The 115,289-nt window shown below is 42.5% G+C and overlaps 3 protein-coding genes across 5 annotated transcripts; 2 read left to right on the top strand and 1 right to left on the bottom strand.

The window, feature by feature from the left end:
- The first annotated feature begins 2,293 nt into the window (after positions 1–2,293).
- LOC120060301 (transforming growth factor beta-3 proprotein-like) lies at positions 2,294–18,822 on the top strand. The gene is made up of 7 exons (XM_039009495.1): positions 2,294–3,108; positions 11,797–11,960; positions 13,840–13,969; positions 14,134–14,241; positions 16,025–16,193; positions 16,808–16,961; positions 17,709–18,822. The coding sequence occupies exons 1-7, from the start codon at positions 2,763–2,765 to the stop codon at positions 17,865–17,867; spliced, it is 1,230 nt and encodes a 409-aa protein (XP_038865423.1). The 5' UTR covers positions 2,294–2,762; the 3' UTR covers positions 17,868–18,822.
- On the bottom strand, positions 18,594–111,731 carry ttll5 (tubulin tyrosine ligase-like family, member 5). The gene is made up of 33 exons (XM_039009071.1): positions 111,645–111,731; positions 111,027–111,183; positions 109,777–109,883; positions 109,560–109,642; positions 107,258–107,364; positions 106,824–106,954; positions 106,615–106,697; positions 102,608–102,677; positions 102,418–102,502; positions 101,101–101,202; positions 100,759–100,850; positions 100,310–100,417; positions 89,428–89,509; positions 88,810–88,871; positions 84,899–84,990; positions 82,568–82,609; positions 75,933–76,034; positions 75,730–75,821; positions 75,073–75,135; positions 74,558–74,590; positions 71,879–72,027; positions 71,303–71,561; positions 69,984–70,101; positions 69,497–69,643; positions 68,795–68,889; positions 68,537–68,685; positions 67,643–68,233; positions 66,799–66,986; positions 57,071–57,222; positions 44,112–44,310; positions 38,383–38,603; positions 34,500–34,585; positions 18,594–21,083 (listed from the first exon to the last, which is right to left on the bottom strand). Exons 2-33 carry the CDS (start codon positions 111,083–111,085, stop codon positions 21,031–21,033), a joined length of 4,002 nt encoding a protein of 1,333 aa, XP_038864999.1. The 5' UTR covers positions 111,086–111,183; positions 111,645–111,731; the 3' UTR covers positions 18,594–21,030.
- A 938-nt stretch (positions 111,732–112,669) lies between these two features.
- Positions 112,670–114,655, top strand: erg28 (ergosterol biosynthesis 28 homolog). 3 transcript variants are annotated; one of them, XM_039008945.1, is made up of 6 exons: positions 112,670–112,835; positions 113,047–113,217; positions 113,464–113,554; positions 113,669–113,787; positions 113,996–114,054; positions 114,265–114,655. In XM_039008945.1, the coding sequence occupies exons 2-6, from the start codon at positions 113,085–113,087 to the stop codon at positions 114,286–114,288; spliced, it is 426 nt and encodes a 141-aa protein (XP_038864873.1). In that variant the 5' UTR covers positions 112,670–112,835; positions 113,047–113,084; the 3' UTR covers positions 114,289–114,655. The 3 variants fall into 3 exon arrangements, with proteins under 3 accessions (XP_038864873.1, XP_038864870.1, XP_038864872.1); XM_039008942.1 differs by having other exon boundaries at positions 112,673–112,835; positions 113,996–114,655; XM_039008944.1 differs by having other exon boundaries at positions 112,673–112,835; positions 113,063–113,217; positions 113,996–114,655.
- The last annotated feature ends 634 nt before the right edge of the window (positions 114,656–115,289 follow it).

Genomic DNA, 115,289 nt, shown 5'->3' on the forward strand with positions numbered 1-115,289 from the left:
GATGCGTTGCAGTTGGCCCTTGTAGCAGGCAGACGCAGACCCAAACCAGACTGTGAGGTGAGGATGGACCCAATGATGGATGTGTAGAACCGAACCAGAATTGTCAGAGAGAGTTTGAGTTTTCTCACCTGGCGCAGATAGTACAATAAAGGTATGCAGATAGTATGAAAAAGGTAGGACACATGCAACAGACATATCTCCACTTCTGCACCAACTGAATCTCACGTATTTCATATTTATTAGGATCCCCAATTAGCTGCTACCAAGGTCCAAAAAGTAAACAACACAACAAATAAAATGCATAATATACATAAATATACATAGCACTACATTTACATTACTTTACAATTTAGCCATTCAGCAGACGCTCCCATCCAGAGCGACCCACAGAGGGGATTCATCTTAAGATAGCCAAGCTGAGACAACCATATATCACAGTCGTATCCCAACCACGTATCACGTACATAATACAATACAAAATGCATACAAATGTCTGTGTCTCTTCATAGTCCACATCGTGCCGTAAGGTGTTCTTTTATCTGTTTTTTTAATCTATTTATATAGCTAGCTAGAGATACATTAGGTGGCAAATAGTTCCAATTAGTAATAGCTCTATTTAATACTCTGTGTTTCCCAGCCTCTGTTCTGGAACTGGGGACTGTGAAGAGACCTCTGTTTGCATGTCTTGTGTGATACCGATGAGTGTCCCAACTGCTTGAACAGACAGTTGGGTACCTTAAACACCACGCACAAATATAGTGATGCAGTCAATCTCTCCTCAGCTTTGAGCCAGGAGAGACTGACATACAGGTCATTGACATTCGCCCTCTGTGTACACGGTGGTGTAAAGTACATAAGTAAAAAATACTTAAGTCGTTTTTGGGGGTATCTGTACTTTATTATTAATATTTTTGACAACTTTTACTCTTACTCTGCTACATTCCTGAAGGAAATAGTGTACATTTTACTCCATACATTTTCCCTGACACCCAAAAGTACTCGTTACATTTTGAATGCTTTAAGGACAGGAAAATTATGAAATTCACACACTTATCAAGAGAACATCCCTGGTCATCCCTACTTCCTCTGATCTGGCGGACTCACTAAACACAAATCATTTGTTTGTAAATGATTGTCTAAGTCTGGGAGTGTTCCCTTGGCTAGCCATGAATAAAATAAAAACAAGAAAATCATGCCTTTTCTTTTGCTTAATATAAGGAATGTGAAATGATTTATACTTTTACATTTGATACTTAAGTATATTTTAGCAATTACATTTACTTTTGATACTAAAGTATATTTAAAACCAAATTCTTTTTAGACTTTTACTCAAGTAGTATATACTGGGTGACTTTCTCTTTTACTTGAGTAATTTTCTATTAAGGTATTTTCACTTTTACTCAAGTATGACAATTGAGTACTTTTTCCAGCACTGCGTGTACATCTAAGTGCAATACGTGCTGCTTTGTTTTGGACCAACTGCAATTTGCCTATATGTCCTTCTTTGCCGCACCTGACCACACAACTGGACAGTAGTCCAGGTGCAACAAAACTAGGGCCTATACGATCTGTCTGGATGACTGAGATATAAAGAAAGCAGAGCAACGCCTTATCATGGACAGACCTATTCCCATTACAGTAACCATTGAGTTTAGGTTTTGACCTGATAGCTTGCTATCTAGGGTGACACCAAGCAGTTTAGTCTCTTCAATTTGCTCAATAACCACATTATTCAAGAATAGATCCAGATGAGGTTTCGAGTTAAGCCAGTGTATTGTCACAAAAAAATCTGCTTTTAGTTTTTGAGATATTTAGCACCAGCCTATTGCTAGTTACCTATTCTAAAACTGACTGGAGCTCTATGTTAAGGGTGGCAGTTATTTATTTTACAGTAGGCTCATTATATCACTAAATTATTCTCTGAATATCAAGTCATATGCAGTAGATCATGTCTTCCACATTAGCTTCATATATCCACTAGGGGGCAGACGGTCACTTCTTAAAAATGTCCAATGCTCTTCTGTGATCCAAACTATTTTGTGACCTGATGTGCCTACGTAGGCTATTATCTGTATACATTGATTAAATACTGTATAAGACAATCACAAACAAACAAGTTGTTTATGTATCTATAATACATGGCTCCAAATAGACAGACATCATAGAGGGTGAAATGCGCTCCCAGAAATGTCCCTGTGGAATGATAATCTGCAGTCCCTCCTTCTCAGACGTCACAACTACCACTTACTATAAAGTATCAGTGAAATCACAGCGCGTCCATTGAGTACAAGACTCTGTTGCGCAAAGGGGACAGGAGCGTGAGGGAGAGCGGCACTGACCTTACACCAGCAAAAGTTGATGGAAAAGAAAAAATACAATGGAGAAAGTACATTTTGTCATGATGAACGAATGACGAGGGAAAACGGAAGATGTCAAGGGTGTGACACAACATTTGAAGGAAGAATAGAAAGACGACAGATTGAGTGAAAAGGGGTCTCAGATAAGCTAAAGATAATTTCAAGAATGATCTGGACTATTCTTGGAATGGACACCCGGATAGCACCCAGATGACACTAGCCCTATATTGACAAGATGGGTTTCCTCGGGGGAAAGGACTCATTGACCTCCTGAATGCAAAGAGAGAGAGGATAACATTTCATCTGGAATTTAGTCCAAATAATTTGGTGTCTTTTTCTGCTGCCCCTTTACCATACTTACTTATATTTCATCAGCTTATTAGCTAAGCAAGGGCAGATAGAAATATGCATTTGGGTAAAGCACTTCTGTTTTTCCTCCTGTTGAACTGTGTGACCATGACTTTGTCACTATCCACTTGCACCACTGTGGACATAGACCACATAAAGAAAAAGAGAGTAGAGGCAATCCGAGGACAGATTCTCAGTAAACTTCGACTGACCAGCCCGCCGCAAACATTGGGTCCGAATCAGGTACCGTTTCAGGTGCTATCGCTCTATAACAGTACGAAGGAGCTGATCGAGGAGTTGGGGAGAGACAGACAGCAAAGTTGTGGACAGGATAACACGGAGACTGAATATTACGCCAAAGAGATTTACAAGTTCAATATGATTAATGGACCACCAGAAAACAGTAAGTGCTGTTAATGTATCTATTTTACGCGTTTTACGCATGAAGGCCACTTTTCTATCCGTGCGCTTTGTTCGTTTTGTGAAATCCTGATCCTACCAACAGCTGATCGTGCTGCCACGGTGGCTTCTATTCACAGGAGGTTGGTGGTACCTTAATTGAGGAGGACAAGCTCGTGGTAATGGCTGGAGCGGAATAGGTGAAATGGTATCAAATTAGGGCTGATCCCATTTAGTCAACTGGTCGATTGTTTGCTCCATAGGCTGTTGGTCAACCGAGATGTTTTAGTCGAGCAGTGGCAAATATATATATATATATATATATATATATAGAAAATATGGCACACGAGACACCTGTCTGATTCACGCCTGTCTGAGTAGACTTATCCAAAGACAGAGGCTGTGGGGATTGCCCACCAGTATCACCAGATTACCATTTACCATTAATGACCATTTCGAATCTACAATGTTTGTTTGGTTACGGTCATTTTTGATAATGCATTCAATATATTATTATTATTCCAGTCTTACGGTTGTCATTGTAGGAGTGGACACGTTGTTTGCAGAGTGCACAACCTAGGCTACACTTGTGGGGTAAAAGTTTTGGTTTATTTCATTCCATTTATGAGTTGTCATTTTATTCATTGTCTTTTGTTTGGAACTCTCCTGTCAATCTTGAGTAAGGACACGCACCTGATTACGCAACTGGCCTGCACACAAATGTAGGCTTATAAATGTGCCCATTTGGGGATCTGATACCATTTCTGATTGTCTTAACTCACCATCATTGTGGAGCTTCTCAAAGTAATTTTTTCTTCGCCTCAAAAGGCAAGTAAACGAAGCCTGTTTTTACATCCATTGATAATGACAATAGTTCCTCAACATAGCCTATTGGAAACATCTTTCCAGCTCGCTCCCTTTCAATTACCACTCAGCATGAAAGGGATCATGCTCTGATCCGGTGGAAATATCATAAAAAAGGCCTACCTGATTACTTCTTATCCCTTGCGCAAATAGCCTACAGCTGTGTCTGTCTGGAGTTCACTGGCTCAGCTAACTCTTGAGGGCCCAGAATATTTTATACAATGTTGCAAGTTTGCTAGCACAAGCTTCAGGCTGGACACAGACGTTTTGATACACTGTTTCAAGTTCCTTGCAGACAGGCAATGTATAAGTGATTGATATGATATCAGGATATTTTCTACCTGCGGGCTGCAATGTTTTTATTTGTTAGGCTATTTTTTACATATTGGCAATGGTAATAGAAGTTACTTTAGATTTGTATCATTTTTATTTTGATAGAATTTTGATTAACCACATGACATTGATTTTGAGATATAAAGACTATTATACATGAAATGAAACTGTTCCACGAAAATCTGGCACCAGATCAGTAGAAATAGTACGATAACTTGGCACTCCAAATGGAAAAGTTTTCTGACCGCTGGTGTAGCCTCATACCGGCAACTTCAAGAGCTTAATGGCAGAATCTGCAACGGCCAGCATCAGTGGGAGGAGGAGGAGGGTCGGTTCGGGTCAGAACAGGTTTTGTTCTTCTGGTTAAGCTATATCTTGATCTCTGGCTCCCTCTTTATTAATTTGTGTGTCTTAATGTTCAAATGCAGTGCTTAAAGCATCAGGAAAGTAGCTTACATATAGTTGATTTTATTCAAACATCTCATGCAGATGTAATATCAATCTCTGGTGGTTTTCCATATAAATAATTGAATCTAATAGAGGAGCATACCTCTCCAATAAATAAAAATGTAGTATGAAAGATCAGTATAGCCTAAAGCAACTCTTTCATTGAGAACTGAAGAAAACCCATATAGCCAATGTATTACTCCCCTTTTCAAAATGTCATTCTTCTGACTTCCCTGCAGAGTTAAGCCCCCTGTGTCCAGTTTGTGTCAGTGTGCAATGCAAGCAGTGTCTGTGATTTATTTTATGGCATTCATACAACTGCCATATTTATGTTCCATTTCCAGCTGAATTGATCTATAAAAGCACCCGTAGATCTGCAGCATAGGCTAATACCTACTGTAAAAACGTAGAGACAACGTTAACAAATTGTACTAACGAAATAACGCAAAAATACCCTTGCTCCGCCTACAGAGGAATTGACCGACATAACGTTAACGCACGGTCGCATACCTGCGCAGGGGAAAGAGCGCGACAAACGGAGAGGGCAAAGAAAACAGTCTAATTGGCGTGAGCGCCATTCCTCCCTCATACCTCACATAAAAGCCATGGGAACTCCCAATAGCTGACCCAGCACACAACCGTCTGAGACATTCCATTGGAACACTTTTTTCAGGCACTCCGGCGATTTTAGCATCCCTTCAACCACTGCACCAATTACAGTTTTTTCCCGACTCCAGATATTATTTGTTCCCAAAACTTTGGGGTTCTAAGAGCATTGTTTTATCATGTATTGTGTTCACCTCACCACTGTTTTCTTTATTAGCACAATTTAAAAGTTCAAACACAGCTTATTCAGCTGCAAATTGGCTTGTGCACTAGAACAAAATTGCCTTGCTCATCCTAAAATTGATTGTTCCAGTCTAATCGGAGTGAGAAGTTTATTGGACCATCTCCCTCTTTTGCAGTGAATTGTCTCGAGGGGAATTGTTTACTAAGTGGAAGACTTGGAGGCCTATTCACTGTTCAGATGCTGGATCATTGCATCATGTTACTTCTTTATAATCAACAGGTGTTTAAAGCTATTCAATGACATTGAACAGAGCTTCCTCTGGCAACAGCTCAAGCCCCTGTGTCAAATCTGTTTCCTGAGTGCTTCTGACTCTCAAAATAGTCACTACTACAACCATCTTGGTCAGAGGTAGCCAGAGGCCACAAAACAAACAGAGGTCTGGTGCGTGGGCTCTGGGCTGCATCATAGCCAGGAGCCCTAGTCACATCACTCTGTCATGACACTGTCATGATCAAAGTAAATAAACAGGGTATAGTGGCCACAGTTGTCACAAGGGCTGGCTCCAGGCATAAGTGACACAAGCGGTCGCTTAGGGCCCACGGCTGCTAGGGGGCCCCGACCAACTTTTATTTAATTTATTTATAAAAAATAATAATATATATATATATTAGTGACTCAGTCAGGGTCGAGTTCTCAACTAACAGTTGAGAGTTAATTTGATGGAAACACATCTCTGGTGGGATATATTGTTTTTATGCAGATTTTTTAATATTCTAAGATCTACATAAAAACAATGTATCCCACCAGAGATGTGTTTCCATCAAATTGACTTTCTGCAGATAAAAGGCTGTGCGTGATGATGTAGTGCACATTAAAAAAATAACATCATATAGCGTGTGCCCCTCTGGTATTTTCACGTGCGCTCCAGCCAACAGAGCTATCTGCACACTGTTGGTTAGAGTGCACGTATAGCTTACATGATGAGATTATGTGGACAAAAGAGTGAGATTATTTTTATTTTTCAAAAGGCAGCCAAGCATTGATTATCATGTCACCAGGATAAGACCCTAGATATTTATTGGACAGGAGCATCAAGCTCATCACATTGCCCTTTCACCACCCTGCGAAGTTCATCATAACTCTGTAGTTTAATAAACGGCATGCTTTCCCAACAAGTTGTAGTGGGAGGACCACACAACATGTCATCGCGTGACTCCAAGTTTACTTCGATATGATGGTTATTATTCATTTTTCCTTTATTTAACTAGGCAAGTCAGTTAAGAACAAATTCTTATTTTCAATGACGGCCTAGGAACAGTGGGTTCAGGGCCAGAACGACAGATTTTTACCTTGTCAGCTCAGGGATTCGATCTTGCAACATTTTGGTTACAAGTCCAACGCTCTAACCACTAGGCTACCTGCCACCCCATTATATAAATATTTACGCATAAAAGCGTTTCAACCAACATTTCTCGCATAATTCATTTCACAGACCCAAAAAGATCTCACCTTGTCTAGCGTATTTTGTTTTGACAACATTTGGAAAGTTTACTGAAAAATTTTCTGTTTCCATCGGGCCTGTCATTACATGTTTTATCCAACATGTACTTTACTTGCATAAAAAGGTTGGATGGAAATCTGGTTACTGACAGTCACTCAATTAGTCATGTCACCTAATGATTTTTAGATTGGTAAATTAGTCTAGCCAGTTATCTAAACTTGTAGTCAGAGTGACTAACAAAATCAATCAGGGCCCTCTGGAGGTCAGGGCCCCGGGCACATGCCCTGCATGCCCAGTCGATATTCAGCCATGATTACTATATCATTAACATGGCATAACATGGCCCCCAACCTAATATTGTTTAAGGCCCCCAAAGGCTAGAGCTGGCCCTGGTTGTCACTCATTGGCCATTGAACAAGACTAATTCCATTAATCTCCTACATTTACCTAAATGTAGCCTTCAATGCACTTTTCTGTCCCTGTTGTTTTTTCTTTGTTTAATAATCCTGTTCTTTGTTCATGTCCAGATACACCCTCTAGAGTAGACTGTAAGGGAGGGAGAGTGTTTGTCCCCTCAATAACAAGGCCTGCAGTGTTGATGAATAATCACCTTTCTCTTCCCTTCACTTTCCATGATGTAATTTTCATAAGAAGTAGGGCCTGTTTCGGTATCAGTGAGCGTAATGTCTATCACCACAGTAATACAGCAAGACATATTTTCATTCCATTTCCATAGTCTAATGGGTTTTACATACACTCTTTTTGGAAGGTGGGAATGTCTTGGATTATTGTCAGATTGGTGCTTTTTCACTCTTTTTATTACTCAGTTACAGGGCTGAGTGTAAGACGAAGAGACTTTTCCTCCCAGACTCATATGCTTTAATAACTAGAGTAATTTGCCAAAATACTCATGGTACCATTAGTTAGGTGTCTCTGAATATAAACAGTGTTTTCCAGTAAAGCTGTGGATAAGACAAGTGCAGATGGGAGCCATTTGGTGAACACTGGTAGAGGAGCCAAACTAACACCACAAGGGCCAAGCTTCTCCATAATCCACAGCACCCAGTCCTAGGTTTGGGTACTGAACTCCAGTTGTACTCACTCCTCCACATATATTAGCACTCATTCACTGTCTTTATGTTGACATTTGGCATAGTAAGTCTGTCCAAAGACTACCACTGAACCATCTAAGAATACCACGTATTGGCTCTCATTGCTGCAAATTAGGCAGAGCCAGGTTTATTTAGAAGAAAAGCATGCAGTGAGTGTTTTGGCATAAGGCAATCATTGATTCAGCATTGGGAGGGAAGAAGAAAGATGTGGACCGGAGCTGAGAACAGCAGTGTTCCTGATATATGGAATTGTAGAAAGGTGACGTCATCCCAAGCAAACAGACTTCTCTGGTCCATTCCGAAAGACAGCCCCCCCCATCCTTGATCAAGTGGAAAAAAGCTGTCTTACTTCAGCAGAGAACTCCATCACATTATCTCATCTTAACAGTCAGCCACAGGCTCCATGTGTAGAGACTTACTGTAGAGACTTACTCAGGACAGGAGTACTGGAAATGTTTTGGTCTGAGGAATGGCTTGGTCCACGCTAAAGTGTTGTTTAAATGACAGTAGCACAGACAGGTGATCAGGGCAGGTATGTTTTTATTGACATGACCATTCATTCATATGTAATCATTTGTTTTGCAAAAGTGTGAATTGTAATTGGATTAGAATTTACTGCTCAAATTATAACGTTTATTCATCTGGAGATAGCTATATTATTTTATTGACATGTTAGATAAAGATAAAACTGTTAGTTGAAAAAATGCTATATGTGTGGCCTTCTCGATAAGCCAGATTAGTCTAATAACATTAGTTATTAGACATTAGAATACCAGCTTTTGCAGCGCCGTTGCCATTTTTCACTGGTAAACGAGGTCCAGACTCCTCAGCAGCTGGCCAGCACCTGCTTTCTATGCTTCCCATTTCCTTTGTTTACCTTCACATAGCTTTGGCGAGACTGACATCACGGCCGGCCCTTTGGGCACTGGGAACATGCTGATTGCTGGGAGTGTTTGATGGGAGCTTCTGTGTGATGTCACCTACCAGGGCAGGGAGAGGAGAGGAGCTAGCGTGGTGGGGCATCCCAGACACAGGAAGGAATGAGGTGAGGGCGGAGGGGGGAGGGGGGCGGAGGGGGAACAGTGTCTGTCTAGGGTGGAAGCTTTATGAGAAGCTTTAGAACAGAGCTATTCTGTCCCTAGGTGCTCCTGTATGGAAGATTTCACTACTATTGTAACCCTCGCCTATTATTCTTCTATTGACCAGGCAGGTTATTGATCTAGAACATTAATATCTGGTCAACTGCTCAACATTTTGACTACAAATACTCTTCTTTCAAGTTTCAAAGTTTATTCGCCACGTGCACAGGATACAACAGGTGTAAAACAGTACAGTGAAATTCTTACCTTGAGAGCTCTTTCCCAACAATGCCGTGATAATAACAATAATAATATAGATCCTAATAAATATAGATAATAATAGGAAATATCACAACAAATAAAAGTAAGAATAAAAACCTACGATCAGCGTTAAAGAACACCAGAATGGAAGTATATACAGGTCAGTGCCAGTACCTTATTCAATGTACAGGGGTACTCCTCAGCCCCACAGTCCATGGAAGTCATTGCAGACACACTGCCACATAAAAGAGAAAGGTTACAAAAAGCAGGACCCCATTTTCAGTCCCTTGGGAAAAGTGGGAGAGGTATTTGTACCACTTCATATGAAATGCCATGAAAACCTTGTATTTACATAGTAGTTACCGTGTAGATACACAATTTTACATAGTGCTTAGTGTGTAGTACATAACTGCGATACCTGTTTGTGGTTTGTGCCATTACACACAGGATTTATTACATGTATTATATTTGCAAACAAAGCCAAATTTGGACAGCTTTCTTTCACCACAAAAGTTACTATTTTCAACATATTCACAATGAATCTCAAAAGAAAGGTTCACAACCTTGAGAAATGTGAAGGACTACAATATAATACAATTTTGTTGCATTGACAAATAAACTATTTTGAGGGGCCATAGAAGCTCTTTGGGACATGTTTTGGTTGCTTCAGATAAGGTTCAGGTCAAAATCCCGCTGATGTCAGCATGCTCACACTGCTGGCCTTAGAACCAGATCTGATAATGGAGAGAAGAGAGACTGTAAATTAGTCTGCTGTGTATTTCACTCTAATTATGCTGGCAATCTCTTACACTCACAGCCATGGAACAAATTACCTTCAGACCCTTGGCAATAATAAGCCATAATGTGAAATCCACCTAAAACCATTGCAATGGGAAAAATGAGGTAATCCAAAAGGAAACCAAAGACTTGATTAGAATTTCAAATCTCCTCTTGAAGTGGGCCTTTCCACCTTCTGTGGGGGAGGCAGAGGGACAAGGGAGAAGAGAGAGAAGGGGGGTAGTGAGACAGGCCAAGGGAGTACAGGGCTATTGAGCCCTTATCGATTGTGAGCAAGCACAGGACAGATATTTGGCTAGGGGTGAAGAGTCTAAAGACTGAGAAGGTCACATATAAATAGGGAGACTTAAAAATAGAATAGTTCATGGAAATATCAGATAATGGCTAAACCTCTGTGAAATAAGATTATGGATCATAGGAAGTTTAGGTAGATGTGTGAGCTCACAATGCATTATACAAAAACATCCTTCTCCATTGTTATAAACATATCTAGATTCATGTCAACCAAAGGTGCGATATCCTTGTTAACCATCACCAGTGAATCACAGGGTCTCTAATGAAGCTCAGGCTTGGGGTTATAAATTAGCAATGGCTTGGCTTTAAATGAGTGTTTCCACTTGGCTCGTAAAACGCTTGCCGTGTGCTTGTTTTGCTCAGCGCTGCATGCGCTCGGCCTGTTAAAATAATAAACGATTCAATGGTATTAGGGTAGGAAAAAAATAAAAGCTTCCTTGACTGGGCAGTGCAACAGGAAGTATTTCAGAAGGGGCACATCGAGAAGTGTTCTGTGGCTGTTACTATAACTACTGTACTGTACTACTGTAGCTGAGTCCACGGTCTGCCTTACACAACCACACCACACAGATTGACAGGACTGGTTCCCCTTCCAATTGATGGTTAAAATAACCTTAAGTTGTTTCTCTCAGTTATACAATCAGCCCCCCTGACAAACAGTCACTGAAGCACTCTCTCCCTTACAAACAACACATTGATTGAGCTAGTGTTCTGTATCTACCTGCATGTGATTGCACATGTGAGCTGAACTGAGCTAAACTGGTTGGTTGTTCTAGGGAACGCTTGGCTTCTGAACGAGCTCTGGAGCAGGAGGCAGGGAGGAGGAGCACACTGCCATCTCAGCCCAGCCTGTTCAGTTCCACCAACACATGGGACATTTGGTTTTCATTTCATGACTTCAACTTGTTGCTAACTCGGACTGCACAAAGCATAAACAGATGGCCCAAGGCTTCATTTTATTCACTGGCAATGGTTGGAGAATGGTTAACTGTATTTTTTCTGTTGTAAAGGACATTCATTTGGAATGTCGAACTATGAAATAGAGAAGATATAGAGATCAACTGAAAAATTATTTAATTTCAAAACAGAGCTTAGGCTGTGTACCAAGAGTGAAGACTTTTGTCATAGTCCTGCTGTGTGGAAGCAGTGAGGATGGCATCATTAGAGTTGTGTTTTAAGGTGAGTCACTTTGTCTCTGTGTCCTGCCCTGCAGATGACCTTCCCTACTGCCCCAAGGGCATCACGTCTAAGGCATTCCGCTTCAACGTCTCCGCCATGGAGAAGAACTCCACCAACCTCTTCAGAGCCGAGTTCCGAGCCCTTCGTGTCCCCAACTCTAGTGCCAAGAGGAACGAGCAGCGGATTGAGCTCTACCAGGTGTGTGAACGTACTATTCCATTCCCACTGTACTCATGCATGTGGGGTGTGTAGTGATCCAATTCTCTCATACAAGCTTCAAAAGGTCCTGAAATTACAGGAGCTCGTCCCTTTAAATGAAGGCAAGGTTAAAGCTAAGTTAAACACTATGATGGAAAATGAAGTGGGGGCGGTCAATGTTTTGACCCCTAGTTGCACCTCACTTTCCCAAACCATCTTGCTGTTCAATGTGTAAATTTATGTTTTTTCATCTGTAGCGCTTTGTGTTTGTTGTGAATGTGTCTGCAACCTCGTGTACTGCTATTCTGGCCAGGTGTCTCTTGTAAAATAGATTGTTCATCTCACTGAGACTAACCTGGTAAAATAGAGGACAAATAATACAGAAATAAAATATGTCTCAATACACATGGGACAGTGAAGTCAGTCTACATGGAAAGAAGAAAACATTTATATCAGGGCCCCCAACTGCCCCTGTCTTTAAGTGATTATCATTATTCCATGTGCTTCAAGTCAAGTACATTTGCACACAATTCAGAGCGTGCTACAGCAGACTCTGAGAAACTCTAGATTACCATTTTGCAATCGCTCCTTTCACAGCTGTCAATCTCAGAGCTTTTGTCCAACCACCCTTTTTTTCAGTTAGATGTTTTCAACAAGAGATTCAGACATCTGCACCTGTATTTTTTAGGAGGTGTGTATGTGTTTCTGAGTGGTGTGTGTGTGTGTGTGTCCGTGGATTGTATGTGGGTGGGGTGGATGGGATGGGATGTATTTTTGTTTCCTCATTAATCTCCCGTGAGAGAATGGGAGCTATGATCAGGTTCCAACATTTCCTGCCAGGGAAACGAGCGTCTCCAGCCTGCATACCGCCTCGGAGGCAGGCTATTCTCTGGCCAGGGCCAAGCTCCGCTCAGACTGGCTGTCAGGTCCCCAGATTGTTTCCAGGAGCCCAGAGGAGATAGAGGCAGGGTCAGGCGCTGCGCTGGGGGAGTAAATAGAGCTGCTCGCCCCCACACATTAGCCGGGAGCTGATTGGCAGGCCCTGGCGCTGGCCGTGCTCTCTTGCTGGGTCCCCTGTTCCCACAGGAAGCCGGATTAGAAGCTGACAATGTTCAGGAACCTGTTTATCTAGCCTGCTGTGGTGCTGAGCCCCCCACTTCACTGGCCTCTCTCTGGAGATAACACTTATCGTTCACAGAAACCTTAGGCGTTATTTAAAGTTTGGATCCCTAAATCCTATGCCTTAGGGCTTGATTCAATCCGTATCGCAGAAGATCGCCGCGTAAAATGTAAAAGTCATTTCCAATTTAACGGACATATGTAGTGTTTACCTTTTTTTTTTTAAATGTATTTATTATCAAGGGGTGCTGCAGCACTCTCAGCACGTCTACTTCCCATTTACATTTCAATCTAGCTATAACGCGGATTTTTCGCGATACTTTGGCGATATGGATTGAAACCAACCCTTAGTCCGGCAATTTGAGACAAAGTATACGTCCATGATGGTATACAGCACATAATCAGAGACACTCAGAGATCTGAAGCAATGGCGGCTCTAGCAACATTTGCAGTGCCTCATCCTGACTAGACCAGTGTTAGGAAACCCAAAATGTTTAGAGCCCAATTGAAGTTTGAAGTGCAGATGGAGGGACAGCCAGGTTCTTCATTGGCAGTAGGGCTACACACAGGCATTAACTTGCAAAATGGGGATATCAACACAGGGAGTCACTTTTTCCATGAGGAGAAGACGTTTGGCCCAGGGCATCCTGGAGCGTCTGGCTCAGACAGCGCTGGCTGGGTTGCCGTCTGGTGTGTGTGGGCGTGTGTGTGGGAGAGAGAGTATATGCAGCTGGGTCACTCTCTTACCTCTGGCTGGCAGATTCTGCGGCCAGACGACCACATAGCTAAGCAGCGCTACATCGGGGGCAAGAACGTCCTGACCAAAGGAACGCCAGAGTGGGTCTCCTTCGATGTCACAGACACAGTCAGGGAATGGCTTATGTACCGAGGTGAGTGGGCCAAAGCCCTACTGTTCCCGGTCTCATACCATGTGTTGCATATCAAAGCACGAGTCAAAAGGTATTTGGAAACTCAATTTAATTTGGACAAAGGAAAAATGGCCTCAAGGAAAATACCACTTCCTCATATTGCCTTGCTCTCTTCTTCCCCTCAGAGACCAACCTGGGCCTGGAGATCAGTGTGCACTGCCCCTGCCACACCTTCAACACCAACGGTGACATTATCGAAAACGTTAATGAGGTGCTACAAGTCAAGTTCAAAGGTAAAATTACATGAGGTGCTGCATTTAAGAAACCAACCATTTCTGATGCCTCCTTTTTGGCTTTTCCACTGCTCATCACAGCCCCTCTTTCTATCCGTATGAGCTCTGAATTAGAAAAAGACCAGTGAACATGGGCCTCAATGGTTGATACTTATATGGCTTTCTTTTATGAAGATGATGGTTTTCCTCTCAGAGAGAGAATGAGGTGAGAGAAAGGGAGTGAGAAAGGCAGAGAGCGAGAAAGGAAAAGAGATGAAAGACAAAAGAGGACTAGAGAGGAGAGAAAGAGGGAGAGAGCGACAGATCATGGGAATACAATTGGTCTGGTATCTCACTTAGCATTGGGGCCTCCGGGTCCCTGGTCCTGGGAACGCTCCCCTGACTGGCTTGGCCACAAAGAATGTGCTACCACGGCACTCAGACGCTTGGCCTCGAATTAAAGAGGGGCTCCAAATCCACCGGCAAGGTTTCTCCTGAGATCTCTACTGCTTTTGCTATCAGGGGCAGATTGGATGAGCAGACACTAACCCAGGGGGAGGACAGAGGGACCAGCTCTGGAGGAGGAGTGGGGCTGAGAGGAGGAGTAGGAGGAGTGGGGCTGAGTGGGTGATGCCTGAAGTTCAGCCTCTTACCAGTGGAGACAATGCTTTTAAGACATTACAGAAAGTACTATGACAAAAACAGCAGTGGTGAATTCTAATTCTGTATAACTGACTCAGACATACACTATGATACCCGATTCCTGAGCTGAGGGGCAGGGTTCTCAAATCAAATTTTATTAGAACTTACAGTGAAACTCTTACTTATGAGCCCCTAACTAACAATGCAGTTTAAAAAAACACAGATAAGAATAAGAAATAAAAGTAACAAGTAATTAAAGAGCAGCAGTAAAATAACAATAGCGAGACTACAGCGGGGTACCGGTACAGAGTCAATGTGCGGGGGCACCGGTTAGTTGAGGTAATATGTACATGTAGGTTGAGTTATTAAAGTGACTGTGCATAGATGATAACAGAGAGTAGCAACGGTGTAAAAGAGAGAGGGGGGGGGGCAATGCAAATAGTCTGGGTAGCCATTTGATTAGGTGTTCAGGAGACGTATGGCTTGTGGGTAGAAACTATTTAGAAGCCTCTTGGACCTAGAGTTGGCGCTCCGGTACCACTTGCCGTGCGGTAGCAGAGAGAACAGTCTATGACTAGGGTGGCTAGAGTCTTTGACAATTTTTAGGGCTTTCCTCTGACACCGCCTGGTATAGAGGTCCTGGATAGCAGGAAGCTTGGCCCCGGTGTGGTACGATTGAATCTTAATCCTGTATTGACGCTTTGCCAGTTTGATGGTTTGTCTGAGAGCATAGCGAAATTTCTTATACGCTTCCGGGTTAGAGTCCCGCTCCTTGAAAGCGGCAGCTCTAGCCTTTAGCGCAGTGCAGATGTTGCCTGTAATCCATGGCTTCTGGTTGTGGTATGTACATATGGTCACTGTGGGGACGACTTCATCGATGCACTTATTGATGAAGCCAATGACTGATGTGGTGTACTCCTCAATGCCATCGGAGGAAACCCGGAACATATTCCAGTCTGTGCTAGCAAAACAATTCTGTTGAAATACTTGGGTCTACATTTGAATTGAAAAACTTTGTTTTCTAATGGACTAGGACTGCACTTCAGCTTGATTTACCAAATCTATCCCTTTTTTTCTATGGAATGGTCTTGGTCTACGTAGTTTCATCCGCTAATGACACCTCTGTACTAACATCTGATGTCCCTGTGTCTTCCTCCTGTAGGTGTGGAGGGTGACTACGATGAGAGCCGCTGGGACCTGGGCAGACTGAAGAAGCAGAAGGAGCAGCTCTTCCCTCATCTCATCCTCATGATGCTGCCCCCTCATAGGATAGATGCCCAGTCCTCATCTCGCAGACGCAAGAGAGCCCTGGACACCAACTACTGCTTCTCGTAACTAACCACCTCACTCTTCTTATTCAATCACTAACTTACTGTGCAAAATCAACCTGTGAAATCATAGCTGAAAACAACAACAATGAGTGCATGTCATATATTTAGATGAAAACTTACTGCAGGATGAGTAGCCACATTTTTGTCCAATAGATAAATAGCCCCTGGTTACAGGTTACAGGTTGTTGGTAAGCAACACAGTAGGTCAAGTTGGATCTCAAATGGTAATGGTGGCTTCTCTCGTTTGTAATTCACTTAGCAGAGGAGCGTAGGAATAAGCTGGTTAATTTGCTGTCAGTCTGTAGCATGGCAGAGGCATTAACAATCTGATACAAGTCAAGATCTGTCCCTGTACGATAGCTACCTCCCTCCCCTCTCTTACATGCTGTCCACTCTGGAATCTCTCTGTCAGTCTCACTGACAACAGTAAGACACCTGGGCTGCCTCCAAGAGGGAAATGAGGACACACCTTCCAGTGGAATTTGAGGTCTTCTTAGGGCTCAGTCAGACTGCATGCATGTAGTGAAATGTACACAACCTAGAAATAGAGCATTTCTCCTTCAGGTGAGGTATTTCATTGCTTCATAAAGATCTCTCTCTCCTACCTACTGTAGTAACTATGAGGAGAACTGCTGTGTACGACCCCTCTACATTGACTTCCGCCAGCACCTGGGCTGGAGGTGGATCCACGAGCCTAAGGGATACTACGCTAACTTCTGCTCTGGGCCCTGCCCTTACTTACGGAGCGCAGACACCACACACAGCTCGGTGAGACACGGCTTGTACACCAGTAATGCACTCATTACCCTGTGTTAAGTATTATTACCACTAAATGACACAATGGAATGCAGGCACTTACAAACATGTACTGTATGTTGGCACACTTAAACAGACAACACCCACCTACACACTCTCACAATCTGATAGCCTGAGGTTTCCCAGGCCAATATGAACAAATACCAACCCATCATCACATTGAATAGAGCCTTAATACTAAGCAATCAGATCCGCTTTAGCTGACATCCACATAACGGTTGTTTTGGTGTTGTCGGAGGTGGAACTGTGTTAGTGCTGTCAAATCCACAAGTGGCTCCTGGCATTATACCTAAAGTGGACATTACAATTGACCGCACGGAGTCGCACTGGAACGTGACATGGAATCTAAACCTAGCTTAGGCTGATAGAAATCTGCATTTTTTTCATTGAATGATTTAATTATTTCTATATAGCCTACACTTTTTCATTCTGAACTTCTAATGCGAGTGTGACGGTGTGACAATGATCAAGAGCAGCTGCTCACCGATTTGAAAGCGCCAAATCTGTTACACCTCCGACACCGCCAAAACAGCAGCTATGCGGGTGTCGCCTATCGCCGGTTAACGCTTGATCTGATTGAAGGTCTAACTTCAAAATCAAACTTGTTTTTCATCCAAATGAAATGAAAGGGAATAACAATTATTTTTGTAGTGAATGTACCTGGCCTGACGTTCCCTCCCTTCCTCCATCCCTCCGTAGATGCTGAGTCTGTACAACACCCTGAACCCTGAGGCGTCTGCCTCTCCCTGCTGTGTGCCCCAGGACCTGGAGCCCCTCACCATCCTCTACTACGTGGGCCGCACCCCCAAGGTGGAGCAGCTCTCCAACATGATCGTCAAGTCCTGCAAGTGTAGCTAAGGGCCCCGGGCCCAGCACACTGGGATCTGACAGGGCCACACACGGCACTACACCGAGGGAGGGGAAGTGGAGGGTGGTATGCTGTCTGTCCCACCACCAAGAGTACACCTGTCCACCCTCAACACTCTCCCCCCTCCTTAGTCGAGCCCACACAGAGGCCCTGCAGAGAGAGACGCAGCCCACCACTCTACCCACAATTCCCAGGCTGTGTGCCCAAATTACTTTCAAACATCACTCCAGACCCAGCAATCTCAACAGAACTTTTTTATTGGCCTTTTACAATGTTTTTTTTCCTTCTCAATGTCAAGTGTTTTCCCTTATTTTTTTTGTCAATATTTCAGTCTTCTGAACTGCCTTTAGCTTTGTGCCATATGACCACGGGCATCAACCTCTGTCTGCTCAGAGGAAAAGAACAGACGGAAGCTGTTCTAGCCATGACCACTGCCTACTCAAGGACATACAGTAGTTGCAGTCAAAAGAGGGACCCACTGAAAACCTGGATTTACAGTGCAAATTAATCAAAGGGGCTAAAGCAAAAGCTCTGTCAGGCTTTTGTTTCCTAAAGAGAACCATCCTTTTTAATGGAGGGCTGACACAAAGCCTTGACGCACAGGACAAACAGACTGTCCATGCTGGAAACTAGCGCAGCGTGCACCACATCTCCCTACACTGGTTAATCTAGGACAGATGCTGATGGACTCTAATAATCTTAGGAAAAATACAAAATGCTGGAAAACAACCTTTATTCAACAAAGTATCTTTATGGTTATGTTTACCTCTGTTATGCAACAAAATCATGTTTTCTGGATTTCTTTCTTAAATGAAGCTGACTTTTCTGTTGTACAAGACAATGTATGTCACTAGGTGAACACTTCACTAGCTCACAAACTGTACAAGTTTATTGCTATTACTCTTAAACACTTTTTTTTAAATTAAAAATGGTCTTGGACGAACAGATGTATATATTTTTTCAAAATCTCTAGATAATCATCATTTGTGGGTATCAGTATAAATTATGCATTTAGGCCCAGCTCAACCGCTATCCATATTGAGATCCTAGTAACGAAGAGCCAGATTCAATCAGATCCTCTTTAGCCAAATCCGCATAGATGATGTTTTGACGTGTCGGAGGTGGAACTACGTTAAAGCGCTCAAATCCACAACGGCTCCCGGCATTATACCCAAAGTGGACATTGCCATTGGCTGCACCAAGTCGCATTGAAATGATTCCCATGCAGCGTTAACAAGTTCAAACACTGGAATGTGAGATGTAGACTACACCTCGATTAGGCTGATAGAAATCCTCATTTTGTTTAATGATTTTCAATTTGAACGTCACTATTTCTATATAGCCTACACTTTCTCATTCTTAACTTCTAACGCGAGTGGGACGGGTTTGGCTTTGTGACAATCACCACAAGAGCAGCTGCTCACCGATTTGACAGCTCAATGCAGTTGAGCTCAATGCAGTTTTGCCAAAACACCCTGGTGTCGGCTATCGCTAGTTAACGCTGGATCTGATTGAACTAGGCCCTAGTTCACTTTGAGGTGCAGGAAACTGATTTGATTGACAACCTTTAAATTAAATTATATACAATGCAACCAATTACAGTACATATAGACGACACTGGCATAATAAACATATTGCTACTGATATTAATGGTCTTGCTTGCAAATGGTCACTGATGGTTCCCACACTGTTTGGTCCTCACAATACAGCAGTTGGGGAGACACATGCAAAAGGCTATTAATAACCCACTAACTTAGTATTCCCTTTCAATAATACATGACCCAACCCACTGCTGCATATGTTCTTCCCCAGTTTGTACTCGAGATAACAGCATGCTGGCATACACTCTTAGAAAAAAGGGTTCTTCGGCTGTCCCCATAGCAGAACCCTTTGAATAACCTTTTTGGGTTCCAGGTAGAATCCTCTGTGGAAAGGAGGGTTGAGTACATTTACTACAAAAGATGGCATTGCATAGGTAGGCCTCTTCATCACCATGCTCTGCACACAGGGGCCATGGGACAGACATTCAATAGCTTTTTCCCCTCAGGTTGTAAAAGAGCACACACTACAAATGGACAACATTGTCATTGCATTACAGTCCGAAACGACTGACTGCAAGGTATTGTGTAACATACAATTGAGTTAAAGCCAGATAAAAACATTACTGTGCAGGTCTAACAGTATACTGCACATTACTAAGCCAGAGCGCACAAAGAATGTCAGTATAACAGGTGTACACCTCGTTACAGTTCATAGTGGGAAAAGTCTGGTATATACTGTTACTGTAGAGTATAGACAAACAAGGGAGTGCAAACATGAGAACAGTAAAGGCAACAATACAACTCATTCAAGTGTCCTGCTAGCCAATGTAACAAGTCTTCATGAAGAGAGAGGAATCCCTTCAGTATACCAAAAATAACTGGATTGGCAACTGTTTGTGATACTCTCTGATAAGTTAATTCATGAGGGAATGGGATGGTTGGTTCCCAAGCACAACATCAAGCCTGCCTCACCAGACAACACTTCCTTTACTTGCTCATTTCTCAGTAAAACAAGATCATTGAGACAATCTCTAAAATATTGGTCAATTGCAGTTTCTCTCTTGTACCCAAACTTCCCTACACCGCAAACATGTCTTTAAAATGAGACAGAAGGGGGTGATAAAGCACATCTCTCTGGCTGTACAGTAATTGCTATAATGTATTAAGACTATACTCTGAGCTCCAGTGATTGTGCCCATGGGGCCTCTGGTGGGAACCAGCTGTTGCTGGGTGTCTGTCACTGAAGTCTTTCCATGGCATAGACAGACAGACAGCATGGGGAGAATGAGGGATGACAACTGCTGCGATAGGGTTATGGAGTTGGGGCTGGGGGGGTGGGGTGATACAGAAAGCCACTGGAAAGTCTTGGCCTGTGCAACAGATCCCGACCTGCGTCAGGCCCAGGAATTCCTGAAAGGGCAGGCTATCCTCTTGCATGTCTCCTTCATATAGAAACAGTAACAGGGCCTGGTGTGATGTCAGACATACAGTCACAGCAGTGGGATCCTTAAGTTGTTTCCTACCCAGCATGCACCTTTGGTCACATGCAGAGACACCTTTCTCGGCAAGATGGTGTGCTATAGCTCCCGTCCTTTCTCTTGTTATCTCGCTGTCATCTGAGCTTGGACCCCTGTCCCTGAAACAGTTTGCTGTACCCAGAAAGACCTGCAGAGGAAAGAAGATAACTAAGATGAATAAAATAACTACATTGGGGTGAACATCGAAACTTGTGCTTTCAAGGCTGAATGTTCAGTGTGCAGTAGTTAGAAAGGATACTACTGTGGGAACAGGTCAGGGCAGAAGCTGGGGAAGAAAGTACTGCATAGTGCTGACTGGTGTATCTTACACTTAAAAAAAAAGAGCATTTAGAGTCAATGCCAAATACACATAGTGTGAGGAGTTGAGCCAAACTTGCAAATTTATGCAAGATCAGGGGTTTTCAAACGGGGGGTCTGCGGAGGTACTCCAATGGGTCTGCAATTTTTTTTATTATTACCTTTTGGGGAAGAAAATTATTTGGGATTTTTTTATGTGAAAAATAAGAATTTTATGAATATCGCTAGCTGCAATAGAATACCATCATGGATATACTTTTAATGTCCCTGCGTCCAGTATGAAGGAAGTCAGAGGTAGTTTCACGTGCATACTAGCGTTATCGTAATGACTGCCAGCAGCATACAACCCTGCATCCCACTGCTGGCTTGCCTCTGAAGTTAAGCAGGGTTGGTCCTGGATGGGAGACCAGATACTGCTGGAAGTGATGTTGGAGTGCCAGTAGGAGGCACTCTTTCCTCTGGTCTATAAAAAAATATCCCAATGCCCCAGGGCAGGGATTGGGGTCATTGCCCTGTGCAGGGTCTTTCGGATGGGATGTTAAACGGGTGTCCTGACTCTGTGGTCACTAAAGTTCCCATGGTACTTATTGTAAGAGTAGGGGTGCTAACCCTGGTATCCTGGCTAAATTTCCAATCTGACCCTCATACCATCATCACTTAATCATACCCAGCTTCCAATTGGCTCATTCATCCTCTCCCCTGTACCTATTCCCCAGGTTGTTGCTGTAAATGAGAATGTGTTCCCAGTCAACTTACCGGGTGAAAAAATAAATAAAACTGGAAGTCAACAGGAACAGTTTGTACGCTAGCTGTTACGGTTCATCCAACTGGCTTCATTGCCAAAATCTCAAACTATCACTTTAATATGGAGAAAATTAACCAGTCATTGGAGCTAATTACAGGGTTTATTGTAGACCTCCACAAGTCTGGTTCATCCTTGGGAGCAATTTCCAAACGCCTGAATGTACCACGTTCATCTTTCTGAACAATAGTACGCAAGTATAAACACCATGGGACCACGCAGCCGTCATACCGCTCAGGAAGGAGACGTGTTCTGTCTACTAGAGATAAACGTATTTGGTGCGAAAAGTGCAAATCAATCCCAGAACAACAGCAAAGGACTTTGTGAAGATGCTGGAGAAAACGGTATTTATGTCCAAGTAAAAACGAGTCCTATATCGACATAACCTGAAAGGCCGCTCAGCAAGGAAGAAGCCACTGCTCCAAAACCGCCATAAAAAAAGCCAGACTACGGTTTGCAACTGCACATGGGGACAAAGATCGTACTTTTTGGAGAAACGTCCTCTGGTCTGATGAAACAAAACATAGAACGGTTTGGCCATAATGACCATCATTATGTTTGGAGGAAAAAGGGAGAGGCTTGCAAGCCAAAGAACACCATCCCAACCGTGAAGCAAGGGGGTGGCAGCATCATGTTGTGGGGGTGCTTTGCTGCAGGAGGGACTGGTGCACTTCACAAAATAGATGGCAGCATGAGGATGGAAAATTATGTGGATATTTTGAAGCAACATCTCAAGACATCAGTCAGGAAGTTGAAGCTTGGTCGCAAATGGGTCTTCCAAATGGACAATGACCCCAAGCATACTTCCAAAGTTGTGGCAAAATGGCTAAAGGACAACAAAGTCAAGGTATTGGAGTGGCCATCACAAAGCCCTGACCTCAAGCCTATATAAAATTTGTGGGCAGAACTGAAAAAGTGTGTGCGCGCAAGGGGGCCTACAAACCTGACTGAGTTACACCAGCTCTGTCAGGAGGAATGGGCCAAAATTCACCCAACTTATTGTGGGAAGCTTGTGGAAGGCTACCCAAAACATTTAACCCAAGTTAAACAATTTAAAGGCAATGCTACCAAATACTAATTGAGTGTATGTAAACTTCTGACCCACTGGGAATGTGATGAAAGAAATGAAAGCTGAAATAAGTTGTTCTCTCTAACATTATTCTGACATTTCACATTCTTAAAATAAAGTGGTGATCCTAACTGACCTAAAACAGGGAATTTTTACTAGGATTAAATGTCAGGAATTGTGAAAAACTGAGTTGAAATGTATTTGGCTAAGGAGTAAGTAAACTTCCGACTTCAACTATATATAACATAACTGAAATACAACATTTACATAAGTATTCAGACCCCTTTACTCAGTACTTTGTTAAAGCACCTTTGGCAGCGATTACAGCCTTGAGTCTTATTGTGTATGATGCTACAAACTTGGCACACCTGTATTTAGGGATCCATCTTTAAAAAAACACTAATGGTTTCTGATGTAGGCTAGTTGTTCTGTCTGACTATCCCATTCTTCTCTGCAGATCCTCTCAAGCTTTGTCAGGTCGGATGGGGAGCGTCGCTGCACAGCTATTTTCAGGTCTCTCCCGAGATGTTAGATCGGGTTCAAGTCCGGGCTCTGGCTGAGCCACTCAAGGACATTGAGACTTGTCCCGAAGCCACTCCTGAGTTGTCTAGGCTGTGTGTTTATGGTCGTTGTCCTGTGGAAGGTGAACCGTCGCCACAGTCTGAGATCCTGAATGCTCTGGAGCAGGTTTTCATCAAGGATCTCACTGTACTTTGCTCCGTTCATCTTTCCCTTGATTGTGACCAGTCTCACAGTCCCTGCTGCTGAAAAACATCCCCACAGCATGATGCTGCCACCACCATGCTTCACCGTAGGAATGGTGCTAAGTTTCGTCCAGATGTGACGCTTAGCATTCAGGCCAAAGAGTACCCATCTTAATTTCATCAGACCAGAGAATCTTGTTTCTCATGGTCTGAGAGTCCTTTAGGTGCCTTTTGGCAAACTCCAAGTGGGTTGTCATGTGCCTTTTACTAAAGAGTGGTTTCCGTCTGGCCAGTCTACCATAAAGGCCTGATTGGTGGAATGATGGAGGCCACTGTGTTCTTGGGGACCTTCAATGCTGCAAAAATGTTTTGGTACCCTTCACAAGTTCTGTGCCTCGACACAATCCTGTCTCAGCGCTCTAGGTACAATTCCATCGGCCTCATGGCTTGGTTTTTGCTCTGAAATGCACTGTCAACTGTGGGATTTTATACAGACGGGTGTGGGCCTTTCCAAATCATGTCCAATCATTTGAATTTACCACAGGTGGACTCCAAGTTGTAGAAACATCTCAAGGATGATCAATGGAAACAGGATGCACCTGAGCTCAATTTTGAGTCTAATAGCAAAGGGTTTTTATACTTATGTAAATAAGGTGTTTGTTTAATTTGCAAAGAATTGCAAATTTGCTTTGTCATTATGGGGTATTGTGTGTAGATATATTAAATAAATAAAAATCCTCAATTTTAGAGTAACGTAACAAAATGTGTCAAAAGTCAAATGGGTCTGAATACTTTCCTGAATGCAGTGTATATACAGTGCCTTCAGAAAGGATTCACACCCCTTGACCTTTTCCACATGTTGTTGTGTTACAGCCTGAATTTAAAATGGATTACATTTAGATTGTGTGTCACTGGCATACACACAATACCCCTTTATGTCAAAGTGGAATTATGTCTTTAGAAATGTTTACAAATGAAAAATATGAAATAGGTAAATAAGTATTCAACCCCTTTGTTATGGCAAGCCTAAATAAATTCAGGAGTATAAATTTGCTTAACAAGTCACAAAATAATTTGTATGGACTCACTGTGTGCAATAAGTGTTTATTATGATTTCCAATGCCTCGCAAAGAAGGGAAACTCAAATCAAATGTTAGTCACATGCGCCGAATACAACCAATGCTTAATTACAAGCCCCTAACCAACAATGCAGTATAAAACATATGAATAAGAAATAAGTTACAAGTAGTTAAAGAGCAACAGTAAAATAACAATAGCGAATCTATATACAGGGGGTACCGGTACAGAGTCAATGTGCGGGGGCCCCGCATGGTCGAGGTAATTGAGGTAATATGTACATGTCGGTAGAGTTATTAAAGTGACTATGCATAGTTAATAACGGAGTAGCAGCGGCGTAAAATAGGGGTGGGGGGCAATGCAAATAGCCTGGGTAGCCATTTGATTAGATGTTCAGGAGTTTTATGGCTTGGTATTTTATGGCTTGGTATTTTATTTTATTAGGATCCCACAAGCAGCAGCTACCCTTCCTGGGGTCCACACAAAACATGAGACATAATACAGAACATTATTAGACAAGAACAGCTCAAGGACATAACTACATACATTTTTAAAAAGGCATACGTAGCCTACATATCAATGCATACACACAAACTATCTAGGTCAAATAGGGGAGAGGCGTTGTGACACGAGGTGTTGCTTCATCTGTTTTTTGAAACCAGGTTTGCTGTTTATTTGAGCAATATGAGATAGAAGGAAGTTCCATGCAATAAGGGCTCTATATAATACATTTCCTTGAATTTGTTCTAGATTTGGGGACTAGGAAAAGACCCCTGGTGGCATGTATGGTGGGATAAGTGTGTGTGTGTCAGGGCTGTGTGTAAGCCAAATCAAATCAAATTTTATTTATTTGAGTTATATTATTTAAGTTGACTATGCAAACAATTTGGGATTTAACACAATGTATCTTATAAAAAGAAGAAGTGATGCAGTCAGTCTCTCCTCAACTCTTAGCCAAGAGAGACTGGCATGCATAGTATTTATATCAGCCTTCCGATTACAATTAAGAGCTAAACGTGCCGCTCTGTTCTGGGCCAGCTGCCGCTTAACTAGGTCTTTCCTTGCAGCACTGGACCACACAATAATCAAGATTAGACTAAACTAGAGCCTGCAGAACTTGCTTTTAGGATTGTGGTGTCAAAAAAGCAGAACATCTCTTTATTACGGCTAGACCTCTCCCCATCTTTGCAACCATTGAATCTATATGTTTTGACCATGACAGTTTACAATCTAAGGTAACGCCAAGTAATTTAGTCTCCTCAACTTGTTCAACCGCCACACCATTCATTACCAGATTCAGCTGAGGTCGAGCACTTAAGGAATGATTTGTACCAAATACAATGCTCTTAGTTGTAGAGATGTTCAGGACCAGTTTATTACTGCCCACCCATTCCAAAACAGACTGCAACTCTTTGTTAAGGGTTTCAGTGACTTAATTAGCTGTGGTTGCTGATGCGTATATGGTTGAATCATCAGCATACATGGACACACATGCTTTGTTAATGCCAGTGGCAGGTCATTGGTGAAAATAGAAAAGAGTAGAGGACCTAGAGAGGTGCCCTGCGGTACACTACACTTTACATGTTTGACATTAGAGACGCTTCCATTAAAGAAAACCATTTGAGTTCTATTAGATAGATAGCTCTGAATCCACGATATGGCAGAGGTTGAAAAGCATTTTTTCAACAACAGGTTATGGTCAATAATATCAAAGGCTGCACTGAAATCTAACAGTACAGCTCCCACAATCTTCTTATTATCAATTTATTTCAACCAATCATCAGTCATTTGTGTCAGTACAGTACACGTTGAGTGCCCTTCTCTATAAACAGGCTGGAAGTCTGTTGTTAATTTGTTTACAGAGAAATAGCAATGTATTTGGTCAAACATCATTTTTCCCCCAACAGTTTGCTAAGAGCTGGCAGCAAGCTTATAGGTCTGCTGTTAGAACCAGTAAAGGCCGCGTTACCACTCTTGGGTAGCGGAATTACTTTGGCTTCCCTCAAAGGCCTGAGGACAAAGACTTTCCTCTAGGCTCAGATAAAAAAATATGACAGATAGGATGGTGGCTGACTATAGCCACGCCTTAGTAGCTTTCCGTCTAAGTTGTCAATGCCAGGAGGTTTGTCATTATTGATCGTTAACAAAAAAAAATCCACCTCTCCCACACTAACTTAAAAATGCACTGCTTTTCTTTCATGATTTGTTTTTTCATGCATGAATATAATTGCTTACTGTTTGTCGTGGGCATTTCCTGCCTAAGTTTGCCAATGAAATAATCATAAAAATATTTGGAAAGATAAAATGATGATGAATAAGCCATCTGATTCGATGAAAGATGGAGTAGAGCTTTAACAGTTCTAACAGTCAGTTTCTTAACAGGTGTAGATTTATCAATAATTGGAAGAAGCAACTTCAATAAATTCATCAAGCGCAGCGTCTGGATGCTCCTCCTTAATCACATCAGACCAACAAATATTTTTAACATCATCCACATAAGAGTCACAGCAAAATATTTTGTATGATCTCTTATACACTATTTTAGGCCCAGCTGTTGGAACTTTGGCTTTCCTGGATATAGCCACTATATTGTGATCACTGCATCCAATGGATACAGATATAGCTTTAGAACAAAGTTCTACAGCATTACTAAAGATGTAATCGATATATGTGAATGATCTTGTTCCTGTATTGTTTGTAAACACCCTGGTAGGTTGATTAATAACCTGAACCAGATTACAGGCACTGGTTACAGTAAGAAGCTTCCTCTTGAGCAGACAGCTTGATGAAAACCAGTCAATATTCAGGTCCCCAAGAAAGTAGACCTCTGTTTACATCACATACACTATCAAGCATTTCACACATATTATTTAGATACTGACTGTTAGCACTTGGTGGCCTATAGCAACACCCCAAAAGAAAAGGCTTTAGATGTGCCGAGTGAACCTGCAACCACAACACTTCAATAACACTTGACGTAAGATCTTCTCTAAGCATTACAGGAATTTGGCTCTGAATATATACAGCAACTCCTCCCCCATAAGCATTTCTGTCTCTTCTATAAATGTTATATCCTTGTATTGCTACTGATGTATCATCAAATGAATTATCTAAGTGAGTCTCAGAAATGGCTAATATATGAATGTTCTGATGTTAGCAAGTTATTGATTTCATGAACCATATTGCTAAGACTACATATAATAATATGGGCTATTTTCAGCCCTTTCCTGGGTAGCTTATCAGAGAGACATAATATTAAAAAGAGCAGACAAAGCAAGAGAAAAAAATATACATTCAGCAGACCATTAATCAATTGGTGTGTGTGTGTGTTCTGCGGGGTTGAGGCTACGAACCCATAGGCTTGGCTCTCTCATCCCTTCCAGGCTTCTGGGAGGGAGGGTGGACAATGAGCCTGTCGTAGCGGATGTACGCAATGTCCCCACACGCTCTGGCAGCTTTCATGGCTGGGATCAGTCCTTTCCTTTTCTGGTGCACAGCTTCAGGATAGTCCTCGTTGAGGAACATACACGTTCCTCTCAAGTTTTTGGCTCTTTCAAGAACAGCTACCTTGACCTTGAACCTCAGGAACTTGACCACTATCGGCCTGGGCCTATCACCTGGGCCAGTGGTGGGTTTTCCAGTCCTGTGGGCGCGCTCCACCTCAATCTTCCTGTGGTACATCTTCAATTTCTCAGAGATCATTTCCCTCACTTTGTCCTCAGACTCCATCCAGGTCTCATGTGGAGATTCTGGAATTCCGTCCACAACCATGTTGTTTCGACTTGATTGTCCCTCAAGATGACTTACAGATTGCTGTCATCTTGCTGTTCTCCTGTTCCAACTCGTTGAGCTGACCCTGGGAGAACTGCAAACTGTTCTTCAGGTCCTGGACCTGGAGGTCGTCCATTATTTTATTAGTAGAATTTGGACAAAACCCTTTAACTATTTTCTTGTTGTTGTAACAACTGCTTATAGGTTTCTTTTTGTTAATTTAAAAGATCCTTCACGTGTGATAGACACCCCTGGCACGGTCCTCAACGGTACTCCCGCCGGCTTTGGTCTTTGTCATGGTAGCTAGTATGTTGGTAGTATGTTAGGCTGTTACTCCTCGCAGTTCCAGACAGGGAAGGTCACAGGGAAAATTGAAAACCACAAACAGCAGGGATCTAGACAGCCACAAACCCGGGACAATCCGTGGTCCCAGCCACAATGGCTAACCGTGTCGCTGGCTGCATTCAAGAACAACTCGCTAGCTTGATGTCCAGCTAGCTAGCAGCTAGGCTAGCTGCGACGCCAAATAGCTCCTCAGACCTGTCCTTGGTCGGCAGGATCACTGGAAAGATACACGCAGTCCCAGCAACTGATGCCAACTGCGTCGCGGATCCAACATAAGAAGCTAGGTAGCAACTAAGAACATTCCAATATACTTTTAAACAACAAACTTTCCAAACAAAACCAAGCTCTTCCTTGTTCCTTGTGGAGGTAGAAGCTGTTTAGAAGCCTCTTGGACCTAGACTTGGCGCTCCGGTACCGCTTGCCGTGCGGCAGCAGAGAATAGTCGATGACTAGGGTGGGGTCTTCTAGGGGACTAGGGTCTTCTTCTGACACCGCCTGACACCACTTTTTCCTGTAGTCCACAATCATCTCCTTTGTCTTGATCATGTTGAGAGGTTGTTGTCCTGACACCACAAGGCCAGGTCTCTGACTTCCTCCTTATAGGCTGTCTCGTCGTTGTCGGTGATCAGGCCTACCACTGTTGTATCATCGGCAAACTTAATGATGGTGGTCGAGTCGTGCCTGGCCGTGCAGTCATGAGTGAACAGGGAGTACAGGAGGGGACTGAGCACACACCCCTGAGGGGCCCCTGTGTTGAGGATCAGCGTGGCGGATGTGTTGTTACCTACCCTTACCACCTGGGGGTGGCCCGTCAGGAAGTCCAAGATCCAGTTGCAGAGGGAGGTGTTTAGTCCCAGGGTCCTTAGCTTAGTGATGAGCTTTGAGGGCATTATGGTGTTGAATGCTGAGCTGTAGTCAATGAATAGCATTCTCACATAGGTGTTCCTTTTGTCCATGTGGGAAAGGGCAGTATGGAGTGCAATAGAGATTGCATCATCTGTGGATCTGTTGGGGCGGTATGCAAATTGGAGTGGGTCTAGGGTTTCTGGGATAATGGGATAATGGTGTTTATGTGAGCCATGACCAGCCTTTCAAAGCACTTCATGGCTACAGACGTGAGTGATACGGGTCGGTAGTCATTTAGGCAGGTTACCTTAGTGTTCTTGGGCACAGGCACTATGGTGGTCTGCTTAAAACATGTTGGTATTACAGACTCGGACAGGGAGAGATCGAAAATGTCAGTGAAGACACTTGCCAGTTGGTCAGCGCATGCTCGCAGTACATGTCTTGGTAATCCGTCTGGCCCTGCGGCCTTGTGAATGTTGACCTGTTTAAAGGTCTTACTCACATCGGCTGCGGAGCGTGATCACACAGTCTTCCAGAACAGCTGGTGCACTCATGCATGTTTCAGTGTTATTTGCCTCGAAGCGAGCATTCTGAAGGCACTGAAAGTATTCACACCTCTTTGCTATGACACTCTTGAGCTCAGGTGCATCCAATTTCCTTTGATCATTCTTGAGATGTCACTACAAATAGATGGAGTCCACCTATGGCTAATTCAATTGTTTGGACATGATTTAGAAAGAAACATACCTGTCTATAAGGTCCCACTGTTGACAGTGCATGTCAGAGCAGAAATAGTACCATGAAGTCCAAGGAACTGTCCGTAGATCTCCGAGGTAGAATTGTGATGAGGCATATACTGTGTCTTGGGAAAGGTATAAAACAATTTCTACAGTGGTGCTCTTGGAAATGAAACTACCCAAATTCTGCCTAGGGTTGGACATCTGAGCAAGAAGGACCTTGGTCAGAGAGGTGACCAAGAACCCAACGACCACTCAGAACTACAGAGTTCCTTGGCTGAGATGGGAGAACCTGCCAGAAAGACAACAGTCTCTACAGCACTTCACCAATATGGGCTTTATGGGAGAGTGGCCAGACGAAAGCCACTCCTGAGAAAAAGGCACATGACAGCATGCTTGGGGTTTGCAAAAAGTCATGTGAAAGACGGCGCTCATAAGGGAAAAGATTCTGCGGTCTGATGAGACAAACATTTTACTCTTTGGCATGAATGCAAAGCGATATGTCTGGAGAAAACCAGTCATCTAAGCATGGTGGCAGCATCATGCTATGGGGATGTTTTTTAGCAGCAGAGACTGGGAGACTGGTAACGATAGAGGGAACAATGAATGGAGCCAAATACAGGCAAATCCTTGATGAGAACCTGCTTCAGATTGCAAACGACATTAGACTGGGGTGAAGATTTACATTCCAACAGGACAATAACCCCAAGCATACAGCCAAAGGCAACACCCTGCTAAAGCCCAGACTTGAATCCCATTGAAAATCTGTGGAAAGACTTGAAGATTGCTGTTCACTACCGCTCGCCATCTAACTTAACACAGAGTGAGAAAATCTGCAAGAAATAAATTGGGAAAAAATCCCCAAATCCAGATGTGCAAAGTTGATAAAGACATACCCAAAATGGCTCAAACCTATAATTGCCGCTAAAGGTGCTTCTACAAAGTAATGACTAGGGTATTTAATTTTCAATAACTTTGCAAACATTTCTAAAAACACGTTTTCACTTTGTCATTATGGGGTATTGTATAGATGGGTGATATATATATATATATATTTTTTCAGGCTGTAACAATAAAATGTGGAATAAGTCAAGTGGTATGAATACTTTCTGAAGGCACTGTATGTTAGAGTTTACACTTCCTCTTCCAATGAACTGTGGGGAGGTCAAAAGAATGAAACTGTCCACCAAATCTATTCATTTTAAAATGTTGATTACTTCTACTTGCCATTCATCTGATGATAAAACAATATTTTTTTTTGGTAACATATGATTGGGATCCCTGGGTCGGCAATTTGCCTGGGCGGGGTCCCTGGGTCGCCAGTTTGCTAGATGTTTGAATTGTTATAGGGAGAAGAATTAGTCTAAGGACAATTCTGAAAATAATATCAGATGAGGGATGTAGAAATATTTCCTGAACTTTAAAACGTTTCGGAGGAACATGCAAAACCAATGGAGAGAAAGAGAGGAATCCGCTGGCAAAATGTCATGGTATGGCTGTGTTACTTTTCATGGCCAATGCAGGTATGAGTGGAGCCGTCCAGGCAGCCACTGGGCAGCAGCCCTTTTCCTGCTGTCCCCTCACCCCTTGCATATCGCCTGGCCCAGCGCCAGGCATCCAGTAGAAAAGGAATTCCAAGAGCAGGTCGAGCTGCTGTATTTGTGCTTCCAAACAGTATTCCCTTTCATTCCCTCTCAGCAGACTGTTTATTTTGGTGCTCTTTTACACCGTGGGGCCTGATGGAGCTGGAAAACGAAAACATCTCCCAGACTTCCAATCCAATGACATGACCGCTGGAAGCAGCTTTTTCTAGCTCAGCAAAAGAAAGAGAGAAAGGCCAATATTCCCCTTCCTTTATCCCCAACAGTAATGCAGAAATCAAAATCATAAACAAACACTAATGAAACAAAGCCACCAAACAGAGACAGACTGATAAAGAACACTAGATACCTGTGAGAAACCAGGATTTTTCTGAATTGGACAAAAGAAGAATGAGAGTGATGAGTCTTTACTTGGTTCACTTAGAATTGTCTTGACTGGAAAAACTGGAAAAACCCGGCTAGCAAAGCAAAAGCAAAATGGCAGAACTATTACTCTGTACCGGTCTCCTACTAAAACGACACAAGTGCAGCATTAATTTCCTTCTCAAACAGAATACAATAAATCTCTCCTCAGCTGCCTTCTGTGTAGCACCACCCACTTCAAGAGAGAAAGACCATTTGGGACCAATAGGTATAAATATTTTCATAAGCTTTGATAGGTCCTCATTTGAGGAGAAAGAACGAGAGAGAGTGGGGTTGAGTGAGTGAGCGCAAGAGAGAGAGAAAGAGGGAGGAGAAAGTGAGCGAGAGAGAGAAAGAGGAAAGAGTGAGAGCAAGTGTGTGATTAATATTGGCTGACAGCTGATCAGAGAGAATGCTGTCTGTTCGGACCCATTCTAACTCCCTGTCAGAGTGGATCAGAGGAGGCCAGTCAACTCACTACAAAAGGACACTGGGCAGGCAGCGTTCCTAAGCCCCACAAAGCTATGTCCACTCGAAAAACAAAGGGCATAACACCAGCGATACCAGCGCTGGCTTCAGGACCACTCCATTCTCAATGCATGGCTAAACCTGGTCCAGGGCTGGCTTGTTAAAAGGTTTGGTACTGACTTTTTTTTGTTCTTTCTCTCCCAAGCTAACTGCTTCGCGTTGTATTGGAGTCACCAGGCATCTCCCCCAACCTGGTGCCCTAAATTATGGAAAAAATGCATTCATGAAATTCAGGAGCTGCTCCCCACGGATCCAGTTACAGTTATTGATGACTTTATAAGATGTTTGTTAACCTACGCCAACCTTCATACTTTGAAGAGAGAAAATCGGGGAAAAAAGAAATGTTCTGGTGGCACACATTTTTGGGTTGGTGCATAGCTGCTGTCTTTTTCCAGCTCCGTTTGGACAGATGCAGGCTGATCTGGGTTTCTCTTGGTCGGCTCAAGTGTGACGCTCACATGATGAATGGTGTGATACACTAATGCTAACGTATAGAAGGACTATGGAAAAAGGCCCTGATCAGACAAACAGATGTGCATCCGCTAAAACTGCTTAATATCACTGTTACTGCAATAAACTCAACAGTTCCACCAGTCCCTTTCTCAGGCTCCAGGGTGGAAAGAGTTGTGCAACTGCAGGATGAGAAGGCGGTAGACGCGCACATACTCAATGGTATAAGTAACAAACTGTACGATTTGCAGACATCAATCTAAATTGAATAATGTTAATATAACAGCAAAATAACAAAATGCAATACCACAATGAGACCAAAATGCACATACTCCGTTTCTTATGAAAGACCTGCTCAGTCATGTGTGATTTCTGGGGCACAACTGGCCAGGGATTTAGGTGGCTGGGCAGCAATTAGGATGGGAAGCACAGCCAACAGCTGGGAATGCCCAAACTGTGTCTATATCCCACCACTAGATCCCATTACAAAAGAGAGATGGCAATCACTCTCATCCTCTAGCAGTCATCTGACCTCTATAGTTAGATACATGGAGCCTATCTGATCAAACAGCAGATCACCATTGTAGTGGAAACTTAATTATGTATTTACACAGTCAGATGCCCCCTAAATCTTTTGAAACAGACCCATCAGGCCTGGATTTGTGCACAGAGAAGAGCCTTGCAATAGCTATACTCTTGTCATTGCTTGCAGATCCGGTCTGAAGCAGTCAGGCCAAACAGGACAAAAATATCGAAATGGTGTTGATCAGTCCTTGATGGAAGAATGGTCACTATGCCTGGCTGTGATCACTGACACTGGCATGGAGAGGGCATACCATCTGCCCAAGGACTACAGCACCAGTGGGCAAGCGACAGACAGGGAGGGGAGCGTGTGTGTGGACTGTCAGACCCACCTGCTTTCCCACACACGGCCTCGTAGACCACATGCTGCGAGTTGGACGTCAGAGCTCCATTGGCTGGGCGTTCTGATGAGGTCTGTCTGTGGGCAGAGACAAGATAAGAGTGATTGACTCCTGTACAGTACATTACCCAGAGAGATCCAGAGATAGGGCAAAAACAAACCAATGCTGTTCCACATTCATTGTTGTGGAGGGTTCCACTGATATATTGTAGTGCCCTTCACTCTAATTGTAAGAGCATTGTGAAGGCCAATTCTCTTACAGAGTTACAGTAGTGGCATAGGGATTACTGGCTCCTATTACGACTATGGATACATTGTGTGTGTACTGTGACATCACCAGGCAGGAAAAATGTAAAGCGTGGTGGTTTGCTATGTGCTGTCCATATGGTCTGGTGGGGGTCTCTTGACACTCCAAGAGGTTAAGTATTTACTGAGTGCTAGGACACATTCCTCTACCATGGTAGCTGTCCTGGATGACGTTTTCCTCAACACTGACGCTCCAAAAGAACACGTACGTTGTAGGGTTAGCTGATACGGTTGTGGTGCCAGCTGGGTCATTTGTGGAATTACCTGTGTGTTTTTAAATAGAAAAGTCATGAGAACAGGTCCCATTGTGACTGATACTGTTTCATAATGTTTCATGAAATGGGTGACCAATTCTTTCCAGCAAGTACTACCAACGTGTATAGGGCACTGCCTCTTAATAGAACACACAACACTGGCTCTCACAGAAACAGACTACACAGGGACAATGTGTATATACAGCTTCTCAGACTAAATCATTATGGGTGGAAGAAGGACGTAAAGCAGGGGCCAACAAGCCTGTAACTCTATACATTAAATGTGCTAAGCATTTTTTGGGGAACAATAAATAAAGCTTAGCTGGTATTAACCTCTCGCACCATAACAGTGGCTTGACAAAGCAGCATTAAGAAGGTAATGAGGGCACACACTGCTTCCTTGTAGGGGCTGCACAGTTGTTCCTTCACACCATTACACAACCACAAATAGGACTGGCTCACTTAAAGTGCGGCATAACTATACAGGAAGCAACCCTTTAATATTTGGAGAAAGCTTGACCTCTGGGTTCTTCATATCACTTTGTCAACAGTCTAGACCGGCAAACACCGCCGTATGGAAGGGCTTAATATATTGAACACGTATCTCTGCATGGAGTATGCACCCACAGATAGACGTTTAGGAAATAAATGTAAAGCCTTGTAAGAAGCTTTTTCTTTCAGAGGGGCTTGAGTGGATTTTCCCAGATAGACTATGAAATATAGGAACATGGTTGCCTATGGTTGGGTGTTTCTTTGAGTATGGTGGAAGCGAGCGTTTCTTTATGTTATCTGGACGTCTAACCGGGGGGGGATTAGTGTTCATTTATAAACAGAGTTTTGGCAGCGTGATGTGTTTATAGTATCAAGTCGTTCCTACAGCTGACTAATAGGCAGCGAAGGCAGCAGCCAGTCTGACAGTAATGGTTCTGCTGTAATTGTCACCCTATTAAGAATGCCACATGACAGCCTGGGTTTCCGTAGCTAGAGCTGCAAAACCCGCCAAGCCTCACAAACACCAAACACAATCATTTATTTGTGTTACAAATTGCTTTCAAATTTGTAACTGAAGTCATTCCCAGTTTGCAACCATGTTAGGCCAATCGACACTCTAGGGTCCTGCCCTACTGTATGCCACAGCTACAGTAGCAATTTGGTTATGCAGAAAAGCATGACAATTGGGGTATGGGTGAAGTTTAGAATTTGATTGACGTTGTCCATAGCCATAGACAAGCCTTGATGCTTTGGTTTCATCTTAGGATATCTCAGAAGCAGTCATTGTTGCGAAACTAAGCTTCATTGTGGTCCATTCACATTCTTTCGGTCATCTCTCTCATCAATTAACATATAATGAGACAGAAACTAATTCTGACAAATGTACTGACAAGTCTGTCCAATCAGTGGCTGAACAGACTTGGCATTTCCTCATGATGTTCCGCTCTGATTGGCTGACAGGGCAGCTTGGTGGTGGGTCCAGTGAATTGGCTCTTCTTTCTACATCCCAGCCCTCGGCGAGAGAGAGAGGAGACAGTTTGGCTGCTCCAACATATAAATCCACTCCCCTCTTTATTTGACTCCCAAACACAACTGCTAATCTTGATCCTTATTACTCACTTTCCGTTCTCCAACAAACCCAAAACTGCATGTCATTCAAATCATAGATTCAATAACAAAGACTAACTCTCTGTGTTCATCAATGATGTATTGTCCTGTAGGAAAACAGGCAGCAGGGGCAACATTTTGAGATAAGTATCAAATGTAATGTGTTTTTGAGTTCAGCAGTTGGGAGGGTGTGTTTTGAAGATGAAATAACCTTGAACATTTCTAATACCTACAGTACACTGATTTCATGTTGGGGTGAACGAGGTATTGCGTTGCCCTTGAAATGAGTTTAACATAAAGGGAAACAACTTATTATCCATTTTCTGTGAACAATCATCTCATCTCTTTCAGACAGAGGTTTGCTTTCTATCCGTCATTCTTTATTTCCCTCTCTTTCTTTTCTTCCTTTTTCCATCAGTGCATTTTTGGTCTAGAAGCTTCCGTTTTTCCCACACTCTCCCCTGTCACACAGGCCGACCACAAAAATGCAGGACAGTGGAGAGTGTGAGGAGGTTCTGGAATTCTGCATGCAGAGGGTAAACACAGTAACTGCCAGGAAGACACACAGAGAGGAGCAAACATTGCACCTACCCTGCCCTAACCGACCTTGCCCAACCCTGCCCTTAACTATTCACTGCCTTCCCTACCCTCTGACCGTGTCACTTGTCCAGGAGAGCGCGCCTCACACATCAGCAACATAACACAACCACATCCCTCTGGGCTCTGGCCTCTCCTGCTCCCTGGCTGGCCTCAGCCGCCACATCAAAGCTGCTATCTGCTGAGGCGGCCACTAAGGCTTTGTGTCATTAGCCAAATCCTTGTACCCCTGATGAAAGGCACCAACACGGACCCTCTGATACAGACAGAAAGACAAGTGACATGCGCACACACAGACAGAGATACAGTAGGAGCAGATGGGTAGAGCAATGGCTTTACCATACAGTTCTATAAATATCCCTACTTAGCAAAAAAGACAACAAATTAAAATGGCCAGGTCCATATAAATCTCTCTGATGTAATACTAGAGAATACTACACATGGCCAGAGGGGGTGGAGGTTGAGGAGAGGAGAATGACAGAGCTGGGACCACTGCGCCTCACGCTGGGGGAGAGGAGCCCTCCATCAAAGCCATGTGCTTTAAACAAACAAGCAACCGTATCACTGAGTTTTGCCATTGCTGTGTAATTTAGCCAGATGTTGGGTAATAAAGTCATACTGCAGCGTGGGAAAGTGATGGCAGTTTCAGGCTTCGCTCCGTTTGCACTCTCCCCAACTTTTCTTTCTTTCTCCATTTTTCCTCCTCTCTTCTTCTGTTAATCTCCAAACAAAACAGGGTTTAAACAGCGCTCATAAATAGGGCCCTGCAGTTGAACCGCATTGTGTTTACTGAGCAGGCAGAAATCAGGCCTGTGATGAGGTTGTTTACTGAACAGGCAGATACAGCCTGAAGCCAAGGGACTGGTACTGTTCGCTCCACGCTTCATGTAGGCTAGTCTAACTCTCAGTTCTGTTTGAACTCTCTGCTGCTGTTGGACCCTGGTTCACCCCTCCAGCACAGCCATAGTCCTCTAGACCCACTAGCTTGCCATTACATATACTGCATATTCATGTCATGGTCCAGTCAACGCTTCCACATTACAGTGGTAATAATGAACTTTCTAGTAAGAGACTGATGAACAGCAGCATCCCAGAGGTAGCTCTAGCTCCAGGTCTTACTTGTTGAGGCGTTGGGTGGCTGTCTTCCTGACCAGGCCCTCCCTGGCACTGCTGGGTGGTTTGGGGTTGAGGATGTGTCCTGGGCCTGCGCAGGCGTGGCTGTGGTTCTGGCGGCCTGGGTGGGTCACTGGTGGACTGGAGGAGGATGGGCCGGTGGGAGCCTGGGGCCAAGGAGCCGTCACAGGATAGGGTGGCATCATGGCCTTAGCAGCCAACATGGCCTAAGGAGCAAAAACCACACATTTAGCTTCAGATTCACAATCAAGTTAGTTATGACATTACACGTAAGAGGATTTATACAATAGGGCATTATGTACCTAATCCCCTACCTAAATCAGGGATGGGAAAGGCTATCAAATTGTAAATGTGCTCAGTACAACCATAAAAAAGATCAGACTTTGATTTCAGCAAAATAAAGTTCTGCCTTTCGGGTCATCTAAGGTCAAACGTCATCGATCTAAAAGACAACTACATCAATTAGCTTTGAAAAAAGTGCTATCCTTTATCAAAACATGCTCTACATATTTTGAGGTTGGAAGCAGTGCAACACAAATTCTTCACATTTCATACTTGTTTAGACAAGATCTCTTTAATGACTTCTAGAAACCTGGTAAACAACATGTTCATCCTGACATAATATTTAAGAACTACCATTCACCGGTTGCCTGTGTTGCTGGGGAATGCTTCACAGACATTCTTTCCAGATCTCATGTCTATGCTATTTTCTCTGCCACTTTATATATCTATCTAACAAGCTAATGGTTTTCCAGCTTCCCAGCGCATGATTTCAAAGGGCCGGCAGCGTGACAGAGAATATTTTGATATAATTTCTGTGTTGATAAATGAGAAGCTGAATTTCCAGGTTGGAGGGTCTGTGGTTGTGGAGCAGTTGAGCAGGGCCAGGGAGGGCACCTTTATTTGGCTGCCAGGTGGCCCCAGGCCAAGCCTGTGGAGGAGCCGCGCAGTCTGCACCCAGTAACTGGAACATAGAGTAGAGCACCGGAACAGCGCTCTCTCTTTCTCACACACACACACCTATGCTCCCCTGGACATAGTTTTATATTCAGTTAAGCCAAATACTTCAATAAATTCTGCCACAAGGCAGGGGAGGTGAGTGTTGGAATGTGGAGAGCGCTTATTTCAATAAGACCAAAACCCGCAATGGTTTTTCACGTGTCATTACAGAGTAGGGTCAAGGCATTGACTAATTCTCTGACCAATGGAAGGACACAGTCTTGGAAGGAGGGTTTACTGGGCAATTCTACTCTGAGCCAAAGTGAATGAGCCTTAAGGCCATGGAACACATGGAAACGCTACAGAATTGCAGGGCGTCTGTTAGTATATTCCCATTCAAGTCAAGCTGGCAAGAGAGACTGAGGGGCAGAGCAGAGGGAGAGGATATTTAAGGGACGGTTCCCTGATTGGGTGGTGACTCAAGGCATACAGTCACAGCCCTCCCATGAGCTCAGTAAAAAGGGCTGTTTGTTAAGGGGAGAACAACAGGTTGGTTCTCTTGCTCTCTTAACACTGTGCCCTTTATAGCATATGATTACACACACACACACCAACTAATGCTGCAAACCATTTCCTGCAATTTCGCAATCAGGGGGAGAGATGGTCCCTGCTCAACCCTACCTGGTAATCGTGGATGGATGGATGCTGTGAGTGGCTGGCTGAGAGTGGATGTGGCTTGGTGAACTAGTGAACTGTGCTCAATCAGCGAGCTGGCGATGGGAGGGGAGTGGACAGGAGCTAGGGGGATCACTTTCAAAGAGAGTCTTGCGTAACCCAGCCAGTCCGGGCCAAGAAAAACATCCCCTCAATTGCATTAATTAGACTCAACCTAGACGTAAAAAGGATGATGTGAGAGCAACTGCATTACTAAAAAAAAAAAAAAAACTGCGCCTCCCATCATCCCACCCCGAAAGGTGTATTTGTATTTATTATGGATCACCATTAGTTCCTGCCAAGGCAGCAGCTACTCTTCCTGGGGTCCAGCAAAATTAAGACATTTTTAAAATTGTATAAACTATTACAATACATTCACAGCACAGATTTCACAACACACTGTGTGCCCTCTTGGCCTTACTCCACCACTACCACATATCTACATTACAAAACGCATGTGTACGTGTGTATAGTGCGTATGTTAACGTGTGTGTGTGTTTGCATCTGTCTGTGCCTATGTTTGTGTTGCTTCACAGACCCCGCTGTTCCATAAGGTGTATTTTTATCTGTTTTTTCTAATCTAATTTTACAGCTTGCACGTGGAATAGAGTTACTTGATGTGGAATAGAGTTCCATGTAGTCATGGCTCCATGTAGTACAGTGTGCCTCCCATAGTCTGTTCTGAACTTGGGGACTGTGAAGAGACCTCTGGTGGCATGTCTTGTGGGGTATGCATGGGTGTGCCAGTAGTTCAAACAGACAGCTCGGTGCATTCAACATGTCAATACCTCTCATAAATACAAGTAGTGAAGAAGTCAATCTCACCTCCACTTTGAGCCACGAGAGATTGACATGCATATTAATATTAGCTCTCTGTCTGCATCCAAGGGCCAGCCGTGCTGCACTGTTCTGAGCCAATTGCAGTCTCTCTTTGTGGCACCTGACCACATGACTGAACAGTAGTCCAGATGCAACAAAACTAGGGCCTGTAGAACCTGCCTTGTTGATAGTGCTGTTAAGGTAGATCACTGCTTTATTATGGACAGACTTCTCCCCATCTTAGCTACTGTTGTATCAATATGTTTTGACCATGACAGTTTACAATCCAGGGTTACTCCAAGCAGTTTAGTCACCTCAACTTGCTCAATTTCCACATTATTTATTGGAAGATTTAGTTGAGGTTAAGGGTTTAGTGCATGATTTGTCCCAAATACAATGCTTTTAGTTTTAGAAATATTTAGGACCAACTTATTCCTTGCCACCCACTCTGAAAGTAGTTGCAGCTCTTTGTTAAGTGTTGCAGTCATTTCAGTCGCTGTAGTAGCTGACATGTATAGTGTTGAGCCAGCATACATAGACACTTAAAGCCAGTGGCATGTCATTAGTAAAGATTGAAAAAGGTAAGGGGCCTAGACACCTGTCCTGGGGAATTCCTGATTCTACCTGGATTATGTTGGAGAGGCTTCCATTAAAGAACACCCTCTGTGTTCTGTTAGACAGGTAATTCTTTATCCACATTATAGCAGGGGGTGTAAAGCCATAACACAAGTTTTTCCAGCAGCAGACTATGATCGATAATGTCAAAAAGAGCTGCACTGAAGTCTAACAAAACAGCCCTCAATCATTTGTTGAATGTCCTTCCCTTTAAGCGTACTGAAAGTCTTTTGTCAATTGGTTTACTGTAAAATAGCATTGTATCTGGTCAAACACAATTTTTTCCAAATGTTTACTAAAAAGGTTAGTAACAGGCTGATTTACTGGCTCAAATAGCCGACCAAGGGGGCTTTACTATTCTTAGGTAGCGGAATGACTTTTGCTTCACTCCAAGCCTGGGGGCAAACATTTTCTAGTAGGCTTAAATTTTAAATATGGCAAATAGGAGTGTCAATATCGTCCGCTATTATCCTCAGTAATTTTCCATTCGAGTTGTCAGACCCCGGTGGCTTGTCATTGTTGATAGACAATTTATTCACCTCTTCCACACTCACTTTACGGAATTCAAAATGACAATGCCTTTCTTTCATAATTTGGTCAGATATACTTGGATGTGTAGTGTCAGCGTTTGTTGCTGGCATGTCATCCCTAAGTTTGCTAATCTTGCCAATATATATATTTTTTTTAAGTAGTTGGCAATATCAGTTGGTTTTGTGATGAATGAGCCATCTGATTCAATGAATGATGGAGCTGCCTTTTTTCTCAAAATGTAATTTAAGGTGCTCCAAAGCTTTTTACTATCATTCTTTATACTATCAAAATAAAGAGAGTCGCACACTACTCTATTTTAATAGTTTATTCGCCGTTAGTCAGCACCTCCACACATACATTTTTCTGGGTGTGCGCCACCTCATGTTTTTTATTCTACTATCATTCTTTATGTCATTTATTTGCCATTGCTTTTGCCTCATCCCTCTCAACCATACAATTTTTCAATTCCTCCTCAAGCCACTGGGATTTAACCGTTTTTACAGTAATTTTCTTAATGGGTGCATGCTTATTAATAACTGGAATAAGCAATTTCATAAATGTGTCAAGTGCAATATTCTTTACATCAACAACATAGGAATCACTACAAAACTCATTGTATGACCTCTTATACATTATATTAGGCCCAGCCTTTGGAACTTTGGTTTTTCTAGATATGGCTACTATATTGTGATCACTACAGTCGATGGGTCTGGATACTGCTTTCAAGCAAATGTCTACAGCATTAGTAAAGATGTGATCAATACATGTTGATGATTTCATCCCTGTGCTGTTTGTAACTACCCTGGCAGGGCTGACTGATAACCTGAACCAGGTTGCAGGCACTGGTTACAGTTTGAAGCTTTTTCTAGAGTGGGCAGCTTGATGAAAGCCAGTCAATATTTAAATCACCCAGAAAATATACCTCTAGTCTCCCCCCAGCCTCCATTCATAGAACGACTCTACAACAAATGCTGCAAGAAGAATAAACACAGATTTCCTGTCCAGATCTCCTTTCAAAGCAAACCAAGAACCAATGCAGGTTTTTTTTCCAGTTTCAAAATGATAGTGTCAAGTAACCCAAGGCATTCAGTTTAATCTCATTCAGCAATGGCAGAAATCGCATATGTCACGACCAGTCAAGCATGACTAAAAGGTTTTGTAACTATAACGGTTTAGAAAAGTTATGCCTCAGAAATCAGTTTCAGCATTGTAATGGGAACAAAATAAATGTAGAATCTGATATGAGCTGTGAATGATGGGATTAGGCTTTTTATTCAGTGTAGAATCAGTGGCATTGCCACGCCGGAGCCCTTGTGGGCAGCCAGCCTTGATTACTTACCTTCCAATATAAGCACAGCCAGCAGTAGACTCAGTAGAACAAAGAGTTCGCTTGGTGTGAGAATTCATGTTTGCTTTCAAGAAACGAGCTCCCTGTGAGGATGTTCCCACTGGACACCATTTTGTTCAGCGGTTGGAGGAGAAATTCCCAGAATAAGTTTGCAAGCCCTAACATCAAGGCTTTCCTCTACGGGTGATGGGGGAGCTTTTGGAGAGTATCCTCATTGCTTAACAAAAACAAGCAGTTGATATTGCCCAGACAAAAAGAGATGAGGGTTTTCCTGATTTATAATTCAATAGCACTCAAATACCCTACTAAGTGTTTACATCTATGCTTTATTTGAGTAAGAGGGAAACATCAAGGGATGGAAAGGGAGAATTGCAACTTCTAGTGTTTCTCTGAACGCCAATCAGAGAAAATCACAAAAAGTCTGTAAAATGGTTTTGACACAAAGCTGAACACTGGTTCCAAGGATTGGATTGTGTGCAACTTTCAGCCCAGTGAGAGAAGGAGCGTTTCTAATACACTCTCACCACACTGTATATACAGTCTTGCAGGGTTTCTAGTCTGGGTCTACCTGAACATGAGGTTCTCCACATTCAGCCTGTGGTTTACAGGAAGGCATAGTTCTCATTTCGTTGGGCTGAATAGTTCCAAGGCAACCAGAACTACATAGCAGTGATCTTTTTCTCTAAACTCCACAACCACATTTACCCTACCGTTCGGTCCGTGGTATTGTGGTCTGCAGCTCACTGACCTGGTGACGGGTGCGGCTCTGGTCAAGCAGTTGGCGGGACTGGAACTTCTGCTGCTGCAGCTGCTGGATGGCGAACTGGAGCTGGTAGCTGCCTGGGATGGGCTGGTAGCGCTGCTGGGGGCTGACGCCTCTCACCAGGTTGTAGGCACTCTGGGTCTCCCCATCCCAAAGACCCTCCTCATCTCTCAACGCCCTGGGGCTATGGGAGCAAAATAAATGAGATCAAAATAGTTCCAAAGTTAACGTGTACTGTATGCTTGATAAATTAAGAACTAAGCATCTAGCATTTACTGATGCAAAAGGTTAGGCTCAGACAGCAGTGGAACAGAAATAACAGCAGTGGTGAGCCATGTAAGTATTTAGGCCTACCATCTCATCATCAGTCACCTGACTATGCAACCAAGACTGAAATGTAGTGTTAGCTCATTAACTGGCCTATTTCCCTCCACATGTTGAGTAGTAAGACTGTGAACAACAAGGGGACAAGACAGCGTGCGGCACCCCAGCCGCTGCACCCAGATGCCCTCCTGTCAAAACTGACCAATCAAAGAGGCAAAGCAGAGAGCCGACCCGTGGCAAACATGGGGCACATAGAAAACATTGAAACCTCTCCCGCCTCAGGGCTCTCAGCGCATCACGTTCCATCCACATCACAAAGCCACAACCTGGAAAGCCAACCTTTGAATGGCTCCACACATTTGTAACTGGATTATCTTTCACTAGGACTAAGCCTTTCAGCCTTTTTGGCCCCATCTAAAGCAATGGGGGGCGTCAGGGCTCGCCCCTCCAGCACAAGTTCACTGCAGAGTCTGAAAAGGAAGGCACCCCTTCAGCCAAAAAACTATGTTCCAAAGAGCAGGGTGCTGAGAGAAAAAATGAAAAGAACGAAAGAGATAAAGAAATAGAACCCCTGAGGAAGAAGAGCTCCTGGAAATTCCTCCCATACATTTAAGTCATTTAGCAGACACTCTTATCCAGTGTGACTTACAATTAGTGCATTCATCTTAAAATAGCTAGGTGGGACAACCACATATCAGTCATAGTAAGTACATTTTCCCTCAATAAATTAGCTACATATCAGTCATAGTAAGTACATTTTCCCTCAATAAATTAGCTACATATCAGTCATAGTAAGTACATTTTCCCTCAATAAATTAGCTATCAGCCAAGTCAGAGCTAATAAGGGGGGAAATAGTCAAGTGCTAGTTCATGCATGACAGGCTTATTTTTTTTATATATATAAGAAAAATAGATAACATTGTAATAACATTTGTATACAGTAAAAGTTAAATGAAATATTATCAGACTTGAAATAACACAATTCACCAAGACATTTTTAGAACAGAACTGAGATAAGGTCTAAAATTAGAATTCAATTAATCTTGAATAACAATACACGCTGCGGGAAAATAATCCAGTGTCGCTCACACAGGCTACATGAAAAATATTCCCGTCCTGCGTAGCCAAACAAAGACACAAGGGATCTTATAGTCATGTGAACGAGCTATCCGCCCGCTCATTTCACGTAATGGCATGTATATTGCAAAAACAACTGGTGTGACCCAGAGCCATGCAAACTTTTTTCACCCTCTTCTGCTAACAAAGGTCTGTCTGTGAACCCTTTAAGACAACAGAGTCCAAATGACCACAAGACAAAACCCTGATGGATGGTTTCGCCTCCATTTTTTATTATTTAAGTATTTTTCCCCAAAACTTTTCCAAGTACAGTATGCTTCAGTTAGTCTTTAGCAAGATCTCTCCACTTGAGCTACATGGGAGGCCAAATCACACATCCTCTGAGTCCCACATCAGGGGCCTCAGTTCCTGGCCATTCAATTCCAGCACAATAAATAACAAATAGGAAAGGGGGAAAAAAACTGGCACATCTGAGTTTCCTATCACTGGTACAGTACAGTACATGTGTGCAGTTTTAGCAGCCTGGGGCCTGCTCTGCCTGCCTGCAGCATGTGGGTGTCAGTATGAACCCTGCTGAACTCACTGTACTGTAATATGCTGATATGACTTACAATAACACAGCAGTGTGAGCTGAGCACATGTGCAGCATCAATCTAACTCAGCGCCGAATGTGGGAAAAAGGCCGTTATGAAATGACATCATGCTTCAGCCCACCATAACTCCACGTCCTGGCCTAGCTGGTCAATGTGGACATCAGGCTCAGGGGTTCAGGGGTATTTCCAGCACCAGTCAAAACGTTGGACACACCTACTCATTCAAGGGTTTTTCTTTATTTTTACTATTTTCTACATGGTAGAATAATAGTGAAGACATCAAAACTATGAAATAACACATATGGAATCATGTAGTAACCCCCCAAAAAAGTGTTAAACAAATCCAAATATATTTCAGATTTTTAGCCACCCTTGATGACACCTTTGCACACTTTTGGCATTCTCTCAACCAACTTCACCTGGAATGCTTTTCCAACAGTCTTGAAGGAGTTCCCACATATGCTTAGCACTTGTTGGCTGCTTTTCCTTCACTCCGCAGTCCAACTCATCCCAAACTATCAACTGGGTTGAGGTTGGGTATTTGTGGAGGCCAGGTCATCTGATTCTGCACTCCATCACTATCCTCCTTGGTCAAATAGCCCTTACACAGCCTGGAGGGTGTGTTGGCTCATTGTCCTGTTGAAAAACAAATGGTCCCACTAAGCGCAAACCAGATGGGATAGCGTATCGCTGCAGAATGCTGTGGTAGCCATGCTGGTTAAGTGTGCCTTGAATTCTAAATAAATCACCTACAGTGTCACCAGCAAAGCACCCCCGCACCATTATACCTCCTCCTCCATGCTTCACGGTGGGAACCACACATGCGATCCGTTCACCTACTCTGTGTCTCACAAAAACACGGCGGTTGGAACCAAAAATCTCAAAATTTAGACTCAGACAAAATTTCCATTGCTCGTGTTCCTTTAGTAGTGGTTTCTTTGCAGCAATTCGACCACGAAGGCCTGATTCACACAGTCTCCTCTGAACAGTTGATGTTGGGATGTGTCTGTTACTTGAACTCCGTGAAGCATTTATTTGGGCTGCAATTTCTGAGGTGCAGTTAACTGTAATGAACTTATCCTCCGCAGCAGAGGTAACTCTGGGTCTTCCATTCCTGTGGCGGTCCTCATGCGAGCCAGTTTCATCAAAGAGCTTGATGGTTTTTGTGACTGCACTTGAAGAAACTTTCAAAGTTCTTGAAATTTTCCAGATTGACTAACCTTCATGTCTTAAAGTAATGACGGACGGTCGTTTCTCTTTGCTTATTTGAGCTGTTCTTGCTATAATATGGACTTGGTCTTTTACCAAATAGGTAAAATACTTGTTGAACACTTTTTTGGTTACTACATGATTCCATATTATTCCATACTTATTTCATAGTTTTGATGTCTTCACTATTATTGTACAATGTAGAACATAGTAAAAATAAAGAAAAAACCCTGGGTAAGTGTGTCCAAACTTTTCACTGGTACTGTATTTTCTCCCCCTTGTCCTCCATCTAGAGGGGCATTGATATGATAACTATGAAACAGAGTACTGGAGCCTACAATGTTGAGAAGCAGAGAACTGGTGGATGGGTTCAAAGTGCCAGTGTGAGTGCAGTGCATAAGTCCATCTCTCATGTGTGTGACTGAAATGGGGGGAGAGGGTTTTAGTCCATACTGCCTGCTGAGGGGGGGGGAGGGCTGTTACTAGGGTGTCGATGTCAACTCATTAACATGGCCCCCTTATCCCAGGTTGGAATGTCTCTCTTCCCTACCTCAGGGGATACCTTACTCCCTCCCAGCACTACATCTGGGTCCAATTGAGGTGAAAAAAATAAGCTTTTTTATTGAGAGGAAGACATCAAACCATTTTTGCCCCATTCATTTTCAAGTTTCCTTGAGTTTTCTGGGGAGCCAAATAGGCTCTGCAAATGGACAGTCACAAAATGTACTGGAATTAAATGCTGCGACAACGTCCGGCCAAGTAAAACAACAGTCTGACAAAATATTGAACAAAACCAAAAATACCAGTATGTGTGTTGCGGTGACCAGGGTCTGAGTGGTTCTTGAGTACTGCAGAACCAGAAATGGTGGCCCTGTGGTTATTTGGATATGAAGACAGAGATGGAGGTAACAGTGGAGAGAGAGTTTGGGTGCCAAGGTAGAGAGACACATTAGTATTCTCCTCACTAGAGGTCGACCGACTATGATTTTTCAACGCCGATACCGATTATTGGAGGACCAAAAAAAGCCGATACGATTTTTTATTTTATTTATTTGTAATAATGACAATTACAACAATACTGAATGAACTTATTTTAACTTAATATAATATATCAATAAAATCAATTTAGCCTCAAATAAATCATTTTACATGTTCAATTTGGTTTAAATAATGCAAAAACAAAGTGTTGGAGAAGAAAGTAAAAGTGCAATATGTGCCATGTAAGAAAGCTAACGTTTAAGTTCCTTGCTCAGAACATGAGAACATATGAAAGCTGGTGGTTCCTTTAAACATGAGACTTCAATATTCCCAGGTAAGAAGCTTTAGGTTGTAGTTATTATAGGAATTATAGGACTATTTCTCTCTATACCATTTGTATTTCATTAACCTTTGACTATTGGATGTTCTTATAGGCACTTTAGTATTGCCAGTGTAATAGTATAGCTTCTTCTCGCTCCTACCTGGGCTCGAACCAGGAACACAACGACAACAGCCACCCTCGAAACAGCGTTACCCATTGCTCCACAAAAGCCACAGCCCTTGCAGAGCAAGGGAAACAACCACTCCAAGTCTCAGAGCGAGTGACGTTTGAAACGCTATTAGCACGCACCCCGCTAACTAGCTAGCCATTTCACCTCGGTTACACCAGCCTCATCTCGGGAGTTGATAGGCTTGAAGTCATAAACAGCGCAATGTTTGACGCACAACGAAGAGTTGCTGGTAAAACGCACGATAGTGCTGTTTGAATGAATGCTTACGAGCCTGCTGGTGCCTACCACCGTTCAGTCAGACTGCTCTATCAAATCATAGACTTAATTATATCATAATAACACACAGAAATATGAGCCTTAGGTCATTAATATGGTCGAATCCGGAAACTATCATCTCGAAAACAAGACGTTTATTCTTTCAGTGAAATACGGAACCGTTCCGTATTTTATCTAAGGGGTGTCATCCCTAAATCTAAATATTCCTGTTACATTGCACAACCTTCAATGTTATGTCATAATAGCGTAAAATTCTGGCAAATTAGGCAGCCCAAACTGTTGCATATACACTGACTCTGCGTGCAATGAACGCAAGAGAAGTGACACAATTTCACCTGGTTAATATTGCCTGCTAACCTGGATTTCTTTTAGCTAAATATGCAGGTTTAAAAATATATACTTCTGTGTATTGATTTTAAGAAAGGCATTGATGTTCATGGTTAGGTACACATTGGAGCAACGATACGCACCGCATCGATTATATGCAACGCAGGACACGCTAGATAAACTAGTAATATCATCAACCATGTGTAGTTAACTAGTGATTATGATTGATTGATTTCTTTTATAAGATAAGTTTAATGCTAGCTAGCAACTTACCTTGGCTTACTGCATTCGCGTAACAGGCAGTCTCCTCGTGGAGTGCAATGAGAGGCAGGTGGTTAGAGCGTTGGACTAGTTAACTGTAAGGTTGCAAGATTGAATCCCCCGAGCTGACAAAGTGAAAATCTGTCATTCTGCCCCTGAACGAGGCAGTTAACCCACCGTTCCTAGGCCGTCATTGAAGATAAGAATGTGTTCTTAACTGACTTGCCTAGTTAAATAAAGATTAAATAAAGGTTTAAAAAAATATTTAAAAAAATAAAAATCGGCCAAATCGGTGTCCAAAAATACCGATTTCCGATTGTTATGAAAACTTGAAATCGGCCCTAATTAAATGGGCCATTCCGATTAATCGGTCGACCTCTACTCCTCACTGAGGGGAGTAGAATGCGCCAACCATGACGTATTACAACCCTAAATACACAATTGTGGTGCTCAATCACAATTTCAAACCACAGCTATTGTTACCCAAAAACTTACTGGAAATGAATTCTTACCTGAGCCAATTGTTCGATCCAGGATCGGGTAAAATTAGTAAAATACAGAGACTGTAAACAATCTGGCCTTCTTTTATATGCTTGTCCTAAACTAGCAAAAGAGAGCTAATGATAAAACACCATGCACCCATTGGTCATGCACCCTGATGTTTTGGGCTCCCGAGTGGCGCAGTGGTCTAAGAGGCTTTACTGCAGTACGTGGTTCAAATCCAAGCAGCATCACATTCGGCCATAGGGTGGCTCACAATTGGCCCAGCGTTGCCCGGGTTTGGCCGTCATTGTAAATATGAATTTGTTCTTAACGGACTTGCCTAGTTAAAAAAAAAAAAAATGTTAGAGACTTTTAGAAGGTCAAATTAATGCCTATGAGAAATCAAACATAATTTCACATCAATGATGAGGTTTGGGACAATTCAAAAAACGTCAAAGTATCGGCAAGTCAAGCATTACTCCTGACAACAGAGTTGTGAGTGGTGAGGTGTCTATATAGTAATAGTATAATGATGTTTATGAAAGTGAGTGTAGCCAGCAGCCCCTGCTCCAGGTTGACAGCAGACTGGAGTGAGAGGAGTGGGGAATAGCTTCTCTCTCTCTGTGTGTTTCAGAGTGCTGAGGCAGCATACCTGGCAGAATGTCGGCATATCAAAGGGCCAAGCTACTCTTTGAAACCCATCATGCTTCACCCCTGTGGTTGCTGCTTAAAGAGCCAGCGTGCTTAACGGTTTCAGTATGTTTGGCACAGACCACCGGCCCCAGTTGTAGGGGGCTCAGGAAATCCTACATGAAAGAAACAGCACTCAAAGTCGAAATCAAGATAATTTATCTCATCAACGATGTTACACCGCTTTTTAAGATCCCTACGCCAAATTTACGGTTGCGGGTAATGGGGTGGAAAAAAAATTGGGGTTTGTGTTGGTGCGGAAAGTAACAGAGAGAAAGTGATGGATGGCACGTTCTTAACAGGAGAACCTTCTGACAAAGGGATCCTTTTTACCTGAGCTGTCCTGTGACGAGGTGAAAGATCTCATCAAAATCTCTGTTATGAAGTATTAACAGCAGAGCTCCTAAGTGGCAACATACTTTAGTGCACTCAAGAACCGTATTTTATGAGTTTACCTCAGAGGATTTCCAGTTAAAAAGTAGAATAATAGTCCTCACATGAACTGGGATCAAAAAGGAGAAAGTACTGTAGATAAGATAAAAGTACTTAAAGTTTAAATGTCACATGCACAAGTACAAGTGAGTGTGCATAAACAAAATACAAGGGTCAACTCAGTCTGTGTAGCTATTTGGTTAGCTATTAGCAGTCTTGGGAATAGAAGCTGTTCAGGAGCTTGTTGGTGTCAGACTTGATGCACCGGTACCGCTTGCTGTGGGGAAGCAGAGAGAACAGTCTATGGCTTGGGTGGCTGGAGTCTAACAATTTTCCGGGCCATCCTTTTGCACCACCTGATATAGAGGTCCTGGAAGGCAGGAAGTTCGGCCCCAGTGATGGACTAGGCTGTCCGCATCACCCTCTGTAGCGCCATGCGATCAAGGGCGGTGCTGTTGCCATACCAAGCAGTGTTGCAGCCAGTCAAGATGCTCTCAAAAGGTGCAGCTGTAGAACTTTGAGGATTTGAGGGCCCATGCCAAACATTTAACCTCCCGAGGGGGAATAGGCGCAACTGTGGAACTTGTTAACAACTGTCCACGTGTGTGTGGACCATTTTAAGTCTTTAGTGATTTGGACACTGAAGCTCTCGACCCGCTCCACTGCAGCCCAGTCGATGTGGATTGGGGCATGAACGCTGAGCTGTAGTCAATGAACAGCATTCTCACTAGGCATTCCTCTTATCTAGGTGGGTGAGGGCAGTGTGGAATGCAATTCAGATTGCGTCGTCTATGGATCTGTTAGGGCGGTATGCAAATTGGAGTGGGTCTAGGATGGAATTGATGTGTGCCATAGCAAACCTTTCAAAGCACTTCATGATTACAGATGTTAGTGCTACAGGACGGTAGTCATTGTGGCATGAAGCCTTAGAGTTCTTGGGAACAGGAATGATGTATGTAGAGATGAAAAGTTGAAAAATATTGTGAATATGCTGTTCTGCGCATGCTCTGAGAACGCACCCTGGAATACCGTCCGGCCCAGCGAGTGTTGATCTGATTACATTTACATTTAAGTCATTTAGCAGACGCTCTTATCCAGAGCGACTTACAAATTGGTGCATTCACCTTAAAATATCCAGTGGAACAGCCACTTTACTTAAAGAACTTAGTCACTTCGGCATCAGAGAGCGAGATCACCCAGTTCACTGGGTCAGTGAGGGCCCTCACGCACGTCACGGTGTTGTTGAAGCCTGTATTAAATGCATCGAGTTTGTCTGGTAGAGAGGAAACGTTAGGCAGATCATGACTTGGTCTTCCTTTGTAATCTGTGATGGACTGTAGATCCTGCCACATGCGGCGGGGGCGGCAGAGCTGGTAATATGATTCCACCTTATTCCTATATTGTCCTTTTGCTCGTTTGATGACCGTGCGGAGGTCGTAGTGGGACTTCTTGTACTTGTCCTCAGCTGTAACCTCAAGGTTGTATTTGATAGCTGTGTGTGCGGTAGCCCTGTCCTTTAGTTTAGCGCAAACCTCTGTGTTAACCTTCACTGTGGTTAAGCATCCTTCACTCATGCTGCCAAACATACCCTCGTAAAACTGACCATCCTACCAATCCTCGACGATGTCATTTACAAAATAGCCCCCAACACTCTACTCAACAAATTGGATGCAGTCTATCACAGTGCCATCTGTTTTGTCACCAAAGCCCCATATACTACCCACCACTGTGACCTGTACGCTCTCGTTGGCTGGCCCTTGCTTCATACTCGTCGCCAAACCCACTGGCTTCAGGTCATCTACAAGTCTCTGATAGGCCCCGCCTTCTCAGCTCACTGGTCACCATAGCAGCACCCACCCGTAGCACGCGCTCCAGCAGGTATATCCTCTAGTCACCCCCAAAGCCAATTCCTCCTTTGGCCACCTTTCCTTCCAGTCCTCTGCTGCCAATGACCGGAATGAATTGCAAAAATCACTCAAGCTGGAGACTTTTACCTCCCTCACTAGCTTTAATCACCAGCTGTCTGAACAGCTCACTGCACCTGTACATAGCCCATCTGTAAATAGCCCATCCAACTACCTCATCACCATACTGTATTTATTTATTTATCTTGCTCCTTTGCACCCCTGTAACTCTACTTGCACATTAATCTTCTGCACATCAATCACTCTAGTGTCTATTTGGTATATTGTAATTACTTGGCCACCATGACCTATTTATTGCCTTACCTCCCTTGCACACACTGTATATAGATTTTCTTCAACTGTATTATTGACTGTATGTTTTGTTTATTCCATGTGTAACTTTGTGTTGTTATATGTGTCGAACTGCTTTGCTTTATTCTTGGCCAGGTCGCAGTTGTAAATGAGAACTTGTTCTCAACTTGCCTACCTGGCTAAATAAAAGGTGAAATAAAAATTACAAATAAAAAAACTGTGGGGACAACGTCGCAGATGTATTTCCTAATGAAGCCAGTGACAGAGGTGGTTAACTCGATGTTATTGGCGGAGTGTCTGAACATATTTCAATTAGCACTAGCAAAGCAGTCCTGTAGCATAAACTCTGATTCTGATGACCATTTCTCAACCGGGAAGAGTCACCGGTACTTCCTGTTTGAGCTTCCGCTTGTAAACCGGAAGCAGGAGTACAGAGTCATGATCTGATTTGCCAAATGGGGACGAGGGAGGGCCTTGTATGCTTGCTTGTGGGTAGAGTAACAGTGGTCTGGGACTTTATGGCGACGGAGACGTGTTGATGGAAGTTTGACATCATGTGGTGGCAGGTAGCCTTGTGGTTAGAGCATTGGGCCAGTAACTGAAAGGTTGCTAGATCGAATCCCCGAGCTGACAAGGTAAAAATCTGTCGTTCTGCTCCTGAACAAGTCAGTTAACCCACTGTTCCTAGGCCGTCATTTTAAATAAGAATTTGTTGTTAACTGACTTGCCTGGTTAAATAAAGGTAAAATAAAAAAAAGTTTCTCAATGATGTGGAATTAAAAATCGCCGGCAACAAGAAAAGCAGCCTCTGGGTGCAAGTTTTCCTGCTTGTTTATAGCCTCGTACAGTGCCAACTTGTTATTTTTCGTATCCTGAGTGTAATGTATACAACAGTTGCAATAACAGCTGAAAACTCCCTCAGGATGTAGAAGGGTCAGCATTTGACCATCAGGTATTCCAAGACGGGTGAACAATGGGTCGAGACTTCCACTGTGCTCGAGTTAACACACCATTTGTTTTTGATGAAGAGGCAAAACCCTTCCCTTCAATTTCCCTGACTCTACTGTTCTGTCCGCTCTGTGAATGGAGAATCTATCGAATTGGATAGCCATGGGTAGTATCTTGTCTAAAGCCATGTTTCAGAAAAGCTGTGAATATTGCAGTTACGAGAGTCCCATTGGTAGCAAATCCGCAAACAGAGGTCAACCATTTAATTATAGGATGGCATTGGCCAATAGAATAAAGGGAAGAGGTGGCTGGTTTTCCCCTCACCTTAATCTCGCCTGGACTCCCCCATTCTTGTCTCTAACGCCGGCATTTCCTCTTGGTTACCCCGAAAATTGGGTCAGTTACAAAAAGAGCCCAGGGCAGATGAGTCGAAGTTGAAGCCAGAATTGAGGCAAGTAACTGCAGATCTGATGTTCAAAAGTTTGTCTGTTATAAGAAATGATAGCAGATAGATTTTGTGGAAATTAAGTAAAAATAAACGCTAAAAGATTACAAAATAGAAAAGTTGGGTTGGAGCTTGCAAAATGGCTGCCATACAGTACGGCGCCATCTTCTGTTTTGGACTTACAATAGAAAGGAGGATAATCCATCAAGGTCATAACAATTAGGCTACATTTAAAATGTGAAATGTAAAAGTTAACGTCTGTCTCCCTCCATACAACTACTCTTTGAGATGATACATTCTATTAAACGTATCTTCCTCCATTTGTGGAAATAAAAACATTTTAAAAAGGGAAAAGGCCAGACATTCCAGGAATTCCCACACAGTTCCATACATAAGGAAGGGCTGGACTGGAAAAACAGAGAACGGGAGATCAGGGCCAAACTGTCTGAGACATTGTCACTCACATATCACTGTAAAAATAGAGAGAGCAACCATGTATGCTTAAACCTTGCTCGCCCACCTCTTCCAGAAGCAGCATCCAGCAGAGGTTGAACCCCCCCCTTAACTCACATGACTCAGTCTGGCACACATATTCACAGTGTCCATGTGCTCACTTCTCTTTTCCCCTATCCCTCTCTGCAGTGGCCCATGTGAGGGAGAGAGCATGGTTGCAGAGAAGAGAGTTGGAGCAGACTGGCTATGTGGCAGGCTTACTGTTGACTCTGCCCCCACTTATCCAATGCAATGTATTAGGCTGCCAGCATGCTTCACACACTCCAGGCAGCTATCAGCAAACTCCACAGCTAGCCTCACAAAGCACAATTAAAACGCTTCAAAATAAGCATTTTGTTAGTCAAAGGCCTACATTGAAATACCCCATTAAGCCCAAAACTCAGTCTTCAATTTAAAGATTCTTCAGAGACCATTAAACCTGGCTTGAGGTTTTATTGACTGTGACCAAATAGGCTACCACAAACTAAAGCACCTATAAAATTGTCCAATGTTGATTATACAGAAAATCCTCAAAATGTTAATTTGCCCCGATGTGAATGAGGCTCTTAGCATAGTCCCACTAAAAGCCTCTCATGAGATTGAGCACAGCTCGTGTGAACCTCTCACCGGCAAGCTTTAGAAGGGAGACCAAGAGAAAGGCATCCGCATTAAGGATAGACCTTTGAAATGCACACTTGGAGAGTCCTCTCCAAAATGACGAATGGGATCCAAGCCGCCTCTGTAAAAACAGGTGGCACGTGGGGTTAAAAAGAAATGTGCTAGACCTGTGCATTATATTCATGGCAGTGATGCATTTAATCAAAATGACTGTTCAAGCCACTGATCAGAGATGTTCCAAGTCCCGGAGGGGTTGCAACATCCATCACTATAAGGGCTTAAACTGGTAGAGAAAAGGAGAGCACACCATTTCTAATGCTCCAAAAGTTGGTAATACAAGTTACCTTAGACCATCAGAGCGACTATGTAGTATAGTGGATGCAGCACAGACTAGACCACAGGAGGAGGTCTGTAAAAACAGTTCTGATTATGCTTTATGAAGCCTCCACTGCCTCAGCGCCACACTCAACCTGCTGCTCTGAATGACTGTATACAACTGCCCAGCATCTCAGACTCCAGTCTCTCTGAGGAGAGGAATTGCTGTTTACTTTGGCAGTGAACCTCGTTGAGATTGCAACGCACCATTCCCTCTCCACAGCCTTTGGGGAGGGCAAATACCACTGGTGAAGCACAATGGTAATATTTTGCCCAAAGCAACACGAGAGGTCTTATAAGGGAACTGAGGTGTAGTGCATGACAAATGGACAAATGGATGGTATACTGGTGACAATCGAGGGGAAATCAAGGGGTATTGCAGACAGTCACCCCACCTTTCTTGATTCAAGACTGCATTTAATCCCACATAATTTCTCATTGTACAACCAATGTAGTATCAGTGGTACTGTATATAATTAATCATCTCATTCCAAACAGACCCTTGACTCCATCTCATAAACAGTCGTTATCAGTACATGAACAGAGTAGCGCAATGAACCAATGGACATAAATGATGGTCAAGGGAATTTCCTGCACGTGGGTCAGTATAAATGCATTACGTTGTTGCATGTGAGCATCGTGCAACTCTTAAGTAAGGTGTCTGTTGGGGTGTATATGTTTGACTCACCCAGTAGTGCTGTGGATGGGCCCTGTGTCAGAGTGGACAGCCCTGACAGGCCGCTGGGTCACAGCTCCAGTCCCATGACCATGCCGCACTGCTGGGGTCAGGGTGATGGCCCCTCTGCTCAGCACCCTGTTAGTCAGGTTCAGGTTGGTCAACTGCAGGGGCAAGAGAAAACACAACGACAATGCATCAGAAACGCAACTGTGTTCATCATTGGCACGCTAACTGCTAAATCGTGAGAATTTATGGTGAAAAATGTCTGCAATCATCTCTGCAGAGAAAAATGGTTAACCCTGAACTGTCAATACATGGTCTTATTGAGGAAGCAAGCAAATAGTGATATTAAACAAGTATAATCTGCTTGAGTTACTTGTCTTCCCACTATGGTACTGCAGACACCAGGGCTTTCGATTTCTTCTTATTGGACTGGCGGCCGCCCTGTGTGCTGCAGCAGCAGTCTCATTTCTCTCCCTCCCCAGCTGTGTGAAATGTACACAGTGCATCTCGGAGCTAGTCTCCAGTCTCCCCTCCGCAGCCAGGTGGTTCCCCCTCCCCGTAACTCCCCACCTCCCTGAGGGACTCTCATTACTCACCAGCCAAATCAGTTTACCACCATAACAGCACAATTAGCAGTGAGGTGCTACAGTATCCCTCCCCATTACTACAGTACATGCTACAGCATCATCTGACTGCATGGGGCTGCTGCACTCTCCCTACATACTGTACGGTCTATATTGCCCTGGGAGTTTGGTTGGAAATGTGCAGAACCAAACAGAGAGGCTCATTAAAATCAGTGGACTGGGGGGAAAAAGACAGGAGAAAATCACAAATTAAAATGTAGAATCTGTTTCCTGATGAGTTCAGTTAAGAGTGAGTGGCGGGTGGCGCAGTGGTCTAGGGCACTGCATCGCAGCGCTAGCTGTGCCACCAGAGACTCTGGGTTCGCGCCCAGGCTCTGTCGCAGCCGGCCGCGACCGGGAGGTCCGTGGGACGACGCACAATTGGCCTAGCGTCGTCCGGGTTAGGGAGGGTTTGGCCGGTATGGATATCCTTGTCTCATCGGGCACCAGCAACTCCTGTGGCGGTGCGGCTTGGTTAAGAAGCAGTGCGGCTTGGTTGGGTTGTGTTTCGGAGGACGCATGGCTTTCGACCTTCGTCTCTCCCGAGCCCGTACGGGAGTTGTAGCGATGAGACAAGATAGTAATTACTAACAATTGGATACCACAAAATTGGGGAGAAAAGGGGGTAACATTTAAAAAAAAAAAAAAATATTAAAAAAATTAAAAAGAGTGACAGTTGATATTAAAAAAATATATATTCTCATGCATGATTATTTGATTCTGCAAAGCGGGAAAACGTACTTTTGTTTACAGTTCTTTTTAGAAATGACAGCCCAGCTAACAAATGTTCCCACAATTTTAGAGAACGGTCCCTTAACTCTACGGACCCCCCCCTCCCGGATCCGGGATCATCCTCATAAAAAAAGCTGACTAGCATAGCCTAGCCTAGCGCCACAGGGATATCATATAATATAATTTCATGAAATCACAAGTCCAATACAGCAAATGAAAGATAAACATCTTGTGAATCCAGCCATCATTTCCAAATTTTTTAAATGTTTTACAGCGAAAACACAATATATATTTATATTAGCTCACCACAATAGCCAAACACACAACGCCATTTTTTCACCGCTAACATAGCTTTCGCAAAACCCACAAATAGAGATAAAATGAATCACTAACCTTTGAACAACTTCATCAGATGACAGTCTTATAACATCATGTTATACAATACATTTATGTTTTGTTCGAAAATGTGCATATTTATAGCTACAAATCCTGGTTTTACATTGTGAATACGTCGCCATAATGCACCAAATTGTCCGGAGAAATTTTGGACAGTCACGTAATCTAACCAAAAAACTCATCATAAACTTTACTAAAAAATACATGTTGTACAGCAAATGAAAGATACACTGGTTCTTAATGCAACCGCTGTGTTAGATTTAAAAATAAAAAAAACTTTAGTACAGAATGCAATATTGTGAGACAGCGCCCACCAATTCTCCGCCTTGTTGGAGCCAACATATACCACAAAAATACAAAATAACATCATAAATATTCTCTTACCTTTGATGATCTTCCATCAGAATGTAGTGCAAGGAGTCCTAGTTCCATAATAAATCGTTGTTTTGTTTTAGAATGTCCATTTCTCTGTCGAATTAGCAACTTTGGCTATCATTGTGGAGCGCACATGTCCAAGAACTCGTGGCGCATGGAACGAAAAATTCCAAAATTCACAATAAACGTTGAATAAACTGGTCAAACTCGGTTGAAAATCCATCTTTCTGATGTTTTTCTCATATGTATCCAATAAAGTCCGAGCCGGAGCATTTCGTCGTGTATACCTAACGCATTTCAGAAGACAATGTGGGGTTCCCTGGTGCGCAGCTGAATACTGCCAATAGGGCAGACCTGTCACTCCAAAAGCTCTCATTCGGTCTCACATCAAGCTAGACACCCCATTCAACATTCAACATTCTACTGCCTGTTGACATCTAGTGGAAGGCGTATGAAGTGCATACAGATCCATAAATATAAGGCAATTGAATAGGCAAGCCCTGACACAGAGCCCCACTTTCAGAATTTTCACTTCCTGTTCGGAAGTTTGCTGCCAAATGAGTTCTGTTTTACTCACAGATATAATGCAAACAGTTTTAGAAACTTCAGAGTGTTTTCTATCCAATAGTAATAATAATATGCATATTGTATGATCTAGAACAGAGTACGAGGCCGTTTAATTTGGGCACGATTTTTCCCCAAAGTGAAAACAGCGCCCCCTATTTCCAAGAGGTTATTAATAAGACATTAGCAGTGGTGCAAAAAGTACTCAATTGTCATACTTGAGTTAAAGTAAAAAGACACCTTAATAGAAAATGACTCAAGTAAAAGTGAAAGTCACCCAGTAAAATACTACTTGAGTAAAAGTATTTGGTTTTAAATATACTTAAGTATCAAAAGTAAATTGAATTGCTAAAATGTACTAATTTAAAATTAGTAATTTAAAATTCCTTATATTAAGCAAACCAGACCGCACAATTTTCTTGTTTTTAAAATGTACGGATAACCAGGGCCACACTCCAACACTCCGACATAATTTTAAAATAAAGCATTTGTGTTTAGTGAGTCCGCCAGATCAGAGACAGTAGAGATGACCAAGGATGTTCTCTTGACAAGTGTGTGAATTGGACCATGTTCCTGTCAAAATGCAGTACTTTTGGGTGTCAGGGAAAATGTATTGAGTAAAAAGTACATTATTTTCTTTAGGAATGTAGTGAAGTAAAAGTTCCATAAATATCAATAGTAAAGTTAAGTACAGATACCCCAAAAAACAAATTAAGTAGTACTTTAAAGTATTTTTACTTAAGTCCTTTACAACACTGCTCATTAGGCCATTAATTATTGTGTTCATAGGCATGTTCCCGTAAATGTTCCCATGATGTGCAAGGAATGTTTCCAAGAGACCATTCCCTTAATTAAGCAATACGGCACAAGAGGCAGTGTTGCATCATGAATGCAGTCACAGGTAAATGGCATTGTTCGGCCCGACGCGATAGCAGAGGCCAATAAAGCACGGCTTGGAACGCTGCTCATCCAATCAGCATCCAGGATCCAAACAACCAGTTTAAAATGTCAAATAAAACTTACCCAGAATGGGGTTACCATGTTCTCAGAACTTAAGATATTAATGTTCTAGACATGTTTCCTCCCACCCCAAAAATGGTACCATTCATAGCTCTTTGTCCAGTTTTCTGAGGGTTATTCCATCATCGTCCCACAAAACATACACAGAACATGGTTGTCATGTTCTCAGAACAAAATATATGAATATTTTAGACATGTTTCATGGGAACGTTACAAAAACATTTATGTGCCTGACTATGTATACAGTAATTGTTATTCAACATGTCTTCACTTGTAATTTGAACTCACAACCTCTTGGTTCATGGTACAGCGATATTTAAAAAAAATATTGTTTTTGTCTGTGCTACAGTAGACCATATCGGTCCACTAATACAGGACAAGTAAAGACCCATTGCTTTTGTGAGAAAACAATTTTTTTAAATTATAGAGGGGTTCAGCAGCAACTCAGCACCCCTACTTCCTGCGGCTATGCCAATAGAACACAGAAGGTTATATTTAATGGAAGCCTCTCTAATGCAAATTCGGTTGAATGTGGTGTACCGCAGGGCAGCCAGCTTGGACCATTATTGTTTTCTGTGTTTAATAATGACCTTAAACTGACCTTGAATAAATCCTGTGTGTGCATGTATACTGACAACTCAACAGTATAAACGTTGGCTGCAACAGTAAAATAAATAACTGACACCCTTAACATAGAATTCCAGTCAGTTTTAGAATGGGTAACCGTCCATGATAAGGCGTTGCTCTGCTTTCTTGATATCTCAGTCAACCAGACATGTCCTACAGGCCCTAGTTTTGTTGCACCTGGACTACTGTCCAGTTGTGTGGTCAGGTGCGGCAAAAAAAAAAAAAAAACATAGGCAAATTGCAGTTGGTCCAAAACAGAGCAGCACATATTGCACTTAGAGTTACATGGAGGGCGAATGTCAATGAAATTCGTGTCAATCTCTCCTGCCTCAAAATTGAGGATCGATTGACTGCATCACTATTGTTTTTTGTGTGGTGTGTAGAAGGTACCCAACGGTCTGTTTCACACAAGACATGCAAACAGATGTCTCTTCACAGTCCCTAGGTCCAGAACAGAGGCTGGGAAACACACAGTATTAAATAGAGCTATATAAATGGAACTATTTGCCACCCCATGTAACTCAAGCTAGCAATAAAAACAGAGTCAAAAATCTGATAAAAAGAACACCTTACTCTGGGACTGTGGAGAGACAGACATTTTTATGCATTTTGTATGTGATACGTGCTTGGGATACGACTGTGATATATGGTTGTCTCAGCTTGGCTATCTTAAGATGAATCCCCTCTGTGGGTCGCTCTGGATGGGAGCGTCTGCTGAATGGCTAAATCGTAATGTAAATGTAGTGCTATGTATATTTATGTATATTATGCATTTTATTTGTTGTGTCGTTTCCTGTTTGGACCCCAGGATGAGTAGCTGCTGCCTCGGCAGAAGTTAATTGGGAATCCTAATAAATACTAAATACTGGCCCAATAAGAATATGCCCCAGAGACACCCCTTATTGGGACAGTGGTTAGGCCATTTGTTATTGGTGCTGGTGGCCTGGGTTCAAGACACGCTAGAGGAGTCACCCTACGGTCACATTCTTAGCACTATACACTCACTGGATAGTTTATTAGGTACACCACCCCGTTCACAAAAATGGATACTATACTCTCACATGTTTAGCAATATACACTAGTATTCAGACCCCTTCCTTTTCCCACATTTTGTTACATTACAGCCTCATTCTAAAATGTTCCTCATCAATCTACACACAATATCCCATAATGATCAAAAATACATAAGTATTCAGACCGTTTGCTATGAGACTTGAAATTGAACTCAGGTGCATCCTGTTTGGAGTCCACCTGTGGTAAATTCAATTCATTGGACAGAATTTGGAAAGGCACACACCTGACTATATAAAGGTCCAACAGTTGACAGTGCATGTCAGAGCAAAAACCAAGCCATGAGGTCGAAAGAATTGTCCGTAGAGCTTCAAATCAAAAGAATTAGGCGTCACACGCTTACTTACAGGTCCTTTTCCAACAATGCAGAATTAAAGATTAATTTAAAAAAAATAGTGATAGTGAATAATGAATAAAAACATGGCTATACAGTGCATTCGGAAAGTATTCAGACCCCTTGACGTTTTCCACATTTTGTTACGTTACAACCTTACTCTAAATTAAATAAATGTTTTTCCTCATCAATACACACACACACACACAAAGTGAAAACAGGTTGAGAAATGTTGGCACATTTACTACAAATAAAAAACAAATACCTTATTTACATAAGTATTCAGACCCTTTGCTATGAGACTCTAATTTGAGCTCAGGTGCATCCTATTTCCATTGATCATCCTTGATTGGAGTCCACCTGTGGTAAATTCAATTGATTGGACATGATTTGGAAAGGCACACACACCAGTCTATATAAAAAGGTCCCACAGTTGACAGTGCATGTCAGAGCAAAAATCAAGCCATGAGGTCAAAGGAATCGTCTGTAAAGCTCCAAGACAGGATTGTGTCGAGGCACAGATCTGGGAAGGGTACCAAAAAATGTCTGCAGCATTGAAGGTCCCCACGAACACACACTCCATCCTACATAAATGGAAGAAGTTTGGAACCACCAAGACTCTTCCTCGAGCTGGCCGCCAAGCCAAACTGAGAATCGGTGGAGAAGAGCCTTGGTCAGGGAGGTGACCAAGAACCCGATGGTCACTGACAGAGCTCTAGAGTTAAAAGAACCTTCCAGAAGAACAACCATCTCTGCAGCACTCCACCAATCCGGCCTTTATGGTAGAGTGGCCAGACGGACGCCACTCCTCAGTAAAAATGCACATGACAGCCTGCTTGGAGTTTGCCAAAAGGCACCTAAAAGGACTCTCGGACTATGAGAAACAAGATTCTCTGGTCTGATGAAACCTAAATGGAACTCTGGCACCATCCTGCTGTGGGGCTGTTTTTCAGCAGCAGGGACTGGTAGACTAGTCAGGATCGAGGGAAGGATGAACGGAGCAAATTACAGAGAGACCCTTGATGAAAACCTGCTCCAGAGTGCTCAGGACCTCAGACTGGGGTGAAGTTTCACCTTCCAACAGAACAACGACCCGAAGCACACAGCCAAGACAACGCAGGAGTGGCTTCGGGACAAGTTTCTGAATGTCTTTGAGTGGCCCAGCCAGAGCCTGGACTTGAACGTCTCAGGAGAGACCTGAAAATAGCTGTGCAGCAATGCACCCCATCCAACCTGACAGAGCTTGAGAGGATTTGCAGAGAAGAATGGGAGAAACTCCCCAAATACAGGTGTGCCAAGCTTGTAGCGTCATACCCAAGAAGACTTGAGGCTGTAATTGCTGCCAAAGGTGCTTCAACAAAGCACTGAGCAAAGGGTCTGAATACTTATGTAAATGTGATATTTCCGGGGGGGTTTTTATACATTTGCTAAAACTTGCTTTGTCATTATGGGGTATCGTGTGTAGATTGAGGATAGCTGAGCATCTGAGAACTCTCTATCTAGAATTCTACTGAAACCCGTCTTCCAATGAGAAACTCATTTTAATTAGATCAGATAGGTGTGTTGTAACTGTTGCCAAATGATGACATTAGCATATATTGCAAGAATGTGAGTAGGGTGACTCCCCTAGCGGGTTTCGAACCCAGACCAACATCACCAATGACAAACACCCTAACCAGTGTCCCAATAAGGGATATCTCTAGGGCATGTGCTTATTGGGACAGTATAGTTAAGCCCTGTCCAGAACAAACCCTAACCCCTTCTTCCCTAGGCATTTGTGTAGATCTGAAACAACTTGATAGCTGTAAGCAAAAGGGTGAATACACTTTGAAGTAAATCTCAGCTCGAACATTAATGTTGTATATTCTGAGAACATTGTAACCATGTCCTAGATAATATTAAACAGAACTTAAGGGAATGTCCTCTCAAATTTAACACCAGAATACGCTAAAAAAAAGGTTCTCAGAAGGTTTTTGCTAACATAATAGAATGTTCCCCTAACTAAAGGAACTGGAAACTCAAACATTAGGGGAACATTACAAAAAGAAGGTTCTCTCTCCCTAGAATTGTTAGCTGGGAGGGCTGTTTATTTTCTCTGCGTTTTAAAAGCCAAGTTCTGGGCAGGTGAACGAATTGTTTGGCTAGTAGTCATGCCAGAGAAAGGGAAATGTCAAACATTCCTAAACGACAGGTGTTTAAATTAATGCAAGAGCTGACAGAACACAGCCAGGTCGGGGAGCTTTTCAGGGCCCAATACAGAGTTTATTTTCATTCCTCAAGGATTTGGAAGGAATCTATAATACACTGTCAACAGAGCTCAATGGTGAAGGTTCTTCAACCATGCTGACCTAGAAGTGCTGGGATGCCAGTTATCTTCAGTAAATCCATAATTACATTTGAATGTAAGTTTGAATCCATGAAATCGGAAATTCCAACATTTCACAATCAACCGTGAGTAACTTACAGTTCCCCAAAAGGAACTCCCCATGTTGTTCATCAGGACTAAGGTGTTTCTCAATTCCAGGCTACCTTCATATGTACATTCCTATCATTACTGCATCCAACTAGGATTACACTTGACGTGTATCTGCTGCTGCTCTCCTGGGTGGGACTGGGAGAGGGAGGAAATTACTTTAATTTACAATTCAGTTTTGGGTGGATATGTTTGATATACCCGAAACATAAGAGATATGACATTAATATTATCACGTTTCACCACAATGGAAGTAAAGAACACACGTCTCCAAACCAAATTGTAATTACTTAAATACTATATCATGTTGAATCATGTCGGGGTGTACATGGACCTGTCTAAAACAGAATGTTATGAAAGTGTAATCATGTTTCACGCCCTCAAGGTACAAGTTACATAGAGGGAGGACTGACAATCCAGCACATATTTATTTGATTACACATGATAAGAAATACTTACATTTACCCCATTCAAAATTATTACATTGTGAAACTAGTTAAGGTTATTGCCAAAAGATGAGGCCTGGCATGTGAAAAGGAGTAATTGCTGAATCTTCAAAGTTCAATCAGTGGAACAAACCAGCAACCTTTCAGTTACTGGCCCAACCTCTTAACCATTAGGCTACCACCCTGCCCACACTAACACCACTATGACAAAGGGTGGGAGGAACATGGTGTTGCTTCTCTATACAGAACACTATATTATAAGTGATTTAATGACTTCTAATCTGAGTTGAGAGAAAGGCCAAGTATATTCAGACCCTTTAAGTGCAAACCATTAAACTATTTTGCACTGCAAAATAAGCTTTTGCCATTACCAGGATTAACTATGCATGAGAATTACAGAAAACATCTTTCAGAGGAATAGAATACTGTACAGAGAAGAGGAAGCCATAAAACTGCAGTCTGTGTGGTCTAGTGCCATCACAAAAAACTCCCAGGGAGGGAGAGCGAGAGAGAGAGAGGGAGGGAGCGAGGTAGAGTGGGAGGCTTGTGGGCTTACCCACTGAGAACGACAAACCCTCAGGGAAGAGAGGAAACAGAGAGGTGGTGGAGGAAGCAAAGCCCCACATTCTTCCATTTATAAGCATCAATTACCACAAAAAAGTGACTGCCTGTTAAATATCAACAGAAAGCACTCCCTGTGGTGCATCTGATAATGAGACCTCACACAGAGCCTCAGCTCACCGCCCCACTGCTCAGATCAGCCAGCTCCAGCCCACAGGCTGTAGGCTCCAGGAACCCTCTCTGCCTGCTGGATGAGCGAGCAGCACTGAGCTCTGAGCCATCACTCCCCATGGGGTCACAGAGAGGTTTACACACTAACAACACAGCGGAATATTAAAACACGCACAGTAAGACCACTGTGCAAGACAGATCACTTTACAGTACAGTGTATCATACAATTGTAGTAGTTCTGTTTCCTGACGTGATCACTCTACCTGTGCATCAGATGACTGTATCTAGTTGTTGAGCAGGAAAGAAGGTAGAGGGGTTGGATCGGGTGACAGGAGACTCACGTGTTGTGTTAGGAGACTGATGTGGCTGGAGCTATTGTACTGGCGGGCAGCCTGCTTCTCTGCCAGTTTCTGCAGGGCTGAGACTATGGCTTGTTGGTTGGACTGTGCCTGAGCAGGCAGTGAGTCCAGGTCCTTAAAGACCCCATTTGGATCTGGTCTGGGCCGGCTGGAGGCAGTCCTTCTGATTGCTGAAGCAAAGAGAAACATGAAATGAATGACGGGGTGTAGGGGTCCAGAGGTACTGCAGGGGGTCCATGGAAAAACATATATATTAAAAAAAAATGTGGATTCTGCATTACATACCTACAGTAGAAAAGAGGAGGATATCTTCTTTCCAATGATGTCAACTTTATTTCTCAACTCCTAATAATGAGCAAATTATACTCATATCTAACATAGGCTTTTAAAAAGCACCCGCGAATAGGCTACCAGTGCGGCAAGTTGCCGCTGGTAACCTTTCTTGACTTAGTCATACATTTTTGTCATACATATATATTTTACCCTTATTTCATATTATTGTATAATCAGCTACTCATAGTGAAAATGTGTTTGGGTTACTTTTCTAGCTAATAGGCTATGTTAGAGTTTACACAAAATAATGAAAAACTACCAACCAAATCTATTCATTTTAAAAAGTTGATTACTTTTCCTTGCCATTATGAGTCACCTGATAAGGAATTAGAATTTTTTGCTAACGTATGATGGGGATCCATGGGTCGCCAGCTTGCCCGGGAGGGGGTCCCTGGGCAAGAAGAGGTGGAAGACCACCGGCTTAGGCCATAGAAAGACTGGGAGCTGAGAACACACCAAACATCTATCAGGATGATATCCATCAAGGGTTTACCTTGACCTGCAGAGGTGGGCCTGGAGAGCTTCTGGCTGTAGATGTGGATGGCACCAGGCATGGAGGACGAGGCTGCAGCCGCAGAGGAGGTGGAGGTAAAGGACTGGACCTGCCTTAGGACCTGGGAGACTGGTGGTGCTGAGACTGTGGTGGGACCATGGCGGGCAGCTGCCCATATTACCCGAGGGGGCTGGGGGACAAGGGTCGAGGCTGAGGAGAACACAGAGGCCTGGGGCTGTGGAGGGGTTTCTAGCTGGCGAGGGGAGTGGAGGCGAAAGTGGGACTGGTCGTAGGATGGGGGCTGAGATGGGGGTGGTGGGGGGCAGTGCAGGGGCAGAGACTGGGGTGGGTTCTGGGGGTGAGAGTAGTGCTGCAGGTGGATGTGGCCACAGTCTAAGGCAGCTGGAAAGCTGGAGGAGTGCTGGGAGGCCTGGACATCGGGTTGTTTACTACTTCTGAGGGCTGCAGCTGGTTGCTCTACGGTGGGTTGGTCAGCAGTGGGTTGGACTACACTGGCCTGGTCTGTGCTGTTTCTGACTTCAGACGTTGAGGACTCAGAGGCGCTGGAGCCCTCTTTTGCCACGGGCAAAGCTGTTCAGAGCACAAAATAAGCCAGATCCCTGTTATCATCCAGCCGGCCATTCCATGGCTCTGACACACGTGGGTTAATAATTAGAAGCTGACCTGTACTTGACTTTGTATGACTCTGCCTTTTTTCCCTTAATGTGACTTTTCAAAATCAAAACAGCAAAATTCCCAAATACATTAAAGGATTTGTCAACAAAGGATGAAATAAAATGTGTACTAACTGTAGAAATATGTGGAATCTGTGGCACACTGGAATACAAAAGTCCCTACTGAACAGATGTAATTCATCTGACAATTTCTACTCACTTTTCTGGTTCTCTGTGGTAGCTGGCTCTCTTGAACCTAGGCTGTTGCTATTGTCAGGTTTAGTGCTCCGACATTTGGTTCCCAAAAAGACACTGGCTGATTTGTTTTTGTGTGTGTAGAATGTCAGGACCTCCTCCAGATCACTTTCACTGGAAGAGAAGAGAGCAGTGTGAACATTCTCCATGATACCTAGAGTAAGACCAGTGTTAAGTAGCAGAAGTGAAAAAGTCAGGAGTGAGTAGGTGCCAGCTCACTTACCTTGCCTCAGCTATAAACTCCTGAAACACGCTGGGGTTGATACAATGTTCCTGGTCTTTGATCTTCTCCACTTTCTTCACCATATGCTCTGTCTCCTGTGAGGAAAGAGACCAGTCAGAGACCAAGTACACTGGCCTGTCTGAGCAAGTAAGTATTAACAGTCATTTGTTGCTTCCTTATAAAATGAAGAACTCAACCAATTTTATTTATTTTTTTACCCCTTTTTCTCAGCAATTTCAGGGTATACAATTGGTAGTTACAGTCTTGTCTCACAGCTGCAACTCCCGTACGGACTCGGGAGAGGCGAAGGTCGAGAGCCGTGTGTCCTCCAAAACACAACCCAACCAAGCCGCACTGCTTCTTGATACAATGCCCACTTAACCCGGAAGCCAGCCGCATCAACGCGTCAGAGGAAACACCGTACACCTGGCGACCGTGTCAGCATGCACTGAGCCCGGCCTGCCGCAGGAGTTGCTATTGCGCGATGGGACTCGAACCCAGAATCTCTAGAGGCACAGCGCCACCCGGGAGGCCCTCGAACCAAACATTTCTAATTGGATAAGAACTCAAAAGGAAAAACTAAACTAATAATGAAAATAAATGGAGACTCCCTGACTAGTGTAATAACTATAAACAGGTCCTAGAACAGTAGCAGACACTAGAGGCTGAAGAGTCTCTTGCTGTGTGGCTGGCAGTGGACACCTTGTTGTAGCAGTGGATGAACTCTCCTAGCTGGTGGGACAGGATGCGTCGGCGATCCTGGAGGGGGAGCTGGCGACTGGGCAGGACCATCCTCATGTCCTGCTGAAGGTTACTGGCAGCACGCTTCAGGAAGCGGATCACCAGCTCCTGGAGATGAGACCTGATGTCACTGCACTTCATCATCACTACACTCACTTTTACGTTGTGTTATTATTTCATTTATTGCAACAACAAAAGAATTGATGGACTTTTCATGATGGACACATGTTCACGTTTATTTTCTCCAGAGGCTTTCTGATAAAATCACCTTTGACGCAGTCACGTACTCACACGATTTTCCTCTCTATGTGGCCACAAACACCTCAGCACATTATGACCCAAGTGGCTCCGATGAGTAGCATAATGCAGATAAACATAACACAAGGGTCCAGGTTCCCTTTTCCATACAGTCATTCCCCGAGGCAATGGTATCAGACAGTTGTATTACCATTTGCTCATTGTCCTTCTCTGGCCAGGCGGAGTTTGCGATAGTCCTGCTCTCTGCGAGTAGCCTCATCTGCACCCGAAGGAGATAGGAGGAGAAGGCCATTCGAGCCTGGACCTTACTGCAGAACAGCGGGAGAGAGAGGCTTGATTTAGGAGGACATGAGAGGCTGAGGAGAGGAAACTAAGGAGGAAGAGAAAAAATATGGCAGAGACAGGAAGAGGAAAGAACATTTTGTAAAGATAAAAAAATTGCAAAGATAAGCACGGTTAAAAAAGACAAATGCGATGGAGAGAATGACAGTAGAGAAAGGAATTGCCCACGCAGGAACACACACACCGCAACACAGATCATATCTCCAACTTTGTCATTCCCTGACAGTAAATAATGAATAATCTCCACCCGGTCTCCAGATAATTTAAATGGGAACAAATGTTTACTGCCTTTCAGGAATCTCAGATACATGTGTTACAACAGCAAGCACAAGCACTGACGCATATTCTGTTTGTTATTTTAGGCATCATGCAAGAGACAAAACAAATACAGGTATGTATCATTTTCAGCCAGAGTGTTGGAGCACAGTGTGATTTGTCCTCTCGGCCAGCACCAAGAGTGAATAATTGTTTTCATGGCCCAAATTAACCTGAAAAGGGTACTGCCAGTACAATGTAGTGGAAAAATGTTTTGGAAAAAGCTGTCAAACACAAACAATGATATACTGTACTATAATTTCCCAGGTCCCTTCACAGTCCTGGCAAGCTCAGAGGAATTTCGACAAACGTAGACTTGTTATTGTAATTCCCCCTCAAATTACAATTTCAGACACACTTAAAAAAAATCTATAGGAGACTGGAGCCTTTGTTGCCGTTTAGACAGAAGTATGTAATATTCATTAATGTTATTGTAAAAACAGGTCTAAATATTTTTGCACACGTATTACAAAATGAAGGATGGTGGGGAGCCTTTCAAGTCCTTCCAAATGAAAACAAAGAAAGGACAGTTTGACTACTACAATTAACAGTCCAATCACAGGGAGTGTCTCTACATTGAATTCAAGGCTGACACCCAGGATTCGCTTCCTTAGTGTTTTCTCTATGTTGTGAATTTGGTACACATGGAAGAGACTGATCACAACATGCTGGGGTAAGAAAAGAGACCCAGATTTTCTCCTTTGCTTTTTTGGCCCGTGCTCTGGGAGCCTCATATTTCTCCTTCTGCTGCTGAGAGAAGCAAAGAGAGAGGTGGTGGGATGGATGAAAAGGGAGAGAGGAGAATTCGGAGAGGGCTGCCAACAGGAGCAGAAGCCTGCGGTGTGCACTGACCTGAGGTCCCAGCCCTGCTGGAGGATGTGGAGCAGGTTGACTTTGGGTTTGGTAATGGCGGTGGTGCATCGGGCCGGTTCTGCTGAGGACAGGGCCTCATTGTGGAACCGCTTCAGTGAGGTGGGCACACTGTCAGTCTGCACCACTAACGAACCCAGGGCTTTCTTATCCTTCTCCTCTTCCTCCTGAACCCTCTCCTCCCCCTCTTCAACATCCTCCTCGTCACTGGTCCCAGTAGGGGAGGCCTTGCGACCCCTCGCTTAAGTACAAAGCATTACAGAAAAAAAGTCAAACCTCACAATGTCAATTACATCATTGTGTCTTTACTGGATCAAATGCAGACACACTTCAACACTTTGCAAAGAGAACTTATGGTAGTTGTTATATAAACTCTCACTGTCATATTTGGCCATATTCATTCTGGTAGTGGGGAGTTCTTCATAGAAAGTAAAGGAATGAACGCGTCTGATTGTCTCCCCCTTGGCTTGGCCAGACAGGCCGTGGTCTGGGTCTGAGACTAGACAGAGTGTTGCTATGCTGTGTCAGCTGGAAGAGGACAGACTCCCTGAGGCCTACCTGCTCTTTTCCTCCCCATGGCGGAGTGCTCTGCCAGGTGGCGCAGCCTCCGCCTCCGCGCCTCCAGCGACAACAGCTTCCTCTCGTACTGGATCACGTGACACGCATGGAACACATCCACCTGCAGCTGCACATTACCATTCAGCTTCCTGATGGGGGACGAGAGGAACGGCTTTTATATGATTCCTTAACCACAGATTTCCATTCAGTATGATAAAACTGAGGGATCAGTTCGACTCATACAGCCTGCATTGTGATATTTCTGCTATAGCATTCAAGTGTTGCTTTATTCCCAATGTCAAATAATACATCAGAATGATTTAAGGCACTGTAATAATATACAGGTACATTAGACATTGCTAAGACAAGTGTGGCTGAATAAGTCCCTGAGAAGATAACTGTATCAGATTATCATTTTCCGAGATATTGTGGTAAGATATGGAAAGTTGGAAGACATGGAAGTGGTCAGATGACGCAGATGCTATGCTACAAGACAGTTTTGCAAGCACAAACTGGAATATGTTCCAGGATTCATCCAATGGCATTGAGGAGTATACCACCTCAGTCACCGGCTTCATCAATAAGTGCATCGACGACGTCATCCCCATAGTGACCGTACGTACATATCACAACCAGAAGCCATGGATTACAGGCAATATCTGCACCAAGCTAAAGGCTAGAGCTGCCGCTTTCAAAGAGCGGGAAATCCCGCTATGCTCTCAGACGAACGACCAAACAGGCAAAGCGTCAATACAGGACTGAAGATTGAATCCTACTACATCAGCTCGGACACTCGTCAGATGTGGTAGGGCTTGCAAACTATTACGGACTACAAAGGGAAATCCAGCCGCGAGCTGCCCAGTGACGCGAGCCTACCAGATGAGCTAAATGCCTTTTATTCTCGCGTCAAAGCAAGCAACACTGAAGCATGCATGAGAGCACGAGCTGTTCCGGACGACTGTGTGATCACACTCTCCGTAGCTGATGTGAGCAAGACCTTTAAATAAGTCAACATTCACAAGGCCGCAGCCCAGACAGATTACCAGGACGTGTATTCAGAGCATGGGCTGACCAACTGGCAAGTGTTTCTTCACTGACATTTTCAACCTCTCCTTGACCGAGTCTGTAATACCTACATGTTTTAAGCAGACCACCATTGTCCTTGTGCCCAAGAAAGGGAAGGTAACCTGCCTAAACTACTACCGCCCCGTAGCACTCATGTCGGTAGCCATGAAGTGCATTGAAAGGCTGGTCATAGCTAACACCATCATCTCAGAAACCCTAGACCCACTCCAATTCGTATACCGCCCCAACAGATCCACAGATGACGCAATATCAATCGCACTCCACAATGCCTTTCCCACATGGACAAAAGGAACACCTATGTGAGAATGCTGTTCATTGATACATTTAGCTCAGCGTTCAACACCATAGTGCCCTCAAAGCTCATCACTAAGCTAAGGACCCTGGGACTAAACAAATCCCTCTGCAACTGGATCCTGGACTTCCTGACAGGCCGCCCCCAGGTGGTGATCCTCAACACGAGGGCCCCTCAGGGGTGCGTGCTTAGTCCCCTCTGTACTCCCTGTTCACCCACGAATGCACAGCCAAGCACGACTCCAACACTATCATTACGTTTGCTAACGAAACAACAATGGTAGGCCTGATCACCGACAACGATGAAACAGCTTATAGGGAGGAGGTCAGAAACCTAGCAGTGTGGTGCCAGGACAACAACCTCTCCTTCAGCGTGCACAAGACAAAGGAGCTGATAGTGGATTACAGGAAAAGGAGAGCCGAACACACCCCCATTCACATTGACAGGACTGCAGTGGAGCAGGTCGAGAGTTAAGTTCCTTGGTGTCCACATCACCAACAAACTATCATGGTCCAAACACACCAAGACAGTCGTGAAGAGGGCACGACAATGCCTTTTCTCCCTCAGGAGACTGAAAAGATTTGGCATATGTCCTCAGATACTCAAAAAGTTCTACAGCTGCACCATCGAGAGCACCCTGGCCGGTTGCATCACTGCCTGGTATGGCAACTGCTCAGCATCCGACCGTAAGGCGCTACAGACGGTAGTGCATACGGCCTAGTAAATCACTGGGACCAAGCTTCCTGCCATCCAGCACCTATATACTAGCCGGTGTCAAAGACTCCAGTCACCAAAGTCATAGACTGTTCTCTCTGCTACCGCACGGCAAGCGGTACCGGAGCGTCAAGTCTAGGTCCAAAAGGCTCCTTAACAGCTTCTAACCCCAAGCCATAAGACTGCTGAACAATTAATCAAATGGCCACCTGAACTATTTACATTGACCCCCCCTCTTTGTTTTTACACTGCTGCTACTCGCTGTTTATTATCTATACATAGTCACTTTACCCCCTACCTACATTTAAAAATTAGCTCGACTAACCTGTACCCCCGCACATTGACTCGGTACCGGTCCCCGCCGTATATAGCTTCGTTATTGTTATTTTATTGTGTTACTTTTAATTCGATTTTTTACTTTAGTTTATTTAGTAAATATTTTCTTAACTCTATTTCTTGAACTGCATTGTTGGTTAAGGGCTCGTAAGTAAGCATTTCATGGTAAGGTCTACACCTGTTGTATTCGGCGCATATGACAAATAACATTTTATTTGATAGTGAGGGAAAATGGCGGCAATAACACCCACCGTGATCTTGAGGTCACCACCGCTTTCCCCAATCTGAGGACCAAAGCAAGCAACATAGAAAAATCATAAAGGGCCAGAGGAGATGCCAGCTCCCCAGATAATATAATGCTATAGTGAAACTGAGTAAATGAAATACTGTACAAAAACCTAAAACTCATAAGCAGGATATGCATCTGAAGTCTGAACCCATGCAACAGAATAAATAAATGTGTTGAATTGTGTACCAAAATTCTTTATAGTTTTGTTTATTCTATAACATTTTCCCTGCTCTTCCTTGCTCTATAAACTCTCTCCAGCCCCAAACGCTGTTTGAGGACTAGACTACCAAAGCCACACTGCCACATAGACACTGTGCTCGCTCTGGAAAACTTTAATGTCTACTATTACCATACAGATCTTATTAGCTGTTGTCCTCACCTATTCATCTGAAGACAAAACAAACAGTCAGGGTCCAACCGTTTCCACAAATTGATGGAGAAGCTGTTCCCTTTCCCAACCACGAAGGAAATGCTTACCTTCCATGGAAAAGTCTGTTAGCCAACATGGAGTTCATCGATGTCTTATACTCCAGATAGCCACTGAGAAACAGAGACACAGATAATGACAAAATGACAACCATCAACATCACAGGCTGCACTGGGCTTCAGCATCTTCTGTCTAATTTGTGGGGAGATGAATGTGTTACAACAGGGATATTGTGATACTCAATGTCATAGGCCCCAGTAATTTCAAGACCACTTCGAAACATACGGTGTAAAAAGCCACAAAATCCCCAGTATTAACAGGCACATAAAGCTAATCAAGCAGCAAATCCCTCATACAGGAATATGGACTGTAAGCACAAAACTGGATTTCCCCCTAAATAGGGGGTTTAATGCTGTTTCAACTAGAAATCATCATGGGATTTCAGCCATGTTTGGGGAAAATATAAAAATGTAAAGTCTATAAATACTCTGAGATGTAATGTACAGTAACCAGCCAATTCTCTAATGTGTATCAGCTTCTCACCTTACTCCTAACTGCAGTAGTAATAGATGTATTAAGTAATAATAGCAGTGGTTAAATGTAGGGAGGCAGCAGTATGGACATCGCTTTTCTTCCCTTATTCTAAAATGTATCTAGACACTTGCATTAGTGTGCAACATTACCCAAAGTGTCCGAACCCCTCTCACCTATACAGTTCCCATGTCTCTGGGGTGGGGAAGATTCGGATGAACCCCCCTCGTCTCTCGTGCTCCTCTCTTATCCTCCTCAGGACTTTCAACTGCCATTGAGAAGAAAAAAAAGAGAACCCTTAACTACAATTCTATGTTAGTGATAGATAATATGATAGATCTGCATGAGAGGGAAACTAACTTCAGCTATGTATATTTACCTCCTCAGCAGTCAGGCCCAGAGTGCTGTCCCCCTGTTTACTTCCTGGCTTCTCCTTAGGCCCGTCTGTGTCAGTGTTGTTGGCTGACAGGGGTCTCTGCCGCTGCAGGAGAGGAGCAGAATGAACACATTGTTATATTGATACTGTACCATCCACGTACTTCCCACATAAATCCACCCTGATACTGGTTTAATACATAAATCCACCCTGATACTGGTTTAATAAATGAAGGGTTTAATACATAAATCCACCCCGATACTGGTTTAATAAATGAAGGGTTTAATACATAAATCCACCCTGATACTAGTTTAATAAATGAAGGGTTTAATACATAAATCCACCCTGATACTGGTTTAATAAATGAAGGGTTTAATACATAAATCCACCCTGATACTGGTTTAATAAATGAAGGGTTTAATACATAAATCCACCCTGATACTGGTTTAATAAGTGAAGGGTTTAATACATAAATCCACCCTGATACTAGTTTAATAAATGAAGGGTTTAATACATAAATCCACCCTGATACTGGTTTAATACATAAATCCACCCTGATACTGGTTTAATAAATGAAGGGTTTAATACATAAATCCACCCTGATACTGGTTTAATAAATGAAGGGTTTAATACATAAATCCACCCTGATACTGGTTTAATACATAAATCCACCCTGATACTAGTTTAATAAATGAAGGGTTTAATACATAAATCCACCCTGATACTGGTTTAATAAGTGAAGGGTTTAATACATAAATCCACCCTGATACTGGTTTAATAAGTGAAGGGTTTAATACATAAAACCACCCTGATACTGGTTTAATACATAAATCCACCCTGATACTGGTTTAATAAGTGAAGGGTTTAATACATAAATCCACCCTGATACTGGTTTAATAAATGAAGGGTTTAATACATAAATCCACCCTGATACTGGTTTAATAAGTGAAGGGTTTAATACATAAATCCACCCTGATACTGGTTTAATACATAAATCCACCCTGATACTGGTTTAATAAATGAAGGGTTTAATACATAAATTCACCCTGATACTGGTTTAATAAATGAAGGGTTTAATACATACATCCACCCTGATACTGGTTTAATAAATGAAGGGTTTAATACATAAATCCACCCTGATACTGGTTTAATACATAAATCCACCCTGATACTGGTTTAATAAGTGAAGGGTTTAATACATAAATCCACCCTGATACTGGTTTAATACATAAATCCACCCTGATACTGGTTTAATAAATGAAGGGTTTAATACATAAATCCACCCCGATACTGGTTTAATAAATGAAGGGTTTAATACATAAATCCACCCTGATACTAGTTTAATAAATGAAGGGTTTAATACATAAATCCACCCTGATACTGGTTTAATACATAAATCCACCCTGATACTGGTTTAATAAATGAAGGGTTTAATACATAAATCCACCCTGATACTGGTTTAATACATAAATCCACCCTGATACTGGTTTAATACATAAATCCACCCTGATACTGGTTTAATAAATGAAGGGTTTAATACATAAATCCACCCTGATACTAGTTTAATAAATGAAGGGTTTAATACATAAATCCACCCTGATACTAGTTTAATACATAAATCCACCCTGATACTGGTTTAATACATAAATCGACCCTGATACTGGTTTAATACATAAATCCACCCTGATACTGGTTTAATAAGTGAAGGGTTTAATACATAAATCCACCCTGATACTAGTTTAATAAATGAAGGGTTTAATACATAAATCCACCCTGATACTGGTTTAATACATAAATCCACCCTGATACTGGTTTAATAAGTGAAGGGTTTAATACATAAATCCACCCTGATACTAGTTTAATAAATGAAGGGTTTAATACATAAATCCACCCTGATACTGGTTTAATAAATGAAGGGTTTAATACATAAATCCACCCTGATACTGGTTTAATAAATGAAGGGTTTAATACATAAATCCACCCTGATACTAGTTTAATAAATGAAGGGTTTAATACATAAATCCACCCTGATACTGGTTTAATAAATGAAGGGTTTAATACATAAATCCACCCTGATACTGGTTTAATAAATGAAGGGTTTAATACATAAATCCACCCTGATACTGGTTTAATAAGTGAAGGGTTTAATACATAAATCCACCCTGATACTGGTTTAATACATAAATCCACCCTGATACTGGTTTAATAAATGAAGGGTTTAATACATAAATCCACCCCGATACTGGTTTAATAAATGAAGGGTTTAATACATAAATCCACCCTGATACTAGTTTAATAAATGAAGGGTTTAATACATAAATCCACCCTGATACTGGTTTAATACATAAATCCACCCTGATACTGGTTTAATAAATGAAGGGTTTAATACATAAATCCACCCTGATACTGGTTTAATAAATGAAGGGTTTAATACATAAATCCACCCTGATACTAGTTTAATAAATGAAGGGTTTAATACATAAATCCACCCTGATACTGGTTTAATACATAAATCCACCCTGATACTGGTTTAATACATAAATCCACCCTGATACTGGTTTAATACATAAATCCACCCTGATACTGGTTTAATAAATGAAGGGTTTAATACATAAATCCACCCTGATACTAGTTTAATAAATGAAGGGTTTAATACATAAATCCACCCTGATACTAGTTTAATACATAAATCCACCCTGATACTGGTTTAATACATAAATCCACCCTGATACTGGTTTAATACATAAATCCACCCTGATACTGGTTTAATAAGTGAAGGGTTTAATACATAAATCCACCCTGATACTAGTTTAATAAATGAAGGGTTTAATACATAAATCCACCCTGATACTGGTTTAATAAATGAAGGGTTTAATACATAAATCCACCCTGATACTGGTTTAATAAATGAAGGGTTTAATACATAAATCCACCCTGATACTAGTTTAATAAATGAAGGGTTTAATACATAAATCCACCCTGATACTGGTTTAATAAATGAAGGGTTTAATACATAAATCCACCCTGATACTGGTTTAATAAATGAAGGGTTTAATACATAAATCCACCCTGATACTGGTTTAATAAGTGAAGGGTTTAATACATAAATCCACCCTGATACTGGTTTAATACATAAATCCACCCTGATACTGATTTAATAAATGAAGGGTTTAATACATAAATCCACCCTGATACTGGTTTAATAAATGAAGGGTTTAATACATAAATCCACCCTGATACTGGTTTAATACATAAATCCACCCTGATACTGGTTTAATAAATGAAGGGTTTAATACATAAATCCACCCTGATACTGGTTTAATAAATGAAGGGTTTAATACATAAATCCACCCTGATACTGGTTTAATAAATGAAGGGTTTAATACATACATCCACCCTGATACTGGTTTAATACATAAATCCACCCTGATACTGGTTTAATAAATGAAGGGTTTAATACATACATCCACCCTGATACTGGTTTAATAAATGAAGGGTTTAATACATAAATCCACCCTGATACTGGTTTAATACATAAATCCACCCTGATACTGGTTTAATAAATGAAGGGTTTAATACATACATCCACCCTGATACTAGTTTAATAAATGAAGGGTTTAATACATAAATCCACCCTGATACTGGTTTAATAAATGAAGGGTTTAATACATAAATCCACCCTGATACTGGTTTAATAAGTGAAGGGTTTAATACATAAATCCACCCTGATACTAGTTTAATAAATGAAGGGTTTAATACATAAATCCACCCTGATACTGGTTTAATACATAAATCCACCCTGATACTGGTTTAATAAATGAAGGGTTTAATACATAAATCCACCCTGATACTGGTTTAATAAATGAAGGGTTTAATACATAAATCCACCCTGATACTGGTTTAATACATAAATCCACCCTGATACTAGTTTAATAAATGAAGGGTTTAATACATAAATCCACCCTGATACTGGTTTAATAAGTGAAGGGTTTAATACATAAAACCACCCTGATACTGGTTTAATACATAAATCCACCCTGATACTGGTTTAATAAGTGAAGGGTTTAATACATAAATCCACCCTGATACTGGTTTAATAAATGAAGGGTTTAATACATAAATCCACCCTGATACTGGTTTAATAAGTGAAGGGTTTAATACATAAATCCACCCTGATACTGGTTTAATACATAAATCCACCCTGATACTGGTTTAATAAATGAAGGGTTTAATACATAAATCCACCCTGATACTGGTTTAATAAATGAAGGGTTTAATACATACATCCACCCTGATACTGGTTTAATAAATGAAGGGTTTAATACATAAATCCACCCTGATACTGGTTTAATACATAAATCCACCCTGATACTGGTTTAATAAATGAAGGGTTTAATACATAAATCCACCCTGATACTGGTTTAATAAATGAAGGGTTTAATACATACATCCATCCTGATACTGGTTTAATACATAAATCCACCCTGATACTGGTTTAATAAGTGAAGGGTTTAATACATAAATCCACCCTGATACTGGTTTAATAAGTGAAGGGTTTAATACATAAATCCACCCTGATACTGGTTTAATACATAAATCCACCCTGATACTGGTTTAATACATAAATCCACCCTGATACTGGTTTAATAAGTGAAGGGTTTAATACATAAATCCACCCTGATACTGGTTTAATACATAAATCCACCCTGATACTGGTTTAATAAGTGAAGGGTTTAATACATAAATCCACCCTGATACTGGTTTAATAAGTGAAGGGTTTAATACATAAATCCACCCTGATACTGGTTTAATAAATGAAGGGTTTAATACATAAATCCACCCTGATACTGGTTTAATACATAAATCCACCCTGATACTGGTTTAATAAATGAAGGGTTTAATACATACATCCACCCTGATACTGGTTTAATAAATGAAGGGTTTAATACATACATCCACCCTGATACTGGTTTAATAAGTGAAGGGTTTAATACATAAATCCACCCTGATACTAGTTTAATAAATGAAGGGTTTAATACATAAATCCACCCTGATACTGGTTTAATACATAAATCCACCCTGATACTGGTTTAATAAGTGAAGGGTTTAATACATAAATCCACCCTGATACTGGTTTCATAAGTGAAGGGTTTAATACATAAATCCACCCTGATACTGGTTTAATAAATGAAGGGTTTAATACATAAATCCACCCTGATACTGGTTTAATACATAAATCCACCCTGATACTGGTTTAATAAGTGAAGGGTTTAATACATAAATCCACCCTGATACTGGTTTAATAAGTGAAGGGTTTAATACATAAATCCACCCTGATACTGGTTTAATACATAAATCCACCCTGATACTAGTTTAATAAGTGAAGGGTTTAATACATAAATCCACCCTGATACTGGTTTAATACATAAATCCACCCTGATACTGGTTTAATAAGTGAAGGGTTTAATACATAAATCCACCCTGATACTGGTTTCATAAGTGAAGGGTTTAATACATAAATCCACCCTGATACTGGTTTAATAAATGAAGGGTTTAATACATAAATCCACCCTGATACTGGTTTAATACATAAATCCACCCTGATACTGGTTTAATAAGTGAAGGGTTTAATACATAAATCCACCCTGATACTGGTTTAATACATAAATCCACCCTGATACTAGTTTAATAAGTGAAGGGTTTAATACATAAATCCACCCTGATACTGGTTTAATAAGTGTAATAAATAGGATGTTAATGCAAGTTGGCTAGCGCTGTTAAATTCTTACATTTGCACCTAAGAAATCATCTCACACACTGATAAAACTAATACATCTTAAAATGTAACAATCTGCTTATCTTTACATACAGAAAGCACCAACTACATTGAAAATGTAAAAAAAAAAAATCATCCCCTTTCCTCCCTCCCTGGGTTACATAAATGGCACATTTTCTATCTTGGCTAGCTGGCATTCCTGACTCCCTCTTACTCGACATGCATTACCAGGGCTGATTGACGACTGGAGCGCAGGTTTGAACCCGGTCAGACAGCAGGGGCATAACCCCGCAGGATCACATACAGCATTTGTCATCTAAATAGTGGGGGGGGAGTTAACTTTTAATTTGTCTGACTGGTTGGGGGAAATATTAAATAATCTCAACTGTTGCTCCTAATCACAGTATAGGGGAAAAGGACAGGTTGTCCCTAGGAGCCCAAGATTCTGTAACTGCCACTCTAACAGGACTGCTATAGTGGCAAGATTATTTTGCTGTGTCTGTAACTGGCAGAGGGGCTGAGGCATTGCACACTTGTACTAATGTGATGAATTCTAAGAGCTGCATTGCGATGCTTATAAATCAGTCTTGCCCAGACCAATCTACTAAAGACTATTCGATTTAACGCATCACTTTAAGACCTTGATGCATAAATCGATAGAGGGTACTTTTTGGAAGCCGCAAGTAGGGAAAATAGCAGAATAGTTTGGACTCAAAAAGAGAGTCTAAAAAGTATAAGCGGTTGAAAAAGTTGCTTTCTTACCAGCTAAATGTAAAGACGTCACGGTGGTGAGGGAGAGGGAAAAGGTGCAGCAGGGTTAATGTGATTGGGTTAGAGGATATGAGAAGGCAGGACAACTTACCACTCTGGAGGGTGCAATGGCGGACTGAGCAGATAAAGGACGCTAAGAGAGGCAATGGAGTGTAAGTGACAGTGAGATGAACATCAGCCGCTAACTACACCTCACTGTAAACATACACATATGCAATGAAGCACACTTGGACAAGCACATCGAAAGACACACAGACACATGCATACAGTACACATTGAACAAACTTCCAGCCTTCTTACTGTAGAGAAACTATCTGTGCTCATTGCACGATAGCTATAAGGTGGAGTAGAAAAATGTCTGATTTGATGTCCCACCAGCAGATCCCAGCCCAGACCGGGTGCAGTAGTTGACTGCACTGAGCCAAGTGTATTAGCTGCTGTGGCATCATTTAGCAAACGGGCCTAGTGAGAGGATTAGTCACTTGATAAAAAATGATAAATAATAATCCACAGAGCGCCGCACTCGCAGTGCTGATGATGTCACCCCAACACTGCAATTACATTAACAGTTGTTTTTCATGAGAATGATTTTCCATGAGGGCAAAAAGGGCTCAGCTCTAACAGCAAAACAAGTACAGTACAGCACAGTAAGAGACATGAGATGCTGAGAAAGACGTTCCATGAATTAGGTTACAATTGAAGTCGGAAGTTAACATACACTTAGGTTGGAGAATTTAAAACTAGTTTTTCAACCACTCCACTAATTTCTTGTTAACAAACTATAGTTTTGGCAAGTCGGTTAGGACATCTACTTTGTGCATGACACAAGTACATTTTCCAACAATTGTTTACAGACAGATTATTTCACTTAATTCACTGTATCACAATTCCAGTGGGTCAGAAGTTTACATACACTAAGTTGACTGTGCCTTTAAACAGCTTGGAAAATTCCAGAAAATGAAGTCATGGCTATAGAAGCTTCTGATGAATTGGCTAATTGACATCATTTGAGTCAATTGGAGGTGTACCTGTGGATGTATTTCAAGGCCTACCTTCAAACTGAGTGCCTCTTTGCTTCACATCATGGGAAAATCTAAAGAAATCAGCCAAGACCTCAGGAAAATAAATTGTAGACCTCTACAAGTCTGGTTCATCCTTGGGAGCAATTTCCAAACGCCTGAAGGTACCAAGTTCATCTGTACAAACAATAGTACGCAAGTATAAACACCATGGGACCACGCAGCCATCATACCGCTCATGAAGGAGACGCATTCTGTCTCCTAGAGATGAACGTACTTTGGTGCGAAAAGTGCAAATCAATCCCAGAACAGCAGCAAAGGACATTGTGAAGATGCTGGAGGAAAGAGGTACAAAAGTATCTATATCCACAGTAAAACAAGTCCTATATCGACATAACCTGAAAGGCCACTCAGCAAGGAAGAAGCCACTGCTCCAAAACCGCCATAAAAAAGCCAGACTAGGGTTTGCAACTGCACATGGGGACAAAGATCGTACTTTTTGGAGAAATGTCCTCTGGTCTGATGAAACAAAAATAGAACTGTTTGGCCATAATGACCATCATTATGTTTGGAGGAAAAAGGGGGAGGCTTGCAAGCCGAAGAACACCATCCCAACCGTGAAGCACAGGGGTGGCAGCATCTTGTTGTGGGGGTGCTTTGCTGCTGGTGGGACTGGTGCACATCACAAAATAGATGGCATCATGAGGATGGAAAATTCTGTGGATATATTGAAGCAATATCAAGACATCAGTCAGGAAGTTAAAGCTTGGTCGCAAATGGGTCTTCCAAATGGACAATGACACCAAGCATCCTTCCAAAGTTGTAGAAACATGGCTTAAGGACAACAAAGTCAAGGCATTGGAGTGGCCATCACAAAGCCCTGACCTCAATCCTACAGACAATTTGTGGGCAGAACTGAAGGGTGTGCGAGCAAGGAGGCCTACAAACCTGACTCAGTTACACCAGCTCTGTTAGGAGGAATGGGCCAAAATTCACCCAACTTATTGTGGGAAGCTTGTGGAAGGCTACTCGAAATGTTTGACCCAAGTTAAACAATTTAAAGGCAATGCTACCAAATACTAATTGAGTGCATGTAAACTTCTGACCCACTGGGAATGTGATGAAAGAAATAAAATATTAAATAAATCATTCTCTCTATTATTATTCTAACATTTCACATTCTTAAAATAAAGTGGTGATCCTGACTGACCTAAGACAAGGAATTTTTACTAGGATTAAATGTCAGGATTGTGAAAAACTGAGTTTAAATGTATTTGGCTAAGGTGTATGTAAACTTCCGACTTCAACTGTATATGTGTATATGGCATGGAAAGACGGTTCCTTCAGATGTCTAAACTAAAATCACTTTTTTGTGAAACAAAAAGAAGGGTGGTGTCCCATACCTGTGCTTTGTGGGCTGGGTACTTCAGGCCCGGGTCCAGAGCCACCCGTTCAGAGCGGGGTTGTCGTAGCAGGGGGTCCTGACAAACAAAGCCTGCAGGGACATGACACTACAATGAGTAAATGACAGTGGCCAAATATTCTAGAGAGCATGTGTTATCTATAGCAGTAAAGCCACATGAATAAAGATCAATCTGATACTACCATTTGTGACATCAATACGGCAGCTGTAGTCTTAATCTTTCTCCCCAGTTCTTCTCACACCGACTCCCAATAATTGACATATGCTCTCTCTTTCTAAAACTCACTATGAGCTAACTGATCCAAGAAGTGAAGACAGAAAAACTACTTTATACTTTCCCTTCATACTTTCTCATGCAGAGTGATAGGAAAACTTATTTTGGATCAAATCGACAGCTCAGGTCCTGAGGTTCTTTGTACTGCCTCATCCAAGCCGTCAGGTAAGAATCGGGCTCTTGCCACGTTCTTGTCTAAATGCAGCAATTATTACAAGCACGGCTGACGCGTTACTGACAGCTACACACAAGGGGAAAATGAATGCTAATGGCATGCTGTCATTATTTACAGAGCTGGTATGCAGCCCAAGTGTTATCTGCCAAAAGCACCGGGTTTGTTTGGTGAATAATAGATGGGGTATGTTTTACATGTCACTGCTCATTTTCCCCAGGCCTGCACTCATGCATCAGTCCAAAGATAACTGGATATTTATGATTCCCTCCTCTCATTTAATGAGCGGGAGGGAGTGCACGGAGATCCAGCCGCAAGCTGGCCCTGGTACAGACATACACATCACAGTCCCTCACACAGCGCCATTAGATATGGCCTCCAGGCTCTGGGGCTCAGTGGCATTTAATATCGTCAATGGATCATGACATGGAGGTACAAACAAGATGATGACAAAAGTACTGATATGAACATACGGGGAGATTAAATGTAACCTTTATTTAACTAGGCAAGTCTGTTAAGAACAAATTCTTATTTACAATGACGGCATACCGGGGAACAGTGGGTTAACTGCCTTGTTCAGAGGCAGAACGACAGATTTTTACCTTCTCAGCTTGGGGATTCGATCCAGCAACCTTTCAGTTACTGGCCCAATGCTCTAACAACTAGACTACCTGCCACCCCAAATGAGCTGTACTTGTAGTACAAGTGTCATTGTCAATGCTCAACTTGCTTTGGAAAAAATTGGCTGAGACTGAAAGTGTAATAAGAATATTTATTTCAGATGTGGACTTGAACTTCTATCAAATATTCTCCACAGCTCCAACCTGGCTATCTGAGAATGCATTAATTGTGAAGGAAGGTGACATCACAAAGACATGTAATTCTCTGCATTAAGAGTCTGTTGTATAAACAGTGTTAATCTGCACCTAGGGCTAACCAATTTTTTGTTTGCAAGCTAAGGATTTATTTGGATTAATAATGTGAGATCGCATTTCTCAAGAGAGCTTAATGACTCCAAAACAACCAAGTCATCTGTTGACAATTTCCCCTGCCAGTCATTGAATGTCAATTACAATGATGCCTGTGGTTTCTCCACAATTCTGAGGCCCCATTATGGAGCAATCCTCGGCATATTCTCTATTATACAACGTTAAACTAAGTGTGGGGCAAAAGTTAGTGTAAAACAATGCCTGACTATCTCCACAGGCTGAAACCAAGCGTCAGGCAGCAGAATGGCCAATTAGTGGCTTTCTTCATTCGCAGTGAGGATTTGCTGAAGAAAGCCCTAATAACAAGAGACACCGGGCTGAAAAATAAGCGTAGTGGAACCTGCTGCAGGCTAAATGCTGAGGATGGCAGGAGCCAGGGCCAACAAAGTTTCCATCTACACTGGCACTCCCCAGCTAGGCCCCAGCCCAGTTCACAGGTAAAGAGAGGCCTTGGAGAAGACATGGAAACGGGTGTTAAAGGCATGAGCAAAGTGATCACATGATCACAAAGGGCAACTCATTAAGCAGCCTGCCCATGACATGTCCTAAATGAAGTGTTGAGAATCGGGCCTGTTCTTTACTGACTTATTATGCAAAGCTATTGAGATGGCTTTAAAAATGTTTGTGTGCATGATTAGACAGATGTCTGCCTGAGAAAAGGTCCTTACAATTCATTATACTGTCAAAATGGAAATAGATGTCTTAGCAACAGTGGTTATAATGAGATAAAGAGCCTGCATGGCAATTTGTGGATTCCTAAAACCTGGACCTTTCTGACAAACTAGGCTTTAAAACAAGAAATATATAGAGGTTTTGGTTTACTCAGTCACATCATAAAGATCATGTGGTTTAAAATAAACAGGTGGGTAGGGTTGGGCGGTACACCATATACGCGGTATCCTGCGGTGTTTCAAAATACCATCAGTATGACTTTCCAATAAGGTCAATACCCAATATTACATTTTTTTTATACACATTTGAATATTAGTACTTTTTAAATAAATACCTATATAGTCAACTTGTGCACTAGGTAATAGATAAAGCAGATCGCGTTCATCATTTTGCTTGTTAGACTATTTTGTTTGCCTGCTATATACCTTATAATGATTAAGTTAACTATATAAGATTTGCCAAATAAATCCTCTCGAGCTGGGTTTTACTATCTTGCTAATGTTAGCTAAGTGGCTAAAGTTAGCTCTCAAGATCAAGCTTCTTGATAACAGGAGCAGAGACAATCCCCTCCTGGATTAAGATCCCTGCTGTCTAATGTTTGTTTTGTGCATGCTGCAAACTGCCTTTTGATATGTACTGAACAAAAATATAAAATGCAACATGTCAAGTGTTGGTCCCATGTTTCATGAGCTGAAATAAAAGATCCCAGAAATGTTACATATTCACAAAAAGCTTATTTCTCTAAAATGTTGGGCACAAATCCCTGTTAGTGAACATTTCTCCTTTGCCATCATAATCCATCCACCTGACAGGTGTGGCATATCAAGAAGCAGATTAAACAGCATGATCATTACAAGGTGCACCTTGTGCAGTGGACAATAAAAGGCCACTCTAAAATGTGCAGTTGTCACAACACAATGCCACAGATGTCTCAAGTTTTGAGGGAGTGTGCAATTGACATACTGACTGCAGGAATGTCCACCAGAGCAGTTGCCAGATAATTTAATGTTAATTTCTCTGCCATATGCCACATCCAATGGCCTTTTAGAGAATTTGGCAGTACGTCCAACTGGCCTCATAACCGCAGACCACGTGTATGGTGGCGGTGGGGTTATGGTATGGGCAGGCATAAGCTACAAAGAACACAATTGCATTTTATTGTTGGTAATTTGAATGCACAGAAATACCGTGACGAAATACCATTTATTTTAAAGTATCTGTGTCCAGATGCATATCTGTATTCCCAGTCACATTCCCAGCCATAGATTAGGGCCTAATGAATTTACTGTATTTAAATTGACTGATTTCCTCATATAAACTTTAACTCAGTAAAATCTTTGAAATTGTTGCATGTTGCGTTTATATTTTTGTTCAGTATACTTACATAACTTTATGAGCTGGGTTGTCAGTCTTAGTAGTAAATGTTCGCATTTGCGCGTTAGCATTTACCTAGCATCCACTATGAGGATTCCATAGTACTAGTTAGCATTCTGGTAAGTAACTTTAAGTGGGTTTACGTTTGAAAAATATATATATAGCGCCCCTTGTGTGCACTACTGGTAATTCCGTATATCCCCAGGATGACACAGGCACGGTATGAAGGTATGGACATCTGGATACCGTCCAACTCTACAGGTGGGTATGTAATAAACAGAAACATTTTGGCCAAGAGCATTCATTCAGGTGTAGTCGCCAGACCAAACCCTTGGCATTCCTCCCTCCCAAAAACCCATGCATTAACACTTTTATTATGTGCAGAAAGAGAGGGAGAGAGAAAGACTCACCCACAATAGAAAACATGTCTGATATCATGCTGGCCTTTATCTTCAGATCCAGAGGAGCATCGCTGGAATGAAAGATTCAAATCATATAAAAACGAACAAAAGACATTAGAAAGACATCAAAGTCCATACAGTAAAATAACACAATATGCCCTCTCACAAACAAGTGCAATCCCAAAGTTGTAGAGGACAAAAACGTTTCAATCAGTCAACTCACAGAATTTACTGGGCTGGAAAGAACTGCTCAGATGTATTTCAAGAGGATGAGGACATAAAAGCTTACATTTAGCCACCGGGTATTTATCAACAAACGAAGTGTAAATCCTCAAACATGCCATTTCATTATGTGTTATATTAACATGTCTATTCCTAGAGCTCACCAGAGGATGTTTAAGGGTTTATGGGAGGAAAACAGAAGTGTGTTTCATCTCAAAGAAGGACAAGAAGAACACTTGTTTGAGTTACCCTAAAGTCCCTTCAGCAATTTACACGGTTTTTTTATAGTAATGCTCTCAGAATGATGTTCAGAGAGCAACTGCTGTAAGGTCAAAGATTGAAGATCTGGCATAAGCATGTATTTGTTCCTGTGAACCGTGAGATGACATGCAGTCAGTCACTCACCAGGCCAGGGAGGGAGAGAGGTTGACCTCCAGGAGCCATGGTTTGAGGTTGGAGTCGATGAGCACATCAAAGCCATACAGTTCTGTAGATAAATACACACACATGAATAATGGAATTACCAGAGGACATGGGAGGTCAGCAGAGTCTGGCTCTATTCTGGCTTCTGCTGACCCCATTTGTGATGAATAGGAATCTTTTCCCAAGCACATATTAGACTAAGTAATAGGCTAGGGACTAGCGTTTTTCCTGGTCAGGTCACGTGGGGAGGAAAACCTTCTGATCCTAGTGATGGAAGAGCCTGTTGTCTTATAAACAATAAGCCACAATATAACACAGAAGACTTCAAGCTTATCTTGGTTCACACAAACTGGCAGTTGACAACATGGCTGGTTTTCGGGCTACTGATTATATGGATATTAAATATCCAATCACTCAGAGAGAAACTACATCAAACGACTGCTGCTACTGAGGATTGGCTGGCTGCATTACATTAGCTAAGTATATTGACATTTCAGCTCCACTGAGCTGCTTACATAAGAGCTGAGATGAGAACAGAGCATGTGAGCGGAGTAGAGCAGTTGGAAATCCCGCTCATCGCTCATGGAGCGGTTGGAGCGGCTTCATGTCCTTTCCAACCACTTTCCAAAAACTGCTCCTCCAAATTCGCTCCATTCGTTAAAATCACAATTTAACACAATCACAATCTATTTTTGTGACTACCATTTGGTTTTGAAGTATTGAAACCAAACGATTTGAAAGGAAAGTATTTGAATAAACATGAAAATGTGAATGTAAGAAGCGCACACAATTTCAAAAATAGGCTACATGTCATATTAAAAAAGCATATAAACACTCTAAATAGGTCAGGAGCCAGACAGAAGGAATGAAAATTAATTACCTAGGCTAAATTATTTCAATTATTTGAAGCCTATAAAGAAATACACTGAAGCATGTGCGAGTGCGACACAATAGGCTGTTAGGGACATAAAGCCCTCAGCATTTAAACATTTCATTATCTTAAATCGTTATATAGTCTATAAATTGCGCATCATCAAATCCGCTTTCAAATCAAATAATTTGTCGTCACACGCTTACTTACAGGTCCTGTTCCAACAATGCAAAATTAAAGATCAATTCATTTTTTAAATAAAAGTGACACAGTGAATAACGAATAAAAATAACATGGCTATACAGGGCATTCGGAAAGTATTCAGACCCCTTGACGTTTTCCACATTTTGTTACGTTACAACCTTACTCTAAATGAATTAAATAAATGTTTTTCCTCATCCACACACAAAGTGAAAACAGGTTGTGAAATTTTGGCACATTTACTACAAATAAAAAAAACAGAAATACCTTATTTACATAAGTATTCTGTTCTTCAGTGGCAGGGACTGGGAGACTAGTCAGGTTTGAGGGAAGGATGAACGGAGCAAAGTACAGAGAGATCCTTGATGAAAACCTGCTCCTGAGCACTCAGGACCTCAGACTGGGGTGAAGGTTCACCTTCCATCAGGACAATGACCCTAAGCACACAGCCAAGACAACTCAGTAGTGGCTTCGGGACAAGTCTCTGAATGTCCTTGAGTGGCCCAGCCAGAGCCCAGACTTGAACCCGATCGAACATCTCTGGAGAGACCTGAAAATAGCTGTGCAGCGACGCTCCCCATCCAACCTGACAGAGCTTGAGAGGATCTGCAGAGAAGAATGGGAGAAACTCCCCAAATACAGGTGTGCCAAGCTTGTAGCGTCATACCCAAGAAGACTTGAGGCTGTAATCGCTGCCAAAGGTGCTTCAACAAAGTACTGAGTAAAGGGTCTGAATACTTATGTAAATGTGATACGTTTTTTTTTTTTTTTGCTAAAATAAATCAGTTTTGCATTGTCATTATGGGGTATTGTCTGTAGATTGAGGGGGGGGGAACGATTTAATCAATTTTAGAAGGCTGTAACGTAACAAAATGTGGAAAAAGTAAAGGGGTACGAATACTTTCCAAACGCACTGTTTATAGGGAGTAGAACATAACATTGCTATATAAAGGGAGTAGAAAATAACATGGCTATATAAAAAGGGAGTACCAGTACCAAGTCGATGTATAGGGGTACAAGCTATGTACTGTACAGTACCAGTCAAATACAGTACCAGTCAAAAGTTTGGACACCTACTCATTCAAGGGTTCTTGTTTATTTTAACTATTTTCTACATTGTTGAATAATAGTGAAGACATCAACACTATGAAATAACACATATGGAATCATGTAGTAACCCAAAAAGTGCTAAACAAATCCAAAATATATTTCAGATTCAGATTAGAGTCACCCTTTGCCTTGATGACAGCATTGCACACTAGGCATTCTCTCAACCAGCTTCATGAGGAATGCTTTTCCAACCGTGTTGAAGGAGTTCCCACATATGCTGCTTTTCCTTCACTGTGGTCCAAACCATCTCAATTGGGTTGAGGTCGGGTGATTGTGGAAGCCAGGTCATCTGATGCAGCACTCCACCACTCTCATTGGTCAAATAGCCCTTACACAGCCTGGAGGTGTGTTGGGTCATTGTCCTGTTGAACAACAATTCATAATCCCACTAAGCGCAAACCAGATGGGATGGCGTATCACTGAAGAATGCTGAGGTAGCCATGCTGGTTAAGTGTGCCTTGAATTATAAATAAATCACAGACAGTGTCACCAGCAACACACCCCCACATCACCACACCTCCTACTCCATGCCTCACGGTGGGAACCACACATGCAGAGATCATCCATTCACCTACTCTGCATCTCACAAAGACACCGCGGTTGGAACCAAAAATCGCAACATTTGGACTCAGACTAAAGGACAGATTTCCACTCGTCTAATGTTCATTACTCGTGTTTCTTGGCCCAAGCAAGTCTCTTCTTTATTTTGGTGTCCTTTAGTAGTGCTTTCTTTGCAGCAATCGACCATGAAGGCCTGATTCACGCAGTCTCCTCTGAACAGTTGATGTTAAGATGTCCGGAATAACTGACCTTCATGTCTTAAAGTAATGGACTGTCGTTTCTCTTTGCTTAATTCAGCTGTTCTTGCCATAATATGGACTTTTACCAGATAGGGCCTTCTTCTGTATACCACCCCTACTGTACCTTGTCACAACACAACTGATTGGCTCAAACGCAATAAGGAAATAAATTCCACAAATTAGCGGTTTTGACTGGTAGTGTAGGTAGAGGTAAAGTGACTAGCAGCAGCGTATGTGGGGAGTGTGAAAGTGTATGGCGTCAGTATGCATGTTTGTGCGTATATGTCTGTGTGTTGGGGTATCAGTGGAAGTACACTGCATATACAAAACATTACAATGACAGACTGACCAGGTGAAAGCTATGATCACTTATGAATGTCACGTGTTAAATCCACTTGAAATCAGTGTAGATGAAGGGGAGGAGACAGGTTAAAGAAAGATTTTTAAGCCTTGAGACACGGATTGTGTGTGTGTGTGTGTGTGTACACGTGTGCCATTTAGAGAGTGAATAGGCAAGACAAAAGATTTATGTGCCTTTGAACGGGGTATGGTAGTAGGTGCCAGGCACACCGGTTTGTGTAAAGAACTGCAATGCTGCTGGGTTTTTCACACTAAACAGTTTCCTGTGTGTATCAAGAATGGTCCACCACGCAAAGGACATCCAGCCAAATTGACAAAACTGTGGGAAGCATTGGAGGCAATATGGGCAAGCATCCCTGCGGAACACTTTCGACACCTTGTACTTTCGACACCAGTGATGTACTAGGCCATACGCACTACCCTCTGTAGTGCCTTGCGGTTGGATGCCAAGCAGTTGACATACCAAGCGGTGATGCAGCCAGGAAGATTCTCTCGATGGTGCAGCTGTAGAACTTTGAGGATCTGAGGACCCATGCCAAATCTTTTCAGCCTCATGAGGGGGGAAGAGGCGTTGTCGTGCCCTCTTCACGACCATGTTGGTGTTTGGACCATGATAAATCCTTAGTGATATGGACACCGAGGACCTTGAAGCTCTCGACCTGCTCCACTACAGCACTGTCGATGTGAATGGGGGCATGATCGGCCCTCCGTTTCCTGTCGTCCACATCAGCTCCATTGTCTTACTGAAGACGATGGAGAGGTTGTCTTGGCACCACACTGCCAGTTCTTTGACCTCCTCCCTATAGGCCGTCTCATCATCAACGGTGATCAGGTTTCCCACCGTTGTGTCATCAGCAAACTTAATGGTGGTGTTGGAGTCGTGCGCAGTCGTGGGGGAACAGGGAGTACAGGAGGGGACTAAGCACGCACACCTGGGGGGCCCCCGTGTTGAGGGTCAATGTGGCGGATGTGTTGTTGCATACCCTCAACACCTTGTGGCAGCCCATCAGGAAGTCCAGGAACCATTTGCAGAGGGAGGTGTTCAGTCCCAAGGACCTTAGCTTAGTAATGAGCTGAGGGCTCTATGGTGTTGTACACTGAGATGTAGTCAATGAACAGCATTCCAATGTAGGTGTTCATTTTGTCCAAACAGGAAAGGGCAGTGTGGAGTGGAATAGAATTTGCATCATCTGTGGATCTGTTGGGGCGGTATGCAAACTAGTGGGTCCAGGGTGTCTGGGATGAAGGTCTTGATGTGAGCCGTGAATTTCAATGCATTTCATGGCTACAGATGTGAGTGCTATAGTCATTTAGACAGGTTACCTTGGTGTTCCTGGGCACAGGGACAATGGAGGTCTGCTTGAAACATGTAGGTATTACAGACTGGGTCAGGGAGAGGTTGAAAATGTCAGTGAAGACACTTGCCAACTGTTCAGTGCATGCTCCAAGTATGCATCCTGATAACCTGTTTAAAAAGGTGTCACTCACATTGGCTACAGAGAGCGTAGTCACACAGTTGTCCGGCACAGTGTTGCTTGCCTCGAAGCGAGCATAGAAGTAATTTAGCTTGTCTGGTAGGCTCGTGTCATTGGGCAGCTCACGGCTGTGCTTCCCTTTGTAGTCTGTAATAGTTTGCAAGCCCTGCCACATCCGACAAGCATCAGAGCCGGTGTAGTAGGATTCAATCTTAGTCCTGTATTGATGCTTTACCTGTTTGATGGTTCGTCGGAGGGCATAGCGGGATTTCTTAAAAGCGTCCGGGTTAGTACCTCGCTCCTTGAAAGCGGCAGCTCTAGCCTTTAGTTCAGTGAAGATGGTGCCTATAATCCATGGCTTCTGGTTGGGATATGTACAGTACGTACGGTAACTGTGAGGACTACGTCGTCGATGCACTTATTAATGAAGCCGGTGACTGATGTGGTAAACTCCGATGCCATCGGATGAATCACGGAACATATTCCCATCTGTGCTAGCGAAACAGTCCTGTAGGTTAGCATCCGTTTCATCGGGCCACTTCCAAATTAAGCGTTTTAAATGGTACTTCCTGTTTCTGCTTGTAAACATGAATTATGAGGATAGAGTTATGGTCAGATTTGCCAAATGGAGGGTGAGGGAGGGCTTTGTACACATGTCTGTGTGTGGAGTAAAGGTGGTCTTGAGTTATTTTTCCCCCTCTAGTTGCACAGGTGACATGCTGGTAGAAATTAGGTAAAACTGATTTTAATTTTCCTGCATTAAAAATCACTGGCCACTAGGAGTGCTGCCTCTGGATGAGCATTTTCTTATTGGCTTATGGCCCTATATAGCTCGTTGAGTGCGGTCTTAGTACCAGCATAGGTTTGTGGTGAGAAATAGACAGCTATGAAAAATATAGATGAACTCTTGGTAAATAGCATGGTTAACAGCTTATCATGAGGTATTCTAATTCATGCGAGTAGAACCTTGGAGACCTCCTTAATATTAGAGATTGCGCACCAGCTGTTAAAAGACACACACACCCCCGCCCTTGAGTTACGAGAAGCTGCCGTTCTGTCCTGCCGATGCATAGAAAACCCGGTTAGATTTATATTAACCATGCTCTCGTTCATCCAGGACTCCGTGAAGCATAGGACATTACAGTTCTTCAGGACCCGTTGATATGATAGTCTCGAACAGAGCTTGTCCAGTTTGTTCTCCAGTGATTGTACATTCACCAATAGAACAAAAAGGTAGAGGTGGTATATTCACTCGCCGCCAGGGTGCCCCCACGTCGGCCTCTACATCGTCGTACTTTCCTCTTTAGAGTGTCAAGGATTAGGGCCTGGTCCGGGTGAGCACTGTGTCCTGAATTCTTCATCCAAATTGAGGTTAGTGACCACTGTTTTGATGTCCAGAAGCTCTTTTCAGTCATAGGAAATGATGGCGGAAACATTATGTACAAACAAAATTCAGATCAGCACAAACAAACAAAATAGCATAATTGGTCAGGAGGCAATTATATACACTATCAAATGTTCGTGCCATTATATACACACTTTAAAATCATTCTTCCACATTGGGCTGGTGTTGCTCAGTCAATATTGTAGCACAAAATTTGCCTACATGGTGATCTCAGTTTAAACCACACCTCAGTCCCAAACGGTCCCCCTCTAGGCCTAGCTGAAGAGAAGCAAATTATTATGACGGAGCAAATTATTGATAGACCCTGAACTCCAACCGAGCTAAGTTTGGAAAGAATTTTCCAAGTGCGAGGGACCTGGCGACTCAGACACACATATATATGTGTGTGTGTGTGTGTGTGTGTGTGTCTAAGTCGCCAGGTCCCATATATATATATATATATATATTCCACTCCATCGTCAGCTTGGCAGAGAGCGACACAATAAAAGGCCTTTTACTGAGCGGTCAGGGAGTTCCCTGTGTACAAACTCATCCATTCTCTCCCACTCCCTCTCTCCTTCCTTCACGGTTATAAAACAGCCATTTCACCACAGCGCGACGGGGCTAGGAGCCCTGTGGATGCCCTCCACACCACCACTCCCTCACTCACACTGCTCTGCCTGGGGAGAGTCCATTAGCTTACCCCACTGCCCCCAGAGAAAAGCCAGTCTTTTACAGGGACAGGGCACTGGGCAAAGCTCTGGCCGTAATGCCAGGGAAAAATCTGCTTAATGGCTCTTCAAAAGAAAAGAAAAGTACATTTTGAGAAGAGGCCAGAGGTTGTTGTTTTCAAAGCGGTCATAGCGTAAGTTGTTTATTCTAGTGTTAGAGGTCAACATCAGTGTTAATACAGAGAACCCATGCTATGTTATGTACACACAGTTGTTGGCGGATGAGTGATATTACAGAGCAAGTCAAGTTTTAAAATAAACAAATCTATATTCAGTCATTCATTCTTTGTTTATTTACTGATTTGACAAGGGCCTCCCTATCCTCTTCTTCATGGTTTTCTGACAATAGTAAATGGCAGCATGAGACTTCCAAAGTCCAAAGATTCTAACTTCTTCAAGAGTAGGCTAATTTATCTTCGCTTGTAAAATATTTATTTAACCGACTTGCCTAGTTAAATAAAGGTGAAGAACAAATTCTTATTTACAATGATGGCCTATCGGGGAACAGTGGGTTAACTGTTTTGTTCAGGGGCAGAACGACAGATTTTTCTCAGGGATTTGATCCAGCAACCTTTCGATTACTGGCCCAACGCTCTAACCACTAGACTACCTGCCGCCCTTAAATATGACACTTACGAAAGATCTAAATTATTTCCAACTCATCCATATTCTTTTTAAATTTGAGCAAAGTCATTCATCATGGCATTGCTAGGGGTCAAGGGGCTTGCTACACTCATGATAAAGTGGAATTGATCCAAAATGTGACGATGCAGTCCTTAGCCAAGGCCTGTAACATTAGTAGCAGAACCAATCTGTCTTTGGGTAAGGATTGGACACTAAAAGCCAAACAGTAGTTGCTAAGCAGAATGCAGGGATTTTCTTTTCCATTCACTGACACACACACACACACACACACACACACACACACACACACACACACACACACACACACACACACACACACACACACACACACACACACACACACACACACACAGAGAGAGAGAGAGAGAGGGAGAACCATAAAACAAGTATCAGGGAACAGAGCAGGGGAATAAATTGTTTGAGCCTGGAGTGCCTCAGTAGCACCACAACAACGGGAGAAAGAGAGAAAACAAAGAAAGCCTCTCCACCTCGCCAGCCCCCGACAAGCAGACTCCATGTGCCGCGCATTTTCCTCCAATTAGGAGCAGACGCCATTGCTGCCCCATGAGCCCCTGGAGCCGGCAGCCGCTCGCGCCGAGACACGTTTGTTCTGTTGCTCGACCGCTGCCTGTGGAGTGCCGTTAACGCAGCCACAGAGAAGCCACAACAGACATAACACAGGGAGAGAGGAGAACGAGAGAACATCCACAACACCCATTAAACGAGGGAGGGAAATAAATAAAGAAGAAGTGATGCGAAGAAGAGATGATCAAGAGGAGTGTTTTTTACTATTGGATGGGCGCAGTTGGAAACTCCATCACAAGAAACAGCGCCAGAACAATGATCTCCCCACCCCGGCCATGCAGTTCATGGGCCCCACAATAACAACAACATAAAGCATCTTCTTGAAGTGGGTTTCATTGTTACTTATCACAAATTGGATTATTGCAGCATTTTCAAATAAATCACTTATGTTGAAATTGTAAATCCAGAGAAACAGAGAGGAGCAACAAGTTTGATGCCAAAGGCACGAAGACGCCCTGAATGCAATAAAATAAAAACTGCTGTATCTCTATGCATAACACAAAAAAGCACTATGATAAAAATGAGCAGCTCAAAACATAGGCTAAATCCAGTGATTTGCAAAGAATTTCATAATAACCATATATCATCCTCATCGTAAAACCCCTATTTTTGGGACAGTAAAGTGTTTGATTTACGGACAAATGTAGGACTAAAAGTTGTTTATAAACTATTGCGGATTCCACACTATGTAGTAGATTATATGAGAGATGTTCGGTGGAATACATGAGCAGTTAGTGGAATGTTTTGTGTTGAACAAAATAAGCCTTTGGCTTGGCTAGATCAGATCTCAGTCAAAACATGTCTTAATCAGCATCTCTCAGTAAAAAGCCTATCCATTAATCATAAGGCATAGTGGTAAAGAGAGCAGCATGGGTGGCATCCTCCCCCAACACACAACTCACCAAGGCAAGTTAGAAGGGGAAAAAATGGTTGTTTTTACTCTTTCCCACATCAGAGAGAGAGTATTAAAGGATTTTGTTACAGTAGGCTCGTTAAGATAGGCAGAGCAATTTGTGCAAAAAGCGCAAATCCCATTTGAAAACAATAAACATTGTATTAAAGACACTAAAAAGGCTTGGAATAGTTTGCTGCAAATTAAGATTACAACCCGCTTTATGGCCATGTGTGGCTGTGGTCCAGAAGTGGCAGAGATTGCATGTTAACTCCGAACAATAGGCCCTATTTTAGGGACGCATACACCGCCCTCATTACCCACAATTATTTAAACGGATACATCACAGCCTACTAATGTTTTCCTTTTAATTGGTGCATGGCAACATTGCTGGATCATTTCAGAGCATGAATTAACATTGAATTCATGTTTGGGAGATTGTGGGAGGAGGAGAGGAAGGCAGAGAGGAGAAGGACGTCGACAGGAGCTGAGAGAGCTGTGGTTTGGGTTGAAATTATTTACGAGAGAAGATAAAGCACACAGTGATACTGGACTCCCTGAAGCAGAGGCAGGACTAGCCTCCCAGCACTCATGTTTTATACTGGCTCCTACAGTACATGTCTCCACAGACACTCAGTCACATATTTAAAAAGCAACAGGCCCACCTTGAGAGGAGGATGAAAACAGAGGTAGCAGGACGAGGGTGGTCCTCTGGAATTGTCAGCACTAGAGTTGTCACTGTCTTCCTTTGGAAATTGGCTCCAGCAGACACACTGAATTTTATAATTAACTAGCTTGAGGCAATCTGAAGATAACAAAATTACACGGTAAACTGATATCACAAAGGGTAATGGGCATGTTTATTAGTCAACTGGCTTTGTGTATTGAACAAAATAGATGGGCCTAATTGCCTGTGTACAGTGTGTGTGCGCGTGTGTATGCTCACAAGATTGTGTGTAAGTTCATTGGTGTGTCAACATCCATTCATGTCCTGTTCTCTCACTCTACTGTCATCTTTCCCTAAAATGACTCATTTCCATCAGGCAAGTACAAAGGCAGGATTAAGGCATGCCGCCCCGGCCCCACCTCATCCCACAAACACTTTCATCTGAACATTTCACACCCTGGGCCCGTCTGCCTGTTAAGCCCTGTGGTGATGCCTGCCAATCGGGGCACAGATATTATCTCTACACAAGCGATGCTCAGATAACATGCTTTTTGCCCTGGTACACAGCCCCTACAGCCCAAACAATCACAAGTCAGGGCCTATTATGTCTACAGTGGCTTGTCAAAAGTGCAGCCAGGGCTCTCTACTTTTCTAACCAGTGAGAGCACAAAGCAAAGAGAGACAGAGTTAGACAAGAACAGGAAGAGAACGTGAGACAGAGAGAGACAGCGTGCAAGAATGAAAAGGAGACAGAAGGCAGAGGATGCTCAGCAGACCTGGCTGCAGTCAAACCCCAGGTCTCGGAGAGAACGCCAGCGAGAGAGGGAAGACAATTAGTGCCAACAGTAACAGCAGTAATGGCTCCAAAATGGAGTTCACGCGAGCCTGGTGCTACACAGGAGCAGCCAAGAAAACAGTCACCCTAAATCAGACAGACCTGAATGGCAACAGAAAAAAGGAAAGAAATTCCTGCTTCGGTCAACAGGCTGACTCCAAAACCATCCGGACTGTCAGAGATCAGGACGGATTTGGGAATGTCTGTAGTCTGCACCAAAGAAATGAAGGAGAAAATGAAAGGGTATGGAATACTAGATATTCAAAGATCGAGCATCAACAAGGCAAGAGTGTGGCAGACAATCTTACCGAAGCAGTTGTTCCTGTGGGGCACAAACATCTTGCAGGCAGTGGCTATCTGCAGCTCAGCGCTCAACACAGCCTTGATCACCAGGTCCTCCACCTGACTCATCAGCACTGGAAAACACAGAAACAGACAGCAGGGTGACACTCAGTCTGAGACCTGCCATGGGTTAGTCTACTTTACACACAAGACCCTAAAGAACTTTACACTGGACACAAAGTGGCTAGAATATCTCAACATCTTTAACACAATCTGTGGTTACAGGTTGACGTGTAGATTCTGCCCTACTGAGCATTTTGACAGAGAAGGGTGGGGATCTGGGTGTAAGATTGAATCTGGTTCAACTACAGTAACATTTCTTTGACTGTGCATGGACAATAGCATAGATGTTCTGAGCCAGGAGAGGGTGGAGGGGAGGAGGTTCAAAGGAGAGTGAAGAGTTCAGACTACTCACATGTGGTGTCTTTTCCCTCCTGCTTCAAATACCGCAGCATTGCACTCATGCTCCATTTGTTCCCATAATCCTCCACTTCAGGGTCATCACAACTGAAAAGGAAGAAAATAAATATAATGGTCTGGCTTTTTCCAAAACAGTTCATGCTACAATTTTGAAAAGATAGTCATTAGAAAACCAAAGTGGGAATCTATCTAGCATCTGAAAATACCATTCAAAAACCCAAAACGTGTATGATTTGCTGTTTTCCCAATTCTATGCACCGTCAATAAGCTACATATTAACTTAGAGATTCCTGAAGGAGAATAGAAAAGTGGTTGTTCCCTGCAGATCCCAGGTTACCTGACATAGTCACTGCTCTTCTTGTTCACGCTGTAGTTGGTGAGATGCATGAACTGGTTCTTGATGTTCTTTGTGCCACAGTCATACTTCACAGTGGCAAACCTGTAGGCAGAGTTTTGGTTCAATTAAACAATTTCCAAAAACACAACTTACAGAGGATGCACAAAGAGTTACTATACAGTACTTACAGCAATTCATATGATTGACTTTTGACAGCATTAGAGGGCTTTTAGTAAAGGAGAGATGTTCCCCATACTGTACTATGTATTAAAGAGGATTGGACACCACATGTGGAATATTGAGAATTCCTTGGCATACAGTGAGTACCCGAATCCAGTCAAACCAAATGGAATGTCAAAGATTACAGTGGTATTCGCGATTCAGCCAGGATTAATTGCCCTCCGTTAATAATCAAGCACGGTCTGCGCTATACAGCACTGTGCGTTTGTGTTTGCGTGCCTCACACAGTGCAGCACATCCATCAAGCCTAGCTGAGATGAGCCAATCATTATGCATCATCCACCCATCGCTGCCCCCAACCCCACCTGAGCCCAGACGATCTTAATGATGAATGAATACAGTATTACAGCTGGCTCCAGGTAAAGACACAGGAAAATTGTTGATCTAATATGATAATATGAAAATAACTAAATGTTGCAAATAGCATTGCGGCTGTGGGACACTCATTTTAGTCTGCCACTGCAGATTTACATCTGAGACTCATAAGATAATTACAGCACAATATCATTCATGTTTAATAAATCTGTAAAACAATTTGAAACAGAGTTCTGTCTCCTGCTTATCTGGGTCCAAGTCTGAGCAAAGAGCATTTGATTATCTCATTGGACCATGGAGACAATGGAGAGCTTTGTTTGAAAGCCCCACCAAACCGTACTACTCATCAGTGGCAGATAGAAACGTTTAGACCGCCCTCTACTGGTCATTGCGTGGTAACTTCCTAACTACAGTTGATACTTTTCTTCACTACTTTCATGAGTACAGGAAATAATTCCAAAGCCACTATCCAACATGGACCCTTTTGACCCAATACACACTTCAATGACCTAGCTAATGGAGATTAGATATCCCATATATAATCATTGGTGGCAGGTAGCCTAGCAGTTAAGGGTGTTGGGCCAGTAACCAAGAGGTCGCTGTTTCGAATCCCCAAGCCGACTCGGTGAAAAATATGTCGATGTGCCCTTGAGCAACGCTTTTAACCCTAAATGTTCCTGGATAAGAGCTTCTGCTAAATGATTCAAATGTAACTGGACATTATTTGCATAACACAAAGGAAAGATCCAGTACACAGCTCACCTGGCCAGGCCCTCCTCATAGAGATAGATAGTGAGTGGATCATATGATGTCACCAGCACATACAACCGCACATCAAACTTGAAGTCTGCAAAAAATGTATTAAACATAGATCAAAATTACTGCTTTTCTAACTACTGTCTTCATCTGCATAAGTAACTGATTTGACAACGCTTGAAAGGCAAAAACTCACCGTCAATCAGTAATGGGTTATTGATGTAGCGAGAAACTAAGATGTTCTCATCCATTGGAATCTGGGTGGGCTTTGTAGGATAAGGATCATACGTTAGGCTAAATAACACGTCAATCATTAGATTACACATACAGTGAGCTCCAAAAGCATTTGACAGTGACACATTGAAATTATACATTGACTATGGGGGTTAAAGTGCAGACTGTCAGCTTTAAATGGGGGTATTTTCATCCATATAGGGTGAACCGTTTAGAAATTACAGCACTTTTTGTACATAGTCTCTTCCCCCCCATTTTAGGGGACCAAAGGTATAGGGACAAATTCACTTATATGTGTATTAAAGTAGTCAAAAGTTAAGTATTTTGTCCCATATTCCTAGCACGCAATGATTACATCAAGCTTGTTGGATGCATTGCTCTTTTTTTTGGTTGCGTTTCAGATTATTTTGTGCACAATAGAAATGAATGGTAAATAATGTATTGTGTCATTTTGGAGTCAGTTTTATCGTAAATAACAATAGAATATGTTTCTAAACACTAAACATGCTACCATGACTGCTGATAGTCCTGAATGAATCGTGAATAATGATGGGAGAGAAAGTTAGACACAGATGCACAAACATCATACCCCCAAGACATGCTAACCGCTCAACAATACAACAACAGAGGAGGTTAACATTTTTTGGGGGGTATGATATTTGTGCGGCTGTAACTTTCTCACTCATCATTAGTCACAATTCATTCAGGAGTACAGAGCCAAAGTACAGAACCAAAACAACAACATTTGTCACTGTTCCAATACTTTTGGAGCTCACTGTATAATGCACCAGGTCCAGTATGATCAAGTCAGACACATGAAATTGGCCATTCAAAGAGAAAACCCATCCTGTACAGCAGTCTATCAGAGGAGTGGGGTCATTTATGAGTCTGAAATGTGTTGCAGGTGGTGAAGCCGAGGAGGGGTGAGGGAGGTGGAGAGCTACTAACCGTCGGGCTGGCTAGAGTTCAGAGAAAAAACCCAAAATGAACATCCTTCTTTCTAAATATCACCCTGACATTCTTTCCAGTTTCATAAAAATACCCCAGAAGAAAAAGCATGTTTATAGGTTGTCCAAGTCAGAGAACCTTCTGGAGCTCTTCCAAAGCCTTGAAGTGTGTGATTTACTCAACAGCGCTTAATGTCTATGACACACATTGTTTTATACTTAATTTTTCAACAGAATCCACCCCCTCCCGCAAGTAACTGCCATATTGTTTCATTTACAACCCGAGATCCCTCAGGCTATTATCCCCGAGTAGCCTTAAGGTGAGTGTATCTACACTGTACAGTGCATTTGGACACTATTCAGAACCCTTTACTTTTTCCACATTTTTTTTACGTTACAGCCTTATTCTAAAATGTATTAAATACATTTTAAAAATCCCCCACATTCTACACACAATACCCCATAATGACAAAGTGAAATAAGGTTCATACATTTTTTTGCAAATCTATTAAAAAGAAAAAACAGAAATACCTTAATAACATAGGTATTCAGACCCTTTGCTATCAGACTCGAAATTGAGCTCCTGTTTCCCTTGATCATCCTTGAGATGTTTCTACAACTTGATTGGAGTCCACATGTGGTAAATTCAATTGATTGGACATGATTTGGAAAGGCACACACCTGTCTATAAGGTCCCACAGTTGACAGTGCATGTCAGAGCAAAAACCAAGCCAAGAGGTCGAAGGAATTGTCTGAAAAGCGCCAAGACAGGATTGTGTCGTGGCACAGATCTGGGGAAGGGTACCAAAATAGTTCTGCAGCATTGACGGTCCCCACAAACACAGTGGCCTCAATCATTCTTTAATGGAAGATGTCTGGAACCACCAAGACTCTTCCTAGAGCGGGCCGCCCAGCCAAACTGAGCAATCGGAGGAGAAGGGCCTTGGTCAGGGAGGTGACCAGGAACCTGATGGTCATTCTGACAGAGCTCTAGAGTTCCTCTGTGGAGATGGGAGAACCTTCCAGAAAGACAACCATCTCTGCAGCACTCCACCAATCAGGCCTTTATGGTAGAGTAGCCAGACGGAAGACACTCCTCAACAAAAAGGCACATGACAGCCCGCTTGGAGTTTGCCAAAAGGCACCGAATGACTCTCAGACCATGAGAAACAAGATTCTCTGGTCTGATGAAACCAAGATTGAACTCTTTGGTCTGAATGCCAAGCTTCACATCTAGAGGAAACCTGGCACCATCCCTAAGGTGAAGCATGGTGGTGGCAACATCATATTGTGGGGGGATGTTTTTCAGCAGCAGGGACTGGGAGACAAGTCTCTGAATGTTCTTGAGTGTCCAGCCAGAGCCCGGACTTGAACGAATACCTCTGGAGATACCTGAAAATAACTGTACAGCGATGCTCCCCATTCAACCTGACAGAGCTTGAAAGGATCTGCAGAGAATAATGGGAAAAACTCTCCAAATACAGGGGTGGCAAGCTTGTAAGCATCCTCCCAAAGAAAGACTTGATGCTGTAATCACTGCCAAAGGTGCTTCAACAAAGTACTGAGTAAAGGGTCTGAATACTTATGTAAATATGATATTTCCATTTTTAGTTTTAATAAATTAGCAAACATTTCTAAAAACATGTTTTTGCTTTGACATTATGGGATACAGTGTGTAGATTGATGAGGGGGAAAAAACAATTTAATCAATTTTAGAATAAGGCTGTAAAGTAACAAAATGTGGAAAAAGTCAAGGGGTCTGAATACATTCCGAAGGCACTGTATATACACAAAAGCATGTAGACACCCCTTCAGCCACACCCGTTGCTGACAGGTGTATAAAATAGAGCACACAGTCATGCAATCTCCATAGACAAACATTGACAGTAGAATGGCCTTACTGAAGAGCTCAGTGACTTAACGTGACACCGTCATAGGATGCCACCTTTCCAAAAAGTCAGTTCGTCATATTTCTGCCCTGATAGAGCTGCCCCAGTCAACCATAAGTGCTGTTCTTGTGAAGTGGAAACGTCTAGGAGCAACAAGGGCTTAGCCATGAAGTGCTAGGCCACACCAGCTCACAGAACGGAACCACAGAGTGCTGAAGCGCGTAAAAATCGTCTGTCCTCGGTTGCACCACTCACTACCGAGTTCCAAAATGCCTTCTGGAAGCAACGTCCGCACAAGAACTGTTCGTCGGGAGCGTCATGAAATGGGTTTCCATGGCCGAGCAGCCGCACACAAGCCTAAGATCACCATGCACAATGCCAAGCGTCGGCTGGAGTGGTGTAAAGCTAGCCGTCATTGGACTCAGTGAAAACGCATTCTCTGGAGTGATGAATCACGCTTCACCATCTGGCAGTCCGACGGACGAATCTGGGTTTGGCAGATGCCAGGAGAACACTACCTGCCCCAATGCATAGTGCCAAGTGTAAAGTTTGGTGGAGGAGGAATAATGGTCTTTGGCTGTTTTTCATGGTTAGGGCTAGGCCCCTTAGATTTTGTGAATGTGAATCTTAACGCGACAGCATATAATAACATTCTAGACGATTCTGTGCTTCCAACTTTGTGGCAACAGTTTGGGGAAGGCCCTTTCCGGTTTCAGCATGACAATGCCCCCGTGCACAAAGCGAGGTCCATACAGAAATGGTTTGACGAGATCGGTGTGGAAGAACTTGACTGGCCTGCATAGAGCCCTGACTTCAACCCCATCGAACACCTTTGGGATGAATTGGAATGCCGACTGCAAGCCGGACCTAATCGCCCAACATCAGTGCCAACCTCACTAATGCGCGTGGCTGAATGGAAGCAAGTCCCCGCAGCAATGTTCCAACATCTAGTGGAAAGCCTTCCCAGAAGAGTGGAGGCTGTTATAGCGGCAAAGGGGGGACCAACTCCATATAAATGCCCATGATTTTGGAATGAGATGTTCGACGAGCAGGTGTCCACATACTGTGTTATACACTAAATGACCAAAAGTAACACTAACAGTGCATTGTTCTTCCTATGGTGTATCCCTTACATTGCTGACCAGGTAGATCCCTCGTCCTCTTGAAGATGCTACTGGCTTAATGATCCAGGGACCCTGGTCCTTGACGAAAGAACCTGGGATGAGGCAGAGAAGATGGGGAAGAGTGGCGTGCTGTGAGAAAGACTAGCGGAGAAACATGGTGGCTTATTGTGTTTACAGTAATGAGAGTCAATAGATGTTAACAGACAAGCAGGACTTACTACAGAACTCCTGGTACTCTGAGGGAAGCACAAAGGTCTGAGGGACGATGTGGAAGTTTTTAAAGCCGTGAGACTGCTGCATCCGCTGGATGTTTTTATACAGCCGATCTTTGCGCGTCAGTTCATATGACCTGGAAATGAACAGGGCCATTGACCTTTCAGCTCGAAATGCTCGAGTTCTCTACTGCTTGGATGCTGATAGAAATAAGAGCTTGTACAAACACAATGGCAACAAGACTACTCTGCATGACAGTTTGATTCATTTCATGTTTTAGAAAGGCACTTGTTCAAACGAAATGTTCTTTCCTGTGAAAGCCAATAAACACAAGGTTGAATTAAAGGAGCTTAAACAAAGAAGCAGTGTGAATTTTTACATCAGGAACTGCAGCAGGCCAATGTGACTCCACTCTGTGTAGTTGGACACACAGTCATACCTGGGAAAGTGGTTGACCTTCTGGAAGTCTTGAAGGCTGCGTAGGAGGTAAGGCTTGAGGTGAGACCCCGTCCACATGAGGTTGAAGTCATTACTGTTTGGATGGATCTGAAAAACAGACCTTCCAGTCAAGCTCAGATCTCAGTTATGTACTTCAGACTATTCAGAGGCAGTACTCACACTAAGACCAAACTATACGCAACAGCAGGGGAAATCGTTAGGAAAATTAAAGGACATCATAACAGGAAAAATATAGCCTTGGTGCAAACACAAGGTTTGCACAGTTACTGTTGATAACCACAGTTACTGTTTGATATGCATCACATCTGACGGCTTGATAAAGATGGATCCGAGGCTCAGATCCGATACTCAGCCACTAATCTCTACCTTCAAATCATCTCAAAGGGAAGCCAGCTCACCAGCTATTTTAATCACAATCATATTAATTTATATCTGTTTTGTTTTATTCATACCCTTCTGCGCTCCTTTGTGAAGAGGCAGGTTTGACATGGGCCAGCACTAACTGCAATGAGAAAGCCAGATGTTTGCAATAGAGGGTTATTAAACTTTGGCTCTGGGATGATGTGGCAGACACTAGCATGTCTTTGATGATGGGTTTAGTGGGAGTCAAGTGGCATTGAAGTGAAAAAAAAAAGAATTAATAGTAAGTGCTTGGATGAAGCAATAATGGGGAGTGTGCTCTTGTGAAACAGGATTAACACTATACTGGGCCAACTTTGTCTGTGCGTGCATTTCCAGGCTTAGACATAGACTGTGTCAGTCAGGAAAAAACAGACAACACATGACAGAGAGGAACATACAGTACCAGTCAAAAGTTTGGAAACACTAACTTATTCAAGGGTTTTTCTTTATTTTTACTATTTTCTACATTGTAGAATAATAGAAAAGACACAAAAACTAATGAAATAACACAAATGGAATCATGTAGTAACCAAAAGTGTTAAACAAATCAAAATATATTTTATATTTGAGATTCTTCAAAGTAGCCATCCTTTGCCTTGATGACAGCTTTGCACACTCTTGACCAGCTTCATGAGGTAGACACCTAGAATGCATTTCAATTAACAGGTGTGCCTTGTTAAAAGTTAAATAGTGGAATTTCTTTCCTTTGAGCCAATCAGTTGTGTTGTGAAAAGGTAGGGATGGTATACAGAAGATAGCCCTATTTGGTAAAAGAACAAGTCCATATTATGGCAAGAACAGCTCAAATAAGCAAAGAGAAACGACAGTCCATCAATACTTTAAGGTCAGTCAATTCGGAAAATGTCAAGAACTCTGAAAGTTTCTTCAAGTGCAGTCGCAAAAACCAACAAGCGCTTTGATGAAACTGGCTCGCATGAGGACCGCCACAGGAATGGCAGACCCAGAGTTAGCTCTGCTGCAGAGGATAAGTTCATTAGAATTACCAGCCTCAGAAATTGCAGCCAAAAAAATGCTTCAGAGTTCAAGTAACAGACACATCTCAACATCAACTGTTCAGTGGAGACTGCGTAAATCAGGCCTTCATGTTCAAATTGCTGCAAAGAAACCACTCCTAAAGGATACCAATAAGAAGAGATTGCTTGGGCCATCAAACACGAGACCGGTGGAAATCTGTCCTTTGGTCGGATGTTGGTTCCAACCGACGTGTCTTTGTGAGACGCAGAGTAGGTGAACGGATGATCTCCGCATGTGTGGTTCCCACCGTGAAGCATGGAGTAGGAGGTGTGATGGTGTGGGGGTGCTTTGCTGGTGACACTGTCGGTGATTTATTTTGAATTCAAGGCACACTTACCCAGCATGGCTATCACAGCATTCTGCAGCGATACGCTATCCCATCTGGTTTGCGTTTAGTGGGACTATCATTTATTTTTCAACAGGACAATGACCCAACACACCTCCAGGCTGTGAAAGGGCTATTTGACCAAGAAGGAGAGTGATGAGTGCTGCATCAGATGACCTGGCCTCCACAATCATCCGACCTCAACCAAATTGAGATGGTTTGGGATGAGTTGGACTGCAGAGTGAAGGAAAAGCAGCCAAGAAGTGCTCAGCATATGTGGGAACTACTTCAAGACTGTTGGAAAAGCATTCCACATGAAGATGGATGAGAGAATGCCAAGAGTGTGCAAAGCTGTCATCAAGGCAAAGGATGGCTACTTTGAAGAATATAAAATATATTTGATTTGTGTAACACTTTTTTGATGTAGAAAAATAGTAAAAATAAAGAAAATGTAGATGTGTTCAAACTTTTGACTGGTACTGTATGTGCAAGTGAATCAGAATGAGATTTCATGTAATACCTCATGGAATCCATGAGTGGTCAGTAAGCCACGAACCAGCCGGCTCTCCGTGCGCACAATCTTGAAGGCCAGGTTGTACCGTTCTGTAAAGACAAAACATGAACACATAACAGCATAACATTACCATTCAACATAAATTAAAGGATTGGGCCAGGATATGAATTCAACAGAATTCTATACTCTCATATCTTTAGAATGTTTCTTATGGACATCGTACCTCCAACAGAACGGATGTTTCCATCTTTAGAGACGATGGCTTCAGCAAAGAACACCAGGACTGGGATCTTCCTGCTGAGGCCACTCCAGGCAATGCAAGGATGGTCCCTGAAGAGACAAAGAAAAACAGATAAATAAAGTATTCTTCTATTCTTACATTGAGAGGGTCATGCAGGGTCAAGCTACTCAAGAGTAGAGTTTATACTTTAAGCTCAAAAAATTAAATATGGGTGACAAAATACCCATATAAAGTCCAATAAAACAAGAACCTAAATGAGAGGGAAGAGTATCTAAAACACAGCATACCATTAGCCTAAAGCTGTAAACCCTTTCCAACATATCTTTAATGTCTCTTTATGTTGAGTTTAGAGTCCTGATGATGCTACCCTTAGGGTGGTGGAACGCAATCTGACATGGTGTTTACATTAGCGAAGCAGAGTGGTCGAGCCACACACAGTCTCATGGATACTGAACAATAACAAACCTGTCAAGTAACAAACACTCTGGTAACATTGCACTGAAAATATCTGATAGGTTGGCTGTGTCTGGTTCTATCAGTGACCATGGTGGAGATAAGGGCCTCTTTACACGACACATACGAGTCCCAGGAAATATATTTTTGTAGTGTAAAGAGTAGGATCTAGATTCAAATCTCTCTGAGAGACGTTTTTAATACATTTTAGTCTCTGATGACCAGGTCTGAGATAGGACTATTCTATACATTTTTAACAGATTACATTACAGCTCTTTGAGAATGATCTAAGGTGCATTGGCAGATTAATTAGTTGCCAAAGAGTTTAGTAGCCTAATGAAATTTGAATTCAGGACTAGATGAAGACAAGACCGTGAACTTCTTGGCCTCTTCTGCTGTGGTAGTACATGTTCTATTTAAGGACATACTTGAGGTGCCAGGCTATTTAAGTGCCAAATTGATCACATTTATAGACACCAAATAAGCCAGGCTTAATTTAGAGTGCACAGTAAGCTCTAGTTAACTAAGTTTAACCACATATTGACACGTTATACAGTATATTTAGATCATACAGGGATCTGTTCTTACAGTGTTTATTATTGTTGCATATAATTACATACTAGAACTCTTTGAATTGAATAGGATCTCAGTGGTGGCAATGAGTTTAAACATTGATCTGTGTATTTTTCTGTGTTACTTAGCACACTAATGTTGCTTTCTACAACTAGAAGGAAATGTAACAAAACCATTAGAAACACTTAATCAGAACAGCCACTTACTCTTGCTCGTCCTCTGTGGAGGACTCGGAATCCTCTTTATCCCGGATCACAGTTGGCATTTCCACCACAGTGAAGGGGGAAGTACCTCCTGACGAAATCTGCTTTGAGTCAGGTATCTGGGGTTATGACGGTGGGCATCTCCAGCTCTCACCGTCTACTGTTGAAATATCAGTCAAGATAAAACACAGCATTTTCATACTGAAGAATACACTGCTGTCTGGAATTGAGTTAACTTATATATCAATAATATCCATGCATAAATTAATATTATGAGTCCATATTAGCACTGTCCAGAAACAAGCTGAATCATAGACCGTCAAACACCTAGCCCTAACAATGTAAAATATTTTGTGTGTTGCTATTACAGCTAACGCTAGCTATGTTACATAGATATTACTAGCTCATGATACCAGCCAGCTAGGAACTTTCTGCAACATCTGAGATTGGTTAGCTACTTAGCTAACGTTAGCTAGATAGCTAAATTAGGTAATAAGGTTGGCACGTTAGCTACCTAGCTTTACTGTGTTTTGTAATACAAACTATATGTTTCATTAAGAGAGCAAGCTAACGTTCTGTGTTTTGAATCATGACAGCCGTAAAACTAACATATAAACATACCCAACTCTTCAGCATAGGATAAACTTCTGTATTCGAAGAACCACAGTTAGCTAGCTAGCCATCATAAAAAGTCTTCCTGTAGCTAGCCTATTTGTAACTACAACAACTGACTGGCAACCAATGGCGAGAGCATGCGCACTGCCCGTTTTTGGCCACACAACTTCCAATTTGTGATGAATTTCTATAATTCCAAATATGCATCATAAAATAAGAATTACAATGTTTTTATTGAGGGATAAAAACGGACTTGGGCATTCCAATGCCTGCAATGTACTACTGAATCGGTGCATTTGGTCAGAGAATGTCACACAGGGAATGCTTTGGAATATTCAAGACGAATTACATTGTCTAGCATAGTATTGTAATGAAACAGCAGGGAGCAGGTCTCGAACCCTCGACCTCCTAGCCCGAGGTCCGGCGCGCTATCGACTGTGCCGCAAAAGCATGCTCCAGCGGCAGAGTCGATTTCCGCGCTTATAAACCCAGGGTCGTTACACTACTCCCTCCTTTCAAAGAGCGCGTCCTCGCGCTAGCTTGCGACTTTACGTCTTACAGGAACGCGCTCACCGGCCAAGCACACGCACTGTCGTGGATGCGAGGTCCGATCACTTCCGACACCAATGTAATGAAACAGGAGGGAGCGGGTCTCGAACCCTCGACCTTCTAGCCCGAGGTCCGGCGCGCTATCGACTGTGCCGCAAAAGCATGCTCCAGCGGCAGAGTCGATTTCCGCGCTTATAAACCCAGGGTCGTTACACTATTAAAACAATTGATAAAGTAATATAATAGATTTTTGGTGTTTTAATTTTTATAGTAGCGAATGTAAATCGTCGCCACTTCGTCTCCTGTGGCCGGGACCACCAGGAGAGCTAAATCAATCGCGCCCACAGTCGCAACTGTGGTTTGTGTTGTAATGATTGGTGGAATGAGCGAAATAAGGCGGAACCTAAAAGCACGTTACCAGTCGAACGACCCATTGTGATGAATGGGACGATGATGAAGCCATCTTCTGAGCTCTATAATTGGCCAAATTGAATGTCCATATCAGCTAGTTATTGAGCGACAGTACAATAGCGAGCTTCACACGGTATTCTCAATCTCCAAACATTAGCAATGTTTTTACAGACATGTTGACATTATATGCCTATTGATTTCGACTCGCCGATCACTGTCGTATCACTATTGTAGAAGGTAAGTTAGACACATACATAATTTTGTTTGTATCGCGCTAGCAATGATGGTTGCTGTTGTAGCTAACGTTAGCTATAGTACCTACGATCATGGTGGTTCTTGCAACCTGACAGGTACTGTAGCATTCATCTGAGCTGTAACAAGCAGAATGAAGCTGTTATTTTCTTGTTCGTTTTTGCAAAGTGCTATGCTGTCTGCCCCTTACTCTCAGCCAACGTGTCTGGCAGGTGCATCCCACAGAAGGCAAGGATGAGTCGTTTTCTGAATGTTCTGCGGAGTTGGTTGGTCATGGTGTCTGTCATTGCCATGGGAAACACCGTCCAGAGTTTCAGAGATCACAGCTTCCTCTCTGAGAAACTCTACACGGGGACACCAGAGTTTGGTGAGTAGTTTCTACACGGGATTGCAACACTCTCTCTAAAGCAGGCCATGACATATCTTACCGTGCAAGGGTGGGTGTGGGTGCAGGATTTTGTTCCAACCTGTAGGATGTTATTATGCCTGTGTATAAGACTGGTAGACAAATCAATGTGGAACCATCACAGGCGCTTTACAACAGCAGTATGCTTAGTCTCCAAGGTGCAAGGAATTCAGAGAACGTCATGTAGGTTCTGCTTCCTTTTTACAGTAAATGGCCTCCAAGCAAGAACATTTGGAATCTGGACATTGTTGTCGTCAATTATCCGCTGCGCGTGCGCCATAGACATTCAGAACAAAATGTAAGATTTGCTGCATCCCTGCACTGTTGTCTGTTAATGCAACAGTGAGTGCATAAACTGTGATTTGTGTTCTGTCAGTCATCTTAATTAGTTGTATCCTCCTCCTTCATGTAGGCTCTATCACATCACCCTGTGGACATTTGTACTGGCTCTGGGACACTTCCTGTCTGAAGCCTTCATCTACAAAACGGCACCTCTGACCATTGGCGTTATGGCACCTCTCATTGTGGCGAGTAAGTACTGCAGCTCTATAATCCCATCTGATCAAATAGTGAGCTTGTTTTGTTAAAACCAGTAACAGTGTTAACAAATCATCAAACTACCAGGTACATAAGGTGCATCGCTCAACTAAATGTTTTGTCTGATGGAACTTGCTCAGAGCTTGTGCTGCTAGTGTCTATTATTGCAGAGTAAACCCATTGCATCCTCTCACCTCTCCAGGTTCCTCTATCGTGGGAATGCTGATTGGGTTCCAGTGTGTTCCAGAGCATCAGGAAGAGGTGGGTGCACGGCAGAAGAAGCGGAACTGATTCCAAGCAGCAGAAAACTGTTTTAGCCCAACTCTAGAGAAAGCTGCAGGATAGTCTACTGCTTCTTACCTTGATGAATGAGTGGTATATTTACTATACTGTATGTACACAAAGACAAGAGTCCAATATGTGTAAACTTTTTTAAGATGGGCTATGCAATAAGTGGGATTTATTTTGCAGGTGACTCGTTCCTGTGCTACGTGATATGTACATGTGCTACAATATACTATGGTTTTTATGGCTACAGCTGTTTCACTCTTACACTGAAAATTGAACAGTGATTGTCTATCAATGTTTCATGATGTACAATAATAATGCATAAATGTAGAGGTGATTTATGTATTAATTATAGTTTTGATTGTGTGATAGGGCTTGTGACTGGATTTTGACATCTGTCATTCACAGTACTTTAATGGAGGATCTCAACATTGGACCTTTTGTCTTGCTTTCTAAACTGCTCTGAGTGATAGTGAGTGATTTCTGTATGTTACTGGATTGTGTCTGTCGTGTAACATGTCCATGAATAAAGTAACAGAGCATTTTTCTCAATTAAAAAAAACAACAATATTCACCAGGTGCAATTGTGCACAGTATCTGAGAAGTTGTCCAAACAATGTCTACAAGCAGTTTTACAAAACTATAATTATGTTCTTCATTACAGAGTATGACAAGCATTTTAAAATTGCATCACCATTTGTACAGTACCAGTCAAAAGTTTGGACACTTACGCATTCCAGGGTTTTTCTTTATTTTTACTATTTTCTGCATTTTACAATAATAGTGACTACATCAAAACTATGAAAGAACACATGAAATCATGTAACAAAAGTGTTAAACAAATCAAAATAGATTTTAGTTTCCCACCATTTGCATTGAAAGCTTTGCACACTCTTGGTATGCTCTTAAACAGCTTCACCTGGAATGCTTTTCCAACAGTCTTAAAGGAGTTCCCACATGCTGAGCACTTGTTGGCTGCTTTTCCTTAACTCTGTGGTCCAACTCATCCCAAACCATCTCAATTGGGTTGAGGTCGGGTGATTGTGGAGGCCAGGTCATCTGATGCATCACTCCAGCACTCTCCTTCTTGGTCAAATAGCCCTGTTGGGTCATTGTCCTGTTGAAAAACAAATGATACTCCCACTAAGCGCAAACCAGATGGGATAGCGTATCGCTGCAGAATGCTGTGGTAGCCATGCTAGTTAAGT

This window comes from Salvelinus namaycush, chromosome 15, assembly GCF_016432855.1.
Source record: "Salvelinus namaycush isolate Seneca chromosome 15, SaNama_1.0, whole genome shotgun sequence".
Classification (NCBI taxonomy): Eukaryota; Metazoa; Chordata; class Actinopteri; order Salmoniformes; family Salmonidae; genus Salvelinus; species Salvelinus namaycush.

What these genes read in the sequence shown, in the direction of transcription:
- ttll5 (XM_039009071.1), bottom strand. Translation starts at nt 111,085, where the DNA reads ATGCCAACTGTGATCCGGGATAAAGAGGATTCCGAGTCCTCCACAGAG. An exon ending in TCATCCACTGCTACAACAAG is followed by an intron (nt 68,890 to 69,496) that starts GTGTCCACTGCC and finishes CTTTCCTCACAG; the next exon opens with GAGACAGAGCATATGGTGAA. An exon ending in TCAGTCTCCTAACACAACAC is followed by an intron (nt 57,223 to 66,798) that starts GTGAGTCTCCTG and finishes TTGCCCCTGCAG; the next exon opens with TTGACCAACCTGAACCTGAC.
- erg28 (XM_039008942.1), top strand. Translation starts at nt 113,085, where the DNA reads ATGAGTCGTTTTCTGAATGTTCTGCGGAGTTGGTTGGTCATGGTGTCT. An exon ending in ATAGACATTCAGAACAAAAT is followed by an intron (nt 113,555 to 113,668) that starts GTAAGATTTGCT and finishes TCCTTCATGTAG; the next exon opens with GCTCTATCACATCACCCTGT. An exon ending in GGCACCTCTCATTGTGGCGA is followed by an intron (nt 113,788 to 113,995) that starts GTAAGTACTGCA and finishes TCACCTCTCCAG; the next exon opens with GTTCCTCTATCGTGGGAATG.
- LOC120060301 (XM_039009495.1), top strand. Translation starts at nt 2,763, where the DNA reads ATGCATTTGGGTAAAGCACTTCTGTTTTTCCTCCTGTTGAACTGTGTG. An exon ending in TAATGGACCACCAGAAAACA is followed by an intron (nt 3,109 to 11,796) that starts GTAAGTGCTGTT and finishes CCTGCCCTGCAG; the next exon opens with ATGACCTTCCCTACTGCCCC. An exon ending in GGAATGGCTTATGTACCGAG is followed by an intron (nt 13,970 to 14,133) that starts GTGAGTGGGCCA and finishes TCTTCCCCTCAG; the next exon opens with AGACCAACCTGGGCCTGGAG.